This window comes from Halichoeres trimaculatus, unplaced genomic scaffold (assembly GCF_033239565.1).
Source record: "Halichoeres trimaculatus isolate MK-OKI-2021-1 unplaced genomic scaffold, fHalTri1.1 fHalTri1_scaffold_12, whole genome shotgun sequence".
Taxonomy (NCBI): domain Eukaryota; kingdom Metazoa; phylum Chordata; class Actinopteri; order Labriformes; family Labridae; genus Halichoeres; species Halichoeres trimaculatus.
In genome coordinates, this window is record NW_027437190.1 from 32,352,776 (window position 1) to 32,465,902 (window position 113,127).

Genomic DNA, 113,127 nt, shown 5'->3' on the forward strand with positions numbered 1-113,127 from the left:
TATTAAACTGTCTTAAAACCAAGAGCATAAGAGTGATGTTGATGAAGAATATTTGGTGAAATTGATGATGACAAGGATTAAACGGATGATGCTGATGATGATAATAATGCTTATGAAGATCAAGATGATACAGTGATGACAATGAATGATGATAAAAGTAATGATGCATTTTGTAGTGATGCTACTGGTGAGAATAATGATAACAAAGTTGTTGATAACGATAATGATGGTGATGATGTTGACAATAATGTAGATGATGATGATAAAGATGATGCTGGCAATGAATATGATAATGGTTATGAGGATAATGATGATGATGATGATGATGATGATGATGATGATGATGATGATGATGATGCAGATGATAATGCAGGTGATAAGGCGAAAAGATGATAATAACATAATGTTGATAAGGTAATATTGATGATGATAATGATGATAAGGGTTACAAGAATGAGATAGAAGAAGATGATGAAGATGAAGATGATGATAAGGGTTATAAGGATCAAGATGAAGATGATGAGAATAAAAATAATGATGATGATGATGCTGCTGCTGCTGCTGATGATGATAATGATGATGATGGTGCCGGTGCTGATAATGATGATAATGATGATTGAGTTATGATGATGATGATGTTGATGATATTAAGATAATGATTAGATAATGATGATGATGATACTGCTACTGATGATAATAATGATAATGGTTATAAGGATGAATATGATGAAGATGAGGATAAAAATGATAATGATGATGCTGCTGTTCATGCTGATGATGATGCTAATAAAGATGGAGACGATGATGATGATGATGATGATGATGATGCAGTTCTACAGTTTCATTTAGCAGAAGCTTTTGTAACCTAGTGAGTATGACATATATATATATATATATATATATATATATATATATATATATATATATATATATATATATATATATATATATATATATGTATATATATATATATATATATATATATATATATATATGTATATATATATATATATATATATATATATATATATATATATATATATATATATATATATATATATATATATATGTATATATATATATATATATATATATATATATATATATATATATATGTATATATATATATATATATATATATATATATATATATATATATATATAATAACACAAAAATATTCATAGTGATCTAGAAGGATCATTGAGCTCTATGAGTTCTTTGACAGAGGACGGTTTCTACCCAGGTCTGAAGTCATGACCTTTTAAAAAAGAGAAGAAAACAAGCAAACACACCTTTACACTTTTTCAGCATCATGTTTGAAGATCTGCACGTACACACACATGCACACACGCTGACACACACATATTCATGCAGCAGATGGAGTGAAATGTGTCAGTGACGGAAACTCTATAGACACAGGAAGGGCCCCATTTTTTTTTAGTAAAACAACCCCCCACACTTCTCTCTTCCTCTTAATCTCATACGCACACACACTTAAGAGCAGTTAGTCTGCAGGTCCGAGGTCTGTCAGCATCGCTGCGGGTTACTGACAAAGAACGAAGTGAAGTCAGAGGATTAAAGTAAGGATGGCAGAATGGGACAAAATGATTCTCTGCAGCTTCGTGATCATGCTGACAGGTAAGAGTGTGTGTCTAACCTGGTCCCTTGACCTCCTCACAGACTGGTCTCTCTGGACCTCCTCACAGACCGGTCTCTCTTGACTTCCTTACAAACCAGTCTCTCTTTCTCCTCAGTTTTTGGGGGGACTGAGGGTCAGAGTGTGAACTACCCCCCTCCGGTCTGTGCCGTGGCCGGATCGACTCTGACCATCCTCTGCACCTTCACATCAAACAGCATCATCATCCAGGAGGGAAAGGAGGTCCAGATCAGGATCTCAAGAGTCCGCTGGTGTCAGAACCATCTCATTTGTCATGGTCCGACTCCTTCTGTGTATGACAGTCTTTCACTAAGATCCTCAGACCCCCGTTACAGGTACCTAGGAGACCTGCAGAGTAACTGCACCTTACAGATCTCAAACATCAAGAAGAAGGACGAGGGGACCCTGCGCTTCAGGATGGAGGCTGACAAAGACATGGGACATTTCACCGGCCAATCAGGAGTCAGCATCACTGTCATGGGTAAGAGTCTCATCATGACAGTTCGAAACTTCCCTTTTTCAGATCAATGTTGTCAGTCAGCATCTTCCTTTGACGTACAAGCTAAACAGTAAACGTTAAATGCTAATGCAAGGTGTTACAGGGGTTCAATGTGGGGTGCCTCAAGGCTCAGTGCTGGATCTGAGCCTTGGATCGTTCTTTTCTCCACTTCCTGTGAGCTCTTAGCCACCTGAATTAAAAATGTATTATCATCTGTCTTTATGCAGATGATGCTTTGCTTCAACTGTGGCCTCAACAAACGCTAACAGACACAAATTGATGCTAATAGACACCAATAAACTCCAAAAGACACTAATGAGGTCCTACAGACTCCAAGAGAACAAACAAATTCAAATAAACACCAACAAACTCTAACAGACTTCAACAGACTCTAAATCCAAAAGACTTCAACAGACAGCAACAGACACCAGAAAACTCTGGTAGACACCGACAAACTCCAACAGACTCCAAAAGACTTGAAGACAAACAGACCCCAACAGAAAACAACAGACTTGAATTGACATCAGTAGACACCAGCAGACTCCAGTAGACACCAATAGACTCCAATAGACACCAACAAACTCAAATAGACATCATCAAACTCCAACAGAAACCAATAAACTCCAACGGAGTCCAATAGACTCTAAGACCAACAGACTTCAACAGACACCAATAGACTATCAGACCAACAAAATCCAACAAACGCCAAAAAACTCCAGAAGACACCAACAAAATCCAATAGATTCTAAAAACAACAGACCCCAACAGACAACAACAGACTTGAATAGACACCAGTAGACACCAACAGACTCCAACAGACACCAAAAACCCCCAGAGGACACCAACAAAATCCAATGGACCTTTAAAAACAACAGACTCCATTAGACTCCAAGAGACTCTAAGGCCAACAGACACAAATAGACACCAACAGACTCCAATAGACACCAACCATCTTAAATTGACACCAACAAACTCATATAGACTCCAACTGACACAAACAAACTCCCACAGACACCAACAAACTCAAACAGACTCCAACAGACATTAATAAGCTCCAACAGACTCCAACTGACACCAACAAACTCTAAAAGACTCCAATAGACTCTCAGACCAACAGACACCAAAAAACTCCAGTAGACACCAACAAACTCCAACAGACTTTAACAGACTCCAAGAGACTCTAAGACCAACAGACCCCAAAAAACAACAGCAGACTTGAATAGAACCTTGTAGACACCAACAGACTCCAACAGACACCAATAAACTCAAACAGACTCCAATAAACTCTAAGACTCACAGACTTCAACAGACACCAACAGACTTCAACAGACACCAACGCATCCCCCTTTTTCACAACACCCATCACTCAGCAAACAGACCCTTTCTGCATTATGCCTATTCTATTCTATTCTATTCTATTCTATTCTATTCTATTCTATTCTATTCTATTCTATTCTTTTCTATTCTATTCTATGTGTCCTGGTGTCAGGGATCCCTCTGGTCATGGATGTGTCTGTTCTTTCAGAGAACACTCAGTTGAGGATCCAGAGCTCTGCCGGTAACAGAGACGTGACCGTGGGGGAAACCATCACCCTGAGCTGCTCTGCAGCCTGTTCATTTGACCAGCTGGAGGTCACCTGGTTCAGAGGTAATCACACTCTCTCTGAGTCCGGCCCTGTCCTCCTGCTCAGCCCTTTGACTGCAGAGGACTCTGGGAACTACACCTGTGCTCTGAGAACCAACAAGGGCACATCGGCACCGTACAGGCTAAGGGTGAAGGAGGAACAGGAAGGTCGGTTTCAAAGGTTTCCTTTTGCAGTTTTATAACATTTAGCTTCAACATGAGTTCACTTTGGTCCAAAGACTTCAAATCCCAGAAGCCTCAGCTGTTGTTGCTATGAAGACAAAGGGGCCCGAGTCTTTAGAGTTTAAAATTTTGAAAATAACATTAAACTGTGTTAACTCTTAAAGCCATGAACTAACTCAGGATGTGGATCAGAGTCGGATCATTTAAAGCCTGATCCCCCTACCTGGAGTCCCCAAAAGTAGTCTGGGAGGTCAGACCTTCAGTTATCTGGGTCCAGTCAGGGTCCAGGAGGCAAACACACTCTGTTCTTTGAGAAGGGGTTTAAATGTCATGTAGACCTGGATCAAGTCTAAGCTAGACTGATATAAACCTCTCCTGTCAGGTGTGAACAGGTATCAGGTGTGAACATTTTATTACATGGGAAAAGGTATTAGGTGTGTTCAGGTTTTTAGTGTAAAGAGGTTATTACATGTTAAAATGTTATATGATATCAACAAGTTATTACATGTGAATAAGTATCAGGTGTGCATGGGTTTAAGGTGAACACATGTTTTTACAGGTGAACAGGTTTCAGGTGTGGACAGGTTGAGTGTGAATAGGTTTCCGTTGTAAAAAAGTTATTACATTTGAACAGGTAATCACTGATAAACAGGTATCAGGTGTGAACAGGTATCAAGTGCAAACAGGTATCAGGTGTAGAGATGTTGTTACCTGTAAACAGGTGATATTGTTTGAACAGCTTTCAGTTGGGATTCGGTATCAGGTGTGAACAGGTCATATTATGTTTAAAGGTTTTAGATGTGATTCAGTATCAGGTGTGTACAGGTTACAGTTGTCAAGGAGTTATTACATGTGAACAGGTAATCACTAATGAACAGGTATCAGGTGTAGAGATGTTGTTACCTGTAAACAGGTTATATTGTTTAAACATGTTTCAGATAGGATTCAGTGTCAGGTGTGAACAGGTATCAGGTGTAGACAGGTATCAGGTGTGAACAGGTATCAGCTGTAGAGACCTTGTTATCTGTAAACAGGTGATATTGTTTAAACATGATTTAGATTGGATTCAGTATCGGGTGTGAGCAGGTTTCAGGTGTAAACAAGTTCATACATGTGATCAGGTATCAGGTGTGTACAGGTTTAGATGTGAATGGGTTTTACTTGTGCAGAAGTTATTAAACATAGAGAGGTCATCACTAATAAACAGGTATCAGGTGTAAACAGGTATCAAGTGCGAACAGGTATCAGGTGTAGAGACGTTGTTACCTGTAAACAGGTGATATTGTTTAAAGGTTTTAGGTGTGATTCAGTATCAGGTGTGTACAGGTTACAGTTGTCAAGGAGTTATTACATGTGAACAGGTTATCACTAATAGACTGGTATCAGGTGTAGAGACGTTACCTGTAAACAGGTTATATTGTTTAAAAATGTTTCAGATATGATTCAGTGTCAGGTGTGAACAGGTATCAGGTGTAGACAGGTATCAGGTGTGAACAGGTTACAGTTGTAAAAAAGTTACTGCACATGAGCAGGTAATCACTAATAAACACGTATCAGGTGTGAACAGGTATCAATTGTGAACAAGAATCAGGTGTGAACAGGTATCAGGTGTAGAGACCTTGTTATCTGTAAACAGGTGATATTGTTTAAACATGATTTAGATTGGATTCAGTATCGGGTGTGAGCAGGTTTCAGGTGTAAACAAGTTCATACATGTGATCAGGTATCAGGTGTGTACAGGTTTAGATGTGAATGGGTTTTACTTGTACAGAAGTTATTAAACATAGAGAGGTCATCACTAATAAACAGGTATCAGGTGTAAACAGGTATCAAGTGCGAACAGGTATCAGGTGTAGAGACGTTGTTACCTGTAAACAGGTGATATTGTTTAAACAGGTTTTGGGCGTGATTCAGTATCAGGTGTGTACAGGTTACAGTTGTCAAGGAGTTATTACATGTGAACTGGTTATCACTAAAAGACTGGTATCAGGTGTAGAGACGTTACCTGTAAACAGGTTATATTGTTTAAAAATGTTTCAGATATGATTCAGTGTCAGGTGTGAACAGGTATCAGGTGTAGACAGGTATCAGGTGTGGACAGGTTGTTAGATGTTAACAGGTATAAGGTGTGAACAGGTTACAGTTGTAAAAAAAGGTATTACACATGAACAGGTAATCACAAATAAACACGTTACAGGTGTGAACAGGTATCAAGTGTGAACAAGAATCAGGTGTGAACAGGTATCAGCTGTAGAGACCTTGTTATCTGTAAACAGGTGATATTGTTAAAATATGATTCAGATTGGATTCAGTATCAGGTGTGAGCAGGTTTCAGGAGTAAACAAGTTCATACATGTGAACAGAAATCAGGTGTGTACAGGTTTAGATGTGAATGGGTTTCACTTGTAGAGAAGTTATTAAACATAGAGAGGTCATCACTAGTAAACAGGTATCAAGTGCGAACAGGTATCAGGTGTAGAGACGTTACCTGTAAACAGGTGATATTGTGTAAACAGGTTTCAGATGGGATTTGATATCAGGTGTGAACAGGTATTAGTTGTGTTTAGGTTATTGCCTGAGGTCCGTCTCTCCTCTCCGTGTGGGCGGAGTCTAATTTAAACTTTTTTTGTCCAACAGGAACAGACGGTGGTCCATTTGATGTGATGCTCATCATTCGTGTGATTCTCTTCACTCTACACTCACTTCTCCTCATCATCGTGTCCTTCATCATCATCCACAGGTAACTCTACCTTTCTCCACCCTATCTAACCTGTTTTCATCATCTCTTCTTATGTTTTAATCTGTTTAATTTGTTCCTAAAGGACTATTCTCACTAAAAAAGGATCAGCAGAGGAACGACTGAGGTGAGTCTCTTCAGAAACTTAAGGTTTGATTTTAAAGAGAGCAGTTTCTTTAACGCTCACAGACTCTAACCAATCAAATCTGATCTGATCTAACCTAACCTAATCTAATCTGGTTAGTGATCTGGTAAGGGCTTGACCGTCGGGAACAGGAAGCTGCCTCCCATCAAGTGATGGAGACACTGAGGACAGTCCAGTAGCAAGGAGGACCCCAGAGACCTAGTGTAGCTTTGGCGCCCCCTGGTGGACAAAGTGATACATTCTAATCTTAATTCCTTCTCTGGTGTTTATCAAGCAGACTCTTTAAACAGTTTTATTTCCGATATTTTCCACAAAGTTTTGTAATAAAATCCTTTCAAAAACAAAAAGAGAAAGAGAGCCTGTTTGTTTTTAAAAAATCTGTTTATTAAATCACAGAACAAAAACAGGACTTCATCAGAAACCATCAAGGAAAGATAAACATTACAAAGCTCCTTTCAACAAGACTCTACTGGTCCCAAAGTTTAGATTCAATCTTTAATATAAAAACAGACTTTACTGGTCTTAAAATTACACTTTAATCCTTGTATAAAAGTAGAAATAAAACCTGTCTGAGTAATTTGTTTTTTGAAACTTGCAGTCCGCTTCACTTCCTGGGCATTAAATTGAAACTCAGAGAAACAGACCGAGCTCTTGATAAGATTTATTCTGACTTTGGTCCTGAACAGATAAAAGGAAGAAATCCTTTTCGAGTCATTAGAGTTATTCATCAGAGAGAAGATTTTACATTTCCAATCTGCTCTCCTTTTTTTCTAATCATTCATCAATCATCAGCTTTTTCATCAAACAGCATCTTTCCTTCATCAAACAGGAGACGATAAAACTTAAAGTGATTCAGAGGAGCGTTACAGTCAGAAGGCACAGAGATCATCTTTCATATAGAACAGTTTGACACAGAGTTAAAGAGTTTACAACATTAATATCAAACACACACTGCAGCTTTAAGACACCAGGGGGAGAGATTAACAGGTGTGTCTCTAATACAAGGACGCTTCAGATAAAGAGCTCCTGATACCAACACGTCCTTTAAAGAGCAGGATGATACAGCCAGGAGGTCAAAGGTCAGGGAGCCAACATGGTACACACAGATCTGTGTCGCAATCTGTTTGTCATAGATCAACCTCTAATCCTTCTGATTGTTTCAAAACTCAACAACATTCGTTAGAAATCTTCTCAGGCAGTCCTCAGAGCTCGCTGTCATCTAATCTGACAGATTTACGAGATTATCTAGTGATTCTGTGGTTTTAGTGTCTCTCTTCTTTTACAGGGTTTATTTTATTGTAAAATTCTGGTTCCTGTCAGACTTTGGGTCTAAACGATGAGCAGGTCAGGGTCAGACCACTTACAGCAGGGGTGGCCAACCAGTCAGTTACCAAGAGCCACAAAAATGACCGTGGTGCTACAGAGAGCCACATCATACCTGTGGTCTTACAAACACACTTCCCCTCACCCGTAAACGAAATGACATAAAATGAAAATCAAAACATTTCCAATTTTCAAAACGAGATTTACTGTGTTTGTCAGTGTCAGTTTAAATTTCCTACTAGAGAAGAGAAACTGAAACTTCAGTATCAACCTGTACACCCAATCATTGATCAATACTGAACCCAACATTGACATCAGTGTATCAATATTTTAGATCAATCAGCACATCGCTACTCATAGCTTTATATATATTTTCATGAATGGATCAAAGAGCCACACACTGAAAGGCAAAGAGCCACATGCGGCTCGTGAGCCACAGGTTGGCCACCCCTGACTTAGAGATTATACACTGCAAAAAACAGAAATATTGTCAAGTGTTTTTGTCTTATTTTCAGTGGAAAACGTCTTCGTAGACCTAATATCACGGCTGAACGATTTTGGAAAATGATCTAATTGCGATTTTTGGGGGGATGTTTCTATTCTACATGTAACACAAGCAATAAACCATTCTATAGCACAACCAACACAACAAGGGATACTTTTGTTAACATATAAACAAGTCTTTTCTGTCGGCCAGGCCGACATGTTATAATGAAATGACTGATCTTTATTTAACTACTACAATCACAGCAGAATATTGACTGATTGATTTAACTTCAAGCCTTGTAGACGTGTATTAATATTATCATTAATTTCCATGAATGAAGTCAGAGAAAGGAGCAAAGCACTGCAGAACAACAGGCCTGGTGTAATCAATAATATTCTCTTCTGGAGATAGACCGATATATCGGCCGACCGATATTTGGACATTTGTCTCTATCGGCCATCGGCCGTATTTTTTTTTTAAAAAGCCGATTTTTGATCCGTTGTATAAAATGACGCTATTTTTGATCAGGCACAAAAAAGATGAGCACCTCAAACTTGTGGAACCACTTGGATACATTACATACTTTTGTTCAAATTATATTAATAAGTTTAAATTTCTTTTTTGACATTTTAAGAAGAGTGTGAATGTTTACTACTGCTTGTTACATTGTGTGTTTACTCAGACAAAATATTTCATTGTTTTGAAAGCTGAATAAATGTTCAGAGGACTGGACACGACTTGTTGTAATAGATTTCTTTTAGTTGCTCAGAAATTGCTGCGTTTCACTAAAATGTGATAAATATATAATTAATTAACAATCGGCGTGAATATCAAATTGGAAAAATCGGCTATGCATATCTGCATCGGCTGCCCACATTTGGAAAGCATCTGCATCGGCATTGGCCCCCAAAAAACCCATATCGGTCGACCTCTATTCTCTTCTATAAATGTCACACAAAATGAAATGCAGAAATGTAAAAAAGACCAAATCTCAGGTTCAACCTCTGAAATATGTCAATATGTGGAGTGCACTTTTTAATAAAATGAAAAAGAAAGAGTGTGAAAACATTCATATAAAATGTTTAAAAGTCTTACTGAGCTCTCATCAGTAACAATCACAAACAAAAGTGCAGAAATGTAAATAACAATAGAGTTTGGTCTCTAGCCCTCCTTAATATGAGCCACATTCCCCTGATCAGTCCAGAAAAATGCCTTGTTTTTAGTTATTTAAAAACACAAATGAGGTCTGAATTGCTTGGAACAAGTTTAAAAAAAATTTGCCAATCGAACAAGAAAAAAGTTACTTGAATTAAGACATTTTTCTAGTTTCAAGGAAATTTTCTAGCAAATTTCTCTTCTTCCATTGGCAGATGTTTTTTACTTGTTAGAAGCAATTCAGACCTTATTTTGTCTTAAATTAACTTGAAACAAGACATTTTTCTGGACTAATAAGGTGAATTTGGCTCATATTAAGTAAAACAAGATGAAACAAAAACACTTGATAAGATTTCAGCTTTTTGCAGTGTATTAGGAATGTAAATAATCCAGATTATCACCAAACTTGAGGAGACAGGAATGAACCAGCTGTTTATCAAAAACATTCTTCAACAAAAGTTTATTTCTGCTCAAATCTGCTCAAACAGGATCCAGCACACAGCGCCCTCTGCTGGAAGAAACTACGTCTAAAAAAACAGGATTTAAAATGACTTCTTAAAAAGATCGGCCAATGATCACAGAAGCTCTGCCCTCTGTCGTCGTATTAAAGGAATAGTGCGTAAAATAATCTCTGACCTCAGCATGCAGCATGAACGAGAAATTTAGACTTCTTCTGTCCCGTTCGCCACCGCGTTCAGTTTCTCCGTCTCTGCTGGAGCCGCTGCTGACACGCCGCCGTTACTGGGCTCCTGTTTCCCATCCTTCTTAAAGGGGAAGCCACTGTTCTTGTATTGTAAGGCTAAGTCAAGGAAGAACGCAATCGACGCCAGGAAACCAAACGCCTGGAGGAAGAGAGGAGGAACAAACGATGATATGAAGGTTAGAGGATTGAGGAGAGAGGAGGCAGTGGAAGGAGGTAAGGAAAGACAGGAATAAGGGAGTAGGTGAGAAGTGTGTGTGCATGTGTTTATCAGCTGCAGAGTGTGTGTTTGCTCACCACAGCAGTGTTTTCCACGGTTGTTTTTCCGTTATCTGACGCAAAAACGATGGAGGCGATGAGGAAGAAGAAGGCGATGCAGCCGGTGTACACAAAGTCCTGCAGAAGAGGAAGAGGAAGAGGAAGAGGATTTAATGTCAGGGTTTGTCTTCATGGTGACCTCCTTATCTTCAAAAATGTGATACAAAATCCTGATAATATTCTCAGGACATCATAAAATTCCTCTTCAGTCACTTTTTATCTCGTCTCAGTCGCAGACACGAACCCGTCTCTTCTCTACACGTTAATAAGAAATAATCTGTGCCTGAGTTCTGTGCAGGTGACAGGTGGAGTTACCTGACAGGTGAAGAGGTGATTCAATAAAGTAACGTCTGAGTAATTCCTCCTGAGCCTTAAACTGAAGCTGTTTAATCTCAGTGAACACTCACAGCGCTCCAGTGTCTGATTCTTTTGCTGTCACCTGAACGTCACATTAACATCCTGTAGCTGAATTTATAAAGACTCTTAATCCAAGATGATCCTCCTTTAAACATTAATCTGTTAAAGAGATTACCTTTAATTACAGTTAATCTGTCAAACAGATGATTTCATTTAAGAGTCTCTTTGATCCAGATTAAAAATTTAATCCACACAGATTATATTCTAAGAGATTCACAGACTCTACTCTCTGTGATCACCTGATCAGGACAGAGCTGAGTCTGATCCTTCTTCTGTCTGAGGTAAAACCCCTGACTGTAACTAACAGTGTGTGACTCACTGCTGCCCCCTGGTGGACAGAGGTTTGAACATCACACTGATGCTGTTATCCACAGATAGTTCAGATTAAGACGACGTTAAAAAGAAAAACTGGATTAAAATTAGTTAAAATGTTCAATCACTTCTTTAAAACATCATCCAGATTATGGTTTATAAAATAAAAGTGTTTTTGTTTAACTCTGAGGGGCCTATAAACCTGAAAGAGGGTGTCCTGTAAACCTGATGGAGGTGGGGTTAAGGACCTGATAGATGAGGCTAATAAACTCGATAGAGGTGGTCTAACAAACCAGGTAGAGGGGGTCTAATTAACCTGGTAGAATGCTCCTATAAACCTGGTGTGGGGGTCTAATCAATCTGGTAGGGGGTCTTATACACGTGTTAAAGGGGGATTTACTAACCTGGTACAGGGTTCCTATAAAGACGATAAAGAGGGTCTTATAGACCTGATAGAAGGTGTTTTTAGACTTGATAGAGAGTCTTTTAAATCTAGGAGGGGTTCTTATGTCACTGGGTCTTATAAACCTGGCAGAAAGGGTCCTATAGACCTGACTGAGGGGTCTTTGAAAGCCAACAGAGGGGCTTTTACAAACCTGGTAGAGTGGGTCATATAGACCTGATAGGGGGTCTTGTGAACCTTGTAGATGGTATCTTATAGACATAATAGGAGGGTCTTATAGACCTGAAAAGGTTCTTACCTGTTGGGGGGGGGGGGGGGGGGGGGGGGTCTTATAAACCTGGTAGAGGGGTCTTATAAACCTGGTAGAGGGGCTTTTACAAACCTGGTGGATGGGGTCTTAGAGACCTGATACAAGGGTCTTATAAACCTAATTGAGGGGTCTTATAGACCTGATAGGGGTCTTATGAACCTGATTGATAGGGTCTTTTAAAGCCATTAGAGGGGCTTTTACAAACCTGGTAGAGGGGGTCTAACAGACCTGACACAGGGTCTTATAAACCCAGTAGAGGGGGTCTTACAAACCTGGTAGAGAGGGTCTAAAAGACCTGAAACGGGGCCTTATAAACCCAGTTAAGGGAGTCTTATAGAGCCTATAGAGGGGGTCTGATAGACCTGGTAGACAGTTTCTTATAGACCTGATAGGGGGTCTTATAAACCTGGTAGAGGGACTGCTATAGACATGACATGGGGTCTTACAAACCTTCTAGAGGGGGTCTCATAAACCTGATTGAGGGGGTAATATAAAGCCAATAGAGGGTTCTTTCAAACCTGGTAGAGGGGGTCTTATAATCCTGGTAGAGGGGATCTCATAGACCTGATAGGGGTCTGACAAACCCTGTAGAAGGGGTCTTATAATCCTGGTAAAGGGGGTCTTATAGACCTGATAGGGGTCTTCCCTGTTGTGGGGTCTTATAAACCTAATATGGGGTCTTATTAACCTGGCAGAGGGGGGTCTTATTAAGCTGATAGAGGGGCTTTTATAATCCTGGTAGAGGGGGTCTTGTAGACCTGATAGGGGGTCTTACCACTTGGGGCCAGCAGCTGATGCCCACTCTGGCGTGCAGGCTGGTGGAGAGGAGGATGAGGAGCAGCAGGGTGAAGAGGAAGGCCGTACAGCTGAGGAACTCGAAGAAGTAGAGAGCGGTGCAGCTGATGCAGCTGGACACCACCTCCTCCAGGATGAAGGCCAGGAAGGAGAGCAGCTGCAGGACACACACACACACACACAGGAACCATCAGAGACCACCAGAGACCACCAGGGAGCATATCTATAATCATAGCTCTATATAGGTGTATCTATGTAACAGGAGACACCTCATTTGGTCCCCATCCCTATTTCAGGATCAAACATCAGGATTGGAAGTTGAGTTTAAACTTCAGGTAGAGACCATCAGAGTGTTCAGGTGAGCTGAGGGCTGATCCCAGCAGCTGAGGCTCAGGTAAACGCTCTGTGTGAGTGGGTGGGGTTAATGTCACGTGACCATGTGATGTATGAGTGTTTCCTGCAGTCTTCTCTGTCTCTCTGTATTTTTATCCTGTGGTTAACCAGACTCCAGACTGGGCTCGGTCACGTCTCTGAGTTTTCCTTCAGGAGTTTTTGGTTTCAGACTCGTAAACAGTTTTTGTGTTTCCTGCAGAGACCGACTTTGAACCACAGAGTTAAACTCAGGACTGACGTCAGCTCAGACTCAGACTCTCCGGGGTCACATGGAGCAGCTGTTTGAGTCCTGCTCCACTGAGCTTCAACCTGGGTCTCTACTAGGGATGGGATGTTCAGTAATTCCTGTATTTGAGTTAAAGTCGAGTACTCACAGATTAGTTTAATTTTTTCCCCAACTGTGAACAAAAATAGGTTGTGTTGGACCCAACTCTCCCAGACCATAATTAAAGTCTTTACATCCATTTTTTTCTGCTTTTGTAGATGTTGAAAATAAGTATTAAATGCATCAATTGTTTTCTCATTACATGTATTTCCAAAGCTGCAATTCAAACGAAATTTCTACCAGACATTGGTTTTAACTCAAATAATCCACACATGAAAAGAAATCACAACGTTCAGGTCCATAAATAATGATTATGTGGAATTAAGTACGATAACACAGGAAAAAAGTATTGAACACACCATGGAAAGGCTGTATACTTTGGCAAGGAAATGCACCTGACACCTGAAATCTGTCAGTAATTATCACGATAAAAAAGGTTGTTTTTCACTAAGCAGTTAAATACCACACACCTCATGATGGGTAAAGGCAAAGAGCTCTCCGAAGACATTCACAACCTGATTGTTGCTCAGCATCAGAATGGAACTGGTTACAGACTTATATCAAAGCTCCTGAATATTCCAGTCAGCACCGTTGGGGCCATTATTCACAAGTGGAAGAAGCACCACCTTACCATCAACAGGCCACGCACAGGAGCTCCTTGAATATTTCTGACCAGGGAGTCAGAAAGATAGTCAGAAGAGTACTCAACGAGCCAAGGACCACCCTGAAAGTGCTCCGGAAAGACTTGGAGGCAGCAGGTACAATTGTTACAGAGAAAACAATAGGCAATGCACTCCATCGCCATGGCCTCTATGGACACTCAGCCCGCAAGACTCCATTCCTCAAGAAAAGGCATGTTGAAGCTGGTTTAAAGTTTGCTGAACAGCATCTTGACAAGCCTGTAGAATACTGGGAGAATGTTGTCTGGTCAGATGAGACCAAAACTGAACTTTTGGGCTGTCATACTACAGACCATGTTTGGAGGAGAAATGGCTCTGCACATCAGCCAAAAAACACTACACCAACAGTGAAGTTTGGAGGTGGAAGCATCATGGCATGGGGTTGTTTCTCATCTCATGGTGTTGGCAAACTTCATATAACTGACGGAGCAATGAATGGAGCCATGTATGGAGAAATTCTTGATCTGAATCTGCTGCCATCCACCAGGATGATGAAGATGAGACGTGGCTGGACCTTCCAGCAGGACAACCATCCAAAGCACACGGCAAAGTTGACTCTCAAATGGTTTCAAAAAAGAAAATCAATCTGATAGAATGGCCTAGTCAATCACCTGACTTCAATCCAACTGAACATTTGTGGAAAGAAGTAAAGAAAAGGGTTCACCAGAGGGCACCAAAGAATATTCCAGATTTAAAGACAATCTGTGCAGAGGAATGGGCCAAAATCACACCTGAGCAGTGTGGGCCATTAGTTCAAACATACAAGAAGCTTCTGGAAGCTGCCATTGCAAACAAAGGCTTCTCCACTAAGTATTAGATGAGTCTCAGTTAGTTAATGCCACATAATCATTATACTTGAGAACTTGTGCCCATCCCTAGTTTCGTCCTGAGATCCTCTTTGAGCTCCTCTCTGAGTATTTCACACAATTAGCACGCTGGTGTTAGATTCCCCTGAAAGACTTAAGCCTCCTGCTGCTCATTAACACCTGAACGTCTGGATCTTTTCTGACACCTTCATCCAGCTCCCTTCCTGCAGCGAGCTCTCAGATCAGCTGTTCAGGTGATTAAATGAAGAAACACACACTGCAGGTCGATCAGACAGCTGCAGACTGACTGAATTCCTGATTTTGAGCAATTCATTTAGAGTCAAATTAACAAACTTTATGTCCGATCTCTAAAAGCTGGAGGGGGGAAACTCATAACTCGTAACTCGGGGGGTGTTTTTGGAGGTTTTCTGCAGAATCTCTTCTTCCTCTTGGTCCCGTGAGTCAGCAGCAGGAGCAGAACTTCAGGAGCACGGATGAAGTTTCTTAATAAGACCACAGAGGCCCCGTGTCCCCACTCATGTCCTCACACATGGAGGCAACCCCCCCGTAAACATCCTCTTTCAGCTCCGCTCCCCCACAGCTGTCAGGATCTTGTTGCAACAGCAGCTCTGAGATCTGCTAACGACAGCTCAGAGGACTTTCACTTCCACATCTGCTGCTTCCTGAGGAGGAGGCAGAGGGGCCACACACACACAATCACACACACAATCACACACACAGTCCACATTCTTAAAATTGTCTCGTGGATCCACACTGGGCTGAAAGTAGTCCCAACATGAGCGCCATGTGCTCCTCCTGGTCAGACCTTTGGCCTCCAGCTGTGTGAGGATGACTGAGTCTTTGTGGTCTTCAGACCGTCAGGTCCTCAGAGACCACAGGTGTTCAGCTTCCTGTCATCTGGATGTTTTTAAGTTAAATTCAAAAAGATCATTTCTTCCAGATCACTGAGTTCATCACTTTCATTTATTGTTGTCAGATAATAAACCTCTAAATGTACAAACTGGATCGACCTCTGGGACCAACTGCCCCCAATCAGCTGCAGGCCGTTAACGTCTTCTTGCTCACACTTCCTGTTTCTCTACGCTGCGTTGTTTACACTCAGATCTGATCCTCCCCTTTAGATCGGTCTGCACATAAACTCTGATGGTTCATCACCAGAGAAGCACACGTTGATGGGTTGGTAGTGAGTCTCAGGCTGTATTCAGACCAGAAAAGTCCTTTGGTCCACTTGTTTGGTCCGGACCAAAAGCTAACTTTATTTTTTTCATTTGGTGTGGTTGGTATTCAGATTGTACTTTTTGTAAGTGGACTATATTCTGTAAACACATCCACATGTGTGACGATCAGAATACAGACCCAGAAATGGAGGTAAACATGTGTTTGTGCTCTTATTAGAGCTGCTAAATCATTTTCAGTTTCAAGAGCAGCTCCTTCAAAGCAGGCTTAACAACACCGTTTACAATTTAGGAACAGGAAGACGAATGCGCACAGCAAGGAGACGCTATGCTCTGCGTGTCCTGACCCACAACATGCCAGCAACAGCGTGGCTAAACAGAAGACGGAGGATCAGGTATGAACAAAGATGGTTAGGTTACGGTGGCTTTATAGGCCCAAAAGGCGCATGTATCCTGTATTTAGTTCGGATGGACCTTGGTTTGTATTCAGACCTGCACCAGAAAACCACAAACCACCTCAAAAAGTGGGTCTTGGTCCCGTTGTTTGGTCCGCACCAGGGTTCGTTTGTGTCTATTCACACCTGCATAAAAAGTCTGCACCAGCGTGGGAAACGAACCCTGGTCCGTTTAAAGTGGACGAAACAGTCCAGGTCTGGATACGCCCTCAGTTTCACTGTAAACAGTCTGTTCCTCAGAGGCTTCTTTCAAACCAAGAGGATGAGGAGGATCTGTTTCTCCTGCTGACTGCGTACAGAGAGCCTCTCGTCACTGACATCTCCATCAACGGTCAAACTGAGACGTCTGTCCAGTTGAAACCCAAAGAAAGAAACAAAAACCTGCTGATCAGAGTCAGGATGGCTGAGTTACCATGAGGGGCGTCCTGATCCAGGTCTCAGGGCCCATCAGAGCACTTCTAAACAATCAGTGATCTAAACTCAAACACACGAGCGGCTGAGTTTTCTGACCCTGAACAGAAACAAACAAACACTGCTGGAGAACTACAGACACATCACAGCAACAATCGCTGCTTTACAGCAGTCTACAGGGGCCCTGAAGGGACACGCAGCTCATAAGGCAGAAACAGCCAATCACAGCACAGTTTTACGTTAGAAACAGGGACCTCAAGTCTAACATGTCTGCAGTGTTGATAGGGATGGGTACCGAATTAGATACTTTTATCGAGTTCTGTCAAAAGTACCGAGTACGGATTCACATAAAATCAAAAGGTACCATGTTTAGGTACCTGAATGCATCCTTGTTACTGTGGGGAAGTGTAAGAATAGGCGATTTTCCATGCTGGACATTAACACAGCATTACAAGGTTGTATACTTAAGAATAAATGTGTTAAATCAAAAAATTTGTATATTTTTTATGTAAAAAATTGATATTTTTAGCACATTGGTACCGTTGAGTGCCGGTACCGACTGCCAGGAACCAGACAATGGTACCGTAATGTTATAAATGTGAAAGGTACCCTACTCTAAGTGTGGAAATATTTTGGACAAGAGCGTGGAAAGAAATAACATCAGAAAGCTGCGTTCAGAGCAGCCATGGTTCAAATGTTCTGTAACACTAACAACAGTCTGTGGAGCCCATTCAGCTTCACACCTGGACTGAAACACACTCAAAAACCTGAACACACCTCTGAGCCCATGTCCTCACTTCGGTTATTCCTGAAAACAGGAAACAAAGGTGTGCCACTCTGTGCGCAGGTAAATACAGGGACCAGATCAGGAACAGCTCTCCAACAAAGGTCAGCACAAACAGGTTTGAGATTTTTACATCACATGTTTATTTGAGTTGTTTTAACGATTTTGAGTGTTGAACCAAACAGAAAGAACTACTGAGCATGTGCAGAAGGCCTCAGCAGACAGGAAGTAAAGGTGGAAGCTTCATATTCGTCAGCTTTAAAAGTTTTATCAGAATCACAGAGACGACTGTTTCCTGTGATAACTGGAAACACACATGTGAGGACAAAGACCAGGGGCCAGAGGGAGGGACCAGGGACACTTCCTCCACTAAAAACAGGAGTCTGATCTTTAGGAAAGGTCACAGAGACCCACAGAGGCTTGCATAAACCTGCACAGACTTCTTCAGTGAATCTGTCCTGAAACCATCAGGAGGTCTCACATGAAGAACAGCAGAGTTGGAGGTCATGTGACCTCTTCATGTTGCAGCCCCACCTGTCCTCTATGAGTCTGCAGGTCTAACGTGAAGCTGAGGGGTCACAGGAAACACTGGTCTGAATAAAGTTTTTTGATTTACAGGGCATATGCTGAAATCCTGAGGTTAAGACTTTTTTAAAAACCTTTCAAAAAGTCTCGAGACCTTACCGCGACTTTAAGCTGCTGTTAGCAACCGATCTTTGATGACTGTAGTTTTCATTTGAACACAAATTATGTTAGCTGAGAAGGAATAAAGCTTGAAAGTATAAATGAAACTAAAGGCAGGTTAATTGACATTCCCATAACCACAACATGTAACAGTTATTTAAGGCCAACTTGCATAAAATACATACGGACAGCTACTAAACTACTGTACAAACTGAGTTTGTCGTCACATTAGCCTACGGATATGTTGGGCCGCTAGCGCTACGTATAGCCCGCGCCTCACAAAATTACAACTTTGCTTGTTGTAGCGTCTCTGACAACAGTGCTATGTAACTGTGCTGATAAATACCTTATCTCATTACGTTGTATCCAGTAAAAAAGTGATTTGAACAAAGAAAATTTGTTCCAAAACAACTGAGATCAGGAGAATCTGGGGGAGGCTTTCTCTGAATCGTAAGAATCCAAAATCCCAGGTCCGAGAAATTTTCTCAGGAGGCTTGAGAAACTCTGATGATCTAGAGTGAAACATTTTGAGATGCTAAAGCTTTTTCCAGATCCTCACGCTGGTCTGTGATGAGTGTGACGAGCAGAATGATCGTCCAATCACCGGGTGTGGTTATTTTTGAAGGTTCAGACCCTGAAAACCTTTTTGAAACAGATGGACTATTAACGTGGCGGACATATGGAATTGTCTGTGTGGTATGTCAGGTTAGTTTGTAAAAGTTGCAAGAAGGAAAATAAATACCCATGGATACTTTTTAATCATAACATTAGGATTAAGACTTTTTGATACTTTTTAAAGGCCTTAATTTTCCCACAACTGATTTATCAACTTTTAATACTTTTTAAGACCCCGCGGACACCCTGATTTAAATTGAGAGGGAAAGACAGAGATAGCGGTGGAAAATCAGAGGGGCCTTGAACTCACCACTTCACAGACTTTGATCCCAAAGCGAATTATATCCAGGTGTTCAGAGGGGACCATGCACCAGGAGGACTTGGGGTCTGACACCGTGGTGGGTGAGTAGACTGGTGTGGTGGCCATGATGGAGCTGGACACACACACACACACACACACACACACACACACACAAGATAAAAAAACAGAGGTTTTTAGAGCTGCAGGTGTATCTGTTCCAGAGAAAAAAAAACTGGTTCAAACACTTTGAATCTCTCTCCTGTCTCTAACCTGACTCTGGGTTCAGGGGTTTTCCTGAGCGGAGAGTGAAAGTGAAAGTACAGGTACGCGCAGGTAGCAAGCAGGTGTGCACACACACAAAGGTCATTACAGCCTCTTATCAAAGTGAATAAACAATGGATGATCACCTGTCCCCTGATGGCCTTTTCCTGTGCTGCACCGAACTCCATTTAAAAGTTGGTGGATTTAAAGATATCTATCCTTAAATTCCGACACAACATCCAGACATGCAGGCTCACCGCTTCCTCACCACCTCAGGTGTGTTTTCTCTGATTCGGCGCGTGTTTCACCCACCGTGTCTCACCTGTCTCGTTCTGGAACAGTCATTTAACAACTTTCACCTGCTCAGCGCTGCACAGGAGAAACTCCAGGAGGGACGTAAAGGGACTTTCCCTCTCAGATGAAACTGACTGACGGTGTTAAAGTTATCCGGTTTGATGCATGCCGAACTGAAGAGGATGTGTTCTTGCAAACAATGACGTCATCTATACGATGAGTTGTCTGTGTTTTATTGAAAGTTCGTTGAATGCGTAAATGGGTCAGATTTCAAAGGGAGTTCGGTGTGTCCCGTTTCCTCCGTGCGCTCCTAGGATCGTCATCAACCTGAAACTTTGGCCTAAACTCAGAATAATTCCCGCCAAACAGAGAAGAAAGTTCGCGCGTTCACGTCAAAACACGTGACAGATAGGGAGATGAAACCCACCTGTTCAGGTATCCTCAGGGTCAGAAAAATGAAGTTTCTGAGCGAAGTTCAAACTCCTCAGTGCGCTTTGTGTCTGCTCACTCTCTGCTTCCGCAACTTATCTCAGGCCTTCAGTTCGGCAAGGTAGACAAAGAACACGAGGCTTCCGGTGTAACTTTTCAAAATAAAGTTATTTAAAAAAAATGATAATCAAATTTAAATAAAAATTATAATAATAAAACGTTTTAATTTAAAATGATTTAGGTTTTTCAGTGTAGTTCTCTTTTAAAATTTGTTTTTATGTTCGCAGCTCTTTGAATGGTTAAATATTTTACAACAAAAAAAATATCAGAAAGTCTTTAAATTTATCGCAGCTAAAATCCGGATGCCAAAATTTTGATTTTAGAGAATAAATAAAAATAAAAAATAAAAAATAAATTCACAGAAGTAGGTAGGAGTGTGCACTGCAGTCTGAATCAACGGCAACTTCCGGTTTTATGGACTCTAATTTACTGATAATTAACGCAGTACCTGAACTACACACTGTACTGAACATATGGGTGTCTCTCTGCGGTGCGTTTAGGGGCAGCTGGAAATATGGGAGTTCAGTTCAAACTCACAGATTTCTCATAATAAGTGAAAATAAAGCTCATATTATAAATGTAACAACACACACACACACACACACACACACACATACACACACACACACACACACACACACACACACACACACACACACACACACAGGTTGTTTGGGGGCAGTCTGATGGTCTCTGACAGGTTTTGTAAGACCCCCTCCACCAGAGGAACTGATCAGGGTTTGGTGCTGAGGAGGGAACGCCTCTGTCTCTCTGATCCCAGCCTGTACTGACTGTGTTCAGCCTGCTGGGGGTGCTGCAGCCCACTCTCCTCACAGCCTCCCCTCCTCTTCCACCCCCTGCCCCCCTCCTCCTCTCCTCCCCTCCCCTCCTCCTCTCCCCCTCTTGTGAGGCTTCCCCCGCTATAAAGGCGTGTGAGTGGCTGGAGGGTGTAGAGGCTCTCCAGCAGCCACAGCAGATCGAGGAGGATGAAGGTGTGTGTGTGAGTGTGTGAGCTGGTCTGGGTTCAGTGTGTGAGCTGGTCTGGGTTCAGTGTGAGAGCCGGTTTGGAAACTTTCTGATGCTTTTCTGCGCCTGGAGCTGCGTCTTCATGTTCCTGTGATCAGGTGAGTCTGAGTCTCTGTGTTGGGAAGATGTGAGCTTACCTCACCCCTCTTCTGTCAGGGTCTCACCTGGAGTCCCTCACAGGTGCTGGTTTAGAGACTTTACAGGTCTGGCTCCCATCGCATGATGGACTGACTGAATATGACACTGCTGCAGCTTTTTCTGGTTCAGATAAATGAACATGAAGAGATTTGTCTGTTGTTGTATTTTAAAGTTTTGAAGGGTTTGACAAAAACAGCAGAGGAGTGAGGAAATTTTCTTTCTTTGATTTTTTTAGGATTCAAGATGAAAAATTCTGAAAGTATTTCATTCAGTTTTAACTTTTATTTTTTATATGTTCTGTGTCCAACCGCTGATTAATTAAATGGTTCGTTCATTGATGAATTCATTCATTCATTCATGCATTCATGCATTTCTCTGTCAATTTATGTATTTATCAGTTTATTCGTTCATTCATCCATCTGTACCGCATTCATCCATCCATCGGTAACCCATTCATTCATTCATTCATTCATTCATTCATTCATTCATTCATTCATTCACTCATCCTTCAATCAATACATCCATTCATGCATTTATCTGTTCATATATTGAAACATCCAACCAAACCCCTTTCACTCATTCATTCATTCATTCATTCATTCATTCATTCATTCATTCATTCATTCATTCATTTATTCATTCGATTTTGATTCATCAATCCCCCAATAGCCATATTAATCAATTCATTCATTCATTCATTCATTCATTCATTCATTCATTCATTCATATATTGATTCATCAATCCATCAACAGCCATATTCATTCATTCATTCATTCATTCATTCATTCATTCATCTATTGATCCATTGACCCATTGATCCATCAATCCATCAATCCATCAATCCATCAATACACCATACTTCATTCCTTCATCCATTCATTCATTCAATCATTTACAACCCATTAAGACCCCCAAACCCCATTCATTCATTCATTCATTCATTCATAAATCTATACATCCATTAATCTTTTTTCATTCATTCATTCATTCATTCATTCATTCATTCATCGATTCATCAATCCACTCATTGATCTTTAATCCATCAATACCCCTTTACCCCATTCATTCATTCATTCATTCATTCATACATTCATTCATTCATTCATTCATTCATTCATTCATTCATTCATGCATTTATTCATCCAACCAATATGTCCATCCATTTATTTATATACCTGTCATTCATCCACCCACCCATCCAATCATCAATCCATCCATTTATGTTTTAATCATTCATTCATATCTTCACATGGGCAGCCATGTCTGTTTGAGCTCTGGTCTGAAATCATTTAAGCCTGGTCTTAGAAGGGTTTTGGTTATTTATGAAAAAATGTTTAGTTTTGAATTTGAACACAGATTTGTCTTTTCGGGACAAAGTAATGATAAAATCAATAGAAACAAGAAAACAACATTAGAAACAGGATAAAAACAATAGGAACAGGGTAAAAACATTAGAAACAGGATAAAAACATTAGAAACAGGATAAAAACAGTAGGAACAGGTAGAGGCCGAGTGTTATCACCCTGAATGATTGATTCTGGGCTCAGAGATAAAACAGGCTCAGTTTTATTCTCCAGTTTTACTCTCCTCTCTGTCTCTGAGTCAGTGATGATTTCATATGAACTCATCAAACATTCATCTGGATGCTTCTCTGAGGAGGTGTAGTCTCCAAAACTCAGACACGAGGAGGTGACGAACAGCTGCACGATTCAGAACCAGAGGTTATACTCATCCTACTCCATCAGGAGACGTAAAGATGATCAACTGTGCTTAAACTGACTGAAGGATGGTCTCTGCTCAGAGGGAGAAAACATCTCCTGAAAACACACTGCAGAAATAATTTACCCATAACACACTCAGGAGACTGCCTCTAGTGGGCACTCAGGGAACTGCAGTTTATCTTAACATAGCGCTCTATGGAGACTGGCTCACTGCTGGAGACAGCCTCTAGTGGACTTTTGTGGAACTGCATGTTTTAAGGCTTTGTTTTTCAGCAGTGATTTTTATGACTCTGTGTCTAGTTTTGGTGGGTTTTGGTTAAGGGTCTGGGGAACACTCTCCTTCAGGAGGACTTCAGGACTCAAACCAAGGAGGAAACCAGAAGAAGATAAAAGTCTTTACCTGGAGTTTGGCTCATTTTCACAGAGTGTGAGCAGACAGATGAGGAGCAGCGATAAAAGCTGGGGAGATGTAGAAAGTGGTGTGTGACAGTCAGATAACAGAGCGAGGAGCAGATAAACCTGCAGATCTGATCCAGACTAACACCCTGAGTCCTGAAACCAAAATCAGCGTGTAAAATTCACTCTGAAGATTTTAACTTTATTCACTCTATGTCAGGATGGAGGCAATAAACACAAGCTGAGACACACAGTGACACTACTATGTGTGTGTGTGTGTGTGTGTGTGTGTGTGTGTGTGTGTGTGTGTGTGTGTTTTGATGATAACAGTGACTATGTGTGACAGTAACATCAGACTGTGAACCAGCAGCTGATCACACAGCTCCGTGTTTCTCTCTCAGGAAACACAGATTTCCATTCCACAGCTCTGCTGGAGCTGTCTCTATGGCAACAGCTGCTGAGGATCATGGGTAGTGTAGTTTTGGATGAAACTAACGTGTCTTCATGTGTTCTGACAGGATGAGGGAGTAGAAAACTGCTGAAGTACAGGAACACTACCTGGGGAGTGTAGGGATGTAGACATCGAGCCTGCATTTCCTCTGATATCCAGCAGGGGGCGACTAGTTTCTCAGTCTATGTTATTTACGTTTACCGTTGATGCTTCCTCTTCATCTTTGCACTTCCTGTTGATCCTTCCTTTGTTTTTATAATACCTTTTGATCTTTCCTCTGTTATATATGTTTCTTTTTGGGCCTTCCTTTGTTATTTACACTTCCTGTTGATGCTTAATCTCTTTTTAACACTTCCTGTTGACCTTTCTTCTCTTCTCTTCTCTTCTCTTCTCTTCTCTTCTCTTCTCTTCTCTTCTCTTCTCTTCTCTTCTCTTCTCTTCTCTTCTCTTCTCTTCTCTTCTCTTCTCTATGCTTCCTGTCAATGCTTCATCTCTTCTTTACACTTCCCGGTAATCCTTATTCTCTTATCCTTCCTCTGTTTTTTACACTTCCTGTTGATTCTTCCTTTGTTTTTAAAATTTTCTCCTGATCCTTTCTCTAGTTTATACACTTCTTGTTGAACTGACCTTAGTTATTTACACTTCCTGTTGAACCTTCTTCTCTTCTGTATACGTCCTGTTAATCCTTCCTCTTTTTGTTTTTACACTTCCTGTTGATGCTTAATCTCTTTTTAACACTTCCTGTTAATCCTTATTCTCTTATCCTTCCTCTGTTTTTACACTTCCAGTTGATTTTTTTCTATTTTATTTTCACTTCCTGTTGATTCTTCCTTTGTTTTAAAAATTTCCTCTTGATCCTTTCCCTAGTTACATCCTTTCTCTACACTTCTTGTTGAACTGTCCTCTGGTATTTACACTTCCTGTTGACCCTTCTTCTCTCTTTTTTTTTTACACTTCCTGTTGATCCTTCTTTTATTCTTTTATTTAACTAAAAACAAAAAATGTATGTGTCCTGATGTTCAGGACTCTGATCCATGTTGATCCACTTCCCTGAATCGATCTTTATTGGCTGAGGCTGTAACTAGCATCTGTGATGCTAAAATCACTATCCTAATTAAAGCTCCAGGGAGGAGTGTTTGGTCTGAGTTGATTTTGGCTCCCCCTGAGGAAAAAGCAGGAGGATTTGTGTCTTTGCTGATCTCATGTGTGATCCCTCTGTCTCTATCGTCTCTCATCCCTGTCTTGTTGATGGTGTTGTTGTGTTGATTTGTTATTTTTGTTATTTTTTTGTTGCTCTTTTTGTTGTTGTTATTTTGTTCTTCCATTGAGCTGTAACGCACCCCTCACCCAGAAACGTCTGCTGTTAGCATGCAGAGACAGCGTGCAGAGAGCATCTGAATGACATGAATTATTGACTCTGTTGTAGCTGGACGGGAATCTGTGTGATGTGATTTCAATGAGCAGCTCTTTAATCTGTTGGATGTCGCTGTGCAGCCGGCCTCAGCTGCTGCAAGGTTTCATCTCCCGCTTGACTGAGCTGCTGGGAGCTGCTGGGAGCTGCTGAAGCTGCTGGAAGCTAAGATGCTGCACGCCTCCACCCAGCATCCACCTGCTGAGCTCAGCCCCCAAATCTATGATCCCTGCAGAACAGAGAATCAAAACCACAACCAGAACTATGACTATGACTATACATACCAATGACTATAACTTTACGTAACTAAAACTATGTGTTAACCTTATCATAACTGTAACTATAATGCATAACAGTTGGTATATCCATAACTATCAGTAACTAGACGTACAAGTATCAGCAACTACTAAAAAAAGTATTATCATTACTATAACCACAGACTCAGATTAAACCACAGTCTGGGATTAAATAACAATTAGTGAGCTAACGTGAGAAAGAGACAACAGTTGGTCTGTTAGAAGTCTGTTTTTAGCTGTCTTTTTGCTAACTGTCTATTTGTTAAGTGTCTGTTTGTTAGCTGTCTGTTAGCTCTGTCTGTATGCTAGCTGTCTGTCTGCTAGCTGTTTGTTTATTAGCTGTCTGTCAGTCTGGTTTGGCTGTCTGTCTGTCAGCTGTTTGTCTTCTTGCTAGCTGTCTGTAACCTTTCTGTCTGTGGTCTCTTTTAGCTTTCTGTCTGTTAGCCATCTGTTTATTAGCTGTCTGTCAGTTTGGTTTGGCTGTCTGTCTGTCTGTTAGCTCTGTCTGTTTGTTAGCTTTCTGTAAGCTTTTTGTCTGTAAACTCTGTTAGCTGTTTGTCTGTTAGCCATCTGTCTGTTACCCTTCTATTTGTTAGCTGGCTGTTTTTTTTTGTCTGTTAGCATTCTATTTGTCAGCTGGCTGTTTTTTTTGTCTGTTAGCATTCTATTTGTCAGCTGGCTGTTTTTTTTTTGTCTGTTAGCATTCTTTTTGTCTGACAGCTAGCTGTTTATTTTAGCTGTATGTTTGTTAGCCTTCTGTCTGTAAGCTGTCTGACTGTTAGCTGTCTTTCTGTGTGTGTTTCTTAGCGTTCTTCTGTTAGCTGTCTGATAGCTTCTATCTGATAGTTGCTGTTTGTTAGCTTTCTGTCTGTTAGCTTTTTGTCTGAAAATTGTTGGCTGTTCGTAAACTGCCCGTTAGCTTCCTTTTTTCCCGGCTACTTGTCTGTAAGCTGTCTGTTTGTTAGCTTTCTTTCTGTCTGTTAGCCAGCTGTTTTTTAGCTGTCTGTTGTCTCTCTGTGTGTCTGTCTGTTAGCTTCCTGTCAGTTAGCTATCTATTTGTAAGCTGTCTGTCTGTAAGCTTCCTGTCTATTAAGTGTCTGGTGGCTGTCTGTCTGTTAGCTATCTCTTAGCTTTTTTTTTTATAGCTGCCTATTACCTGTCTGTTTGTTTGCTGTTCTACTGTTTGTTAGCTGTCTTTCTGTTTATTAGCTGTCTTTCTGTTAGCCGCCTGTTTGTTAGCTTTCTGTTTTTCAGCTGTCTGTCTGTTATTGCTGTTTGTTATCTGTTTTTTTTCTGTTTGACAGCTTTCTGTCTGTTACCTCACTGTTAGTTAGCTGTCAGTGTGTTAGCTGTTTGCAGTGCAGGGTCCTCATTACATTAATGGTGGGTGGCAGCAGATTTTATTATCTAGTTCTGGGCCCCAGACCGCTAGCTAGTATGGCTGTCTGTCTGTTACCTTTCTGTCAGTCTGCTAGCTGACACAGTTCATCCTTTCTCCTTTGACCCCGAGACTGCAGGTCCTGGAGGTCCTTTAGGACTCTCAGATCTCACAGGGTCAATTCTCTGGTTCAGAGAGTTTCTTCTTGTCATCAGAGCAGTGCATCCATGACATGATCCCTGATGGCTCCATCAGGGATCATGTTTAGGACACTAAACTCCTCTAAAAATGATGGTGTGTTGCTGGAACAAACTAGGGCTCTGTTCAGCTCCATCCTGAGGCCGAGAGCTAAACTCCAGCAGACTGACCTCTGACTGATGGAGGATTTGACCAATTTCCACCACAAAGAGGAATTAATGTTCTTTAACGCTTGGTGTGTTTGATCAGAGATGATAAGGCCATCTGAAGTCTGTTTTTAACCTCCATAACCTTCCCCTCCCCTCCCTCCTCTCCTCTCTGTAACTCGAGCCTGCAGGATGTCTTTACGGGATGAAATCTGTAACTTCCTCCTGTGGAGTGCATTACTGAGACCACAGCCGGCGTTAATCAGATGAACTGAGCTCTGTAGACAGATAATGGAGGGAGGAGGTGATGGAGGCATGAGTGGTGGAGGAGGAGATGGTTTGGTACTGAGGCAGCAGAAATTATTTCCTGTCAGGTTACAGTTTTTATCAGAGACGATGAAGCCGAGAAACGTCTCACTCAGAGTTTAATATGCAGGACCGTGACAAACTGTGACAATTCTGCAGTAAACAGGAGAAGTGGACCTGAGTTTAGATTAAAAAAAACACTTCACTTAACAAAACAGGAGCCCAGAAAGTGGAAATCCAAAACTCTTAAGAAAACTCTTAAATCCAAAAAGTGCCTTAACTGTAAGGAAAAAGACTGGAAGACAAGGTAGGGGAGACAAGCCATGATATGAACACGACTGCTCCATGTAACCTTGGCTGATGGGACATGGGCTGATGTGGCCTTGGTTAATGTGACCTAGGATAAGGTTGCATTACTAATGTGACCTCAACTGATGTGACCCGGGCAGGTGCGACCTGGGCTGGTGTGGCCTTAGTTGATGTGACCTGGGCAGGTGTGACCTGGGCTGTTTTGGCCTTGGTTAATGGGACCTAAAGCCAATGTGACCGAGGCTGATGTGGCTTTAGTTGATGGGACCTGGGCGGGTGTGACCTTGACTGATGTGGCCTTAGTAGATATGACTTGGGGACCTGGGCTGATTTGGCCTTAGTTGATGTGACCGAGGCTGATGTGGCCTTAGTTGATGAGAACTGGGTGGGTGTGACCTAGGCTGATGAGGCCTCAGTAGATCTGACTTAGGGACCTGGGCTGGTGTTGCCTAAGTTTATGTGACCTGAGCTGATGTTTCCTTAGTTGATGTGGCCTCAGTTGAAGTGACCTTGGCTAATGTGACCTGGGCTGATGTGACCTGAGGCCAATGTGACATAGGCTGATGTGGCCTTAGTTGTTGGGACCTGGTGACCTGTGCTGATTAGGCTAGGTCAATGTGACCTCTGCTGATGTTACCAGGGCTGATGTGGCCTTAGTGATGTGACCTTAGTTGATGTGACCTAGGCTGATGTGGCCTTAGTTAATATGACCTGGAACCTGGTTTAATGTGGCCTCAGTTGATGGGACCTAGGCTGATGTGGCCTAAGTTGATGTGACCTGGGCTGTTTTGGCGTTTATTGATGGGACCTGGGATGTTTAAGACCTTGGTTGATGTGACCTGAAGCAAATGTGACCTAGGCTGATGTGGCCTTACTTGATGAGACATGGCTGATGTGGTCCTAGTTGATTGGACCTGGGCAGGTGTGACCTCGACTGATGTGGCCTTAGTTGATGTGGCTTGGGGACCTGGGCTAATTTGGCCTTAGTTGATGTGACCTCGACTGATGTGGCCTTAGTTAATGTGACTTGGGGACCTGGGCTAATTTGGCCTTAGTTGATGTGACCTAGGCTGATGTGGCCTTAGTTGATGGGACCTGGGCAGGTGTGACCTTGACTGATGTGGCCTTAGTTGATGTGGCTTGGGGACCTGGGCTAATTTGGCCTTAGTTGATGTGACCTCGACTGATGTGGCCTTAGTTGATGTGGCTTGGGGACCTGGGCTGATGTAGTCTTAGTTGATGTGACCTAGGCTGATGTGGCCTGAGTTGATGTGACCTAGGCTGATGTGGCCTAAGTCGGTTAGACTTGGGGACATGGGCTGATGTGGCCTTAGTTGGTAAGACTTAGGGACCTGGGCTGATGTGGCCTTAGTTGTTGGGACCTGGGTGGGTGTGACCTCAGCTGATGTGGCCTTAGTTGGTGTGATCTTGGGGACCTGGGCTGATGTGGCCTTAGTTGATGAGACTTGGGGACCTGGGCTGATGTGACCTTAGTTGATGTGACCTTGGTTGATGAGACTTTGGGACCTGGGCTGATGTGACCTTAGTTGATGTGACCTTGGCTGGTGTGACCTGGACTGATGTGGCCTTGGTTGATGTGACCTCAGCTGACATGACCTACGCTGATGTAGATTAGGCTGTTGTGACCTCAACTTATGTTTACATCTCTGTTACCTAGACTGATGTGATCTTGGCTGATGTGACCAGGGCTGATATCTGCTCCCTCATTACCACTTATGATGTTTGCTCTTTAGGTCTGATCTCATGTGTCCTCTGACAACATAAACCACCTTCTGAACCCCTTTGATGAATGATTGACAGATATGTGATCTTACCTGTCCTCTACCTTCCTACAGACTTCCTGTCCCGCCTCCACCATGAGTGACATCTACGAGTCGGCGGCGAACTCTCTGGGCCTGTTCAGCAGCCCGTGTCTCACCAAGGTAGAGCTACGGCTCACCTGTAAGGGGATCTCGGACCGAGACGCCCTGTCCAAACCTGATCCCTGCGTGGTCATCAAGATGAAGTCCCACGGCCAGTGGATGGAGGTAGGTCCAGAGAATGTTTGAGGCTCAGTGTTTAGAGGCTTGAACACCAGCTGAATATTTGACGTGGCGCCTGGGATTGAAGCCAGATTATCTTCCTGGTTCAGTCCCAGCTCCTGGCTGGACTCTGTGCTGGTGTCGTGCTGACAGTCGGGGTTTGTTTTTGCAGTAACACGAAACATTGGATAAAAACCTGGCCCATTAAAGCGCCCTGCAGTAGGCTGTAGATAAACACAGAAATGAAGAAGAGCAGCTTTTATTTCCTGTTCGTCCTAACTCATAGCTGCTCCTGGCGATACATGATGTGAACATCTGCGTCTGGGCCTGAAGCTGAAGTTTCCTACGGTTAGTGAATGTGTCCTGTTACAACACCAGCTGAGAGAGAAAGAGCTGCTGCATAAAAGAAGCTAATTAAGCTAACTGTTAGCATCAGTGGGGGGGATAAATAACAGACCACAATTATTTCTGTATTACTCCCTCTGTGTCTTTTCAGTCCTCTGTTTTTGTTTTACTGACTTTATATTTCTGTTTCATTATCCTTTATTTGTGTTTCATGTCTTTTCATTTTTCTTTCCTCTTTTTTTTTTTTTTTGTCTTGGCTTGTTTTTATTTTACCCTTTTTACGTTTTTTGCTTTTACCTTCCCTCTTTTCTCTCATTATTTTCTTTATTTTTTTGAGGTGTACTTTAATTCAGAGCTCATCCTCACTAGCCCCTTCAAAAACAAACAAACAAAAACAAAACAAAAAGAATCACTGCTTTCTGCCCGTTGGAGTTGTCTGTGGTTTGTTTTGGAGGCGACAGATGATGAAGGAGGCGTTGATGTGACTCTCTGCTGGCTCCTGGTTTTGTTTTCCTCCTCAGACAGGGAGGAGCGAACCATAAACACAGAGTGTGCTCCAAACAAACGTCTGCGCGTGCTGCAGGGCTTCATCCTGATCTCACCGTGTGGGCAGTAAACACTGAGCACGCCCAGAAACACTGAGGAGCTGAAAACAGACGTTCACTTTCTACAGCACGAGAGTCTCAGGCCCCGCCCACAACGCAGAGACATAAAATACACATAGATAACAAATAATGATAATACACACACACACACACACACACACACACACACACACACACAAACACAAACACAAACACACACACACTAAGCCTTCTCCTCCTTCTCCTCCTTCTCCTTCTTCTCTGACTCCTCCTCCTCCTCTGTCGTCTGTCTCCCCCTCCTCCATCTTTTGCTTCTCCTCTCTTACCTCCAGTGTTCATCCTTTTTCTCCTCTTTCTCCTCATCTTCTTCCTTCTCCTCCTTTTCCTCCCCTCCACCTCCTCCCTCTTTTCTCTTTGACTCAAGTGTTTCTTCCCTTCCCTTCTCTTCCTCCTTCTTCTCCTACTCCCCCACTCTTTGAATCCAGTGTCCTCCTCCTCCTCCTCTTCTCTTTGACTCCAGTTTTGTCCTCCTCCTACTATTTCTCCTCCTTCATCTCCTCCTTTTCTTTCTCCTCCTCGTTCTTATCCTCCTTCTTATTCTCCTCCTCCACCTCCTCCTTCTCCTCTCTCTCCTCCTCCTCCTCCTCTCTCTTCTCGTTTCCCCTTCCTCCCCCTCTTCTCTTGGACTACAGTTTTTTTCCTTTTATCCTCCTCCTCCTCTTTCTCCTCCTCCTCCTCATCCTCCTTCCCTTCTTCTTTTCCTCTTCTCTTTGACTCCAGTCTTTTTCCTTTCCTCTCCTCATTCTCTTTCTCCTCACTCTTGTTGTCCTTCTCCTCCTCCTATTTTTTCTCCTTCATCTCCTCCTTTTCTTTCTCCTCCTCTTTCTTATCCTCCTTCTTATTCTCCTCCTCCACCTCCTCCTTCTCCTCTCTCCTCCCCTTCATCCTCCTCTTCTCTTGGACTACAGTTTTTTTCCTTTTATCCTCCTCCTCCTCTTTCTCCTCCTCCTCCTCCTCCTCCTTCCCTTCTTCTTTTCCTCTTCTCTTTGACTCCAGTCTTTTTCCTTTCCTCTCCTCATTCTCTTTCTCCTCACTCTTGTTGTCTTCTCCTCCTCCTATTTTTTCTCCTTCATCTCCTCCTTTTCTTTCTCCTCCTCTTTCTTATCCTCCTTCTTATTCTCCTCCTCCACCTCCTCCTTCTCCTTTCTCCTCCCCTTCCTCCTCCTCTTCTCATGAGCTCGAGTTTTTTTCCTTTTGTCCTCCTCCTCCACATTCTCCTCCTTCTTATTCTCCTCCTCTCCCTCCTCTCCCTCCTCTCCCTCCTCTCCCTCCTCTCCCTCCTCCTTCTCCTTTTCCTCTTCTCTTTGACTCCAGCCCCTTTTCCTTTCTTCACCTCATTCTCTTTCTCCTCCTCCATCGTATCCTCCTTCTGCTTCTCCTCCTTCTCTTTCTTCCCCCTCTCCTCCTCTCTCCTCTCCTCTTTTTTCCTTATTTTCCTCCCTCTCTTTAACTCATGTTCCTTTCTATTTCGCCTCCTTATTCTCCTCTTCCTCCTTTTTCTCCTCCTCCTCTTCTCTCTAACTCCAGTGTTTCTTCCGTTTTGTCCTCCTCCTCCTTTTCCCCTTCATCCTCCTCCTCCTTCTCCTCCCTCTGGCTCCGGTGTTTCTTCTCTTCTCTTCTCTTCTCTTCTCTTCTCTTCTCTTCTCTTCTCTTCTCTTCTCTTCTCATCAACTCTAATGCTACCTCCTCCTTCTCCTTCTCTACCTCTTCCTCCCCTTCCCCCTCCTCTACCTTCTCCTTCTTCTCCTCCCCCTCCTCCCCCTCCTTCTCCTAAACGTTTTTCCCTTTTCTTCTGCACCACCTCCTCTCATTGACTTCAGTGTTTCTTTCCTTTTCTCCTCCTCCTCTTCTCTTTGACTCTAATGTTACCTCCTCCTCTTCCTCCTCCTCCTTCTGTTCCTTCTTCATCCTCATCCTCCTACTTCTTCTCCTCCTCTTCATCTTCCTTCACCTTCTCCTTCTTCTCCTCCCCCTCCTTCTCCCAAGCGTTTTTTTCCCTTTTCTTCTCCCCCACCTCCTCTCTTTTACTTTAGTGTTTATTTCCTTTTGTCCTTCTCCTTCTTCTCCTTTCTCTTTGACTCCAGTGTTATCTCCTCTTCCTCATTCTCCACCTCATCCTCCTACTTCTTCTCCTTCTTCTCCCCAGTTTTTCAACCTTTTTCTTCTCCACTTCCTCCTCTTTTTGACTCAAGTGTTATCTCCCTGTACTCCTCCACTTCTCTCTTTGACACCAGTGTGTCTCCTCCTCTCAGTTTTTGGTGGTCAGGGTCTGAGGATCTGATCAGGAGGTTTGGTGTGGACCAGAAGCTGGATCTCTTTGATTTGTGAGTTAATGAGCTGTCAGCTCGTCGGTTCAGTGGTTTTTCCTCAGTTGACCTCCTCTGACTCCATGAAGGAGCAGAGATGCTGCGATTAGACCTAAATCAGCTCCTTATTATCCGCCGCTGCTTCAGTTCATCAAACGGAGTTTTCCTCTTCATGACAAACGGCTCCGAGGAGACGCTGCTGCCCACGCATGTTTACCTGAGAGCAGACTGTGTGACCGAGGCTCCACTGACAGACAGTCAGACAGTCAGACAGGCAGACAGACAGACAGGCAGACAGAAAAACAGACAGACAGACAGTGGGTTTGATTCAGACAGCCTCAAACCATATCTGGACGGAGCTCTGAGCAACAATCATCGTTATGTTTTAATTATTGATCAGATTATTGACGTCTTTGTTGCAGCTCTTGTTTTTCTGCAGCAGCTCAGAAATCAGCTGATTGTTCTTTTCTTTTTGATCTCTGACGGTTAAAAGACGATCAGCTGATTTCTGATTGGATCATTTTCCAACCACTGACCGCTTTAGATATTGTCTGTAAACCCAGACACACACATTCCTGTTCCCGTGTTTAAATATCAGCCACACATTACCGTGAAGGATTAGCATTGTTAGCATTATAAGCAAATTTAGCATGGTTAGAATTATTAGCATTAAAAGCTACTCATGTTAATCTGACCCTGATCTAAGACACTGAATTTCAACACATTTCTATAAACATGAACCTATCTAGGCCAACCTCAATCTGTGTGTGTGTGTTTGTGTGTGTGTGTGTGTGTGTGTGTGTGTGTGTGTGTGTGTATCTGGTCAGACCTGGTTTTGTTGTCCTACTTCCTGTCTCTGAGTATATTTAGCTGTTTGCTGGTTAAAACGAGCAGCTTCAGATCAGATGGTTGATCAACACTCTGTTCCAGGGGCGGCGTTAAGGGTGGGCCCAGGGGTCCCAGGCCCACCCACTTTTTAACAGGCCCACCCAAAACTCCTCTTAAATTTTTTTCATTTATTTTATTATTATCTTTTCATGTATTTAAAAGAAGCATTTTGGATTTTTTTTTGTCACTTCTCGTTCGTTTTATTAGTGTTTGATGGCCTGTCTTTGTAAAATAAGCAAAGTTTGGCCGTCATTTTAGCCTACTGGAAAAATGGGTTATATAGGTAAGACTAGGGAATGGTTTTGGGAAAGACTGAATTTTTTTTTCTTTTATTTAACTGCAGTTGGAGTCCCCGCTCTTTCACCCTATAATAAACACACAAAAGGCAACCAAATTTGCTTTGAAACCACAAATGGTAACAGTGGTGTATTGGTCATTTTTATAAATTTAATAAATTTAATCAGTGATCCACTAACTTTTAAAATTCAAAGCCCAGCCAAAATAAGTTTGGGCCACCCGAACCTAAAATCCTGGCTCCATCCCTGACATAGAACGTAGGCTGTGAGGAACACAAAAAAGATAGTCTGCTCACCTTCTGGACACTGAACTACAAACAGTTTTCAAAGTTTGATTGTTGTCAACTTTAAACTACAAAGAGATAGACCAGTTTGCTGTTTGTAAACACTTACAGCTGCATGTGCCTCTTTAAAACAGCGTCGCTCTTTCTGCTGCTCGCCTCAAGTGGATTCTCAATGAACAGCAACTTTTATCACTTCTGCATCGGCTTCATTTATCCAAACCGGAAGGGCCATAACTCAACTGATTAATGGAGCTAATCACCGCTTCCGTTGTCAAAATGCACACCCATAATCTTGATGACGTTGACTGTAAGTCAGTCCATGCCTTGCTCTGTTGCCGTGCATCCTGCAATGTATTTAAGTGATACTCTGGGATGGAACAAGTTGGGTCCTATCACAAGGTTTAGGGCAGAAATTACCCCTACAGCAGTGTTTTTGTGCAGCAGAAGCCCAGAGCGCTCGCACCAAACACCCCCTCCCTGCTCCTCTGCAGGTTTCCTCTGCACTCAGAGGGGGCCTTATTTTACTTGACCAAAAACACAAATAAACGGACTCCCACCGAAAAAATCTGATTTTGGTCTGCATTCACACTTTATTTAGAGAATTTTCAGTGAGTTACTTTCACACAAAAACACCGCTAAATAAGGCTCTAGTTCTCATTGTGTCGTAAAACGGCGCTACCACCGCTGCAGAGCCACAGCTGGCTACGAGGCGCTCGCCGCTTAGTGTATCAGTCCACACGCGCGGCATGCCGGATATAAACAAACGCAGGTAGTCTGCCAGGATGAAGAGACACGATGAGAACTAGAGCCTTATTTAGTGGTGTTCTCTCGCTTCTTCTATGGTTTTCACATTTAGCTAACCTGCCACTTATCGCCCAGGAGTGGCATTGCAGGCTTTAGAGGCAATTGTTTTCAGTTTTGCCTCTTCTTATGGACAGAGATATTTCTGTGGTGTGGACAGAGATTTTTTTTTTTTGCTAGGATAAAGATATCCAGTCAAAAAATACATCCATATACATGTGGGTCCAGGCCTCAGATAAAACCAGTTTGAATCTGTTTAAACCGTCTTAAAGTCTGAAGAAGTGAAACTCAGAGAACAGACTGAACCACAGCTGGTCTAAAGTCTCTCCAGACTCTGATCATCTGTGAGCGGGCTGAGGTCTGCGTAAAGGTCACTTTAACACTTTAACATTTTAATGAGTTTCACACCTCGCCGTGGATCCTCTCACCTCCTCCTCAGAGCTGTCCAAAAACAAGCAACAGACGATCTGATGCTCCACGAGAGGAGGAGAGACAACAGACGAAGAGAGAAACAACAGCTGGAGGACAAACTCAGGATCAGGACCGCTGAAACCAGACCCACTGGGAAAAGGACCAGAGGAAAGCTGCTGATCAAAGAGAGAAGGGAAAAAAGAGTCCCTTAGGAAAAGGATGGGAGGGTCAGGAAGACAGGATCACATCAACATCAGAAACTGGACTCTGGAGGGACAGAAGGTCAGATGCTCAGTGCTGTGACAGGAGGACAGAGTCCCCGAGGCCCAGAGGAGGGCAGGATGACGAAGATGAAGATGTCACAGTTTTATCTGTGTTTACTAAGCTCAAACTGTAACAGTGGAAAAGAAAAACAAAACAAGCAAAGAGTCAGAGACATGTTATTCTGTCTTTAACATTCAGTCTGTTTTCTTCATTCTTAGGTCTTTTCTAAAAGTTACTGAGATATATTTCATTTCCTGTGTGTTTGTGTGTGTGTGTGTCCAGGTGGATCGGACCGAGGTGATCCGGAGCTGTGTGAACCCCTCCTACTCAAAGGTTTTTAATCTGGACTTTTATTTTGAAGAGGTGCAGCGTCTGCGCTTCGAGCTCTACGACATCAACAGCAGCCACAACGGGCTGAAGACGGCCGACTTCCTGGGCTCAGTGGAGTGCACGCTGGGACAGGTGAGACACACACCTGCTCACCTGTTTACACTCAGTGAGGCTGAAACAGGTCACACACAAACACATAATAATAATAATAATAATAATAATAATAATAATAATAATTATAATAAAACAACAACTAATAATAATAATAATAATAATAATAATAATAATAATAAAACAATTAAAAAAATAAAAAATAAAATAATAATAATAATAATAATAATAATAATAATAATAATAATAATAATAATAATAAAACAAAAAAAAAATCTGTATACTTTGTGTGTGTGTGTGTGTGTGTGTGTGTGTGTGTGTGTACAGATTGTCCATCAGAGGAAACTGTCCAAAGCTCTCCTGAGACCAGGTGGGACGGTGGGAAAGGCCATCATCACGGTGAGATGAACTCATGTCTTGGTTACTTCCTGTCTGTGTAAGCTACTTCCTGTCTGCCTGTCCGTTTTCCCAGTTTTCTTCCTGGTGATGCCTCTTTGTGTCCTTCCTTTTAATATCTCCTTGTTCACTTTCTTGTGTTGCCATTTCCTTTCCCTACTTGGGACACCTCCTTGTGATGTCTCCTTGTGTTTTCACTTAGGATGCCCCTTTTTTGATATCTTCTTGTGTCCTTTCTTGTCATGCCTCCTTGTGTCCTCTTTTGTGATGACTCCTATTGTTTTTCCTTTTGATACCTTGTTGTTTACTTTCTTGTGTTGCCTCTTTATGTCCCTTTTGTTACGCCCTTTGTGTCCTTCGTTGTGATGCCTCCTAGTTTTCTTCCTTATGATACCCTCCTTGTGATGTCTCCTTGTGTCCTTCCTTTTGATACCTTCTTGTTCACTTTCTTGTGTTGCCATTTTATTTCCCTTTCTTGGACACCTCCTTATGATGTCTCCTTGTGTCCTTCCTTCTTATGTCTCCTTGTGGTCTTCCTTTTGATGCCTTGTTGTGATGCTAGGGAGGCCTCCTTTTAATCCCTACTTGTGTCCTTATTTGTGATGCCTCCTTGTTATGTTTCCTGGTGTCTTCTCTTATGATAGCTCCTTTTGTTCTTCCTTTTGATCCCTCCTTGTTAACTTCCTTGTGTTACCTCTTTATGCCCCTCTTGTGACACCTTCTTGTGTCCTTCTTGTGATGCCTCTTTGTGTCCTTCTTTGTGTTGTCTCCTTGTGTTCTTCCTTGAGATACCTTCTTGTTTACTTTCTTGTGTTGCCATTTTTTCCCCTTCTTGGGACACCTCCTTGTGATGTCTTTTTTGTCCTTCCTTGTTATCCCTCCTTGTAGTCTTCCTTTTGATGCCTCGTTGTGATGCTTACTTCTGTATTTCCTTTGATGCCTCCTCATATTTTTATTTGTCATGTCTCCTTGTGTTACCATTTAGGATGCCCCCTTTTAATCCCTACTTGTGTCCTTTCTTGTTATGCCTCCTTGTATCCTCTCTTGTGATGACTCCTTTTGTTCCTTCTTTGGATACTTCCTTGTTCACTTTTTTGTGTTTCCTCTTTATGCCCCTCTTGTGAACCCCCCTCGTGTCCTTCCTTGTGATGCCCCCTTGTGTCCTTCCCTGCGAATCCTCCTTCAGTCTCCTGCTGTTTCCTTCTTAGGATGAACTTTTTCTGTCCCCAGGTTTTAAATCCTTTAAGCGTTAAACTCTCCATTAGACAGGAAGTAGGATTTTGATTGGTTCGGTGATTTTCCCATCAGAACTCGGATGCTCTGATCCAGACCACCAGGATCTGATCCAGACCAGCAGAATCCTCTATGTTTAAGATTACTTTTTTTTTTTATCCTCAAACTCTCGGCCAGTAAATCCTCCTCTGTCGTTTCTCTCCCTCTGTTCTCATTGACACAGTTCATGTAGTTTATTTTGAAAGGGTTTTGGTACAGGAAGTTTGAGAATGAGCTTTTATTTTCTAGGACTTTTTGTCTCTCGCTCCTTTCTTTCTTTCTTTCTTTCTTTCTTTCTTTCTTTCTTTCTTTCTTTCTTTCTTTCTTTCTTTCTTTCTTTCTTTCTTTCTTCTACCCATTCATTTTTGTGGCTTTCCTATCAGTTATATGAGTTATTCTGTTTTTTTTCCCCCTCCCCATTCATTTGTTTTATTTATTTATTTATTTATTTATTTATTTATTTATTTATTTATTTTATGGCATCTCTTTTGTTCCGTCTCTCTCCCTCAGGTTGTTTCTGTGTTTGCTCTCTATCAGTTCCACCTCGAGATGTGTTTTAGTATGTTTCAAGTGTGTTTCAGATAATTTCAGTGTGTGTTTCAGTTTGTTTCAGTATGTTTCAGGTGTGTTTCAGTGTTTCACAAGTGTGTTTTAGCTGTTTTTCAGGTGAGTTTCTGTATTTTCAGTGTGTCAGTTTGTCTCAGTGTGTTTCAGTGTTTGTCTCAGTGTGTTACAGTGTGTTTTAGTTTGTTTCAGTGTGTGTTTTCAGGGGGATAATTAGAATTTATTCATATTCAGTCTGTGGAGCAGCGTTAGCTCGAACTCCTGAAGGCGTGTCTTTGTTTAGAATCCGATGATAATCTGAAGATTTCCATGGTTATTAAATCTGATCTTTTATTAATAACAGGCAAATTTGATGCGTGTGTGTGTGTGTGTGTGTGTGTGTGTGTGTGTGTGTGTGTGTGTGTGTGTGTGTGTGTGTGTGTGTGTGTGTGTGTGTGTGCCATTCTGCTTTGGTAAATTCTGGTGTGTTTCAGATCACGGCGGAGGAGCTGACAGGAAACGACGACTACATCGAGCTCTCCTTCAGTGCCAGGAAACTGGATGACAAGGTGTGTGTGAGTGTGTGTGTGTGTGTGTTTCTTACAGATGAGATTTCTTAGAATGATCCTCCAGATGTCAGCACACACACACCTTCCCCTGGTTGAGCTCACTGGTTTGGATTGTTAATCTGACGGCTGCTGTCAGAGCGTCTGCTGCGTCTCTTCTTGGAGTCAAAGATGATTCTGAGTTTAAACTTCTGGAAGTTTCTGAGCAGAGATGAAAACTTCACCCAGACGCAAGAAATAAACTCTAAACATTCAAACCAGAAAACATAGACGGGAACATGAGGAACTAGATACCAACCGTCTCTCCTCCTCTTCACACATGAACTCCAGCCTGTTTCATTTTTATGTGTTAACTGAAGGTGGTTATATAGCAGCACCCTGACACAAACAACACAACGACTACAAAACACACGTTGACACAATGGCACAATGACACATCAGTACAAAGACACAATTACAAAAAACACAACACGACAAGGAATCAACACAACTAATCATAAACACAGCAACGCAATGACATGACAACAACACAACAAAACAACACAAAACAACACTTTCATGGCACATCAACACAAAACAAAACAACATCTCAACAACACAATGACACAATAATGCAACATCACAACTAAAAATCAACATGACACAACAAAACTCAAAAACACAATACCATGTTTGTGTCTATGCTAACCTGTTAGCCTCTGTGTTCATGTTTATGCTAACCTGATAGCCTCTGTTTTTATCTATGCTAACCTGTTAGCATCTGTGTTCTATCCAGTGAGCCTGTGTGTGTGTGTGTGTGTGTGTGTGTGTGTGTGTGTGTGTGTGTGTGTGTGTGTGTGTGTGTGTGTGTTTGTGTATGACTATGCTAGCCTGTTAGTCTATGTGTTTTCGTCTACACTAAGCTGTTAGCCTTTGTGTTTTTGTATGCTTACCTGATAGCCTGTGTGTTTTTGTCCATGCTAACCTGTTAGCATCTCTGTGTTAGGATCTCTGTTTCTGTATATGCAAACCAGTTAGCCTCTGTGTTTGTGTGTATGCTAACCTCTTAGCTTCTGTGTTTGTGTGTCTCTGTTAACATGTTAGCCTCAGTGTGTGTCTATGCTCACCTGTTAGCCTCTGTTTTTGTGCCTTTGCTAATCTTCTAGCCTTTGTGTTTTTGCCTACGCTAATCTGTTAGCCACTGTGTTTGTGTCCATGCTAACTGTTTAGGCCATGTGTTTGTGTGTCTATGCTAACCTTTTAGCCTCTGTGTTTGTGTCAATGCTAACCTGTTAGTCTCTTTGTTTTTGTCTATGCTTAGCTGTTAGCCTCAGTGTTTGTGTCCATGTTAACCTGTTAGCCTCAGTGCTTGTGTCATTGCTAACCTGTTAGCCTCGGTGTTTGTGTCATTGCTAACCTGTTAGCCTCTGTGTTTTCAGGACTTCTTCAGTAAGTCTGATCCGTTTCTGGAGATCTACAGGCTGAATGATGACGCCACACTGCAGCTGGTCTACAGGACTGAGGTATGACTACACACACTATACACACACACTGATACACACACTCTGCAGCTGGTCTAGAGGTTAAGAGGTCAGGGTTAGGAGTCTTTTTAGTTTTGCTTTTAGCTAAAGGATTCGTAGAAAGGAGCAGTCAAAAGTTAAATGTTAGCACGTTCATCTTTGTTTCTTGGATCACTGCAGACTCCAGGTGTGTGCAGATGTTTGAACACAGGTGTGTGTGTGTGTGTTTCTGTTTCAGACCGTCATGAATAACCTGAACCCGGTGTGGAAAACCTTCAAAGTTTCTCTCAACTCACTCTGCAGCGGAGACCACGAACGCAAGCTGCAGGTACACACACACTCACACACACACGTAGAGAGTCTCTGGTGTCAGTCAATGAACATAGTGGCTCCAGGCTAAATGTGGACGTCTGATTGGCTGCTGCAGGGCAAACTGAAGGCTCTTCAGGAGTCCAGAGAGTCTGATGTTCAGCAGGAACACGACCACAGCTGGCTGAGTAGAAACACAGCTCAGAGTTAAAACATTTCAGAGCTGTGAGGGTCGTTGACCTCCAGCAGAGAGGAGTGAGGGGTCATCGACCTCCTGTCCAGACATCATTCTCCCCCTAGCGTTGTTCACGGAGCATAAACTTGTTGTGTGTATCTTTGTGAGTGTGTTCATTTGTTTCTGGATGTCTGGATGGGTTGCTGAAAAATCTACAGGGTCCTTGAGTGAATCGGACTCAAAGTTTTGGTTCCTGCAGCCGGTCTGTGGAAAGCTCAGAGCTGCTAATTGGTGGAAACGGTTTCTCTGAGCGTGGAGTGAATGAAGCTGTGAGTGTGACAGCTCATTAAATCTCCCCCTGTGTTTCCTCTCAGGTACATTAACACAGCTCCTCTCTCTATAGACCTCACTCTGTCTGCGAGAGTGAGGAAGAGGAGGGAGAGTTTGAACCTTCACTGCTTCAGCTCCTTCCTGTTCAGCAAACATTAGACCAGGGGTCTGCAACCTTTACTTTCCAAAGAGCCGTTTTGCCTCAGCTCACCTGGATAAAAGCCATTCAGGAGCCGCAAAATGTACTTTATCTTCACATTAAGACAAAAAAAGTGTATGATCAGGTGAATTATTATCTAAACGAAAAGTTTTTGTGTTTGTAAATTTGTATGTGTGATTTCTTAGTTTTTTATTTTTATTAATTAATTTATTAAATTTATTATTTAATAAATTTGCAAATTTAAGAAAAAAAATTGTAGTATCATAGCTTTTATAAATTTTGCAAAATTTGGAAATTGAAAAAAAAAGATAAAAATTTTGCAAATAAAAAATGATTTTAAAAAATTTCAAAGAAATTGATGAAATATAAATTTGCAAAAAAAAAAAAACCCTAAATAATGCAATTTCAAAATTTTGCTTCATTTCCAAAATTGCAAAAAAATAGGGATTTATATAAAAAATCCAAATATTTGCAAAATCTTTAAAAAATGTGGAATTCTTTTTCTTAATTTGCAAAAATGTCAAAAAAATTGAAAAAAAAAAAAAAAAACTACAAAAAAAATTTAAAAAAATAATTAAAGCTTTTTTTAGTCCAAATTTTATATTATGATTTTACTTAGTGTCTGTGTCGTTATCATTAAAATATTAAAAGCCCTTTATTTTAACAATGTTTTTAAAGCTATAAGGAGCCACTGCAAAGGAGTCAAAGAGCCACATAAGGCTCCAGAGCCGCAGGTTGAACACCCCTGCATTATACAGACAGATTATAATCTCATCAGACGCTGAATCTCAGTCTCAGAAGAGGACACTGATCAGGAATTAAACCTTAATAGTGTTTGACAGAAAGGTTTTAGAGGAATCTGTGGATTTGTTTCACTCTGACTCTAAATAAATGGTTGTAGCGCCCCCTGTAGGCGACATAAAAACAGAGAATTTCAAAGTGAATTCAAGATTTTATGGAAAAATATGGAGAGTGAAAACATTCTTCACCAGCCAGAAACCAAGAGATTTCTCTTTTCTACAACATGCTACACACACACACACACACACACACACACACACACACACACACACACACACACACACACACACACACACACACACACACACACACACACACACACACACACACACTAGAAATGGCCCACTTGCTCACTGAATGAATATATATAAAACCATGATCAGTGGGCTGGGAATGAGAGCTGGAGCAGGAGGATGGTTTCGTGTGTGTGTGTGCGTGTGTGTGTGTGTGTGTGTGTGTGTGTGTGTGTGTGTGTGTGTGTGTGTGTGTGTGTGTGTGTGTGTGTGTGTGTGATCTGTAAATTCATGAGCTGATGGTCTCCCTCGGTGGCTCTGGGACTGTCAGTGTTCTTCTCACCGATCTATTTTTCATGAACTCTGTCAAATGGTCCTGGAAGCATCACCGGGTCCTCCCTATGTGACAGGTCCTCTGGATCCAATGGGTCCTGTGTGACTCATGAGTCTTCTGGATCCAACGGGCACAGTGGAGGACTGGTGGTGTGGACAGAAGACCAGAAGACTGAAGAGCAGATGTTTGGTTTTTTTAATTCACCTGTTCTTTGATGTTTACACTCAGGTGTGTGTGTGTGTGTGTGTGTGTGTGTGTGTGTGTGTGTGTGTGTGTGTGTGTTCCCTCAGTGCACCGTGTGGGACTGGGACTCCAACGGGAAACATGACTACATCGGAGAGTTCGAGGCCACATTCAAGGAAATGAGAGGAGCCATCGATGGAAGACAGGTGTGTGTGTTTGTTAGAGTGTGTGTGTTCGTGAGGGAGAGAGTGTGTGAGAGTGTGTATAGAGGATCTTGCAGTGAGTCCTAAATGTTTCAGTCCTTATCATGAAGTCTGTCACTGATAAATATTTAAAATCTGATGAAGCAGGAACTTTTTTTAAATAAAATCTGATCAGTTTAAAGGTCAAAGGTCAAACACTTGAGGTTAAGGGTTAAATGTTTAATGTTTAAGGTTAAAGGCTTAAGGTTTTAGGTTTAGGGTTAATGGTGACAATTTAAGGGTACAAGGTCAAAGGCTTGAGGTTAAAGTATAAGGTGAAACACTTGAGGTTAAGGGTCAAGGGTTAAGGGTTAATTGTTTAAGGTTAAAGGCTTGAGGTTTTTGGTTAAGGGTTTAGGGTTAAAGGTTAAGGGTTTAAGGCCAAAGGCTTAAGGTTAAAAGTTACATTTCAGAGGTCAAAAACTTGTAACTAAAGGTTAAAGGTTAAATATTCATTGTTAAAGGCTTGAGGTTTTAGGTTTAAGATTAAAGGTTACTATTTAAGGTCAGAGGCTTGAGGTTAAAGGTTTATGTTTAGAGGTCAAAGACTTAAAACTGAAGGTTAAAAGTTAAATATTCAAAGTTAAAGGCTTGAGGTTTTAGGTTTAAGAATAAAACTTAAAGGTTAAAGGTTACAGATTTAAGGTCAGAGGCTTGAGGTTAAAGGCTAACGTTTAGAGGTCAAAGACTTAAAACTAAAGGTTAAAGGTTAAATATTAAAAGCTTAAGCCTTGAGGTTTTAGGTTTAAGGTTAAAAGTTAAAGGTTAAAGGTTAAGGGTAAAAGGTTTAAGCTTAAATGTTTGAGGTTAAAGGTTTAAGGTTCAAGTTTCTGTAAATGAAACCAATTAAGATTGGGGGAAAATGCATTTTAAGACCAGTGGTCAAAGTTACCAAAGAAACTCAACCATGTTTTAGAAACCTCTTAAAACACAACATCACAAAATGTTTCAAATGAGAAAGAAAGAAACACAGAGGGATACAGACGAGACAAAGGAAGGAGGAGAAAACTAAAACCAGCAAACAAACAGAAGAAACAAAACCTAATCTGAGTCTAAGCGAATGTGACTGAGCTCCTGTTGAAACATCACAGAGCAAAGCCAGGAGCTGAAACCTCTGAAGCAGAGAGTCCTTTTGTTCTGAGCCTGAGGCCGAGAAACTAACAATCCTGATCAGAGGACCCCGGGCTGCCGCTGAAAAAACCCAAACAACAATTTCACACTCAACCTCACTGTGAAAACACAAAACAGGCCTCTGTCTCCTGTGAGCTGCTCTGACTGAGATAAACCTCTGAGGTTTCACCAGAGGTCTGAAAAATGGCTGCGTCCCTGAAGTCTTTAACAATTTCCTGTCTCTGAGGTCTAAACATGTCCCTGTCTCTGAGGTCTAAACATGTCCCTGTCTCTGAGGTCTAAACATGTCCCTGTCTCTGAGGTCTAAACATGTCCCTGTCTCTGAGGTCTAATCATGTCCCTGTCTCTGAGGTCTGAAGCATGTCACTTTATCTGAGAATTAAAGGATGTCACTGTCTCTGAGTTTCAAAACATGTCATTCTCTCCAAAGTCTAAAGGAGTTCCCTGTCTCTGGGCTCCATAACAATGTCCTCGTCTCTGAGGTCTAAAGCATGTCCCTTTGTCTAAGATTTGAAACATGTCCCTGTCTCTAAGTTTCAATTCATGTCATTATCTCTGAGGTCTAAAACTTGTCCCTGTCTGTGAGGTCCAAAAAAATGTCCCTGTCTTTGAGGTCTTAAACAATTCCCTGTTGTGGGGTCTAAAACGTGTCCCTGTCTAAGGTCTAACTCTTGATCCTGTCCCTGGTCTAAAATGTGTCCTTTTCTCTGAGGTCCAAAATATGTCCTCATCCCTGAAGTCTAAAACAAGGTCCATGTCTCTGAGGTCTAAAACCTGTCCCTGTTATTGAGGTCCAAGACATGCCAATGTCTTTTAGGTACAAAACCTGTACTTGTTTCTGAGGTCCAAAAAATGTCTCTGTCTCTGAGGTCTAAAACATGTCCCTGTCTCTCAGGTCCAAAACTTGTCCCTGTCCCTGAGGTCTTAAATGTGTCCCTGTGTCCGAGGTCTTTAATGTTGTCCTGCCTCTGTGGTATAAAATGTGTACTTGTCCCTTAGGTCTACACATGTGCCTGTTTCTGAGGTCTAAAACGTGTCCCTGAGGTCTACCCATGTGCCTGTTTCGAGGTCTAAAACGTGTCCCTGAGGTCTACCCATGTGCCTGTTTCGAGGTCTAAAACGTGTCCCTGAGGTCTACACATGTGCCTGTTTCTGAGGTCTAAAACGTGTCCCTGAGGTCTACCCATGTGCCTGTTTCGAGGTCTAAAACGTGTCCCTGAGGTCTACACATGTGCCTGTTTCTGAGGTCTAAAACGTGTCCCTGTCCCTGAGGTCTTAAATGAGTCAATGTCTCAAAGGTCCAAAATTTGTCCTTTTCCCTGAGGTTTCAAACATGTCCCTGTCTATGTGGTTTTGTGGGTTCTGTTTTTGTTTTGTTTTTTTGTTTTTATCCTCTGTGAGGCACTTTGTGTGGCACAATTGCATTAAAAGTGCCATATAAATAAAATTAAGTTGAAGTTGAAGTCCAAAACTTGTCCTCGTTTCTGATGTCTTAAACAAGTCCCTTTCTCTGAGGTCCAAAATTTGTCCCTGCCCCTGAGGTCTCAAACATGTCCGTGTCTCTAAGGTGTAAAACATGTCCCCGTTTTGAGGTACAAAACTTGTCATCGTTCCTGAGATCTGAAACTAATTTCTGTCTCTGAGGTCTAAAACGTGTCCCTGTTTTGAGTTTTAGAACGTGTCCCTGTCTCTGAGGTACAAAACATGTCCCTGTCCCTAAGGTCATTGATGTGTCCTGGTCTTTGTGGTCTAAAACTTGTCCTCATCCCTGACGTCGAAAAACATATTTCTGTCTCTGAGGTCTAAAACAAGTCTCTGTCTTTGAAGCAAAAAACCCATCCCTGATTCTGAGGTCTTAAATATGTCCCTGCCTCTCTGAGGTCTAAGACATGTCCCTGTATCTGAGGTCTCTAACTCATACTTTCTGACCCTCTGCTGCTTAGAGATGCTCTTTTCTACTTTCTCACGGTACTCCTGATAAAGAAATGACTCTCTGACCCTCTGAGCTGGTCTTGGATGGTTATTTGTTCCCTCCTCTGTCGAGGTAACTGGCTTTGGTTGGCTCTGGTTGTGGAGCTGTGTTGGTTTTTGTTTCAGGGTTTCTGTCTTCGTCTCTCCAGGAGAGGAAACTGTTGGTGGCTAACAGCTCTGGTCTCCTGCAGCAGCTCAGTGGCTCAGTGAAGCTCTGAGCCTGGACCATTTGACCGGGTTTAGCTCGACTCCAGCTGCGTCGCTGCAGAAGCTACAAATGAGTTAGCAGCAGGTTCTGACCCCAACAGGCTGAGGCAGAGGGGTCTAGTCCTGCAGCTCCAGGCTGCTTGAAAAGTGCCAATTAGCAGCGTAATGGCCCTTTAAAAGATACACCTTAGGCCAGGAGAGCTGGAGGGTTTGTTTAGACAGACGGTGTAATTACCCCAGGTGCTGGATAATGAAGACGCCACTGTTGAGGTAGAAGAGCTGTTGGATGGAAAAGAGACAGTCGCTAATTAAAGCAATGCTCTTTATTCATCAGTTTAACGCTCAGGAAGTGTGTTTTTCCCCTGAAACTCCCCAAAGACGACAACACAAGGCTCTGCGCTCCAACACTGAGAGGCTGCTGGCTCAGCTGTCTCATTAACCATGACGAGATGCTGAATATTCCCCCAGTGATCAAACCTCACCGCCATCTTCATTAACCCGTCCACCTGCAGACTCGCCACCTCCTCAGCAAATGAGACAGGCTGGGACGAGTCAAAGGGCTTTTATTTTGAAGGGCAGGAAGGAATTGGTGCCCTCACCTCTTCGTGTTCTCCTCTCACACTCCTCATGCTGTGTGTGTGTGTGTGTGTGTGTGTGTGTGTGTGTGTGTGTGTGTGTGTGTGTGTGTGTGTGTGTGTGTAACCCTGGACAAACAGACTCAGGGAGCTTCTCAATTACTGGTCTCGTGTCTCCTCACCCTGTGTTGACCTGCTGACTTGTCCTCCATCCTCGTCTCTGTTCCCTGTACTGAGCTCAGACAGTAGGGAGGGAGGAAGGGAGGGAGGAAATGAGGGAGGATGGGGGGAGTGTCCTTTATCAAAACCTTGAATCACACTGAAAGCCTCCTTTATTAAAAATCTGTCAGTGAAGGTGCTGCTATGAAATTGTCAGTGTGTGTTCACAGCAGCTTCGAGAGTAATAACATAACATTAGCAGTGTGTTTACAGTTTGGTCAGTGTGTAAACATGGTAGATGTGTTTGCAGTGTGTTCACAGTGAGTTCACAGATTGTAAATGGGCTTGCAGTGACTTCACAGTGAGTTTACAGTGTGTAAATGTGTTTGCAGTGACTTCTCAGTGAGTTTACAGTTTGTAAATGTATCCACAGTGAATTTACAGTTTGTAAATGTGTTTGCAGTGAAATTACACTTTGTAAATGTGTTTGCAGTATGTTCACAGTGAGTTTACGGTTTGTTAATCTGTCCACAGTAAATTTACGGTTTGTAAATACGTTTGCAGCGAGTTCACAGTGAGTTTACAGTGTGTAAATGTGTTTGCAGTGAGTTCTCTGTGAGTTTACAGTTTGTAAGTGTAATTGCAGTGAGTTCACAGTGAATTTACAGTTTTTAAATGTGTTTGCAGTGACTTCTCAGTGGGTTTACAGTTTGTAAAAGTGTTTGCAGTGAATTTATGGATTCTAAATATCATTGCAGTATCTTCACAGTGAGTTTACAGTTTGTAAATGTGTTTGACGTGAGTTTAAAGTGAGTTTACAGTTTGGAAATGGGCTTGTAATGTGTTTACAGTATGCTTACACTGTGTGAATGTTTTCACAGTGAATTTTCAGTTTGTAAATGGGCTTGCAGTGAGTTCACAGTGAGTTAACGGTTACTAAATGTGTTTGAAGTGGGTTCACAGTGAGTTTACAGGTTGTGAATGTGTTTACAGTGAGTTCAGGGTGAGTTCAAAGTTTTTAAATGTGTTTGCAGTATGTTCACAGTGAGTTTACAGATTGTAAATGTGTTTGTAGTGAATTTTCACTTTGTAAATGTGTTTGCAGTATCTTCACAGTGAGTTCACAGTTTGTAAATGTGTTTACAGTGAGTTCACAGTGAGTTCACAGTTTGTAAATGTGTTTGCAATAAGTTTGCAGTGAGTTCACATTGTGTTTGTGTTTGCAGTGAGTTCATAGTGAGTTTACAGTTTGTTAACATCTTTTAAATGAGTTCACAGACATTTGCAGTGTTTTGAATTTGATTTAACAGTTGTTTGTACAGTGTTTTAAAAGTGTGTAGATGTGTTCAGTGTGCTACAGTAAGTTTTGATTTAGTTTGAGGTATGTTACAGTGTGTTAACAGAGTCAAAACTGAGTTTACAGTAAGTTTACATTTAGTTTACAGTGCGTGTACTTGGGGTTTACAGTCAATTTACAGTGAGTTTGTGCTTACAGGTGTTTATATTGAGTCAACAGAAAGTGTACAGTTATTTTATAGTGCATTAACAGTGTGTTTATAGTGAGTGTACAGTGCATTTACAGTGAATTAACTGTTAACAGTGTGTTAATGATAAGTGTACATTAGACCATGTGTTTGGAGAGTGCTTTCAATGAATTTCCAGTGTGTATACAGTGAATTTTAAGTGGTTGCACAATGAGTTTACAGTGAATTTACAGTGAGCTCAGTCAGGAGCGCTCTCGTCATAGATTTGAACCATTTATTACCAGATGCAAATACAGCTTAAGTTGGCGTTAAGCTCCTCTTTTCAGAGCACTCCCTGGGTTTGCCAGGCAGCCTGCTTAGGCTTTCCAGGGACTGCATTACAAATCCCCCAGCATGGGTAAATACATACATACAGACCTAATAGGATACAAACATGGAGAATCAAAAGGAGGGGGTTGAGTTTGATGCTTTGTGTAAGCAGCAAAGTGAGGGTAGTATGGGAGTAGCAGGGATGGGTCTAAGTAATGTGTTTATATACGCCGCCTTATCCCTATACCTGAGCTGTGATTGGTTGAGGGGATAGGGAATAATGATTCGAACATCAGCCAGTCAGCTGGTCACAGCTGGACGTGTGACTCCTTAATCCTGCATTACCTTACCGTACTTTTTTATTTTTACTATTTACATCTACAGCTTGCTCACAGTATGTTAACAGTGTGTTTACAGTGAGTTTACAGTTTGTGTACCTCTCATTTGCGGTGTGTTTGCAGGGTGTTAACATTAATTAACAGTGAGTTGACCAGGTGTTTGCACTGAGTTCAGAGTGTTTTCTGCAATTGGTGTACGATGTGTTAAAACTGTCTTACAGTGTGTTAGCAGTGTATCTGCAGCGTGTTAATAGTGTTTTTACAAGGGTGTACAGCAATAGCGGCTGCTGGTCAGTCAAGGAGGGGAAGCTCATTTTTTTCCGGCCTACATCATAAATTTGTTTATTTATTTAAACATAAATTCTACCCTCCGTTCCTTTTTAAGAAAATGATCTGTCGCATTTTTTCCAGCGATTTTACCAGTTTTCTCTCAACGCTCGTCGTTTTTAAGAAAGGTAAACTCGCTGGGGATCGATAAAGCCTCTGAATCAGTCCAGAACAACTGAGAAGATGCTCCGGTGGAGGGTTATACTTCAAGATCGCTGACCGGCTCATTTCACTGTCAATCAAAAAGGGATTCGGCCTCAGACAGATCATCCAATCATCATGCAGAAGCCCAGCGTCCAGGCCAGCCCACTGCCTCATAGACCCCCAGAGATGCTGAGCGTCCGATGGGCGGAACAAAGCCCAGCGTTTATCCAATGACCGTCCAGTTTCCACAGTGGAACAACCCACTCTCCCCTCCCCAGCTGAAGTCAGAAGACGCTCAGCGTCCGACTGTGGTAAAGTGCTGAGACGCTGCGGGGATGACTGAGAAGGAGGTGGAGCCAGTTACCTGTGATAGGAGCTGATTCTGAACTAAAGATGAAGGAATTCTAGCTCAGATTTTGTCAATGAAATGTTCACACAGCAGAACATATCACCACTTTTTGGGGACATTTTAGGGGAAGCTGAGCTTCCTTTGCAGTCTTAGAGCAATCGCTACTGGTGTACAGTATATAAACATGGAAATAACTGTGTCTGCACTGAGTTTTTTGTGTTTTTACAGTGAGTTTACTGTAAATGTATAGTGTGTTTTCTGACTGTTTTTGTGCGTTTACAGTGAGTTTACAGTGTGTACAGTTTTTTTTTTTTTTTTCAGTGAGGTGTTTTCAGACCTGAGTTACGTCTGCAGGTCTTACAGCCTCAGACTGGGGCCTGTTTTCTGTCACGGCTCAGCTGACTGTGATTCAGCTCATCTCTCTGTCAGTTAAGCTCTTTCTGTAACCTCTGAGGAGCGTCTTGCCTCTGAGGATGCCGTCACGGTGAAAAGTGAGCTCTGTGTGGAGATGAAACTCAGTTAGGGTCTTTATGTGATACCTTTGTAAATGAGTTTTCACCTCACACTCCAACATATCTGCACAGGACAAAGCGATTATCTTATAGCCGTTTATTGTGGGATTCCCTGAGCAGGTGATTGGATGCAGCTGCTGCTGCGGGTTGTTTGTATCATCAGAGCAGTCACAAGCATCTTCTCAGGAGAAACAAAAAAGCACACAAAGCCTTCAGACGCTTTTGTTAGGTCGGATAATGAGCTGCTGTCAACGCTGTAATGTTATGTAATCACACAGACACACACACACTCACACACAGTGGGGGATAATTAGCAGTGGTAGTATTTAAACACAGATCAAATGTATGAGCGCGAGACAGAGTGCAACAGAAAACAGGAGCTCTGGATTTAACAGATTATCTCAAGAAAATATTAAGAGTCTGTTCACATAAAATAAAAAATAAATTAAAAAAAAAATGTTATAGTGCGAGTTAGCTAAACACAGTTCATTAGCTTATTGTCTCTATGTTATTTGTTGGCGTTTGACTTGAAAATACTATGTTGACTGTTTGTTTTTGTTTGTTTATAGGTGCAGTGGCCATGCATGAATCCTAAATACAGAGTAAAGAAGAAAAACTACAAGAACTCTGGGATTGTCATCCTGAACCAGTGCAAGGTGAGAAAGGCACAAAAACAAGCTAACATTGCTTTCTGTCGCCCCAGATGAGCTTTTACGAGAGTTTATACTTAGCAGTGTTATTAAAATAAATCTAAGTAAGCTCCAGGTTCACGGCTCTGACATTCATCGATATGCAGATGATACTTAGCTCTATGTTCATCCTGTGAAATGTGCAAACAAACATTAGTCTCAGTGATTAGCTCTGACGCTGATTTAGCATCGATGGCTAGCTGGACACACCATGAGTATCTCAAACACTTCCTGTTCCTAGGGTTGCATCATTGACCGTCCAGCCTGAGCGCTGCGCGATTGTTCAGATCAAGGGGCAACAACCGGTCTGTAAAAATGAAGCCTATGCAGAGCTAAAAGTCGCTGTTTGTCAAGACCAGAAGTCACGCACACACCCAGCTATAAAAACAGACTTTTATGGCATTAAAAACATATTTACAGCCTGGTTAAAAAAACAGTTTGAGTCAAAAACGCTGATTTCACTATCCACACACACTGTAGGGTGAGTTATTTTTTTGTTCTATCTCTGCGGTTTAGAAGTTTTTAGGATCGTTTGATTATCCAATCAGAGACACAGCTCAGGTCACGTGACCACCTGGTCCCCTGTAGCTGCTAGAAGAAAGACTCACAGCCGATGTCATAGCGAATGTGGCTGTGTCTGCAGATTGGCTTCATTTCATGGTTTCAGGAACAGACGAGTGACGTCGCGGAGGCTTCGTCCATGTTTTGTACAGTCTGTGCTCTGAACAAGGCGTATGTTTGTTTTGGAAATGAGATCAGAGCGTCTTTTTAACTTTACTTTTCTTTGATCAAGACAACTTTTTACCAGATCTACGAGGTAAGGTATTTACCTACAGTAAGGTAGAGCTACGCTTTGAAACGTGACAACAAACAAACTTTGTCAGTTTGTACCGTAGTTTAGTAGCCAGCTATAGTTAGCTCTACTCACAGCCTGGTGCTCTGAGACGTGTCCATAACACAATAAGTAGAGCTAACGGCTACATCCGCGGTTTGGCTTCATTTCGGGGTTTCAAAAACAGACGGGTGACGTCACGGATGCTACGTCCATGTTTTATACAGTCTAAGTAGCCGACACTTCACTGATCAACACTTCGAGACCTAAGGACAGATTTAGGGCCAATCCCAATCATCACTCTTTCCCCTTTCACTTCGTTCTTCCATTCCCATGATGCTCTTCTGCTGCAGTGCTCCCTCTGGGCTCTAAAAAAGCTCTGATTGCCTGAACACGTGCTGCTCAAACTCTGACACTGAGTTTCCTAACCCTAACCCTGTAAGACCATGGCAGCTAAGCAAACTGCTCTCTGACCCCACAGACTGGAGTTAGCATGAAGCAACCTCCTGCTAACACTCTAATATAAAGCTGCATTTCCACCAAGCAGACCGGTTTGGTTGATCTCAATACGGCGTGCATTTTGTGGTGTTTCCACTGACTTATCCCGGGACAGATCCCCAAATAACCGAGATGAGCCGTCCCACTTTTTGGGACCCTTCCATATGGGTGCCAGACTGAACCAATCCGCCCCTGGAAGGTGGAGCTACAACACTGCAGACCGTTGACCGCTTAGCTGCCATGGGCTTACAGGGCTGCATTTCTCCTGGCAGCACAAAGTTTGATTGTTCTTTGTATCAAAGAGCTACATGCCAATCACAGAGAGGATGAAACGCTGGATGTCTTCCATCTGTGCTCTTTGTTTACTGTGTCACGTTTTTCTTCTTCGTTGGATTTATCAGCGGGGTAAACTGTGTCGCGCTGCTACGGCGTCACGCTATTGTTTAAAAGCTGTGGCTTTCTGCATCCGACTTACACACCACCTACCACAAGAGGGCACAGTGTGCTGTGGAAACGCAAACAGGATCAGGCTTAACTACCATGTTCTGGATTACATAAGAGATGAGACAGTTAAACTATAAAAAGCTAACGTTAAGCTAACGTCACAGTAGTTAGAAGCTTTATTATGTAGCTACTGAATACTGTAACGTTAGCTTATTGTGGCTCATGCAGCTAATGTTTGTTTGCTATGAGTTTGTCTCCCTGCTCTGACATTGGTGTAGCTGTAGCTAGTTGTTGCTATAGCAGCGTTAGCTGGATACTTATAAAGAGTGATTTCAAAATACAACCAACAATTCAAACATGGCTAATATTTACATGGTGAAACAAAAGACTGGATATGTGATAAAAAAATAAATAAATATGGAAATCATGAGAAATTTGTTGCAATGCATTACATGGGTGATGAGACAGTTCAGCTTTGAAAAGCTAATGTTGACGTTACTGTATTTATAAGCTTTATCATGTAGCTTCTGATTACTGTAACGTTAGCTTATCACGTTAGCTAACGTAGCTCCTGAATGCAGCTTATCTGTCTAATCTAATCAGTCTGTTTGCCGTGAGTTTGTCACCCTGGTTTGACATCAGTGTAGCTGTTATTAGCCAGCTGTTGCGATAGCTGTGCTAGCCAGATCGTTAAAACAAGCGATTTCAAAACACAACCAACAATTCAAACATGGCTAATATTTACATGGTGTAACAAAAAGTTGGGAAATTTGTCGTACTGCATTCCATGGGTGATGAGACAGTCAAGCTTTGAAAGCTGAAATGTTAAGCTAACGTTACAGTATTCAGAAGCTATATCATGTAGCTTCTGAATACTGTAATGTTAGCTTATCATAGCTTATGTAGCTCCTGAATGTAGCTTATCTGTCTAATCTAATCTGTTCTAGTCTGTTTGCTGTGAGTTTGTCACCCTGGTTTGACATCAGTGTAGCTGTTTTAGCTAGCTGTTGCTATAGCGGTGTTAGCCAGATCGTTCAAACAAGCCATTTTTTCACTTTAAACATGGCTAATTTTTACGTGGTGTAACAAAAGATTAGATATCTGATAAAAAATGATTGATATCATGGGAAATTTGTCATACTCCTTGGTTTTAAGGGACACCACTTTACTTAAAAAACCAAAGGCTAAGGGGTAAAATTGGGACTAGCCCTTTATGTTTTTATTTTCAAGAAACTGATTCCCTCCTCTGTAATTTCTTCCCTTTAGTGACAGCTGAGCAGTCACACTCCACAGATGTGTTTATATATTTCAGCTGCATCCTTCAAACATTCAGACATCTCCAAACACAAGTGTCAAACTTTAGTGTGAGCCTGACTGTCTCAAAAATGAGATCTGGACACATTTATCACTTCCTGTTAGACGTTTCTCGGCTCCTCTGCGCGCTGTCACTGAGCTGAAATAACTGACAGACAACAGGATTAGCATGTTGTGTTATTAAATTATGATTTATTGCATCTGGAGGCTCATTAGGACTCCATCAGTCTGTAATGTGACGGAGCTTGTTAATCTGGAGGAGAAAATTGGATTCCTGTCCGTCTTCCACAGCGTCTCATCGGTCGCTCCCTGCCTGGTTTACAGCTGGCCCTTTAGGCCATTAAAACTTCATTTCCAGGAGATTTGAAGCAGCTTTCCGAGCTCCTCTTGTTTTGCAGGCTGTCGGTGGCTGGCAGACTGTTACAGAAACCAATTATGTGTCGCTGAGCAGCCTGATGAACCTGACATTTCCTGCCAGACAAAGCTGAACGGTGCTCAGATGCTAAGCGACGCAGTCTGGGGAATCCCTCCGCCGAGCGAAAGCCAGATAACATTTAGTCTGATGGCACTCGACATACGAAGAGCTCCCGACTCTAAAGCAGTTAGCAGCCGCTGGCGAGCAGGAGAGTGACGGGGGAAGCGTAGAAACTGGAGGATAGATGAGTGAGCGGCTGTGACGGCTGGGAGGTCATTTACACTTGACAAATGAGGAGTGAGAAGCAGGAGGAGAGCTTTATGAAGAGCTGACAGAATGAGAGCAGGTTCACAGGTTAGCATGTTGCATCCATCCTCTGCTCCGTCCTCCTTACATCAGATAACTCATTCTCAGATAACAATAAACCTCATTCTGTCACAGCAGCCCGGCCACACTCACAGACAGGGAGAAACAAAGAGCCTCGACTGAAGCATCCAGTTATCGCTCCCGCAGCACCGCTTACCTCCTCCTGGCTTCAGATTCAGAGTCAGACAACACCTGCACAGTGAAAAACACATTCATGATCCTCTCAATAATCTAGATTTCCTTAATTTCAGTTTAAGTTCCTGTTGTGTATGTGTTTTTTTTCTCTATTCTGCATCATGATGTTTTAATTTCATCAAACTGAAGAGACGTTTTTCAGATGAAAACCAGTTTGTGTTTCAAACTGCTGAAGGAGGACAGAGAAAAGCCTCTGTAGGACTTCCTGTTAACACTCAGACTCACCATAGACTGGGGAAACTGTGATTGATCGATCAAGAATCAGTTAAGTTCAGGATGAATGACTCTGTCTTTAGGTAACAGGGTCAAAACATCGAAAAACGGCTGAATCTTCAGATCACCTGAAACTGTTTTTAACAGCTCACAGGACTCTGATTCTGACAACGTCAAATCTTTGGACTCTTTTTTTGAAACCAACCCTTTAGTTTGGTCTCTGTACCCATCCAAATAATAGACTGAAAAAATGGACGTCCTCTTGCTCGCCTTAAAGTGAGGTCTCCACAAAAACTGCTCCCCCTGGTGGCTGGCTGCATTATAGGTAAAAAAAAAACATCTCCCCAGTCATTCCAGATGGGCTGTGGTCAAACTTAAAAAAAATGAATACACCTCGTAGAAATGTTTCTCAAGACTGAGTTTGATGTGGTTTTGAGGAGAATTAGATCACTGCCAGGCGCTCGTTTTTTTTCCTGCTGAGCTGAGAGCTCCTTGATTGAACTCCAACACACGAGGGGAGAGAAACGGCTCTGAGGACAGACGCTGTGAGTGTTGATTAAGAGTGTGAAGAGTCTCCTTGCCGATCATTGACCTTTAACACCTGAGTAGGTGTGAAACCTTCAGCTAAATAAAGTCTCCTTTCATTTCTTTATTGCTCTCTCAGCGACAGACTTAAGGCCTATTTGTCCTTGCCTCCGTCCTTTCATACTTCCATGCGTCTGTTATGTTAGTATTGCAGTTGACCAGTACATCCACCAGGGGGAGCAGCCCAGAGTCAAAAGTTTATGACAACAACAAACTCTTAAACAAACATGGTGACTGTGGAGGAGTTTTGCTAATGTTCCTCTAACATAAACAACAAAAACGGAGGTGGTGGTTGGTGAAGCTGTTAAATACATCGTGAAAGTTGTAATTTCTTCTTTGTGTCTCACTAAAGCTGCATATCAGATAGTAACACTAACTGTAACACTAATTAATTTAATTGGTCCAAATCATAGACTGTAAAAAAAAAATGGATGTCATCTTGCTTGGCTCGAAGTGAGGTCGCCACAAAAACCGCTCCCCCTGGTGGCTGGCCGCAGTATAGGTCAAAAAATCCATCTCCCCAGTCATTCCAGATGGGCTGTGGTCAAACTTTAAAAAAATTAATACACCTGGTAGAAATGTTTCTCAGGTCTGATTGTTGTGGTGATTTGAAGATGTCATTTGGCTGTCTTGTATCCAAGTCCTCTTTTTTCTGAAAAGTTTTGTTTTCATTAGTTATAAGAGGTTAAAAGATGTTTTACGTCACGTTTAACGATGATTGACAGCTGCTGTGCTTGTGTATTTTTTTCTGGGATTGTAAAATATATCAAAAGGTAGAGTCAAGAAGTGATTACACTTTCAAAAGAACAGAATAATTCTTATTTTTGTCCGCTGACTTCACTCAGATTCTCCCAGAATCCCTCACAGCCTTTACTGCCCAGACTCTGGCTGCTCAACTGCTTCAATGGCGGCGCCTGTGACGGGGGAATTATGGCTTCAAAAAGAAGTGAATTCTCAGTGTCTCAGTTTAAGTCCACTTCACATGGCCTGATATGAGGTTGAGCTTCACAGTTCAGGGGTTAACAGATGAAGATTCAGCCCCCATTTACACAAAAACATTTCATCCAAAAACCCAATTTGCACAGAAATGCTAAGGGACTGAAAACGCTGTAGTAAGCATGCCAGGCCTGAAGTTGGCGCTATAACTGTCTTGTCCAGAAGAAGCTTTTGGTAGATCTTCACTGAAGTAGAGTTGAGCTGATCATCTGGTGTGTTGGTGAATGTTAAGAGCAGAAGTGGAGCAACAGATGCTCATTTTGTTGAAAGACAGTCACAGATTCAGCAGATTGAGCAGCACAAGCACAACATGGTAGCAAAGTGGAGCGTGATGTCAGAGTTTTCACTGAAAACGCCAGCTTACTCTTTACATGGCAACGGTGGCTGTAGCGTTTTAAAGAAATAAATCCACTCTTATAATATCGACTTAACTGTTATGACTGTAAATGGATCTGATTGTCCAGAGTTTTCACCTGCTCACCAGCATGAGTCTGATTGGCTGTTACCGGTCAGCTGATCAGCAGGTGAGTGAAACAGGTGATTTCAGGGTGAGTAAAGGTTTTCACCCTCTGTCTGCAGATCATCAAGATGCACTCCTTTCTGGATTACATCATGGGGGGCTGCCAGATCCAGTTTACTGTGAGTACACACACACACACACACACACACACACACACACACACACACACACACGTTTCCATCAGGTTAGCATGTGTCCCTGTTTCTCAGATTAATCCTGATGTCACTATGGAAACAGTAACCATGGCAACACTTTCAGCAGCCTCCCATGTCCCGGCTCTAACTGCATCCAGTTGAACCAGTTAAACCAGTCTTTGGTTTTACAGGGCTCTGATTGGCTGAGCTCTTCTCACCTGGCTCCACTCACCAGCGCTTGTTTTAGCGCTTGCATCTTAATTTAGAAGAACATGAACCATCAGCTGATTCTTCCTGGTTCTGCTCTCTGATTGGTCATCTTCCTACAGGTCGCCATCGACTTCACGGCCTCTAATGGCGACCCTCGCAACAGCTGCTCTCTGCACTACATCCACCCGTTCCAGCCCAACGAGTACCTGAAGGCTCTGGTGGCTGTGGGGGAGATCTGCCAGGACTACGACAGGTAGGTCTGCACCTGAGTCAGCAGCCAATCAGATCAGTCTGTTCATTAAAGGAAACATGCAATCAATAACAGATGTTCAGGGATCTATACTCGACTCCTGTGACACTCGATGTGACAGGTCGTGACTCGTCTTCTCTCTGTCGTTGTTCCTCTCTGGAGCCCTGCGGCTTTTTTCTCTCCTTTTCACAAATCAAGTCCCCCTCTCGTCTGTTCCTGATGGTTGGTAGTCTTCCTCTGTCTGCTCTTTAGTTTCTTGGGGACACCCTCTCAGCCAATCAGGAGTGATTTCTCTGCTTTGTGCTGAAGTAGCAGTTCACTGAATGACCTCGTTAACTCCTGCTGGCAGCCAATCACAATGCCTCCCTTAGCGCCTGTTTTTTTCCTCCTTCTCTTTCCTTCTTTTCTCACAGTGACAAAATGTTCCCGGCGTTCGGCTTCGGGGCTCAGATCCCTCCTGACTACAAGGTAATTGAACTGCTCAGCTCGCCGTTTCCCAGCATGCTCTCTGTCAGCGAGGGGAGGGCATAGGAAGGGGGAGGCAGACCCTGCCGGGCGACGGTGATTACCAGCCGACCTCCTCCTCCTCCTCACACTGGGGGGTTTGTTTTTTAAAAGTTATTCCCTTCCCATGATGCTCTTCTGCTGCGGTGCTATAAAAGAGCTCTGATTGTCTGAACACGCCCATCTCCTCAAACCCTAACCCTTAATCTAACGCCTGGTCCTGATCCTAACCCTGTAAGACCATGGAAGCTAAGCTAACTGCTCTCTTAGCCCACAGGCTGGAGTTAGCATGAAGCAACCTCAAGCTAACGCTTTAAGGCCAATCCAAACAGTCATTCTTTCTCCCTCCCCTTCCTTTTGGCCCTCTGCTTTAAAGTGATACTCCGGGATGGAACAAGTTGGGTCCTATCACAAGTTTTAGAGCAGAAATTACCCCTACAGTAGTGTTTTTGTGCAGCAGAAGCCCAGAGCGCTCACACCAAACACCCCCTCCCTGCTCCTCTGCCGGTTTCCTCTGCACTCAGACGAAAACCAAAAAACACAAATAAACAGACTCCCACCGAAAAAATCTGATATCGGTCTGCATTCACGCTTTATTTAGAGAATTTTCAGCGCGTTACTTTCACACAAAAACACTGCTAAATAAGGCTCTAGTTCTCATCGTGTCTCTTCGTCCTGGCAGACTACCTGCGTTTGTTTATATCTGGCACGCCACGTGCGCGGACTGATACACTAAGCGGCAAGTGCCTCGTAGCCAGCTGTGGCTCTGCAGCGGAGGTAGCGCCGTTTTACGACACGATGAGAACTAGAGCCTTGTTTAGCAGTGTTTTTGTGTGAAAGTAACGCACTGAAAATTCTTTAAATAAAGCGTGAATGCAGACCCATGTCAGATTTTTCGGTGGGAGTCCGTTTATTTGTGTTTTTGGTCAAGTAAAAATTGGCCCCGTCTGAATGCAGAGGAAACCTGCAGAGGAGCAGGGAGGGGGTGTTTGGTGTGTGCGCTCTGGGCTTCTGCTGCACACACCAAACACCCCCTCACTGCTGTAGGGGTAATTTCTGCCCTAAACCTTGTGATAGGACCCAACTTGTTCCATCCCGGAGTATCACTTTAAGGGCCAAGAGGAAGCGGCATAAAATGCATCTTTAAGAAACAAGACGCCACTAGATTTCTGCTACGACATCACCCTTAGTCGCTCGCTGGCTGTTTCTTCTCTTCCAAAGCGAACACATTTTGACAAAGTGATGATAAACTGACGTCAGATTAGGGCGACACATTCACAGCAAACAGACTTGATTACCATGAACTGCATCAGAATAGAATAGAATAGAATAGAATAGAATAGAATAGATCTTTATTGTCATTTTAACAAGTACAACAAGAACTTGAAGTCACTGCAGCAATCAAGAAAACAAAAGTATGAAAGTGTATAGAAAGTGCAAAAAGCTCCATAAGAAAATAGATGCTGACAGCTTGTCCATCATTGTCCAGTCAGCCAGCCTCCACCTCCACAGGGTCCAGGACTGAGCTTCTTCAGCAGTCTGTTCAGTCTCTGTCTCCTGGATCCTGTCTGCTCACAGCAGGTGAAGCTCTTCCAATGTGGTGTTGGTGTCTGGTGTTAGCTCTGTTAGCCATGTCTGTGAATAGCATGATGCTACTCTGCCCTCTGGTATTCCCTCTGTGGCTGGGCTAGCATATCTAGCTCGTCCATCTTATTGGAGATAGATCTTACGTTCCCAATAACGATGCACGTCGTCCTCACCTCCTTCACCTCACCTTGTCGGAATCATCTGGCCTTGCACCAGTTAGCATTGACATGCTACAGGCTGCTATCAGCTGAGTTCACATGTAAACAATGCAGCCATGGTTACATGTAGGATCTCCGGACAAACACAGGAGAAAAAGTAGTAAAAATATCACTGAAGACAAAACTAGTTTAGTGTCCATGACCAACAAATGAGCCATACGATGTAATGATCCACTCCAAATACAAAGATGATAAAAAAGAGACGAAAAAATTACAAGAAACGGACAAAGAAGAGAGAGCTGCTGCAAAAGGCAGCCATAGCCAACAGGGTGGTGCCTAGCAACCATGGTTACTTTACATGCCTACTGTTTTCGCTTCAGAGGTAATCCAACACAAAGTAGTGGTTGGAGTTTCTGAAAGTTAGGATCAGGATGTCAGAGAAAAAAGAGGTAAGTTGAGGTACAGACAGCTATCAAACAATTGTGTAAAACAAAAGTGTTTTCAGTTTTTATTTGAATGAATTAAACTCTTGAGCTAGAATCAGAGTTTTTTTTCAGCTGACAGCCTCTGAATTAATAAAAACCGTCTCACATTCTTCTTCTCGTCTTGTTCCAGGTGTCACATGACTTTGCAGTGAATTTCAACGAGGAGAATCCAGAGTGCGCAGGTATCATCTTTAATATATCTGCTCTGAAAGGAGAAAATTGACTCAAATATTTGATGCTGAGCATGTGAAGCTGTGTGTAGTGTGTGTGAAGTGTGTGTAGCGTGTGAAGCGGCGCTCAGAGGAAGCTGTTTGATCTGAGATGAGTTTTTGATGAGGAGGTTGGAGGAGCACTGGTAATGATGAAGGAGCTGAGGATGACTGCAGGAGACTATGGATCATTAGGAGCTGCTGATCTCAGAGTCCAGCTGAGACGGTGTTTCTTCTTTTGTCTCTGACTCGTGTTGAACCTTCTGGTCTGTGAAACTCTCAGTCACGATGAAACTAACTCTTCAGGTGTGTCAGGTACACCAATCAAACGTTTTACTTCTCATTACCCAGCTGCTAACTTTAGATTCATAAATGCTGACGAGGAGCTTTTACTGACAGATGGTTTTAAATAATTTTTAATCTTTTTATGATTTATGAGCACAGCTTTTGAAAATAGTCCCAGTGATTTCTCAGGAATAGACGCTCCTCTTCCTGCTGTTGTCAGTTAACATTCCTTTCAGTTAAAACATTTTGACCTCTGCCACCGTCATCACCACCGCTCAGGGTGTCATTTCCTTTTTTCAAAGACACCGCCAAACTGAAATTTCTCTTTCCTGTTCTGGGATGAAATCATACATGTTGTTTAGCCTGCTAAATTAGCATGCTAACAGAAACTGATGTGTTTGCTACATTTTTAACCAATGTGATGCTAACAGAAGCTAACAGTGTTAGCTCTCCTTTCAGTCAACAGAGTCAAAAAAAAAAAGAAGTTCAACTCTCTATGGACTGATTTGACAGGTGATCAGTTTAGAATAGAATAGAATAGAATAGAAGAGAATAGAATAGAATAGAATAGAATAGAATAGAATAGAATAGAATAGAATAGAATGACTTTATTGATCCCAAACTGAGAATTTGTTGTGTTACAGCAACTTTTAGAGCCAGAAGAAAAATTACTTAGGCACTCTGCAATAAAACATGTAGAATTGTTATGAAGAAATGTGCAAATAGCTGCTATTAGGTTAAAAGTGATTTTTGTAAAATAAGGCCCCGTTAACACGACAGCGTTTCATCTGAAAACGCCGAATTACAGTGAAAAAAACCTGCATTTACACAGAAACGCTGACGGACTGAAAACACTATAGTAAGCATGCCAGGCCTGTATGTGGTGCTATAACTGTCTTGTCCAAAAGCCACTTTTTGGGAGATATCCACTGAAGTAGAATGAAAAGAAGAAAGAAAAATGTTTTTTCTTTTGAAAGTGTAATCACTTCCTGACTCTACCTCCTGACATATTTTACAATCCCAGAAAAAAATACACAACAACAGCAGCTGTCAATCATCGTTAAACGTGACGTAAAGCCTTGTTTTTAACCTCTTATAACTAATGAAAACAAAACTCTTCCGAAAAAAGAGGACCTGAATACAAGACAGCCAAATGATATCTTCAAATCACCACAACAATCAGATGTGAGAAACATTTCTACGAGGTGTAACATTTTTTTAAAGTTTTGCCACAGCCCATCTGGAATGACTGGAAAGATGGATTCTTTGACCTATACTGCAGCCAACCACCAGGGGGAGCAGTTTTTGTGGCGACCGCACTTCGAGCCAAGCAAGATGACATCCATTTTTTTACTGTCTATGTATGGGACCAATGGAATTAATTAGTGTTGCTTTTACTATCCGACTTGTAGCTTTAGTGAGACATTAAGAAGAAATAACAATGGCGGAACTTTCATGATGTATTTAACAGCTTCACCAGCCACCACCTCCTACAATACTGCCTCGTTAGTTAACAACACTCCTCCATAGTCGCTATGTTTGTTTAAGAGTTTTTTGTTGTCATAAACTTTTGACTCTGAGCTGCTCCCCCCGGTGGATGCACTGGTTAACTGCAATGCTAACATAACAGACACATGGAAGTATGAAAGGACGAAGGGGAGGAGAAATAGGCCTTTAGTCTGACGCTGAGAGAGGAATAAAGAAATAAAAGGAGACTTTATTTAGCTGAAGGTTTCACACCTACTCAGGTGTTAAAGGTCAATGATCGGCAAGGAGACTCTTCACACTCTTAATCAACACTCACAGCGTCTGTCCTCAGAGCCGTTTCTCTCCCCTCGTGTGTTGAAGTTCAATCAAGGAGCTCTCAGCTCAGCAGGAAAAAAAACGAGCGCCTGGCAGTGATCTAATTCTCCTCAAAACCACATCAGACCACCTCAAACCAGATTAACCATGTCAGCTTCTGTACTCTGACCCTGTCTCCGTGTTCCCGTCCTGTCAGGTATCCAGGGGGTGGTTGAGGCGTATCAGGCCTGCCTCCCCAAACTGCAGCTCTACGGCCCCACAAACATCGCCCCCATCATCCAGAAGGTCGCCAACTCTGCCTCACAGGAGGTCCACACCAAAGAGGCTATGGTAAGAACCAGACACCCTCATTAAACAGACAGCTGATTGGTCTGCTGTGATCCCGCTGTCTGGTTGGTCAAGAAGAGTGAAACTGATTCTCTGTCTCGCAGCAATACTTCATCCTGCTGATCCTGACAGATGGCGTCATCACCGACATGGCTGACACCCGGGAAGCCATCGTTCGGGCTTCCCACCTCCCAATGTCTGTCATCATCGTGGGAATCGGGAACGCCGACTTCAGCGACATGCAGATGCTGGACGGTGATGACGGGATCCTGCGATCGCCTAAAGGAGAACCTGTTGTTCGGGACATCGTCCAGTTCGTCCCCTTTCGTAACTTCAAACACGTGAGTCTTTTAGACTTTAACTCAAAGGTTCATTAGCTCATTAGCTGCCAGCCAATATAAACACATCTTTAATGATCTTTCAAAACCTAAATGATATTGTTTTTTATGACTATAGCTGCATTTCCATCACACCTAGAATTGCGCAAAACGTAAATATCGCAATAAAGAAACGGTAGTGGAAACATTGCATTTTCGTAAAACCTCTCAAATTTCAATTAGAAGTCTGTACGCTCTCATTTGGTGGTTTTCCAGAAGTTTCAACATTGAATTTTATTGCAAAAGTGCAATGGAAACATCTTTTTTACGCGAATACACGTCACGTTGTCATAACAATGCACACGTCTAGACAGACGTTACGTATTATTTTTCTCAAGTTTCGCAATTCTAGTTGAAATGGAAACACCAGCAAGGTGCAATTGTGCTGTTTTGAAGCTTCAGAAATATTGCTCTTATTTTGTGAAAAAGTGTAACTGAAACGCAGCTATTGTGAACACCAAAATTACGGAAGAAGAGTGGACTCTCTTCTTTATGTCTCTCTTCCTGTTTTTGATCCCAAAAAACAGACAAAACGTACTTTGTGTTCGTGTTCATCTCATGCGCTCCATCCTTTGATCCTCTCCATGATCTCCGCCTTCTTTCCTCATGATGGCGCCGCTCTTTCTTTCTGAACTACTGCAACACATCCTCAGTAGGAGCGTGAGCTGCCTGAACTTTTCTGACTTGCAGCGTCTCGCTATGTCTTTGTCATCTCACATTTTCTCCACATATCCATGCTGAGCTCTCATCCAAAGAGCACACTGCTCTCACCCACAGTAGTTTACGAGCAGGATTTTGATTGACAAGCTTCACCAGACGCCACCTCCCTTTGCTGGAAAAAATAATTTACTTCTATAGACGCAGTAAACAGTAATTGACTGTCAATGGCAGGGAACACAGACATTTTAATTAATATTGACTAGTTGAAGAAAAAAAAGATTTACAAATCTTCTCTTTTTCGTGTATTCATTTGATTAGTCATGCACTATAATTTTGTAATGCCCTAGAATTCAAATTCTTTATGTGGGGACCTTAAGCAGATATGAGATTAAAATGTGATTTATTAGATTAATTAATTACAAATCCTGTAAATAATTAGATTATTTTTTAACCTCCTGACAGCACTATTTATCACATTATGGCTGATGAATGTACTTGAAAGTAGTGTCCACAAAAAAAAACATCTTCTGAACAAAATAAACAGGATTTTGTTGTTTAAACTTGTATATGAGAATATTTAATGATTTAGTCTTTTACCAAAATCTGTTTGAATTGAATTGAAAATGTGATTAATTACGATTAATTAATTACAAATGACATAATTAATTCAATTAATTTTTTTAATCAAGTCCCACCACTACTTTTAATGATGTGAAATCAGTATTTTCCAAACAAAAATGTATATTTAAAAAAAATAAAAAAAAAACAGAAGGACTTTTTACATCAAAGGCTAGCTGAATCCTCCCATGACCAGAGGCATCCCACCATCGAGGGATATTCTCCTGGTTCACCTCCACTTTCTGATGCACATGCATCATCGCCGGGCCTGTCAGTCTGTCGCTGGACATGGTGGATTTAATCCATGTCTTAAGTCTTGGCATGGCTGAGAATGACCTCTTATGGGCACAAGTCATCACAAAAGTAAATAAACTGGCTTTGATCAAATGATTGGACAGGCCAAACTAGTGCTGAATTATCTAAAAAATATATATTGTGGTCACCTAGGTGTAGATGGACGGGGATGTGGTCTACAAAGTGCTAATAATAAAAACACTCTAGTTTTTGAATGGGGTTTGGCCCGCTGCCTAACGCGTCACAGGGCGTATTTGTGGGCACAAACAGAACACAGGCACAAACAGAACACAAAGCCCGCGGATGTTTACCACAATTTACAATTTACAAGCACGTTTCACAGAGGTTTCAAGTTTTTAATGAGTTTGTTTTATTCAGTCGGGCATATTTGGGGAAAAAAAAAAAAAAAACTCTGAAAAATTGGTGCCTATGCCATCTCACATCTTCTCCTCATATCCATGATGAGCTCTCATCCAAAGAGCACACCGCTCTCACCCACAGTAGTTTACGAGCAGGATTTTGATTGACAAGCTCCTCCAGACCCTGCCTCCCCCTGCTGAAAAACAAAAAAATTAACGTCTTTATAAGCCAATGGCAGCAAATGAGCTAGGAAGAGTGAGTTCGCCTGCTGCTGCTTCTGCAGATGGAGTCCCTCAGGGCGCATTATTAGCTCCTCTACTCTTCCATGCTAACACATCTCTGTCACTTCTCCAGATTTTTTCACTTACATTCCTTCAAATCTGATCTCAAAATCACTGATTTAGACTTTTCCTCATATTTTAACATTTTTATCTCTGTGTTTGTTTGTTTATGATCTTTGTGTCTCCTTCATAAGTATTCACAAACAGTCTCTAAAAAGAAACTGTGATTTAAATGTTCATCAGTCGTCGTGGTAAGTGTGATGTTGTGCTGTCGTGAATATTCTTAAAAACATATTTATCAGATGACAGCCTGGGCTGTGGTGGTCTGTGGCGGGTAGCAGATGGTGTGTTACTGAGAGGGACGTGTGTTGATAGCGTACATTACAGTGTGTATATATAACTGTGTGTGACCCTCAAATAACTGAGGAGGAGTGTAAAGCAATAAGCCCGGAGAGGAGAGGAAGTGGAGGAGGAGGAGATGAGAGCAGCAAGTGTGAAGCTCTTGAAGAAATGAGTTTTCACTCTTTAAGGAGGAAGACTGAAGCCAATCTGCCTCCAGTCTGTGGAGAGGACTTCAAGATTTCTCTTAAATGAGTTTCAGTCAGCAACACGTCTGAAGGTTACGAACGCTACGGCAGAGATTTATTCTCACAGCTTGGGCTCATTTTACAGCACGGCAGATTTTTGCCCGTGGCTTTAATCTGAGTGATGGATGAGAGTCTGTGTCTGAGATTCAAAGGAGGAAGCAGACGCAGCAGAGGTCTGTTTTTACCCTAGAGTAGAGGTCTTCAACAGGGGGTCCTTGATATTTTTGGTTCAAGTGTGTTTTAAAGTAATTTTCCCCCAAATATTTCAATTTTTACTCATGTTATTGTCTTTTAACACACATCAATAGATGCATGAAAGCCAAAGTTGTTATATTTCAGTCAGAAATGACCACATTCAGCAACAAGGTTAGGGTTAGGCACTATGAGCCGCTACTTTTTTCTCACGCTTTAAACCCTGCAGTTTATTTGAAAATGCGGCTAATTTATAGAATTTTTTTACAGGCACCAGGGGGCGCTCTTTAGGTCAGTGTTTCCCAAAGCATGGGGGTCTGCAGAATAACTTCAAAATGATTGTAAAGTGTGCTCTATCACTGACAAACTTTATCAACAAACTGGGATCTCTTGCACCAGCTACATCAGCTATTTTTCCGAAACTCTTACCTAATTAAGTTTTGTGCCATAAGATCAATTCTCATATGATCTTGACATGTCTATCACTTCATAGTTTGCAACAAATAATAATAAAAAAAAATTGAAAGGAACTTCAAAAAAAAAAAAAAAAACATTTTGGTGCAGTGGCGTGCACAGATTTTTTAAGGGCAGGGGCAAAAAGAAGAGAAATATGCATTTTGGTCACCCAAAAGAGCAATTTATCATATTTTGACCATCCAAAAGGCAGTTAAGTGTGTTTGGCCAACCAAGAAGGCAATGTGGCACACGTTTTGTCTCCTGAGGGCACTTTAACAGGTGCTTTTGGGCCATGAGGGGGTTGGCCACCCTACCTGGCCCCCTCTCTGTGCACACCCCTGCCATGTGGACAGCATTTCCTCAAAGTTTGCAAAATGAATTACTTGGAAACTATAAATGTAGCCTGATTCTATCGTCGTAAAATACTTTAAAACAAATTAATAAAGGGGTCCGTGATCCAAAAAAGCTTAAAAACCTCTGCTTTAGGTTGAATTCATTCAACAACAATTATCTCCAACAGTCTTCTATGGAGAAAGGCAAACTGAGCGGCCTACAGAAAAAGACACAGACCTATTTCATTTTCATGTGGGGCCCTTTGTTTTAAACAAAAATAAACGTTTTGGACACTGTTATTTGAGCATCCTGCTAATTTAGGGTTAATCTTTAGCCTGCAGAAAACATATAGGCCTAATTAAAACAACAAAGTTATTGTATACCCAGTGTCACCCTTTAGCTTATTTTCAATTTACATTTAAATTAAAAAATGAACAAAAACAGAAGATAATTTACGCTACACTTGTGGACTTGGTCAGGAAGAGCAAACAGACAGAAATGGATGCTAATCCAGGATAAGACCAGGCTATGACTGCTAAAGGGATGCGTCCTCCTGAACATATGGCTTTCTGACACAGGCATGAGTTAATATTGTCTCAGTGATAGAAAAAAAGGAGCCAGGTGTTGGAAATGAGGTGAGGTGTATGACATACATCTAAGTGTTACATCTACCGTTTTCCCACACTGCTATCCTGACAGGGTACATTTTCACACTGCCTTACAGGGTACCTTTTACTGTTCACCTCAGTCAGTTTCCCACACTGCGATCCTGACAGGGTACCTCACAGATAGTTTGTCACTCAAAATGATGTCTTAGCTCTAAATTTCTCAAATACTTAAATTACTTCTTGTAAGAAATGTGATGCTATCAATCTGACCAAAATACCTTGATATGAGTAATCTGACTCCATTCTCCTCTCACCTCTTTCCGCACAGTTCGTTGATGGGGAAGGATCAGGAGGCGTCCTGGTTCTCAGTTGAACACAAATTTATTAACAATAGGTCAAGAATATGCATTTACAGAGATCTCTGGTGCAGCCTCATTTCCCTGTTCCCTACATGTTGCAGAGACAGTTCATGAGACTGACCCTGACTCTCTCTCTCAGCACCAATATATAGTCGCTAACAGAGGTTCTCTAAAGAATGTAGGTTGAGTCGTCTTCTTATTAGCTCTCCAGGTGTTGTCCCCCTCTGATTGGCTGCTGGCCGTCCTCTGTCTCTGTCTGTGACTGGCATTCATCAAGTGGGTGATCAGCCCCCCTTCACTTATCTGTAGAGAAACTGTTAGAAACACAAATCTCGCTTCCTTCCTTCCTTTAATTGTTTACCTTCCTCACTTCGACTGAAACACCTCAACTCTATAAAAGTAATAACTGACTTGCGTTATTAGTGTTACACAGTTACTTCTTTTTATTATTGGGTATAAACATTAACTTCACTTGTGGTCACTTTCTACTCTGGGTGCTCCATAAAATCCCAGGAATCCCCAGCCCCCCTCAAGTGTCCTGCAATACATACCCCAACAATAAGCACATGTGTACAACCAAGTTAGTAAAAGCACATCTGTATAGTATTGTTAATAAAAACATGTCTACATGGGCTTTATATCTTTCACAGGTTTAAGCCTATGCATACTATCCTTATATTGTGATGGACAAAATGCAATGGTGTGAGCATCAGCCTGACCCCTTTCTGTATAAACATCTTGTGTTACAACATGCAGCTTATAGTCAAGTGTGCCCAATAGTCCGGAAATTACGGTAAACTTTTCTCTAAATCTGTTCTTCGATGATGTGATGGGGGAACGTGACATCATGACTGACCGTTGACGCTGTAACCAAGGTGTGACTGATGTTTCCTATCTGTGCTCCTCCTCAGGCGTCTCCAGCCGCCCTGGCTAAGAGCGTGCTAGCCGAGGTGCCCAACCAGGTGGTGGATTACTACAACAGCAAAGGCATCAAGCCCAAAGTGCCCAGCGAGTACCAGTCTTCCAGGCAGTTCGGCCCCTGAGCTCGGCCTCCACGGCTGCCTCCAGACAGCACAACCACCTCAGACTGAGAACAATGTTTACTGTGTTATCCTCTTTGTCAGTGCGATGCTAAAGGTGCCGCATGCAGCATTTTACCGTGAAGACAGGACCACAAGAAGAGTTAACTCTCACAGGACGACCCGATGACAGTTGAAGTTGAAAGTTGAGAGGCGTGTAATTTATCATCATCCTTTTGAAATAAGAGGTTTAAATGTTAGCATTAGCTCTTTTCTAATGGGAAGCATGGGATAACAGAGGCCTCCACATCTAATGCTAACACTGAATTCATGCTAACTGGCTGCTAAAGGAGCCAGTGGTGATGTTCTGTATGATGTCTAAATCCAGGTGTAGTGATGCCTGCTCTACACATATCAACAGGATTTTTTTTCCACAGAAAACGACAGTCTACAAGTCCTGTGATAGCTAGTTAAGTCCACAATAGTTGGCCATGTAGCGTTTCTTTGGATATGCATGGAGGAGCTGTAGCTAATGTGTTTCTTTGTGTTGTGCTTGTGGTCGTCCAGTACAGGTTCAGAAACATCATTATTCACAATGGAGTGAGAGATATCAGCTGGTCCACGTGCTAACTGAGTCAGAGTGAGTCTTTTTCTGACAGCAGTTAGTTTACCTCAGCTACAGGTGACTGGGCCTTTATCCAAACCAGGCCTTTATTTAAACCAACCTTTTTTTTAACCAGGCCTTCATTAAAGGTCCCATATTCTGCTCCTTTTCTGCAGTTTAATCTGGATCATTGATGTCTTCATGAAATGGTAGTAACATGTTTTGGTCCAAAAAGCCAATAAATCAAGCACAGCAGCATTGTTTCCAGGCTCTCATAGCCCCTCTGTTCAGAACGCTCTGATTTAGTGGGCGTGGCCTTCATATGTAAATGAGCCACCGCTGATACCGCCCCGCTCTTCAGCGTCACTGAGAGCGGCGCCACGAGCTCCGAGTGCACAATGTTAAGAAAACAGAGAAGCTCGTTTGCCGTAACATTACAGGCTAAAACAACAGGCTAACCGTAGCTAAAGTTAGCATCCTGAAGCTAACACAGAGACAGAGGGGACACTGAGGAAAAGCTCTTCCATCTGCTCCACAGCACACAGCATTTAAAATACTCACATTTCCAGGGTCCCAGGTTTGTTGGTGGATGGTTGGTAATGTGCCTGGATTCAGGACCAGTCTATTCACTAGCCCTCTGTTGTACTGTCCAAAGTTGGAAAAGCAGTCGGCCGTGAAGTGACTAGCACACACATGCTCAGTTTTACTGAGTGTAGCTGGAACATTTCCTTGATAAATGAACTCTAGACACTTAGTCTGTCTTCTTCCGAGATGGGAAGCTTGTGCATGGAACTATGTGGCTGTTTACAGCTAAAAACAGAGCAGTGATGGCTCTTCAACTTTGGCATTCTTGAGTGGGCAGGGGAGGAGGTTCAGGGGGTATCTGCTCCGGTGGACCAATCAGGTCAGACTTGCTCCTGATTGGTCAAAAAAGGGAATCGCTGACGTCGGCAAATCCCCAGAATCCAAACAGCTCGTTTTAGGTCAGGATTTTACATTCACAAGCTCTACTAAGTTCAGGTTTTGTCGTTAAATATCACATTTTGTGGACTGGGAGGAAAGACAAAGACCCACAAATTTCACTAAAAGACTTAATAAAGTGATTTTTGCATAATATGGGACCTTTAAAACCAGACCTTCATCTAAACCAGGCTTTTATTTGAACCAGGCCTGTGTTTCAGCCCAGCCTTTATTTCAACATGGTTTGTGTTTGTACACGGCCTGTGGGTGAACCAGGCCTTTTTTTAAGATCAGCTCTGTGTTCTTTCACTTCACTGAGACATTTGTAATCTGTGTTAGGAGATATTAGCAATTTACAACGATTTCTTTAAATGTAGCCGTAAAATGCTAACAGTAGGACCTTTAGCATCCACTGTGCATGCAGAGCCTCCAGAGGCTGACCTGACTGTGACATTCAGGAGTGTTTTACAGCACACTAACTCACAACACTGACCAATCCCACGCTGTTTCCTGCAGACAGCATGCCGGGCAGGAAGCAGCTGATGAAGGAATGTATGAACCCTCCTTTGGCTTGTTTTTATAAAAGATTATGGAGATTTTGCTAAATTTCGTAAGATTCGTACGTTGTAAAGTATTTTGGATGTCTGCCAGATGAACAGGTGGTCGTCATCACCGACTGTTCTTTTCTAAAGGCAGATGCATGAGCTGTTGTTTTGCATGCAAATCTCCATGGGGGGCCTCTGGGTCTGTGTGGTCTCTGTTTGTGAAACTTTGACTATTAATGATGTTTACAGTTCACTCGACGACGAGCTCTTCTACTCTCAGCATGATCTCAGTGTGGAAATGTTTGAGTAGACTTAAAAGCACAAACTCAGTTTTTAGATCATAGTGAGATTTTTAGTCCCTTTGTATCTCAGCACCTGTCCAGCTCCTGACCTGAGCAGCCTGCACCTGTCCACCTGAGCTGACCTGACTTGATCACCTCTCACCTGTCCACCTTTCAGCTGTCGGACTCTGACCTGTCCACTTCTCACCTGAGCTGGCCTAACGTGTCCAAATCTCACCTGAGCTGACCTGACTTGTTCACCTCTCACCTGTCCACTTCTCACCTGAGCTGGCCCCACCTGTCCAGAGAAAAGATGTTAGGAAACACTGAAAAAGAGGACAGGTTTTTGATGGGTGTTAGGACACACAGAGAGAGGGGACAGGTATTGGTCAGGTATTGGTCAGGTATTGGCCAGGTACCGGACAGGTATGACACAGGTTTGGAAAAATTATTGGACAGGTGTGGGGAAGGTGTTGGGACAGGTTAAAGATAACTATCAGACAGGTGTTGGACAGGTGTTACACTAGTTTAGGACAGGTGTTGGACATGTGTTGGACAGGTGTTGGGCAGGTATGGGATAGGTGTTAGGCTAGGTACAGCACAGGTTTTGGGAAAAGTGTTGGACAGGTGTTAAGACACAGACAGAGAGGGGACAGGTGTTAGGAAAGGTGTAGGACAGGTATTAGTCAGGTATTGGCCAGGTACCGGACAGGTATCGGACAGGTTTCGTAAAGATATTGGATAGGTGTGGAGAGGGTGTTGGGACAGGTCAAATATAGCTATCAGACAGGTGTTGGACAGGTATGGGATGGGTGTTAGGATTGGTATAGCACAGGTTTTGGGAAAAGTGTTGGACAGGTGTTGGAGAAGAATAGGACAGGTGTGGGACGATTATTTGACATGCATTGGCAAGGTTGCACAGGTATTGGACAGGTTGTGGAGAAGTTTGGGACAGGTATTAGGACAGGTATTAGGACAGGTATGGGACAGGTGTTAGGGTAGGTATAGTGTAGGTTTTGGAAAAAGTGTTGGACAGGTATAGGTGTTGGATAAGAACAGGACAGGTGCGAAACAAGTATTAGACAGGTATTGGACAGGGGCTGGACAGGTTGTGGACAAATTTGGGACAGGTGTTTGGACAGGTGTTAGGACAGCTATTGCACAATTTTTGGAAAAATTGTTGTACAGATGTTGGACAGGTTTTGGACTAGTGTAAGGACAGGTGCTGGGTCACAGAGGGTGGACAGGTGTTGGATAGTAACAGGACTGATGTGGGACAGGTATAGGACAGGTATCAGAAAGGTGTTGTACAGGTTTTGGACAGGGGCTGGACAGGTATTGGACAAGTATGGGACAGGTGTTAGGACAGGTGTTGGACTGACTTCTGATAATAAAAGTTTTATCAGTTCTCTCAGCGTCAGAGTTTTTTGGTCTTTTGTTTGGAGTGAATGGATGAACACAGCTGACTGAACACACACACACATAACAAATCATAAATATATATCTCCACATCGATAAAGGAACGCCACCTTCAGATAAATCTGTCTAAACTGAGCTTATTGTCCTTCCTGCTTGTCTTTTGGTTCAACCACAGATCAGTGTCCTTCTTGATTTCAGTCAATGTGTGCCACAAATTCTGACAGAAATCTGGGTGTCATGATCGATGACCAGCTCCTACCTTAAAGTGATACTTCGGGTCGGAACAAGTTGGGTCCTATCACAAGGTTTAGGGCAGAAATTACCCCTACAGCAGTGTTTTTGTGCAGCAGAAGCCCAGAGCGCTCGCACCAAACACCCCCTCCCTGCTCCTCTGCAGGTTTCCTCTGCACTCAGACGGGGCCATATTTTACTTGACCAAAAACACAAATAAACGGACTCTCACCGAAAAAATCCGATATCAGTCTGCATTCACGCTTTATTTAGAGAATTTTCAGCGTGTTACTTTCACACAAAAACACCGCTAAATAAGGCTCTAGTTCTCATCAACTCCCTCCAGCAGGCCTCCCTGCATGTACATTTTAACCTCTGAAGATTACCCAGAATGCATTCTTGTCAATAGATGGCTCCTGCCTACCTGGGGTCCCTCATCCAGGTCTACACTCCTTCTCACACTCTACACTCTGCTTGTGAAAGACGCCTGGTGCTCCAAGCCCAGCGCGGCTCCAAATCTCTAGCCAGACTCTTCTCCTCTGTTGTTCCCTAATGGCGAATGAATTACCTAACTCTATACGATCCACAGAGTCCCTTTCTACTTAAAGAAATGTCTGAAAAGTCATCTGTTCAGGTTTTCTTTCTGTCTAAATTCTTGCTTGTGTTGTGCGTCACTTTGGACAAAAGTGTCTGCTAAATGAAACTGTGATAAACCAAGACCAAGTTTTAAGAAACACCTTTAACAGCAAGTCTGAGGACGTGTTAATAACTCCAGGCTGTGAAGTTTGTTTCCAATCCATGTTTACTCGTCGAACTCCCCGAGTCACAAACAGCTGATCCATGTTAAGACCTCTCATGTCCCTTAAACTCTCTGACTGGAGTGGGCCTCCATTGAAAGTCTGCAATCAAAACAGGTTCAGCAGGTCGTTAATTACCTCAGCCACTAACGAGGAGGTTAATGAGGAGCAGCCAATGAGAAGCCAGCGTGAGGGTCTCTGCTGTGACCAGGAAACACAAGGTAAGAGCCACAAATACCACTCAGAAACTCAACAACAATCCAACACTGGGTCCACAACACTGAAAGCATCTTCATCATCAAACAGCAAACAGCAAACACGCGTGTTATTAGTCTGATCCTTCATGGAGGTTGGTTTCCTTCACAGGAAGTGGAAGGGGCTTAAAAGTGACCTCGATCTGAGCGACGACACTGAAGACGTTGACAACAAAACACTGAGAACTGACACTTTAAAGAGATCCTCTGGCTCCGAGGAGATTAATGTCTTTCTGAGCTGTTATAGAATGAACTGTGTGTGTGTGTGTGTGTGTGTGTGTGTGTGTGTGTGAGTGTGTGTGTAAGTGTGTGTGTGTTGGCAGCTGCTGATACTGGACCAGGATGAGAGCCGAGCTGAGTGACGGCTCGCTGCTCCGCAGAGAAACTCATTATCATATCCAACTAAACGCTTGTGCCAGCAGCACACTCTCTTATTCGCTCACACACACTCACACACACATACACACTGTGAAAGCTGGCTGAATATTTCCTGTGTGTGATGATTTTTCCTCCAGAAAAGCGGGCGTTATCAGGAATTCAGAGTGAATAATTAAATCAGTCGTAACGTTCGTTCAGCAGAGGAGGAAAGTGAGACGGAGGGGGACGAGGTCAGAGCTTCTCAGCTCCAGCTGATCTAAATTTAAAAGACATCAATATGGACAGGGAGGCGCAGGGAGGCGCAGGGAGGAGGCGACAAAGGCAGGGAGGACAGGGAGAGGAGACTCATGATTGTTTAGTTTGTTTATTTGTTATTTTTGTTGTTGTGTTGACGATTATTGGCGCCAACAGGGAGTTGGAGTTGTGAAGGTTTCTCTGTTTGTTGCTCCAAAGACTTTGCTGCTTGTGTTACCAAACATGGGGGATTAGAAATACCTGTGTGTGTCTATGTGTGTGTGTGTTGAGGAAATGAATCCAGGGTATTCAAGTGATTGCAGAGAATAATGAGGTCTCCCTGCGGCTGTGTGTAAACTCATCACGAGGACGCTCTGAAACAATGGCCTCGCCGTTATTTATCTGAGTAATCCCCCGTCTGCTGCATTGTCCGCGGCGAGCTGCTCATTACGGTGACGTTACGAGTCCCAACGCCGCTCGAATCATCTGTTAGAGACAAAATGCTCCAATGTCTGTTTATCTGCAGGCGAGGCCCACACTCTGCCGGCCACGCCAAGAAGAAAGTGAGACGGACGACGTGGTATTTCCACGTTAATAGCGTCCTCTCGTTCGATACGCCGCCACCTACAAACGCTGCTGCTCAGCCGGGGTCGTTAACGACGCCACGCTTCACTGAGGCCGTGTGATTTATGCCGTCCTGGAGACGAGGGAAGATGGATGAGGGGCTGCAGGTTGAAGGAGCTACCTGAGGAGGTCTCTGAGCTGACTTTGACCCCTGCGCTCAGACGTCCCTGGGGTCGTTGTTACAGATTCTTAATGATGGGGAAGCTTCTCTGAGCGCACAGCCGACAGAAATAAACCAACACAGAGTCAGAGACCAGAGTCTACTCCACGCTATCTAATCCAATTAGCATATCAGAAAAAAACACATGGTTAATTATACATGCAGAGTGGACAACATGTGTCTATGTGTCTTTGATTTTTTTATATAGTGACACTAAAGTAGCACAACTACAAATAGCATTTCTCCACATTTGGCCCCAAACATCACTTTTCCCGCAGATTTAGAGAAGTCTTTATGAAATGTATTTGTCAAATATTATGTATAAATGTTGAATGTTTTATCAAAATATTAAATGTTATTTATAAATGTTATAAATAAACAAAAAATTACTTTTTAGAGTTTGAACCAATTAAAAGAATGTCAGATTTTAAGAAACTGAATTTGAGAAAATTACTTTGCAATCAGGAAGTGATGTCAGAGAGGCAGTTTGATACAGTAAACTGGGTCAGGGAGGTTATGGATTTGGTGGATATGTAGAGCTGAATGTCGTTGGCGTAACAATGAAAGAGAATTGAAATGAAATGAAAGAGGAGGGGACCGAGCATCAAACCCTGAGGGACGCCTTGGGAAAGAGGGGCAGTAGAGGAGGAGCAGTTGTTGATGAAAATGAATTGTTTCTGGTCACTGAGGTAAGAAGTCAGCCAGGTGAGGGCGCAGTCGGTGATGTAGAGAAGAGATTTAAGGCGGGAAAACAGGATGGAATGGGTGATTGTGTCGAAAGCGACCGTGAAAACTGCATGATGATACTTAATGTTTATCTAACATCTCTAAATTTTGAGCAAAGATTTCTAAAATATTTGCTTAAATATCTAAATATGAAGTCAAGATTTCTACATCTTGAGGTAAGATTTCTCAATATTAAGCTATTAAGCAAATTCACACTCCTGCCCATCAAAGCATCAAGTTTCATAACAAAAGTTTGAGGAAGCGATCCAGCCAAGTGGATTTCGAAAAAGTCAAACACAGTTGGCTAAATAAGGGGTTAGAAAATAAACATACTAAGTGCTGTGATGGCGCTGTTGAAGACAGCGAAAAAGTAGAGCTTGACATTCTTAAAATCACGCTGTGCTGGATTGCTTCTTGCAACTTATTTTTTGGTATTTTTGGCAGGCAGGAGTGTGAATTTACCTCTTAGCTAAATATTAAGAAATCATAACTTAACATTAAAAAATCTTAGTGAACATTTAGAAATTTTTCCTCAAGATTTAAAATCTTGATTAAATATTTAGAAACCTTTGCTCAATATTTAAAAATTGCAGCTAAATATTTAGAAAACTTGACTCCATATTTAGAGATCTTTGCTTAAAATTTACAAATCTTGACTACATATTAAGAAACCTTGGCAAATATTTAGAAATCTTTGCTTAAGATTAAGAACAAAAATTAAATGTTTTGCAGCATAGCTAAATATTTAGAATCAGGAAATTAATTGTTTAACATATAGATAAAACATTCAACATTTATATATAATATTTGATGAATATTTTTCACTAATATTTATCTTAACTTGCATAAAAAGTGATGTTTTAGAGCTAGACCACTGCACAATGTGGAAATTACGTATATTCAACGTCATTTTGGACATCCAAATCAGGTCTACTGAAGGTGCAGAATAAATGTTTTTATAACGTCTTTTTTGGACATCGTATGGAGGTCAATAAACGTCTACAAAAAGTCTACTAATGATGTCTAAATGTTATTATTTTTAGTTCGTGCAACTTAACAATCGGCCCCTCATACCTCTTCTCTCTTCAAACGCACTGTTGAGAAAATCAAGTCCAGCTTCAAAGGTCAAAGGTCAAAGGTATCTTTACTGTCAGGTGACAGGCAAGACAAATACAAAACAAATCAAAACATCAAATTATATTCCACATGAAATACATATGACGCCAAACGTGGAACATGAAGCCCGAAAGAGATTCACCAACAATGAGAGAAGACATAATAGGAAGATAAAAAAGAGATAAAATTATAAAAAGTACTGTGCAAATGAAGTGTACAAGCAAATTTAAAGGCTTTTCAGACTATTCATCACAATTCAATAAAAGTTTTACGAAGAGAGTCATCATCTCAGAGGATACATTAAAGAGCAGTTTCCTTAAAAAATGAAGCCTTAACAAGAGGTAACAACACCGTGCTGCTCAAAGGACAATTTATTCTTCTGTTCTGTTGCTTCTGCAAATGTTGGACCGTCCACAGATATCACAACTTCAGCAGCTTCCAGCCTCCGTCTGCCCCCAAGCCCCCGCATTTTTATATCATGGTAAGAGTAAATATATTGGATTGTGTTTCTCTGGTCAGCATATGAAAAAACGCAGATTGTGGGGAGGGCACCATGTACTATCTCACCTGGGGTGCCAGATTTGGAAGGGCCAGCTCTGTGTGTGTGTGTAAGTGTGTGAGTGTGTGTGTGTGTAAGAGGAGGAGGGGCAGGTAGAGGGAAGCGTACCTCTGTATTTTCTGCCCTCGTGGAGCAGCTCCGTGCGGACTTGGCCTCATTTCAAAGAAAAGGAGGTAGAAGAGCATTTTCCCTGGGCGTCGTCCTCAGAGTCAGGAGCTGGATGGAGCAGGATGGAGGAGGATGGAGGAGCAGGATGGAGGAGGGAGGTGTTTGAAAAGTAAAAATCCACCTGACACTTTGAGTTCACCTATTTTATTCAAATTACCTGTGCTCTCATTTCCAGCTCCTCAGCCTGATAACGGAGGACGGATCATAAAGCAGCGCTAACCCACATTCAGAGGGCGGAGCTACATTTAGAGGTAGGGTCTGCAGGAGGTTTTATTACTTGTTAGTAAACACAACATTCAAACTGGGCTGGCAACCACCTGTAGCATCACTGACTCCGTCAGTTATATGAAGTTTGCCAACACCATGAGATGAGAAACAACCCCATGCCATGATGCTTCCACCTCCAAACTTCACTGTTGGTGTAGTGTTTTTTGGATGATGTGCAGTGCCATTTCTCCTCCAAACATGGTCTGTAGTATGACAGCCCAAAAGTTCAGTTTTGGTCTCATCTGACCAGACAACATTCTCCCAGTATTCTACAGGCTTGTCCAGATGCTGTTTAGCAAACTTTAAACCAGCTTCAACATGCCTTTTCTTGAGGAATGGAGTCTTGCAGGCTGAGCGTCAATGGCAGTGGAGTGCATTGCCTATTGTTTTCTCTGTAACAATTGTACCTGCTGCCTCCAAGTCTTTCTGGAGCACTTTCAGGGTGGTCCTTGGCTGGTTGAGTACTCTTCTGACTATCTTTCTGACTCCCTGGTCAGAAATCTTCAAGGAGCTCCTGTGCGTGGCCTGTTGATGGTAAGGTGGTGCTTCTTCCACTTGTGAATAATGGCCCCAACGGTGCTGACTGGAATATTCAGGTGCTTTGATATAAGTCTGTAACCAGTTCCATTCTGATGCTGAGCAACAATCAGGTTGTGAATGTCTTCAGAGAGCTCTTTGCCTTTACCCATCATGAGGTGTGTGGTATTTAACTGCTTGGTGAAAAAATGACCTTTTTTATCGTAATAATTACTGACAGATTTCAGGTGGTATGGTGCATTTCCTTACCAAAGTATACAGCCTTTCCATGGTGTGCTCAATACTTTTTTCCTGTGTTATCGTACTTAATTCACCATAATCATTATTTATGGACCTGAACGTTGTGATTTCTTTTCATGTGTGGATTATTTGAGTTAATACCAATGTCTGGTAGAAATTTTGTTTGAATTGCAGCTTTGGAAATAAATGTGATGAGAAAAAAGTTGACGTGTTCAATACTTATTTTCCCCACTGTATATTTAACGTGTTAGCGCTGCTCTAATAGCGCTATCTCATCAACTCATGGACTTAAGTCATAGACAAGAGAAAGAACTCAGTGTTGTTTCTGAATCTCAAACTTCGATGATCAGTCGTCCCCTTGGATGGGTTTGTGTGGTTTGTTGATGTGCCAACAGTCAGTGTCCGAGCCGCTGAGGAGACCACAGAAAGCAGTGAATTATGGGTAAAACTCGAGGCAAACCCTCCACCACCAGCGGTTTTAAAGAGGCTTTAAGAGGCTGTTAGGAAGCGCTGAGTCGCAGCACCAATCCAATTTACAGAAAGATGGAGTGAGTGCAGTCAGCGGGGAAACGTCTGCTCACACTTTAAAGCAGCTGTGGAGTCACATTTAGCTCATTAAAGCTGAGGAAGTCTGCAGGTATCAGGTGTGTCTGCGTCTGGGAGAGCGCGTGGAGCTGAAGCCCACAGACGGACGAAACGCTGAGAGTGATGTAAAGTGGACATTAAACCATCTATCAGAAAGAAACAGTCACTTTAACTCCTCCTCTCGCTGCAGAGTTTCTCTGGATCCTTCAAAAATCTGAAGCTCTGACACTTTGTCAGGTACCAGATCATCTTTCTCAGCTCTTCTCTGCTGTTTAACGACTTTCTAACAGGCTCAGAGTTTCTTAAAGTTTCTCCTTTCCTGCCTGTCCCTTCAGGACGCTCAGGTGTAAATGCTTGACGTACAGACTGTGAGCTGTTCAGGAGAGAAATTAATCCTCCTCACATTGAGACGTTTCCTCACTGCACAAACTAATGCTATACACACACACACACACACACACACACACACACACACACACACACACACACACACACACACACACACACACTCTGTCCCTACGTATGAGGCTGAATGATGAGGACGGAGTGGACGTGTCGTCTGCGTCGCTGCTGTTCGACCTTTCAGAGACATTTCAGACCACAAAATAAACTTTGTTGACCTTTACAGTCCACACACACACACACACACACACACACACACACACACACACACACACACACACACACACACACACAGATTAGTAGTGCTTTACTTCTGAGGTCCTTAGCTCTGTCCACGAATCATTTCATGTGATTAAAGACGTCAGAAGTTAGAAACAGTTTTTTCTCAGGATAAAATATTTATTGGGAATAATGTCGGACGGGGGGCTGCACGGTGGTGCAACGGTTAGCGCTGCAGCCTCACAGCAAGAAGGTCACCGGTTCAAATCCCCACCTCGGCCGGTGGGCCTTTCTGTGCGGAGTTTGCATGTTCTCCCCGTGCATGCGTGGGTTCTCTCCGGGTACTCCGGCTTCCTCCCACAGTCCAAAAACATGCTTACCAGGTTAATTGGTCACACCAAATTGTCCCTAGGTGTGCGTGTGTGCGTGCATGGTTGTCTGTCTATGTGTCAGCCCTGCGATTGACTGGCGGCCAGTCCAGGGTGTACCCTGCCTCTCGCCCAATGATTGCTGGGATAGGCTCCAGCCACCCGCGACCCTGTAACAGGATAAGCGGTATAGAAAATGAATGAATGAATGAATGTCGGACGGTGTGCAGAAAAAAAAGTCATCATGGTATTTTATGAGTGTGTAATGGTATCACAGTATATCATGTTTTTATTTTATTTTTATTTATTTTTTAATTTTGTGAATGTGTTACCAACAGTGTTGCCACAGTTACTTTGAAAAAGTAATCTGATTACTGATTACTTCTCTAAAAAGTCACTTAGTTTCTTTACTGACTACTTCATTTTAAAAGTAACTAAGTTAGATTACAAGTTACTCAATTAGTTACTTTCAGCAGCTGCAGCAGCATAATTTGGCAAAATTGTGCGATTGTGATTAAAATGAATATTACGATGAGTCTGCATGTTTGTTTTAAAGTAACACGCGGACATGGGTAGTTGTAAAACCTGTACCTTACCATTAAAAACAAAAAGATTGATTTTATACATTATTTTCAAAATACAATGAAATAAAGCTTTTCCAGTAGCATTTTTGGTACACTACAGCACTGTTCGGTTCAGTTTTAGATTGAAATCATTTTCTTTTTAAACGCTCTATTTTAGTCTAGTTTGGTCTTTATCAGTTTCATTTTTGTTAAAGCTGTAGTCTGTTGATCCTGTGTTTGTTAAACAATTAGCCAAGCAGAAGCTCTGACTCGTCGTACATGTCTAATTATTTACATTCAGGAGCAACAAAAAACAGAGAAACCAACTCGAGAATTCATTTTAATTTAGGGCTGTCACTTTTATGTGTTAGATTAATTAATTAAACCGCAAAATTAATGCGTTATAAAAACTACTATGATTAATTCATTAGCTGCCAGCCATTTCCAGATCATCTTGAACGATCTTTCAAGACCCAAATAATCTTGTTTACTCTGACTATGTAAACACCAAAACTACCTAAGAAGAGTGGACTCTCTTCTTTATGTCTCTCTTCGAAACATGTTTTTTATGATCGTGTTCAGCTCGGGCGCTCCATCCTTTTATCCTCTCCATGATCTCTGTCGTCTTTTCTCACGATGGCGCCGCTCTTTCTCTCTGAACGACCGCTACACATCCTCAGTTGGCGCGTGAGCTGCCTGAACTTTTCTGACTTGCAGCGTCTCTCTGTGTCTCTGTCATCTCACGTCCTCTCCTCATATCCATGCTGAGCTCTCGTCCAAAGAGCACACCGCTCTCACCCACAGTAGTTTACAAGTAGGATTTTGAAAAACAAGCTCTGCCAGACCCCGCCTCCCCCTGCTGCTCTTCTCTTTGTGAGGTATTCATTTGATTAGTAAATGGTAAATGGTAAATGGACTTGAGCTTATATAGCGCTTTTCTAGTCATGGACCACTCAAAGCTGCTGTACACCACAGGTCACACTTACCCATCCACACCCATTGGCTCTCACATTCACACACTGATGGATCCAATCTTTACTATGACAGCTATCCATCAGTATATCTAACACAATCACACCCTTTCATACCCATTCACACACCACTGACGCAGCAGTGGGAGCAACTAGGGGTTAAGTGTCTTGCCCAAGGACACATCGCCATGTGTCGCCCAGAGCTGGGCTCGAACCTGCAACCTTCAGGTCACCGACCAAGCGCATTCTCCAGCTGCGCCACCGACGCCCCCGGGGGACCTTAAGCAGATATGAGATTAAAATGCGATTAATTTGATTATTAATTACAAATCCTGTAATTAATTAGATTAATTTTTTAATCACCTGACAGCACTAGTTTAAATAAAAAAAAAAATATTATTTGTCTCTGTTAGTTTGGAGCTACAGTATTTATATTGAATCGACCTTTGTTATCTCGGCTATTACACATAAGCTAATGAAGCTAAGCCCTAGAAGCTAATGTTAGCTTAACTAGAGCCCTTTGGACAATAGCTAACAATGCTGTACGATCACCAAAGAACAAAACTTGAACAAAACAGGCCAATGAACTCCCAACAAATAAAGAGACATGATGAACAACGCGGCTAGGAGCTAACGGTAGGCTAACTTAAGCTGATGCTACAGAGATTTCAGCTTACCTTAGAACCGATGGAGATATCTTTATTCAGTTTACTCACGTTAAGTTGATGTTGTGGTCTACTAGATTGAGTTAATCCAAAGAAGACACTTCCTTAGTTGAGATGTGGCTCATGAAAGGGTTAAAAAAATTCACCCTGCCACCCAGCCTCTCAGGATACTTTGTGTCAGAGTTGCTTGTACCCCATGTTTTACCATTTTTAATTTCAAAATCTTCAACTCAAACCTCATAAAACCAAAAGAAAACTGATTTTCTGCAATGCATTTTAATGGCTGTCTGGGCAGAGAATGCCTTAGTATGTGGGAAGGCTAAACGCTCTGTGATTGGCTCATCAACTTTGTGGGCGGGACTTAGCCACAGGTCAATCGAAAGGTGAAATTTGAGGTGGTGAGAGTTCGAATCTGTCCCACAATTTGTCCCGCAATCTGTAAAAATCAAAGCGGTTTTATTCTGTGGTGCTCAGTGAGAGCTGCAGAGGAATATGAGCGCGGTGTTTTTCATGAAGGACTGAGGAGATGAAAGGGAACTGGAGGAAAGAGCAGGACTGTGCTTCAAACAGCAGATTTGTTATTGATTCATGGAGAGGAGAAAGAGGCTCGGTTCGTTTTCTTTTGTTGAATTTCAGACAGATTTCTGCCGGTGTTAACTCTGCTGCTCTGTGAAAATCAAATCTCTGCGGCTCGTCTGGTGGCTGATTTCATCTCTCGGCTCGTCTGCTCTCCACACGTTGCCCCTTGGTTGCGTCACGGGCTGAAGCAATCTGCTCACATGAAACGGAGAGAGGACAAAAGAAAGGGTGAGATGGTCGTCAAAGTTGAGACGGAGGAAGACTTCCTGCAGAGCGTGTTTTATTCCTACATGACAGAGGCTCGAGGCGCTGCAGGATGAAGACGTGTTGGAGGAAAGGTGATCCGACTGCTGCCTGCAGATCGTTTCATTAACCTGCAGCTCCTTCCTGTCAGCCGCAGGTTTCTCTGGTTTCCTGTTTCCTGTCAGGAGCAGAAATCAAACCTGGTTCAGTGTCAGAGCTCCAGCTGTTAAATCAACGACTGGGAAAGGATATCTCTATCTACATTGTAAGAACAAAAAAAAAAATTAAAAAAGGTAAATGACTGGCAGCTACGGCTGGCAAATAAAACCTTCAATTTAAAGTGAATTATCCCACTTCAGATAAAGTGCAAATACATTACATTCACATTAAAAGTTCTGCAAGAAAAACTATTATTTTACAACAAAATACTTTTGTTGTAATGGTGTTCAGCAACCATAATTCCAAAGGAGGGAACACAGTGGATATAAGACCATGCTGTACATTAATTAATCCCATTAATATTGCATGGGGGGAACAGGCTGCCTGTGCAACAATGCATAGCGGTGTGATCTTAATTACACTGCTTTTTCAAATTGACCTATATAGCATAGCCCATCAACACAACTCATTTCTTAACACAAAACATGCTGTAAATATCACTGACCACATGGACCATGCCATGTGGAGCACAGAAAGTTGGTCCGTGCTGTGGAGCACAGAAAGTTGGTCCGTGCTGTGGAGCACAGACAGCCGGCCTGAGGTTTTTTGGTTTTAAAAATCTGTTATTATAATAATGATGGATTTTTATTTATAACACACTTTACATTTTTGGCCAAATCTCAAAGTGCACAAAAACATTAATAAAGACAATAAAAACAGAAAAAAAAACCTAAAAACAGTCAGCAATAATTATAAACAACAGAATTAATCAGGATTATTGATCAAAGTTGACTGTCACTGTTAGAGCATTAACCATTATTGAAACCATGAGTGAGGAGGGAGCAGAGTGCAGCTACATATGCTACATAAAACTAAGAAGATTTACCTGCAAATTCCAGTTAAGAACAGTAGATGGTTAGTATGGACATAAACCCTTATAAAACAAGCTACAAATTTTTGGAACCCAAAAGATTCATAATTAAATAATTAAAAACATCTTTTTGAAACAAAAACCATTTTGAAAAAAAAAACAAAAATAAAAAAAAACAGAAAAATATGTAATTTGGCCATTAAATTGTGAAATAAGAAACATATTTTATGAAATATGTTTTATCATTCTTTAATATCAAATTATTTTAATTAAATATTTTTTTAAACATTTTTTAACAATTTTATACTTTTTAAAGTAATGACTTTTTATTAAATTTTTAAGCTTTTATGAAATAAACATTTTTTGTAATGAAGTCAATTTTTATTTCATAATGTCCTTATCCACAATCACCTTTTTATTTCATGATGTCATTTTTCAGCATAACGACTTGGTCTGTCAATCAAAGCGCACAAGGCAGAGCCAGTTAAGTGACTGGATGATGCTTTACACAGACATCACAGCAGCACTTGCAGGATCGATTCAAACGTGGAGATGTTGAGCTCCTCAAGCAGCTGAGAGCGGAGGTCTGCAGCTAGACTCCTCTCTCAAACTACTCGATCTGAAAGGATCAAGCAGAGGTCCCACCCTCTGGCTTTGATTGACAGACCAAGGGACTCTGATTAAAAACGACATTATGCAATAAAAAGGCCATTGTGGTAAAGAACATAACTTGAATTACTTTTTTAAAATTTTATAAAGCTTCAAAATAACAGAATAAAAAGTCTTTACTTTCAAAGTATGTAATTGTTTAAATAATCATTATGAAATATTCAATGATACTGATTCGATACTAAAAAAATAATAAAACATATTTAATAGTACATTGCCTTATTTAACAATTCAATGGCCATATAAAATATTTGTCAGAGATAAAGATAACAATTGTCATTTTACATGAATTTGACTGTAGTTTAATAGAGCAGAGAAGATAAAACAGTATTTTTTCCATTAAAAACAAACAAAAAACATAGTATGTCACTATTAGCAAAATACTTATAAAAAAAAAAAAAAACAACAAAAAAAAAACAACCAGGTTGTGTAATTTTACAGTTTTGTACACTATTTTTGAAAAACAGAAAAACTACTTTAAATGTTCGTTTTATTAATCATAAAATTAGTATTTCTGTTTCACAGTGTACGGATCCAAAAACCCATTTAAGTCTTGTTGAGTTCACTTCTAATGTTATTACATATGTTCGCTGATTTCATTTGAGTGAATTGAAAGTTGAAGATTTTGTAATTTTAATATCAAGTCAAGTCAAAGTTTATTTATAGTGCACGTTTAAAAACAACCTCGGTTGACCAAAGTGCTTTACAGGGGTGCAAAACAATCTCTCATACACTTTATATCAAGGAGTCAAACATTTAAATATGCATAAAAAACAGAAATAAAATAATATAAGGATAAAAACAATAAAAGTAGGGTAAAAGGGAATAAAATGTAAGGGATAAAAGATACAAAGATAAAAAGAGATAAAACAATGATAAAAAGAGATTTAAAAAAAAGATTAAAAAAACAAGATTACTCATTTAGTTGGGATTGAACGCCAAAGAATAGAGATGGGTATAGAAATACTTAATCTAAAGCAATAACTCGCTTTGTTCATGCTTCAGATTTCATGACACGTAATTTTTTTCGTTCTTTTCTTTCCCAAAATAAACAGGCAAAATCAAAGTGTCTGTTTCAGATTTTACAGACTAATCAATCTTCACAGCCTGGTTCAGTTTGGCCACACGAGCTCTGGTCAGATACTCAGTGACAGCAGCATCACTCAGAGGAGCCTTTAGTTTGACACTCACTCTTCAGAGTCCATTTATCGGCTGCTTTACAAGACAGACCCTCGAGCAACAACCTCCTACTGCTCCTTTCTCTCTCTCAATGACACACACACATACACACACACACACACACACACACACACACACACACACACACACACACACACCATCAGCGCTCCATTAACACTCACTCTAACTCACTAGAGGACTAACAGAAGCTCCTCTGGTATGAGCTATGCTGCAATTACAGTGGTTATGTGTGTATGTGTGTGTGTGTGTGTGTGTGTGTGTGTGTGTGTGTGTGTGTGTGTGTGTGTGTGTATGTGTGTGTGTGTTACTCTCTCGCCCCCTGAGAGCTGTGTGTGGAGAACAATCATCAGACCTCTGTGGTTTGTTTTCTGTTATTATTTCAGAGACGATGAGCAGCAGAGGAGCACAGAGCTCTGTAAACACCAAAACAAGCTCTGCTTCTTCCGTCTCATTTGTTTTTAAAGCTGCAGAGAACACGTGAACATGTTCATTAGTCACTACATGAGAACAAAAGTTAGTCAGCAGGGATCACTTCTCATAATGCACTGACATTACACTCTATCAGGGAAGAGGCTCCCCTACAGGCCTGCTCCAAACAAAGTGTCGTTAACATCTCTGCTGATTTTTAATGAACAAAAACTAAAAACTGAACAAAGGCACAGTGTTCCGCACAAAACAATTAATGTAGAAAAAAGGTTCAGGGTTGGGAAGCCTAAATTTGACTTCACATTAACATAACAGAAAATCCTCTCTGAAAGGTCTGAATCTCAGTCTGAGAAGCATTCTGGATCTTTCTCTGTGTTCTGCCCTTTTCTCTGTGTTATAGATCTTTCTTTCATTGGTCTGGACCTCCCCCTGTGTTCTAGTTCTTTCTCTGTGTGCTTGAATCTGTCTCAGCATATTCTATGTTCTTGAACTTTTCTCTGTGCTCTGGACACTTTTTTTGCATTCTGGAGCTTTCTCTGTGTTCCAGATCTTTCTCTGCATTCTTGATGTTTTTCTGTGTTCTGTATCTTTTTCTGTGTTCTGGACCTTTCTCTCATTGGTCTGGGCCTGATCTTGCTAAGTGTTCTGGTTCTTTCTCTGTGTTCTTGATTGTTCTTGTTCTGGATTTTTCTTTCATTGGTCTGGACCTGTCTCTCTGTGTTCTAGAGCTTTCTCTGTGTTCTCGATCATTTCTGCTCTGGATCTCTCTTTCATTGGTATGGATCTTTCTCTGTGTTCTGAATCTTTCTCTGTGTTCTGGATCTTTCTCTTTGTTCTGGATCTTTCTCTCTTTGTTCTGGATCTTTCTCTCTTTGTTCTGGATCTTTCTCTGTGTTCTGGATCTTTCTCTCTTTGTTCTGGATCTTTCTCTGTGTTCCGGATCTTTCTCTCTTTGTTCTGGATCTTTCTCTGTGTTCTAGATCTTTCTCTCTTTGTTCTGGATCTTTCTCTGTGTTCTAGATCTTTCTCTCTTTGTTCTTGATCAGTTTTGTTCCGGATCTCTCTCTCATTGGTCTGCACCTGTCTCTCTGTGTTCTGGACCTGTCTCTCTGTGTACTAGAGCTTTCTTTGGGTTTTGGATCTTTCTCTGTGTTCTTGACCTTTCTCTGTATTCTGGATCTTTCCGTGTATTCTGGATCTTTCTCTGTATTCTTGATCTTTCTCTGTATTCTGGATCTTTCCGTGTATTCTGGATCTTTCTCTGCGTTCTTGATCTTTCTCTGTGTTCTGGATCTTTCATTGGTATGGACCCGTCTCTCTGTTTTCTGGATCTTTCTCTGTGTTTTGGATCTTTATCGGTGTGCTTGAATCTGTCTCAGCATGTTTTATGATCTGGATGAATTTCTTTGTTCTAAGCATTTTCTCTGTGCTCTGAAACTCTCTCTGAGTGTTCGAATCTGTCTCAGCATTGTGAGTGTTTCTGTGTTCTGGATATTTATCGTTGTTCTGGATCCGTTCAATGATCTGATTGGCCCTACTTATGTATTAGGGGTTTCTCTGTAGTCTGGATATTTCTGTGTATTCTGGATCTTTCTCTGTTTTCTGGATGACTTTCAGTGTTCTGGATCTTTCTTTCATTGGTCTAGACCTGTCTGTGTTCTTGATTTTTGTTGTTGTTTTTGTTATTGTTCTGGATCTTTCTTTTATTTGTCCAGGCCTGTCTCTGTGTGTTTTGGACCTTTCTCTCAATAGTCTGGACCTGTCTGTGTTCTAGATCTTTCTCCGTGTTCTTGAATCTGTCTCAGCATGTTCTATGGTCTGGATGATTCTTTTTGTTCTTAACATTTTGTCTGTACTCTGGGCCCTCCTTTGTCTTCTGGATCTTTCTCTGTGTGTTTAAATCTGCCTGAGTGTTGTAAGTGTTTCTGTGTTCTGGATTTTTCTCTGTGAGCATGTTTTTGTGTTTCTCTCTCTCTGTTTTCCTGAACCTTCTCTGTTTCTGGATGTTAAACTGTAGTCTGTGTTGTTCAGCTGAACCTTTCATCCAAACTGGTCTCCACAGGGATTTAAACCTCCAACCCCAGGGGGGGGCAGAGCTGTTCTGTGCCGGCTGAGCCGCGTGAAGCTGTGACGGATACCTCCGAACCAAACAGGCTGAGATGAAATGCTGTGGCATTGATTCCCCGCTGAGCTCCAGCAGACAGAGACAGAAGTTAAAGAGTGTGAACAGCAGGTCTGTGTTGAAATGCAGGAGCAGCTCAGCTGGGTCGGAGCTGCTCGCTTCATGCAGGGTCAGTGTTTCAGGGCCGGCAGCAGCGCCACGCTGCTCTCCTTTCTCTCTGACCTCAGGCTGTGAACACCAGGCGAGGGAAACACACGCAGTGTTTGTTTGTGTTTATGAATCACAACATGAGACGGCCTGAAACACGGCTTCCTGTGAGCTGAGTCTGGATGTTTTCATTGTCCTCAGAGGATGATCAGCTGATTGTTGAATGTTTATCATTGTTCTCTGAGTATGAACGGTTGGTGGAAGGAGCTCTGAACTCTGACTCTGCAGATTATTCCTCGGGTCTAACCTGGATCGATGCTCATTGTTCTTCCTCAAACACAGAAAAATCCGGTCTCGCTGAGGGACAGAGTCTCATTTCTCTCTGCTGAAACAATCTTCCTCCTCCTGCGTGTTTGATTAAAACAAATCCTTTTGGTGCAGTTATTACATTTTTCCTCTCCCATAAATCACACAGGGTCCTTTCAGGGTCACAGTGAACCTCTTTTTCTCATTACTCCATCCTCCTCTTCACACCTTAACAAACCTCATCACCTCTCAGAGGACGTGTTAGCGTTTATTAGCTTCTATCCCATCATATCTAAATCACAGGGAGGTTTCCTGACAGACAATAAACAGCACAGAGTCTTCACAGAGCGTCTTCATGGAGCTGAGGATCGTTTAGAGATGCATCAAATGAAAACAGAATCACAAAGTTTGAGATTAGATTAGTGACAATAGACTGAGAGCTTCAGGCCAGATTTAAAGAGACAGTTCATCCACATCCTGCAGGTTTCCTCTGTCACCCCCTTTCCAAAGTGTCACTTCAACTCCCATAATGTTAAATGTAACACTTTCCCTGAGTTTATATAATTCTCACTAACTCCAAGTTAAATTTATACTTTGGAAAGTGTTAATATTTTAACTCCCTAATCATGTTAAAATTCTAACATCCACAGTGTTATCACAAAAAAAGTGTATTTTTCACATTATTACACCAGGGGGTGTTCATTTCTAGCATTTACAGTGTTAATACATCACCCATTCAGTGTTTTCATGACACTAAGTTGTGTTATTTCCTAACACTCAATGAGCAATTTTGTGGTATTCATACTGTTACTTTGTCTCCTAAGTCCATGCCATGCAGCACACAGACGGACAGTCTGTGCCATGCGGAACAAAGACAGCTGGTCTGTGATATCTAGAGCACAGACAAACAGTTGGTTACAGAGAGTTTATAATTGAAACATATGGAATTTAAGGTTAGCTTGTTTTGAGATGGATTTATACAATGAGATGATTTGATATTAATCAAGACTCTACGGAGAAGGTTAACAGTGCAAATCAAAGGACGGTTTTTTTTAAAACACATAATTAGCGAACCATGAGCGAGGAGTGTTCAAAGTAACACTGTGTGGCGTTTTTTTCCATCAACAAAAAAGCCCAACGGCGACGCAAAGAAATCACATGTAAATTTTGACACAATTGTTGATGCCAAGGTTAAAATAGTTTTGGATTTGTCATTATAGTTTAGTTTTAGTTAGTTTAGACATTTTTTTTCCATTACAGTTTAGTTTTAATCAGTTTTAGAGCGGGCATTCTAGTTTTAATTTAGTTTTGATTTTTGCAACAAGGCTTAGTTTTAGTTTAGTTTTAGTTTAGTTTTAGTTTTTTACATACCTTATTGACCAGGTGCAGGATTCAAAAAGGTCAGAGTGAATATATTTTTTTTTATTATTATTATTTTCTTTTTTTTTCCCTTTACTTTTGGAAAATACTTTCCAAAAGTATTTTGTTGGAAAAAAAAAAAGAGTGAATATTTTTTAATACTGTTTATTTTCAAGTCCAACATAGTGCTCACTGCTCAGTCAATGCTGATACTGAACTGTTGGCTGCTGCCTTAAACACAAGAAAATAATATAAACTCAATATAAAAAATATAAACATAAATTACATAAAAATAATATAAATATAAATTATATAAAACAACATAATATGAGCTTAAATAATTAGAAACGTGGACTCTGTAACAATAAAGGCAGACTTAAATACAACTTAAGTCACTCACATGAAATTACAGTATTACAGATGCTCTGATTTATTACTCCACTATGTTTTGTCGCAGCACAGCGCACAGCCAGTCAGTTTTGTTAACACAAGATACAGTTTTAGTTTACTTATCATTTTTGTTTTCTTTTCTAGTTTTCATTAGTTTGGGTTTACTGCAATGTATTTTAAACTTTAGTTTTCCTTTTTAGTTTTGTTTTAGTTAACTATTATAACCTTGGTCGATGCACATCAGGAGCAAACTCCTCCAAACGATGTCTTAGTAATTGTTGTCTTTGCAGTTTTTATTCTTTGGCTTTTCGCTACAACTATTTTACTATGTGCACTTTTGTTTTAATAATTTATTTGTTTTATTTACTTATTCATTCCTGCACTACTTTTATGTACAGCACACTGTTTAAGCTGAGGTTGTTTTAAAGAGCTTTGTAAATAAAGTTGAGTTGAGTTGAGTTGAGTCTTTTGTCATAAAGAACTGAGTGCTGGGACAAGAACACAGTCAAGTGGTCCGCCATGGTGAATGTGATGGTATGTGATGTATCAATAACAAGCGTTTTGATTGGTTGGATGTGTGCTCGTCGCAGGCAACACTTTGAAAAAAATTGACTTCGGTCCGAAAAAATAAAAGATTAAAAAAATAACATTGCTGGTGTGAAAGCTTGTGTTGGAAAACAGTAGTTTAGAAAAAATAATTAATGTGTGATTCTGTAGGAAAGAGCTGGTGCTTGCTAAGCTTCTGGAGCCAGAGCTTTGTCTGTGGAAACACAAAGAACCAGTGCTAAGTCAGGAACTGGCCTGCAACTAGCACCAGCTTGGTTAATAAGGGTTATGTGTGACGGTCTGAGTCTAGGAGCAGCACATGTGTCTCAGAGGAGCCCTGATCCAGTTTCCAGGCCCTGCAGGATTCTGCCAGGTCCAGGTGGTGATCTGAGGGTGTATCGATCAGCTGTTTAACAATGACCTCCTGTTGTCAGGTCTGTTTAACGGCTCTGTTCCCCTCACAGGACGCTCCTGTGTGTCTTTAATGAGTTGTTTGTATGTCGTGTTTCCTCTGCAGCGAGCTGCGCTCAACAAATTGCTCTTGTGGGATAATAAAGTTGTCCGTCTTTCTTCACGGCCTCAGTCCTCCTGGACTGAAGCTCATTTTAGAGAAGGAGCTGAGGGAGGAGGATTACAGTCTGAGCTTCAGGAGTAACCATCACAAACATCTGACTGTAGGAAGGTAGAGAAAACGTTTTTCTGTTTCATCACGGTAACGACACCCTGACATCAGACACATCCTGACCCCTTTCAGTGAGGAAGAGTTCCTCCTCCTCCTCAGCTGGTTTGTTTCCTCAGTAAAGATTATTTAAGCACAGCCTGATGTTCATTTAGTCAGGAATGGTACGATAAGAGACACGGAGCACCTGGGACTGATCTCTGTAAATCTGAACGTCTGATAAATCTGTGTTCACTCTGACGGACTGATCTGAGGCTGAGATTTGAACAGATGCTGTTTTTGATTCTTTCACCTCCCACTGACGATCTGTCCTCAGACGTCCACAGCTGATAAGACGTCCATCCCGTCTGAACTCTCACACGTGTGGGCAGCAGGAAGTCTGCTCACAGGCCGTCTGCTCCTTTAGTGACGTGGCAACGATTGGTTGAGACTGTCCAGCTGCAAAAGACCAGGCTAACAAGAAAAGCTAAGCTAATAGATTTAATTTGATACATCAACATGACTGAAGAGGAAATAAACAATAAACCAATCTGCTCAGCTGAAACCTATTGACACTGACCGTCTGAACTGACTGTTTCTACTGACCGTTTTTACTGACCTTTCTTTCTATTTACTGTTTCTTCTTACTGGCAGTTTCTACAGACTGCTCCTACTGACTGTTTTTAGCGAATGCTTCCTCTGATTGTTTCTTCTGAGTGTTTCTGATGATCATTTCCTCCGACTTTTTCTACAGACTATTTTGACGACTGTTTCTAGTGACTGTTTCTGTTCACTGTTTCTTCTGATCTCACTACCGACTGCGTTTACTGGGTTTTTTACTGGCTTCTTCTACTGATCATTTCTTTTCGCGATTTCTACTGATTTTTACAGGCTGTTTCTGCCGACTGTTTCTACTGGGTTTATTTGACTAGTGGTTTCTGCTAGTTTTCTACCCACTGTGTCTTCTGACTGTTTGGGCTGGCTATTTCTAATGACTGTTCTATTAACAGTCTGTAGTTACTGTTTTCCACTGATCGTTTCTACTGATCTGTTCTAACGATCATTTCTACTGATCGTTTCTACTGATCGTTTCTACTGATCCGTTCTAACGATCATTTCTACTGATCTGTTCAACCAATTTTTTCTTCTGTACGTTTCTTCTGACTATTTATACAAACTGTTTGTGCTCACTGTTTCTACTGATCAATTCTACTGATTATTTCTACTGTCTCTACTTATTGTTTCTACTAATTGTTTTTAATGAATGTTCCTACTAGCCATTTCTGATTGTTTCTACTGACTCTTCCTACTAACTGTTTCAACTGACTGTTTCTACTGACTGTTTCTACTGATTGTTTCTACTGACTGTTTCTACTGACTGATTCTACTGACTGATTCTACTGATAATTGCTACTGACCGTTTCTACTGACTGTTTCAACTGATCGTTTCTACTGATTGTTTCTACTGATTGTTTCTGCTGTACGTTTCTACAGACTATTTATATTGACTGTTTGTACTCACTGTTTCTGATAGTTTCTACCGATCATTTCTACTGATTATTTCTACTGACTGTTTCTACTTATCGTTTTTACTAATTGTTTCTAATGAATGTTCCTACTAACCATTTCTACTGATTGTTTCTACTGAGTCCTGACTGATCCTACCAACTGTTTCTACTGCTTGTTTCTACTAATCATTTCTACTGAACGTTTCTACTCACTGATTCTCTTACTTGTTTCTACTGACTGTTTCTTCTGACTGTTTCTACTGACTGTTTCTACTGATCATTTCTACTGATTGTTTCTACTGATTGTTTCTTCTGCACATTACTACTGACTATTTATACTGACTGTTTGTATTCACTGTTTCTACTGATCATTTCTACTGATTGTTTCTTCTGCACGTTTCTACTGACTGTTTGTATTCACTGTTTCTACTGATCATTTCTACTGTTTCTACTAATTTTTTCTAATAAATGTTCCTACTTACCATTTCTACTGATTGTTTCTACTGACTGATTCTTCTGATCATTTCTACTGAACCTTTTTCCTGATCGTTTCTACAGAATGTTTCTACTGACTCTTTCTACTGATCGTTTCTATTAACTGTTTCTACTGACTGATTCTATTGACTATTTCTACTAAAAGCTTCTTCTGATCATTTCTACTGACTGATTCTACTGATTGTTTCTACTGATTGTCTCATCTGACTGTTTTTACCGACTTTTTCTACTGATTGTTTCTACTGATTGTTTCTACTGATTGTTTCTACTGATTGTCTCATCTGACTGTTTTTACCGACTTTTTCTACTGATTGTTTCTACTGACTGTTATAATCAAATGTTTTTGACGGTTTATACTGATCTTTCTAGTCGCTGTTTCTTTCGACTCCCTCTACTGATTATGTCTTTGACTGTTTCTTCTGTGATGATTTTTTACTGTTGTGTCTTAAACAGAGGAACATGTTCAGGCTATTTTAAAAAATGTAAAATGTGTGTGACGCAGAAAACGTGTTTAGACTTTTAAAAACCTGAGAAGAGGTCTGTTCTCTGTGTCACATTAAATAAATGTTCTTTGTGTGTCATTGCTCTGGTTAGAAGAAGGAAAAGGCTGTAAAGGCTGTAATCCCTGTGTGAGATTTCAGATCATGCTCTTTGCAAAGAACACACACTAATGCAGAGTGAGGCACCTGCACAGCTGGAGCCCGACTGAACAGCTGGAGGTCTGTGTTCAGCTCAAGGACTGGTGATCCTCTGGGTGCTGAGCTGAGTCCCTATGGACTGCCGACGCCCCTGATGATTGGTTAGTCTGGTTAAGAAAAGTATTTCTCTCTGTGTCTCTCATTTGTTTGTGTGTGTTTGTGTGTTTGTGTGTGTGTGTTTGTGTGTGTCTGGCCTTCACACGCTGTAGTCTTATCTGCAGAGAAGCAGCTTCATAACCTTTAAGTTTGAGTCTCAGCGTCAGGACGAAAAACTGAATTTTTAAACTGCTGATTACACCAGGGTTAGTTAGCAGGCCAGGACCCTCTCCCCCCTGCATATGTGTGTGTGTGTGTGTGTGTGTGTGTGTGTGTGTGTGTGTGTGTGTGTGTGTGTGTGTGTCTAATTAGTGGACCTGTGAGGCTCTGCTCCACATGTGAGAATCATATTATGATAATTTGAGTCCAAACGTCGCATTAAAACATGAAACCAGCCGCTGAAATCAAAGCTCTGCCCCCACCAACAAATCCTCTGTGTTCCATGCTAATCCCTGCTAATGCTAACACACACACTCATTATAATGTGCTGTCCTAATTAGGCAGATCTACATAATAATATATGGCCTCTGCAGGTTTTAATGAGTGTAAACAGAGAAAGCTTTTTTTTCTGCTCACGTTCGCGTCTGGATGATTTGAAAATCGAGCAAACACGACTCGTCTGGAGAGAACAATAACCACGCTAACGTCACACCTTGACACACCTGCAGCACAGGTGCAGGTGAAGTGAGATTCCATGCAAACAGAAGCATGTTTAAAAAGCTTACCTGAACAGGTGAAGCGTCTGGGTTTGGAGAGTCTCCCTGAGGCTTGGGTCTGTCTGGGTTTAATCTGTCACTGTGAACAGGTGCTCTGTCGCCATTCTTATTCCAGCTAATGAGCTCGGAGACTTTAAATACGGAGGATGTTTAATTCATGTCGCTCTCTCAGGTCTTACGGTCTCTTCCTCCCCCAGCAGCCAATCACATGGCCAGGATCTGAGAGCGGGCGGGGCCAAGGGAGCAGACCAGAAGACTGAATAAAAAGAGAGCTCAGGCACTTCTCCTTTTTCACAGTTTGAGCTTTTCGGGTTGATTTACTCCAACCAGCTGATGCTGAGAATCGTCTCTGAAATGAAAACCTGAGCAGACCACGGGTGAATCTCAAAGCTCCAGAGTTTCATCCTCCCGTCCTCCCAATGAGTTTTAATCCCTTACACCAGAGAGGAGATAGGAAATAGGAGATTTCTTACTAATAATCACAAAACTAATCACATAAAAACTGCACAGTGCAAGCACACAGTTCCCTTTACCAGTTAAATCTGTTATCATCAGATTTTTAATAATTTAACCTTTATCTAGTGTAGGGGTCTGCAACCTTTACTTTCAATTGAGCTGTTTTGCCACAGAGTCATTCCAGAGCCACAAAATCTACTTTACCTTCACAATAGAGACTACAAAGTGTATAAAATTATATACATAGTTAAAGTCTAGTGAATAATAATCAAAACAAGAAGTTTTTGTAAAAAAAAAAAAAAAAAAAAAATGAAATTATATGTGGGATAACAGTTTTATATTGTGATAGTTTTGCAAATATGTGAAGAATTTTAAAATTTGCAAAATTTGCAAAAATTTACAAAAATTAAAACAATTGAAATTTTTGAAGCTTCAATTTTTTTTCAAAAATTGGAAATGCAACAAAGGCTGCACGGTGGTGCAACGGTTAGCGCTGCAGCCTCTCAGCAAGAAGGTCACCGGTTCAAATCCCCACCTCGGCCGGTTGGTCTTTCTGTGTGGAGTTTGCATGTTCTCCCCGTGCATGCGTGGGTTCTCTCCGGGTACTCCGGCTTCCTCCCACAGTCCAAAAACATGCTTACCAGGTTAATTGGTCACACCAAATTGTCCCTAGGTGTGAGTGTGTGCGTGCATGGTTGTCTGTCTATGTGTCAGCCCTGCGATTGACTGGCGACCAGTCCAGGGTGTACCCTGCCTCTCGCCCAATGATTGCTAGGATAGGCTCCAGCCACCCGCGACCCTAAACAGGATAAGCGGTATAGAAAATGGATGGATGGATGGAAATGCAACAAATTTGCAAGATCTAAATAAATGTATGTATTTTTTAAAAAATTGCCAAATGTTTTTCCAGAACCTTCAATTTTTTAAAAAATTTGCAAAAAGCAAATCAGAAGTAAAAAAAAAAAGAATTGCAAAATTTGCAAAAATTCACAAATTTTTAAATATGTCAGGAATTTTTTGGAAATTTTCAGATTTACAAAATATTCAAAACATTTTTTAAGATAGAAATTTTTTAATTTTAATTTTTTTTTTTCAAAAATTGGAAATGTAATATATGTGCAAAAGCTAAATAAATTATTGCATTCAAAAATTTGCAAAATTTTCCAAAAAAAACTTTGAATTTTCCAAAATGTGCAAAAGTAAAAAAAAAAAAAATTCAAAAAATTTGCAAAATTTTAAATGATGTGCAAGAATCTCAAAAATATGTGAAAAAAAATGAAATCACAAATTTGCAAAAAAAAAAAAAAAAAAAAAAAAAAAAAGATGATGACAAATATATAATATTACTTAACTTATCATCTTTAGTGGTTTGCTCATTTCTTGCAATATATTGAGCATGTATGTTTAGCTCCAATAATTAAAATCAGTATTTTTTTCTGATTAGTCTTTTTGTAGATGTAGTTATCTTCCCAGGGCTGTAAAACTTGAGGTTAGCCACAGGTGCATGGAAAGTTGGTGGGCTGTTGATGTTGTAGGAGGTGAAGTAGAGCGGTGGCAGGCTTTATTGACAGATGGGATGAAGATTTAGTTCAACTAAATGTTAACACAGGATTTTATTTAGTGTCAGTGTCTTTAATCATCAATTACCCTCTGGAAGAAAAATAAAAAATCTTTATCTCAGTATTTTTTTGTCAAGCTACAAGGAGCCACTGCAAAGACGTTAAAGAGCCGCAGGTTGAAAATCCTTGCTCTAGTGCATATTTGATCATGAACTTTAAAACTCATCAATAAAACCTGGTTAATGATGTCTCAGGAACACTGGACATGAGTTATTTATTAGATTTCAGGGAAAATGGAAATGGTGTCAAGCTTTACTGACCCTATGCTCATAAATGACACTTTATGACCTCTAAAAGAAACGAAACAAGTGTTTTTAGTCTTTTTTTTTTCTTTCTGACAGACTTTTATCCCTGACTTTAATTATCTTCATAAAGAAAAAAGAGCATCAGCAGGAAAACAAACAAGAGAAAAAACTGATCTTGAATCTTTCTTTTTTACCGCTATAGGATCCCACTCTATGACAGCTTAGAAAGTACCTCAGGTGCCACAGAGGAGAGAGGAGAGATGAGACTGCAGTTTAACCCTTTAGGATGCACCTCATGTGTTTAGATCAGATCCTTCAGATCTGTCACGCCTATTCCCGTGTTTGTGGTGAGTCTGAGTGTAAACGGTGAGTCCCACAGAGGCTTCTCTCTGTCTCTTCTTCAGATGAACGTCTCTTCAGTTTGATGAAATAACAACATTAGGATGCACATTAGAAAAAAGATTAAAGTCAAGCTTCGTCAGGTCTGTCCTCAAGAGCTGAAAACTGCCCTAAAGATGTTCGTTAGGAAATCCAAATGCTGGGTGTCTTTGGTGACTCTACCACTGGTTAAAAGTTTGTCTGTCTAATTCGATTTACCCTCCAGCCTCAGACAGGGATGTTCGACCTGCAGGTAACACGTGAATTTACCTGTGTGAGAGTTTCAGACTCAGAAACATGAAAAAGAAATGAACATCGAGTGAAGTCATGTCGTGACTGCCAGAGGCGAGAGAACAGACCTTTTCAGAAATACAAACATCAAATTAAACTTTGTGTGAGATCCCGGAGGCTTCAGCTCTGAAAATAAACTCTGGAGCTGCTCTCAGCTCAGAGGCACTTTCATATTTTCAACATTAACTCTTTTCTTTTGCTTCAGTCTGTGAGCTAGCCGGCTCAGTGTTCTATTGATCAGAGTTTGAAACACATTTAACAAACTGTAGCTCTGCTCTCTGTTGGGTGGATCCTTTGAAAACTCTCCTGCAGTTTGTTTGTGTCCAGCCTGAGGATCAAACTCTTTACACTTATTCCTGTTTGAGAGATTTTCAAGTTTACAGTTACTGAACGGCAGAAAATGGAAAGAGTATTCCTAAAGACGCTGAACATACCTGGGTGAGCTTTATGATCTCATGAAGAAGCTTCCTCCTAAGCTCAGATGTAACGATGTCTCACTGCAGTTCCCTGACTGTCCACTGGAGGCTGCCCGCAAAGATGAGACGTCAACTGCACTTTGACTCACCTGTTTGAAAACATTATGATAAAAACAAAAGAATCTGACATCATTTATAATAATGATAATAAATATTATAATTTGACGAGTTAGGGGTGTGGCTTTTTTGACTAAAGAGGGTGTGTGCTTGGTGTGTGCAAACAGGTGCTCTATCTAGCCAACTAACTGACAACCTCAATAACAATGACTTATCTCTAACTTTCTAACTAACCAGCTTACTAAATGGCCAACTTACCAACTAACTAACTAACTAACTAACTAACTAACTAACTAACTAACTAACTAACTAACTAACTAACTAACTGATAATTAGATAACTAACTAACTAACTGATAATTAGATAACTAACTGACTTACTAACTTACTAAGTGATTACTAACTAACTGGCATTAAACCAACAAACTAGCTTACAATTTACTATCTGCCAACCTAATTGACAACTAACTACCATTCACTATCTAACTAAATTACCTAATATATAACTCATTTACTATCAAATTTACTAACTAACTACCTCTAACTGTCTAACTTACCCACTTTCTGACTAACTAACTAACTAACTAACTAATGAATTAACTAACTAACTTACCAACCAACTAACTAATTGACAATTAACTACCGCTGGCTCTTTAACTTATCAACTAACCAACTAACCTACTAAATAATTAAAAAATCAACTACTTAACTAACCAACCTACTGACCAATTCGTTACCTTTGGTTTTCTAACTTACTTACCCACTTACTAACCAACTAGCTACCAACCTACCTAACTACCTTACAAGCTAACTAACTTACCAACCAACCAACTAACCAACTAACTAACTAACTAACTAACTAACTAACTAACTAACTAACTAACTAAGGACTTCTGTTTCTCTAACATACCTACCCTCTAATGAGCTAGCTAACAAACAAACTCACTAACCCACTAATTAACTAACTAACTTACTAACTAACTAACTAACTAACTAATGAACTAACTAGATTGCTTGCTAGCTTGCTAGCTACCTAACAAACTTGCCAGCTAATCAATTCACTACCTCCGACTTTCTTACAAACTTACCAAATAACTAATCAACCTACGAGCTGAACAGCCAACTAACTTATCTGCTATCTTACAGTAAACTGCAATGCATGATGGGATATTTTAGTCTGGTATTTTTGGACTGATATATCCCATCATGCATTGTGGTAGGATTTACATTTAAGAGTTCTCTGCCCATCTTTCACACCTCTGTAGCCCCGCCCTCTCATCCAAATATGGTCACTTCCTGAAGGTTGCCAGAGTCATGTTTTTATTTCCTGAGCTGAGGACTCAGAGGTGAGGACAGAGGGTAATTTAAAGTGTTTTCCCTCCACTTAGATGAAATAATATAAAAAAACAACTTTCAGGCGATTACTGGATTAAATCAAACTCTCAGCTCTCAGTTGGTTCAGCTCTCAGAGCTCACCTAAAATCTGCTCCAAACTTCAGCTGAGACGATTACAGCTCACAGAGATATGTGTGTCCTGTGAACCGTGTGTCGGAGCTGACACTAATTTTAATGAGATTTATGGCTTATGGCCTCCCTAACACCCACAGCTCCTCCACACAAACACATGATTGAGTTTCTGAAACACTGAAATCTCCAGAGAGCGTTTCTGCTCTAAATCTCATTAGTCTGAGGGGACGCTTTATTCACAGAGCTCCGGTGACAGAAACACGGCAGCTAACTGCATTAGCTCCTCAAACCACACCTGCACAGTGATGAGGAGTTATTACTGATAATTACATCTGTGTGATGGGACGCATCAGGACTCATTTACTGCCAACAGAGACGTCGTGATCAGGAAGAGTTTATCAAACACTGAGACATGATTGGTCACCGCAAAAGAAGCTAAAACACTCAAAGCTCCCCCTGCTGGCTGAAAGATTATATTACAAACTAAAAACTTCAGGTCCACGTTTTATTTTTATTAAGTCTAAGACAACGTTTCACCTTTGATGCTGCTTCGCACTGCCCCCCTGAGGTCAAACTGACCCAAGAAAATAACGTTTAAAAGCAGTTTTCCTCAGCTCTGACGCTTCATCATCATCCTGCTCCCTGATTGGAGGAAAGTCTTCTGGTGACCTGTGGTCCTGCTCCCTGATTGGCTGTTGGTCTTCCTTCTCTCTGCTCTCCTGTTGTTTGCAGTAGTAAAGGTAATTAGCTTCATTTAAATGGAGTTCAGCTCCCTTTGAACCTCCTCTGAGTCCCACCGAGAGGAGCTTTTAATGGAGGAGGTTATAATTAACCTGGAGAGGATTAATTCAAGAGAAATCCACAAATCTGTGGGGGATTAAATCTAACTGTATTAAAGTTTTATCCCTGAAACATCCAGGCAGACTTCACCAAACGGCAGCTGCTCAGATAGGAAAGCACAAATCTCCCTTTCTTCGATTTTTAGAGTCTCGCAGAAAAGGATGAATCTCTGAAAACACGCTTGATGTAATCCAGTTTTATTTGAAATCAAAAAGGAGCAAAATAAATGGATTACCTGATCCTGGATGGAAAAGAAGGTGATTCCCAAACCCAGATCACGTAAATAATTTTGAGTTTTCAGGTCTTTGAAGGGTAAAAGAAGTCTCTTGTGTGTTAGATTATTCCTCCAGGATGGGAAAATCAAAATGCTAACAGATTTATTCAGGTTTTCAATGAGAGAGTGTGTCCTCACAGTTAGTTGCTCCCAAGTTTTGGAAATGTTTGGGAGAAGAAACTTTCCATGTTTGGCAGAAAGAACTTTCAAACAGATTTCCTGGAAAGTTAAATCTTCAGCAGCTTGTGAGGTTTCAAACTGGATCTGACGAGAGTTTTTAAAAGATGGAGTCTTAAAGAGGGTCTGTGAAGATATAATTATTAGCGATTTACTTTGGCTCAACCAAAAAACTTTTTTGTTTGAGCTGGTCTTCCTGAACAGCCCCCTGAGATCTCAATCAGGAAACCACTCTTCGTGACATCCTTAAACTGTCTACTTCGGCTTCAGCTGTATCTCCTCTATCCTTAAATTGTCTCCTCCATCCCTACATCCTGTTCTCTATCCTAACATTGAATCCCACATCCTAACATTGTGCCCTAAAACCTTACATTGTGCCCCCCATCATAACACTGTTTCCTCAATAATAACCTCATCTGCTCCATCCTTACACTGTGTCATCTATCGTACATTCATATGCTATTATTCACAAGTGAAAGAAGCACCACCTTACCATCAACAGGCCACGCACAGGAGCTCCTTGAAGATTTCTGACCAGGGAGTCAGAAAGATAGTCAGAAGAGGACTCAACGAGCCAAGGACCACCCTGAAAGTGCTCCAAAAAGACTTGGAGGCAGCAGGTACAATTGTTACAGAGAAAACAACAGGCAATGCACTCCACCACCATGGCCTCTATGGACGCTCAGCCCACAAGACTCCATTCCTCAAGAAAAGGCATGTTGAAGCTGGTTTAAAGTTTGCTAACCAGCATCTTGACAAGCCTGTAGAATACTGGGAGAATGTTGTCTGGTCAGATGAGACCAAAACTGAACTTTTGGGCTGTCATACTACAGACCATGTTTGGAGGAGAAATGGCTCTGCACATCAGCCAAAAAACACTACACCAACAGTGAAGTTTGGAGGTGGAAGCATCATGGCATGGGGTTGTTTCTCATCTCATGGTGTTGGCAAACTTCATATAACTGACGGAGCAATGAATGGAGCCATGTATGGAGAAATTCTTGATCTGAATCTGCTGCCATCCACCAGGATGATGAAGATGAGACGTGGCTGGACCTTCCAGCAGGACAACCATCCAAAGCACACGGCAAAGTTGACTCTCAAATGGTTTCAGAAAAAGAAACTCAATCTGTTAGAATGGCCTAGTCAATCACCTGACTTCAATCCAACTGAACATTTGTGGAAAGAAGTAAAGAAAAGAGCAGTGTGGGCCATTAGTTCAAACATACAAGAAGCTTCTGGAAGCTGTCATTGCAAACAAAGGCTTCTCCACTAAGTATTAGATGAGTCTCAGTTAGCGTGTTCAATACTTTTTTCCTGTGTTGTCGTACTTTATTCCACGTAATCATTATTTATGGACCTGAACGTTGTGATTTCTTTTCATGTGTGGATTATTTGAGTTAATACCAATGTCTGGGAGAAATTTTGTTTGAATTGCATCTTTGGGAATCAATGTGATGAGAAATAAGTTGACACGTTTAATACTTATTTTCCCCATTGTAGATCTCCCCTCCTGAGTCTCTGCCAGGGACATGTTCATACTGTGCCACATACGTCTGTTATTAGAGTGTTGGAATAGTACATTAATACATCACATCTTTCTACAATCAAATTGACTCTTTCCAGATGATGTGATTTTGAAATAGGTTTTCACTTCTTTTTTTGGTCTGTGTCTTTTTAAACCATGACAAGCTGGGATGAAACAGGAGTAGCGAGGCTACTTTTAAAATTTGAGGATAAGAAAGTATTGATATCAGCCTGAAAATGTTAGGAGTAGAAGTAAAAAGTTGGCTAAGAAATTATTACTTAAGTTAAGTATAGAAACCATTGACTGTATATAGAGTGGATAGCGTGGCTCCGCCATTTATCATTGTACGGTTTTGAAGCCAAAATACCCCTTGTCACAGGCGACGCCATTGGTAGCAGTTGCAGCCAGAGTCTGTGCAGCAGAGACGATGAGGGATTCTGGGAGAATCTGATTATTTTTTTCTTTTGAGAGTCTAATCTCTTCTTGACTCTCCCTCCTGACATATTTTACCAACCCACGAAAAAAATACACAAGAACGTCAGCTGTCAGTCATCGTTAAACGTTACGTAAAGCCTCATTTTTAACCTCATATAACTAATATAAACAAAACTTTTCAGAAAAAAGAGGACTTGAATACAAGACACCAAAATTATATCTTCAAATCACCACAACAATTGGACGTGAGAAACATTTCTACGATGTGTAATAATTTTTTTAAGTTTGACCACAGCCCATCTGGAATGACTGGGGAGCTGGATTTTCTAACATATACTGCAGCCAGCCACCAGGGGGAGCAGTTTTTGTGGAGACCTCACTTTGAGCTGAGCAAGCGGACGTCCAGTTTTTTTACAGTCTATGATAGAAACCCAAAATTCTTGCTTAAGGAAAGTAAAGAAGTATTTTTATTTAGGTATTTGACACCTCTGATCCTTATACTGTCCTTCATCATTACCTCATCTCGTCCATTCCTACATTGTTTCCTTTATCCTTTTTACCATGTCCTCCACTATAACCTCAAATCCTCCATTCATATATTTTTCCCCTATCATATCATCTTCTTCATCCTTAAACTGTGTCTTTAATTATACCCTTGTCTCCTCCATCCTTACCTTGTGTCCTCTATCATATACTCATCTCCTCCATCCTTGTGTCTTCCATTATAACTTAATCTTCTCCATCTTTACATTATGTCCTCTATCCTAACACTGTTTTCCATTATAACCTCATCTCCTTTCCTTACACATCATCTTTCCCATTGTTACATTGTGTCCTCCAGGATAACCTCATCTCCTTCATCCCTAACACCATATCCTGCATCCTTTGATCATCTCTAGCATCCTTACACTATCTCCTTCACCCTCACGCCTTGTTCTCCATCATTACGTCATCTCCTCCATCCTTTTCTCCTTGGCCCCTCTCTCAGAGGCTTTGTGACTGTCCTCTGTGCTTACAGAGCGCCGAGAAATCACATCAGCATAACTCCAGTGGAAACCATGGCAACCCAGTCTATATAAACCCTAATCTCTCCCCAGGTACACACACACACACAAACATGTACATAGTATATTCATTATGGTGATATTTTTTTTGTAGGTTTGTAGGTTTTACAGATATTTTCCATGTACACATTTTGTTTTTTTTTAATTGAATTATGTTTTATTGATCCGACTGATTCACGTCAGTTTGCAATAATCTAGTAGCTGCGTTTACGAGTCTGTCGTGGATCATGGTGACTGTTTAGTGAATCCAGATTGACTGAGTTTTTTTAAGGGTTAAAAAACACCAGAGAGAACAAAATGTAGAGCAGCATCCCTCAGCTTTGACTAATTATACATCAACACACACAGCTCTGCCTCTCAGTAGTCACTAAATACCTGCACAGCTCCCCTGTTAGCCTATTAACTCAGCTCAGAGTGTATCAGTGATGGTAACTTTAGCTCAGGAGCAGGAACACACCGGAGGCTCCCCGCAGAGAACGAACATCGTTATGATAGAAATTAATTCTGTAAAGCTCACAGACTGCAGCAGCAGGAACTCTATGAATGAGCTGCAGAGTTTAACGACGGAGAAAAAAACAAAATTTAAAACTACACAGGTAGAAACCAAACCCAGCCAAACTGGAGGTCAAAGGTCAGAGATCAGAGGTCAACAAGAGAATAGCAGCTCGTTAACACAGAGCTACAGAGGTCTGAGGTCAGTCAGTGTAATAAGAAAAGAAATATAAGAAACAAAGAGAAAGAGAGATGAGAGAAGGAGGAGAAGAAGGAAGGTAGGGAGGAAGAAGATACAAAAGAAGAGGAGGAAGAACAGGAGGAGAAAAAGAAGAGAAAGAGAAGAAAGCGCGTGGAGAGACTGCTCAGATTGGAGCCAGAGTGCCCTCTAGTGGATCCACTGTTTCAGATCCATTCTGGCCTGTGTGTGTGAACTGAAAAGTGAAACAAAACTGAAGCCAAGTCCTGATCCTGACCCAGACCCAGACCCTTAAATCCAGCTGGATCAGAGTCTAACTCAAGGGTCTGCAACTTTCACATTCAGTGGAGCCAGTTTGCCTCAGCTCACCTGGAGTTAAGTCAATCAAGAGCTACAAAACCGGCTTTATCTTCACAGTAAAAACAAAAAAGTGAATAAAATTCTGAGAATAGTAAAAATCTAGTGAATAATTATCTAAACGAGAAGTATTTTTGTGCTCATAGAAATGCACATGTGAGGTCTTAGTTCTTTTTATTTTTAATTAATTTCCATATATTTTTAAAAATGAAAAAAAAATGTAATATCATTTATTTCCTAAATGTACAAAATTTATTACATTTCAGTAAGTTGAAAATCTCTTTGGAAAAATTTAGAAATTTCGAAAATTTGCAAAAAATACCCCAAAATTTTAAATGTAAAAAAAATTGCCAGAATTTCATTAATTTGCCAATAAATAAATAAATAAATAAATAAATTCAAAAATGCTTGATTTTCAAAAAATGTAAAAAAAAAAAAAAAAAAAATGTAAAAAATAAATAAACAAATAAAAAGTAGGATTTGAAAAATTTGCATAAAATTGTAGAAATTACAAAATTGAAATGAGCAATATTTGAAAAAAAAATTGCAAATATTTAAAAAAAAATCTGGATTTTTTTTTTCCAAATTAAAAAAAGAGTAAAAAATGTTCAAAAATCTCAAAAAAAATGAAAAAGTTACATTGCAAGAGGTGATGCACATTTAGTTCAATATAATGTCAATGCATGATTTTAATCCAGTGTCAATGTCTTTAATTATTAATACCCTCTGTGAGAAAAATAACAATTCTATGTATGTCATTAATATTATTTTAAAGCTACAAGGAGCCACTGCAAAGGAGTTAAAAGGACCGCATGAGGCTCCAGAGCCACAGGTTGAAGACCCGTGGTCTAACTGCACACTGGAACAGAGTCTACCTGATATGGCTGCACTGATTTTCTTTTTCCACATTTAGGATTTTCAGATGTTTTGAGATGAATTTTGAAGGGACTCAGTTTTTATTTAACGTTTTGAGTCTGTTGTCTCTGGTTGATGTTTGGAAGAAGTTTCCACAGACGCTCAGAGACGCTCAGAGACGCTCAGAGACGCTCAGAGATGCTCAGAGACGCTTCATGTTTTCTTAAAGCTCAGAGTGAAAATGATTAACATACTGCACAGATGAAAGTCCTCTTAATTGTTTCATCTTTGTCTCTGTTTTTCTTTCTGCTCATCACCTCCTTCTCCTCCTCTCCATCTTCATGTTTCTCTCTAATAAGCTGCAGAGGATCCCTGGGTGCTCCCCCGCTCTGCAGGGGATTCTGGGTAATGGTCTGACTAGAAACAATAGCTGTGAGGGTCTTTGAGAGCAGGGGCTCTTTGATTGGCCGTGTGTGTGTGTGTGTGTGTGTGTGTGTGTGTGTGTGTGTGTGTGTGTGTGTGTGTGTGTGTGTGTAGGCTTTTCTAAAACCAGGAGTCAGTGTGTTTAAAGGTAAATGACTCCTGAGAGCAGCCTGCTGTCAGCGACTCCATGAAAAAAACACAAGAAACTGATCAGAAACCAGCAATGACATGCCGTCTGTTCCCAAGGAGGAGGAGGAGGAGGAGGAGGAGGAGGAGGAAGAGGAGGGGGAAGAGGAGGGGGGGGGCCTTCAGGCCATGTTGGAGCATCAGAGTCTCTGCAAGTGAGCAGCAGCTCTGCAGGAGAAAGGAGTCTGATAATGAGAGGGAACCACCACTGAGTGACAGGGAGGAGGAGGAGGAGGAGGAGGAGGAGGAGGAGGAAAAGACAGTGATTGAGAGAAGGAGAAGAGGGGAGGAGGAGGAGGGCTGAAAAGAATGAGAAAACACTCAAACAGGAGGGGGTCAGGAGCCGGAAGAGGAGGAGTGGAAGGGTGCAAAGGAAAGGAGGAAACACTGAAACAGGGAGGAGGAGAGGGTGAAGGAAAGGAGGAAACACTAAAGAGTAGATGAGGAGGAGAAGAAGGAAAAGGAGTTGGTGTAAGGAAGGAGAAACGTGGAGAGAGTGAGGATGAGGAGGAGGAGAAGGGGGTGAAGGGAATAGGGTAAACACTTAAGCACAGTTGGGGAGAAAGAGGAGAAAGAAGGAGGGATGGAGGGGAAGAGGAAACACTTAAGCAGAGGGGAAGAGGAGAAGACACTAAGACAGAGAGAAGGAGGAGAAACTGAGACAGAGAGAAGGAGGAGGAGGAAAAGACACTGAGATGGATAGAAGGAGAAGAGGGTGGAGGGAAGGAGGAAACACTGAGATTTTAGGAGGCAGAGGAGGTCGAGGAGGAGGAAACACTGGGACATAGGGGAGAAGGAGGGGTGAAAAGGAGGAGGAAACACTACAGCAGAGAGGGGAGCAGGGCATGAGTGAGGAGAAGGAGTAGAAGGGGGTGAAGGAAAGGAGGAAACACTGAAGAGTAGGTGAGGAGGTGGAGGAAGAGGAGTGGGTGAAGGGAAGGAGGAACCACTGAGACAAGGAGGATGAGGTGGAGGAGAAGGAGAGAAGGAAATAGGGTTAACACTTAAGGACAGCTGGGAAGAAGGAGGAGAAGGAGGACGGATGGAGAGGAAGGGGATACACTTAAACATAGGGGAGGAGGAGGAGACACTGAAACAGTTGGAAGAAGGAGGAGGAGACACTGAGATGGAGAGAAGGAGGAGGAGGAGACTGAGATGGATAAAAGAAGGAGAAAGAGGGGTGAAAGAAGGAGGAAACACTACAGCAGAAGAGGAAGGGGCAGGGGCAAGGAGGAAGAGGAGGAGAAGAAGGGAGCGAAAGAAAGGACAAAACACTGAAACAGTGAGGAGGAGAAGGTGAAGGAAAGGAGGAAACACTGAAGACTAGGTGGGGAGGAGGAGGAGAAAGAGGAGTGGGTGAAGGGAAGGAGGAACACTGAGACAGTGAGGATGAGGAGGAGGAGAAGGGGTTGGAGGAAATAGGTTACACACTTGGGAGAGTTGGAGAGAAGGAGGAGAAAGAGGAGGGATTAAGGGGAAGAGGACACACCTAAGCTAAAGGGAGTAGGAGGAGGAAACACTGAGACAAGGAGGAGGAGAAGAGGGTGAAGGGAAGGAGGAAACTCTGAGACTAAAGGAGGCGAAGGATTGAGAGGAGGAGGAAACACTAAAACAGAGGAGGGAAGGGGGCAGGAGCAAGGAGGAGGAGTAGTAGAAGGAGGAGGAAGAAGAGTGGGTGGAGGAAAGGAGGAAACACTGAGAAAGTGAGGATGAGGAGGAGGAGGAAAGGCTGGAGGAAATAGGGACAGTTGGGGAGAAGGAGGAGAAGGAGGAGTGAATGAAGGAAAGAGGAAACACTGAAGCAGAGGAGAGGAGGAGGAGACACTGAAACTGAGAGATGGAAGAGGAGGAGGAAGAAGAGAAGAAGGAGGAGGAAGAGGAGGAAAAATGAGAGGGAGGGAAGGAGAAGGCTTTGTGGAGAAAAAGTGGAAAAACTGAGACTAAAGGAGGTGGAGGAGGAAGAGGAGGAAACACTAGGACAGAGGGGAGGAGGAGGGTGAAAATGAAGAAGGAAACACAACAGCAGAGGGGGGAGACAGGGGCAAGATGAAGAAGGAGGAGGAGAAGAAGTAAAAGGGGCTGAAGGAAAGGAGGAAACACTGAGAAGTAGGTAAGGAGAAGGAGGAAGAGGAGTGGGTGGAGGGATGGAGGAAACACTGAGACAGTGAGGACGAGGAGGAGGAGAAGGGGGAAGAGGAGGAAGAGGAGAGGGGAGAATTAGCATTTGTTGGATTAACTGACATAAATAAATAAGTTGTGTTCTTTCCTGTTTCCTTTTCCTGCGCTCTGATTGGCTGATGAATTGGTATTGTTCTATCCTGTTTCCTCTTCCTGCTCTCTGATTGGCTGAGAGTTTGCTGTTGTATTATTAGCAGCTCCTGTTCAATCCTGGAGCTCTGTGTCTCGAGGCCTGAAAGTTTTCTCCTCTGAGCTGTCAATAACTCTAGCTTGTTGTTTTTTTCCTCTTCATGGAGAAATTTAGAAATACGTACGCTTTAATCTCACTTCAAACAGGTTTCCACTTCAGTTTCTATAGAAACAGAGAGTCAGCGTTCCCGCCTCACACCAGGAAGAAAAAGCTCTCAGCCCCTCTCACGGAGGGGCTAAATGAAGGACTGTGAGCTCACGCTGTAGATCTGATTCAGAGCTGTTACGTTCGTCATGGAGCAGATTGATGGTCCTGAAACTTCCTCTGAGGACGCGTCAAACCCACAGTTTGTCAAACCGTGAACTTCAGCTCAGTCAGAGCGTGAAAACACAGAGTCAGCTCCTCCACATCCTGAGTATTGAGGCTGTAGTGGCACATTACTGACAACAGAGGGCACTATCTGTCCCTCACTTCTCTTTTTGGACGTCTCTTGATTCTACAGGTGAGGATAACCTCAGATATCGATCTGACCGTGGAGAGTTTCCTCCTCAGAGTCAGTCTATTCTGAGTTTGAGGCGACAGACGAAGGCGTCACTGTTGAAGCAGTTTGACAAACAGAGCAGAGAAGTTGTGAAGCTCTGACGCACTGAGATGAGACATGGATCAGGGTGTTGGTCCAAATCTGGCCGAGGAGGACGGCGTCCTGTCAGATGGTGAAAGGGCAGAGATGATGCTCCAAACACCGACTCACCGTCTGCTCTTCTGACGGACTCTTTAGCCCATGGTCAGAAACTCCTCTGCCTCAGTGCCCTTCAGCAAGACGCTCCAGCTCTACCTGCTGCTGCTGTATTTAACTTTTTAACAAGTATTTAATTTTACAGAAAAGAGAAGTTTAAGGAGGAAACCTGT

At 41.7% G+C, this 113,127-nt stretch overlaps 3 protein-coding genes and 1 long non-coding RNA gene across 8 annotated transcripts; 2 read left to right on the forward strand and 2 right to left on the reverse strand.

Annotated features, from left to right (window-relative positions):
- Positions 1 to 1,506: 1,506 nt before the first annotated feature.
- LOC141801362 (uncharacterized) lies at positions 1,507 to 7,040 on the forward strand. Its single transcript, XM_074684374.1, has 6 exons — positions 1,507 to 1,639; positions 1,756 to 2,139; positions 3,683 to 3,949; positions 6,602 to 6,704; positions 6,787 to 6,828; positions 6,946 to 7,040. Exons 1-6 carry the CDS (start codon positions 1,588 to 1,590, stop codon positions 6,962 to 6,964), a joined length of 867 nt encoding a protein of 288 aa, XP_074540475.1. The 5' UTR covers positions 1,507 to 1,587; the 3' UTR covers positions 6,965 to 7,040.
- Positions 7,041 to 7,277: 237 nt separating this feature from the next.
- Positions 7,278 to 20,823, reverse strand: cmtm6 (CKLF-like MARVEL transmembrane domain containing 6). Of its 4 annotated transcripts, none has more exons than XM_074684418.1 (5): positions 20,699 to 20,823; positions 19,726 to 19,849; positions 13,047 to 13,223; positions 10,809 to 10,907; positions 7,278 to 10,653 (listed from the first exon to the last, which is right to left on the reverse strand). In XM_074684418.1, exons 2-5 carry the CDS (start codon positions 19,840 to 19,842, stop codon positions 10,474 to 10,476), a joined length of 573 nt encoding a protein of 190 aa, XP_074540519.1. In that variant the 5' UTR covers positions 19,843 to 19,849; positions 20,699 to 20,823; the 3' UTR covers positions 7,278 to 10,473. The 4 variants fall into 4 exon arrangements, with proteins under 4 accessions (XP_074540519.1, XP_074540517.1, XP_074540520.1 ...); XM_074684416.1 differs by lacking the exon at positions 20,699 to 20,823 and adding an exon at positions 20,300 to 20,667; XM_074684419.1 differs by lacking the exon at positions 20,699 to 20,823 and adding an exon at positions 20,337 to 20,666.
- An 867-nt stretch (positions 20,824 to 21,690) lies between these two features.
- Positions 21,691 to 74,729, forward strand: cpne4a (copine IVa). Of its 2 annotated transcripts, XR_012599350.1 has the most exons (17): positions 21,691 to 21,884; positions 30,394 to 30,585; positions 37,101 to 37,280; positions 37,587 to 37,658; positions 39,965 to 40,039; positions 41,455 to 41,538; positions 41,774 to 41,863; positions 44,168 to 44,266; positions 52,378 to 52,464; positions 58,935 to 58,994; positions 59,339 to 59,472; positions 59,883 to 59,937; positions 62,334 to 62,385; positions 64,697 to 64,830; positions 64,932 to 65,168; positions 70,864 to 73,743; positions 74,041 to 74,729. XR_012599350.1 is itself a non-coding variant. In XM_074683315.1 (16 exons), exons 2-16 carry the CDS (start codon positions 30,415 to 30,417, stop codon positions 70,993 to 70,995), a joined length of 1,662 nt encoding a protein of 553 aa, XP_074539416.1. In that variant the 5' UTR covers positions 21,691 to 21,884; positions 30,394 to 30,414; the 3' UTR covers positions 70,996 to 74,729. The 2 variants fall into 2 exon arrangements, 1 of the variants encoding a protein (XP_074539416.1); XM_074683315.1 differs by having other exon boundaries at positions 70,864 to 74,729.
- Positions 74,730 to 85,072: 10,343 nt separating this feature from the next.
- Positions 85,073 to 98,152, reverse strand: LOC141801438 (uncharacterized). The gene is made up of 3 exons (XR_012599395.1): positions 98,042 to 98,152; positions 85,714 to 85,844; positions 85,073 to 85,615 (listed from the first exon to the last, which is right to left on the reverse strand). It is a non-coding gene; the product is annotated as an uncharacterized LOC141801438 (long non-coding RNA).
- Positions 98,153 to 113,127: the final 14,975 nt, after the last annotated feature.

Bases quoted from the DNA above. Each gene is read 5' to 3' on its own strand.
- LOC141801362 (XM_074684374.1), top strand. From the start codon at position 1,588: ATGGCAGAATGGGACAAAATGATTCTCTGCAGCTTCGTGATCATGCTG. The intron at 1,640-1,755 runs GTAAGAGTGTGT...CTTTCTCCTCAG, and splicing joins CTTCGTGATCATGCTGACAG to TTTTTGGGGGGACTGAGGGT. The intron at 6,705-6,786 runs GTAACTCTACCT...TTGTTCCTAAAG, and splicing joins TCCTTCATCATCATCCACAG to GACTATTCTCACTAAAAAAG.
- cmtm6 (XM_074684416.1), bottom strand. From the start codon at position 20,322: ATGACTGTTCCAGAACGAGACAG. The intron at 13,224-19,725 runs GTGAGTTCAAGG...TGTGTCCTGCAG, and splicing joins GGATCAAAGTCTGTGAAGTG to CTGCTCTCCTTCCTGGCCTT. The intron at 10,654-10,808 runs GTGAGCAAACAC...CTCTTCCTCCAG, and splicing joins CCGTGGAAAACACTGCTGTG to GCGTTTGGTTTCCTGGCGTC.
- cpne4a (XM_074683315.1), top strand. From the start codon at position 30,415: ATGAGTGACATCTACGAGTCGGCGGCGAACTCTCTGGGCCTGTTCAGC. The intron at 41,539-41,773 runs GTATGACTACAC...TTTCTGTTTCAG, and splicing joins AGCTGGTCTACAGGACTGAG to ACCGTCATGAATAACCTGAA. The intron at 65,169-70,863 runs GTGAGTCTTTTA...GCTCCTCCTCAG, and splicing joins CCTTTCGTAACTTCAAACAC to GCGTCTCCAGCCGCCCTGGC.